At 33.8% G+C, this 144,179-nt stretch overlaps 2 protein-coding genes across 2 annotated transcripts in view; both read left to right on the forward strand.

Annotated features, from left to right (window-relative positions):
• The first annotated feature begins 23,657 nt into the window (after nucleotides 1-23,657).
• On the forward strand, nucleotides 23,658-112,040 carry LOC129223762 (fatty acid synthase-like). Its single transcript, XM_054858121.1, has 28 exons — nucleotides 23,658-23,832; nucleotides 34,651-34,806; nucleotides 40,012-40,191; nucleotides 45,381-45,581; nucleotides 46,650-46,772; nucleotides 48,626-48,856; nucleotides 50,468-50,913; nucleotides 51,721-51,957; nucleotides 52,495-52,684; nucleotides 53,302-53,531; nucleotides 54,925-55,229; nucleotides 55,983-56,338; nucleotides 57,758-58,006; nucleotides 58,675-58,857; nucleotides 60,791-61,958; nucleotides 69,055-69,209; nucleotides 70,283-70,480; nucleotides 72,127-72,456; nucleotides 75,267-75,386; nucleotides 77,963-78,085; nucleotides 83,314-83,546; nucleotides 88,036-88,386; nucleotides 90,119-90,362; nucleotides 92,376-92,606; nucleotides 96,909-97,357; nucleotides 100,326-100,559; nucleotides 104,640-104,894; nucleotides 111,862-112,040. Exons 1-28 carry the CDS (start codon nucleotides 23,658-23,660, stop codon nucleotides 111,958-111,960), a joined length of 7,452 nt encoding a protein of 2,483 aa, XP_054714096.1. The 3' UTR covers nucleotides 111,961-112,040.
• Nucleotides 112,041-134,095: 22,055 nt separating this feature from the next.
• The window catches only part of LOC129224965 (beta-1,4-N-acetylgalactosaminyltransferase bre-4-like), a 17,053-nt gene continuing 6,969 nt past the window's right edge, over nucleotides 134,096-144,179 (forward strand). Inside the window, exons 1-3 of the mRNA XM_054859512.1 lie at nucleotides 134,096-134,219; nucleotides 136,375-136,607; nucleotides 142,717-142,904. Of these exons, the coding sequence (XP_054715487.1) occupies nucleotides 134,096-134,219; nucleotides 136,375-136,607; nucleotides 142,717-142,904 (545 nt within the window). The remainder of the gene's footprint in view (nucleotides 134,220-136,374; nucleotides 136,608-142,716; nucleotides 142,905-144,179) is intronic.

Consider the following 144,179-nt stretch of genomic DNA (forward strand, 5'->3'; position numbering starts at 1 on the left):
AAGTTTTACTACTTTTTTCGGAAACATATCGGATGAAAATGTTTAGCATCATTTTATGGTCAGCAAAAATATCTCAGTATTTGACGACAATATCTCATTGATGAAAATTAGTAACAGACAGTTTTACAAAGTAGGGAGGGGGAGAATTATCCAAGGTATCCTACGATTACGACAAATTTGGTAGCATTTTAAGTTGCACCAAGAACCCACAATAATTGAAATTTCTGAAAATAACTAAGGCAAGTATAGTGGGATTACGGGAGGCTACATTTTTTAAAACCGTTTGTGCATTTCAATAGCCATATAGAAAAAGTTTTAGACTATGTTCAAAAAAATTGAATATTAACTGATACTTCTAACTAAACAAGTGAAATTTCATATTTTGGAAATTCTTCAAACTTTTATGTGCTTAAATATCGTGCTTTCGTTTCTAACTGAATACTATTTCGTTCTTTATACTTATTGCTATTTTACTTTTATGGGTAAGGAAGAAGCTCGATTTTGAATCACATCAAAGCGGGGTGTTTTAAGTTCTTTCAGCTAAAACAGAAAACGAATGAAAGTAGCGATTGTTTCTCACAATTATTGCTAACCCAGGCAACGCCGGGTATTTTTGCTAGTATTATATACATAGCTGAAAAGGGTGGATTTTTCCGCGTTTTACGCGATTTGTTTCAATGCTCTAACTTAAATACGGCGGGAGTTATTTGCGTTTTTAGCTCGATTTTTTTTATGCTTAGCTGAAATTTAGGCACTACTTTGTTCATTAAATTTATCAGTAAAAAGTGAAGGAATTTTCCCACAATTTTCTTTTTGACACCACTGGAAAGAGCGGCTTTTTTTACTTCAAATCTAACTCGACCATGGTTAAAAAACTGAGCTTCTATCGCCAAAGGAAGAAAGTTACAAGCCGTTTTAATCAAGTTCGAAAAATCTCATCTCCATTCAAATTATTTATGTTTTATTTGGCGTTGCTATAGTTATGTCTTATTTAAAAAATTTAAGGGCTTCTATTTTAGACCCAAGTCAATTCAAGCCCCAAGCTAAAGAGCAAAATGTATTGCTAGAAACCACGAATATGAAAGCGACTTTTCAAACGTACAAAACTGCAGTTTTTAAATGATCAGGAGACCCTTAGCCCTTACGGCTCTTCAAGTTGGTACAAGTTATTTTGAAACCTGTGGTGCTTTTCGTTCCGAAGGTTCGAAACTCGTCCATTTCTAATTGACGATTTTAATCTTATCGAATCAAATAAGATTGCTTCGGGGGTTGGTGAGCGTCAGACAGCAGGGGGCACAGCCCCCTAGTTTCGATAAAAAGTCCTCTTTTGAGTCAAATTTTTGGTAAAAGAAACAAGTCAGAATGGGACGATATGAGGCCAGCAATGAATGTCATGTTGAGGTTGTTTGGATTACTGAAAGCTTAAACTTGGGAGCTGCGAATTAATAATTTCATTCTGAAAATTTATCAGCAGGGCCTAAATACGTACATCAGCTCACATAATCATTGGTGTAAAAATATTTGGCAACGATTGAGAAAAAAATAACCTCGAATCTTAGTTACTGAAATTTTCTCGGCTTGTATAAAGGAAGGGTATTTTCGTACTACTTTTTAAACTTTTAATTATTTTTTATTTTCTTTCATTTATTTGTTTTTTGATAAAATTACTGGAAACAGGAAAGAACGAAATATGATATCGTATCTTACAATGTCTATTGATACGATATTGGATCTAAAAAGTGCTTGAAAAGCTTGAAACAAAACTGACGTTTCATAATGTTTATTTCCGCAGACATTCAAACGGAGTTTCTTTTGAATTTGAGCACAGTTTCAGTTTTTCAAACATTGACATAGCTTCAGAGCATTCATCACCACATGACATACCTTGCACAAATTTCCGCCTGGGAACATACCCAGCGTAGCCAGGTAACATATTACGACGATATCGGTTGTTTTGGGCATTTTTTTCGAATTGCCAGGCTAAGGATTCCACTTCTAATTGCCTCTTCACTTCACCACTAAAATCTTTCAAATTGCCCAGGCGGAGTCCAGCTACAGGGTGTTTTGTCGTAAGTTCATGTGTCGTCTTCCCAAACGTTTGACCGAATTGGAATAACCGTAATGGACCGTATCCAGGTAGATATCCTGTATATCCTGGTGTGCAAGTGGGTTCGGGAGCTTGAAACCAATGTTGAGGCTCGTAATTTTCTTTTGCAGGCATTCTGGTCTTTTTGTAAGAATTTTAAGATTTTGGAGAAATGAGTGAAATGTGGAAACCTGGGACGACGAATGCAAATTAAAGATTCATGAAATTGTTAGATTTCGAGGGATAAATTTATCTTCATCTTGTTGCCATTAGGAATAATGGTATAGCTTCAGAAATATATTTATTGTTCTCAAACCGACACATGTGAATCGTAGACAAATAACATGTCACGTGTTGAAGTGATAAACATTTCTCCGCGTTTCTAAATATGCTAAGAAAATGTAAGTATGTGCGATCATTAAACTTTGACCACCGTAAGCAGTAAGCACCGTGAGCAGGTGTTCTGCGCGAGTTTGGCTAGTTTGAAGCGAATAAGCAATGGAAAGGAAAAACACCCAAAACAATGGAAAGGGAAGGATCCTGAAGTGAAAGAGGTTCATTGAAAGTCAAAGAGTATCTGAGAAATCAATTATGCTGATAAATTTCTCAGTAAAGAAAAGTCCCCAAAGTAATCCTTACTTTTCTAAATCAGAGTCATATTGTCAGCACTGCAAAAAAAAAATTAATTTGAATTCTGAAATTTTGAATTTAAATTATGTTTTCCGCAATCACGAACTTCGACAGGACCCTACTGATTGGAGTTATTGTTTCTAGAAACGACTCCTGTCCGTTATTGTTTCTAGAAGCGGCTCCTGTCCCCCCAAGCCTGCCCCTCCTCCTGGGCGGTTACGTGTGCATAGTTGTGTGTGTGTATGTGTGTGCAGGCTTGTGTGTGTGCGTAGACCTGTGTGTATGCACGTAGGCGTGTGTGAGTGCATGTGTGGAAGTCGTGAGTGTGTGAGCGTGCGTGTTTGTAGGACATGGACGCCCCCAGCCAGGAGAAGCGGATAGCTCAGGACCGGAGCAGCCGCGGCTGCGAAGGCCGGTGGGCGGTGGTGCTGCAGAGGCCCCTGGTTCAAGCTGAAAAAGGAACTGGACATCAAAGACGGTCAAATGAGGACAATAAGCAATCGTGATTGCTCAAAAAAAAAAAAAAAAAAGTGAAACCTTACTCTATAAAATCGGTAGCAGCATATCTGCCTTCACTGCTCTGGAGTAACTTAACTGATATAACTGGTGTAAAGTTACACATTGCTCGTGGATGGGGTTACACCATGGTAATGTAACTCTAGCGTAACGTCTCACTCATTTCTGCGTAAGGTTAATCCAAAGTTTTCCATGTGCTTACAGAGAAATTGCTTGAAAGGTTACACGTTACACATTAGCAAAAATTGAGCTTTCATCTGACTGGTGTTCATTTTTAATTGCAAGCAGACTTATGCTTCAAGTTAACTATATGATGGTTTAAATTGTCCAGATGTATTAAATGATCAAGTAATAATTTCTTTCAATACGTTTTTAATTGGAAGTTTAATCTGTTATAACAGTATTTTAAAAAAATCGTACTAGAAGCCACCCCCCCCCCTTTTTTTTTTTTTGTCTTCTTTACAGCTTTTGCTCTCACTCATTCGTTCATTTAATATTTATCAATTTCATGCTTTTTCACAATCAATATACAACAATTTTTTTTTTTTTTTTTTTTTTTATATATATATATAAACCGAACAAGACATTTTTATGGCACTAAGAGAAGAAATAATCTTAGTGGCGTCCACGAGTCTCGCAACACGAATCTCACAGACAGAGGTCGCAAAGCAAGAGTTTTTACCGCTCTGCCACAAAGACCGGTTTTCGTTTGGCTAATAAGCGTTTAAAAGCTTGATTTTAAGGCACGTGCTTTACTAACCATAGTCTAAGGTTCCTCCAACAGTTTGAGTTTTTAAAACAATGATATTATACCCTCCAGAATTCGTGTAACGTTACAGCCATTAATACTGGTGTGGTAACCCTACCCATTTTTTTTTTTTTTTTTTTTTTAAACAGTGGAGGAAGAAACAAAGCATAAATAATATTATCAGCGTTATAAAACAAGATCTGAACTTTCGCCGTTCAAAAGTAATTTTCTACGCGCTCAAAATCATGAAAACGAATTAAAAATATCAAACATGCCTCACAGATACGTTTTCCGAAAATGGTCAAACTACATTTAAAACACCTCAGAACGTGTAAACCCGTTAAAATTCAAAACTCGAAAGGTTTCGCGCTTCTAATACTTATCTTCCAAAAAATGACACATATGAAAGTAACAAGTAAATAAAATTAAAAACTGGTTCAAGTTTCCGGTGCGTTTTCAACTTTCTTGAAATGAAGACACAGTTCTTGAGAACACACAGGAGATTTATTTACACTATGTACAGGAAAGATCGTTAACAACTGCTAAATTAATCATCAGTAATTAAGCAATCAACACCGTAAACTCAACGGTTACACACGTATTTACATTCAAATACGCAAAAATACAGCTCAAAAGGCTTCACAAAACAGAGCAATAAATGCTCTCCAGCGTACCGCTGCAACGATTCACAAGCGAAAACTAACTCGAGACTGACTTTTTATCATGCGGCGGCTATTTATAAACATCGAAAAGTTTCCACAATATTCCAAATGCTTCTCGAAAATCGTAGACCGTTATCTTATTTCTTTCCATTCACAAATTTTGTCATTCAAAAATGAGGGCCGTATACTTCAGCCGAATGTACGGGGGCTGTATCTTCATTACAAGAAACTATTTACAGGTTACGTTGCTACAATAATTTTAGATGAAAGATAATTTAATAAACGCCAAATTTAGCTAGATTACGACAAGTTAATCATAAAAACAATTACGATTTACAGAATTTGTAACAATATGAAAGTAACAAGAAACTAAAATTAAAAACTTAGGTTGTAGACTGAGTCGCAAATGTAGAATCGAGAGGGAATATTGAAAACTCCTTTAAAAGCTACTATCAAAAATCAATATTTTTATTTGTTGACAAATAGAAACTGGCAAGAGATAAAAAATTTAAATCATCTCTTATATAATTAAAAACTGAGCGTATCTATGTATGTCCAAGCTTCTTCTCCCGAACGACAGTAAACTAACCATCGAACCAGGTATCGATGGATTCGTAATCTTCGTGTACTCCCCCCCCCCCCGAATACTGCATATAATGTTATCTAATTGATATAGTTGTATCAATTAGACCGTTGATTAAATTATTAATTACAACGTTAAACCTTTAGGCACATGAATTTTCACATTTTTTCTTAACTTTCAATAATTTAAATCGGCTGTTCTGTCCCTTTAATAACATCTTTTTTTTTTTTCGGGATTATCCGCAATTAAATTAAGAAAAAAAAATTTTAAACTTACATTTGCAGCATTTTCATCAGTGATTTCTTTTACTCTGTAAGTTAAATTTTCGTTTTGATCGTTAGTAATATTAATATTTGAATAAGTAAAGCCGGATGGTAAGCTATCCATGGTTAAAACTTCAAAAGACAAAAGACATTTTTAAAAAGAAAGCAAAAAAAATCATGAAAAAGTAGTGGCGCCATCTATCGAGCATGGAAGAAACCAAGCCATAGCGTGGATTACAGAATTAACGCTTGGGATCGGTCGATATGCGTTGCAGCGTGAAGAAAATCGTTAAAAGAAAGATCTGTTGCCATTTTTTTCACTAATATAAACAAATAAAATTTTAGTTTTTGTTTTGAGGCTTTTCCTGTAATCAGGGGATTTAAAATGTTTACTTTTTGGTTATTTTCCCGCAATCTGCCGCAAAATTTTACTGATTTTTTTTTTTTTTTTTGTTTAAGCATGATTGTTGAACACGCGTCACTAGACATATAACTTTTATTTTCGTGGTGGACCGTGCAAAGCCGGGCGACGTACCTAGTTGAGATTAACTTCCGTGTCGGTCAACAATGAATTCGGTTACCAATAGCGTGAACAAAGGCTTGGCCGTATTTAGAATCTGCTTCTAAACGAGCTGATGTGTGCATCACATGACTTCCTTTTATTCCAATTTAATGTCATTTTCTCATTATTCGCAGTTTTAATGTGATTCAATAGTTTACTTCCTAAATATCACCAACAGTGGTCAAATTGAAACCAGATTAAAATAAAAAAAAATAAAAAAATTGCCAAATTTGTGGCCAAGTTGGCGACAAAATTTGGCGACCAAAAGATGGGCAATATATCGCCTAGGGTATGCCAAATTATAACACCACTTGAGTTTACATCAAAATTAACAATGATTTCCCCCCAAAAAAAGGCAAAAGACCCCCTTTTGGAGCATCCGAATGCAACCAAAAAAGGAGGTGCACAACTAGAACCCACTAGGAGTCTAAGTACCAAATTTCAACTTTCTGGGACATTCCGTTCTTGAGTTATGCGACATACATACACACATACACACATACGCACATACATACGTACATACAGACGTCACGAGAAAACTCGTTGTAATTAACTCTGGGATCGTCACAATGGATATTTCGGGTGTTTGTACTTTCCTAGGCATATATCCACGTGTGGTCGGGTTGAAAAATAAATTCAACATTCATTCGGGGGTGAGCAAAATGGAAATTAAGGCCGATTTTTGAGTGAAATTTTTTTTGCGAATACAATACTTCCTTTTTTGTAAAAGGAAGTAAAAACGATATAATTCGACTTCTATATAACATGGAAGTTCCAAACGCATTCTATCAGACTCAGAAAAAAATACGCTTTATTTTGGTACTAAATTTTTAAATATGTTTTCAATGCAAGAACCACGAAAAACCTTTTAGAGATTTTTAATTAATATCTTCGTTAATTAATGTCATCCGAAGGCGCAACATAGCTAAAAACACTCTCGATCAACTCTCCTTTCGAACAAAAAAAATTTTTTTTTTCAAAATCAGTCCATCCATTTAGACGCTAGTGTCACAGACAGATACACAGACACGTCAAACTTATAACCCTCTTCCTTTGTGTGTCGGTTGTTAAAAAGAGAAAAATTACAAATCAAAATTGCCTAAGAAGACCCAAGAAGGTGTTTTTTTTCCCCCACTTCAGAAAGTATTTTGGAGAGGACGGTGGATACATTTTGCGGTGTTATTTCCTCGGCTGTTTTTACTTCCTTTTACAAAAAAGAAAGTATTGTATTCGCGAAAAAAGTTTCACCCCAAAATCGGCCTTAACTTCCATTTTGCTCACCCTCAGATCATGGGCGCCCATATGCAAAATTGTAAGGGGAGGCTCAGATATTTTAACCATGCTTTAGCAGGATATTTTCGCCATGAAAACCGATTTCTGGTCAGACTAGAGTCATTAAAATTTGACATTTATAAATAACTTATTCATTAATGGCTGCAAAAGAAATGTTTTTACATTTTTTCAAAAAAAAAAAAAAAAAAATACTAAAAACAAGGAAGTTCTAATTTTAAGGGGGGGGGCTCAAGCCCTCCCCCCCCCTGCCCTCCTATATAGGCGCCTTTGCCCCAGATGAATGTTGAGTTATTTTTTTTTCAACCCGACTTCAAATTTGGATATGTGCCTAGGAACGTACAGACACCCGAAATATCCATTTTTACGATCCCCGAGTTAATTACAGCGAGTTTTCTCGTGACGTCTGTTTGTTCGTATGTATGTGCGTTTGTGTGTATGTATGTCGCATAACTCAAGAACGGACTGACCTAGAAAGTTGAAATTTGGTACGTAGATTCCTAGTGGGGTCTAGTTGTGCACCTTTCTTTTTGGTTGCATTCGTATGCTCCAAAGAGGGTCTTTTGCCTCTTTTTGGGGGGAAGTCATTGTTAATTTCGATGTAAACTCACGTGGTGTTATAATTTGGCGGACACTTGGCGATATATCGCCAGTCTTTTGGTCGCCAAGTTTTGTCGCCAAGTTGGCGACAAATTCGGCGATTTTTTTAATTTAAAAAAAAAAAATTTTTTAATCTGGTTTTAATTTGGTCACTGTTGGTGATATTTAGAGAGTAAACTATTGAATCACATTAAAACTGCCAAAATGAGAAAATGACATTAAATTGGAGTAAAAGGAAGTCATATGATGCACACAACAGCTCGTTTCGTCACCTAATAATGAACGACATCAACACAAACTATGTTGTTCTTATTGCTTCAGTTTTGAGTGATGTTAAAAAATATAAAACGTACACTTTCCCTTCTTCATAAGCAAATCTATTATTAGTATCCATTGATGCGTCCAATTTATTGCTCCGTGATACAGTTCAGAATGCGATATGCTCATGGCTGTCAATTAGAAAACAGATTATTTACTTTCTTCCTTGTTTGTTGTGATGAGAGCTCGGAAGTTCACAGGCGGAACACACTTTTTTTCCTTTTATTTTTCTGTAATAAAATTTCTTATTTGGTCTATTTCTTCCTTCAAGGTCTTGTTCGGCATCGTTTTTATATACTTACCAGCGGTACTCGCACGGCTTTGTCTATAGTAGAAAATTAAAAGAGCATTTGATTCGTCTGTATATTTACCAATAATGGATGATGAATTTCTCGCTAATGTGCTGTGTTAATTAGCTCGGAAAAATGTTTTTAAAATTGGAACAGAAAAAGAACAAAATCGAATTTTCGAAAAATTGCTTCGAGGTGCTTGCCCCTATGCTACGAACTAATTTCGTGCTAAATTTCATGAAAATCGGCCCAACAGTCTAGGCGGTATGCGCATAACCGACAGAGATCCAGCCATGCAGACTTTCAGCTTTATTACTAGTAAAGAAAAGATATGGTTTTCTAACAAGCTTTACGTACTTTTTTATGTTTTTATTTATTTATTTATTTATTATTTTATTTATTTATTTATTTATTTATTTTGCATAAAATCAAACATCAAAAAACACTTTTTTTTTTTCACTTTCTTATGCATTTAAAAGAAAGTGTAATGGATTCATGAAAATTTTACATTCTCGGATTTTGAGCGATTTACATGCTTTAAGGGGCTTGAAATCATTTTGACCACTCCCCCAGTGGTTCATGGCTGATCAATTTCGACCATTTTGGAACAACGTCTGCTGGCTGGTGTGTCTCCGACAAAAGCGTTTTGTTGGATTTTTTTTTCATCCTTAAGTTCACTTCCTTCGGATTGAAAAAGGGGTCGCTTGTAACCCTGAAACGTGTGTATACATCAGTTTTTCAGCAAATTTGTGCCTGTTTACGTTGTTTTATATTCTTTTATCTTTCAGGCACAGAGATATTTGTTCAATTTTCAGGTGTGAAAGTTTTTAAAACTAGAAAATCGCCCGGTAAGATGTGACGGGTGAAAACTGCTTCTACATTTGAACGAAACAATTGCTTGCTTGGTTGAAATTTTAACCTTAACTCCAGTGTATTAATTCAAGTAGATAACGTTCATTGTTGACCGCTTTTTCGTTTCTTCACTCTCCTAAAATTAGTCTTGCCAGTAAAACAGTTTAAGTTCTCGGATCCAGTTCAGCCTTGTCAAAATAAATTCCCAAGAATATTATCAAATGAAAAAAAAAAAAAACTTACTGAATTTTTGGTGCTTCACAATGAAATAATGCCTTTGCGCGTGCTATGGCGCAAGTTTAATTGTTGGTGGTGACATCAGAGCGTTACTCGATTAGTGAATTGATGGTTATTTTACTTTTTGTTGTTGCAATTTCAGATCTCAGACGGCAAAAAAGACTCACGTTTCCTTGCATTTGAAAGTGGCATTCTCTACGTTTATCATACTGTAACGGATTCGGTGCGACTTCCACTTTCTTGAAATGAAGACACAGTTCTTGATAAAAACACAGGAAATTTATTTACACTATGTACAGGAAAGATCTTCAACAACTGCTAAATTATTCATCAGCAATTAAGCAATTATCACACAACACCGTAAACTCAACGTTTACACACGTATTTACTTCCAAATACGAAAACAACACAGCGAAATGCCTCGCTATAAACAGAGCAAAAATCTTCTCAGTTCGAAATATCAATCGAAACTAACTGTTTATCCATCGCTAACGGCTTAAATACACCGAAAAGAAATTTCTCAAATATTCCACACGCTTCTGTAAAGTAGTAGACCGTTATCAATGAAAAGAAAGAAAATAGGGGTCGTATACTTTAGCCATATGAAAAAGGGGTTGTATATTCATTACGGGAAACTATTTACAGGTTACGTTCCTACAATAATTACTATTTACAGAATTTGTAACATTGCCCCCTTCCTAAGGACTGCACGTCCCGGGCAGTACAATCCCCAGAAAGGGTGTCGAACTTCTATCAAAAGTTTACAAATATTCACATTAATTAATAACTAACAGATACATAGGAAACACAATAATAACAAGAAATATTACTAAACATTAAAAGCAAAAAAATTATCTACAACTTTTATGTTATCAACCATGGTTGTTTACATAATACTCATGAACTATGGCCATAGTATGGGGCTAACCGATCATAATGTACAACCCTAGGTTTTGCATTAGGTGATTTTTGGATCCTCACTACGACGTCATTCAGTCGGTTAAGGACTTTGTAGGGTCCATCCCAATGCGACTGCAATTTGGGTGACAGACCTTTCCGTCGGATGGGATTCCATAACCAAACCTTGTCGCCTTCGTTGAATTCATGTCCAGTAGACCTTGTGTCGTATCTGGTCTTCATCTTCTCCGCCGCGATGTTGATTCGCTCTCGTGCGAAGTTATGAACGTCTTCCAACCGGACCTGGAGATCCTGGATGTACTCCTCAGGCGATGAAGGCGCATCCGGAGGACGACCGAAGACGAGATCACAAGGTAGCCGAAGCTCTCGTCCGAAGAGCATCTGAGATGGGGCATATCCGGTAGTCTCGTGGACAGCACTGCGGTAGGCCAGCAGGAACAAAGGTAGCTTCTTGTCCCAATCCTGTTGATTTCTGGATACCATAAGTGAGAGATTGTTCAGGATTGTGCGGTTAAATCTCTCCACCATGCCGTCCGATTGTGGGTGTAGTGGTGTTGTCCTAGTTTTCTCAATTCCGAGAATTTGACATAGGCCCTTAAACACAGCAGAGATGAAATTCCTCCCTTGATCGGAATGAATCTGCAAAGGTGTTCCATATCTCGAGATCCAGTGTTGGACTAGAGTCTCTGCTACGGTGGTAGCCTCTTGATCTGGAATGGGATATGCTTCCGGCCATTTGGTGAAGTAGTCGATGGAAACAAGAATTTATTTGTTCCCATCAGCAGTTCTTGGTAGAGGACCCAGGATGTCAATCCCAATTCGTTCGAAGGAGCTCCAACGTTGTACAGATGTAGCTTCCCTCTGCTTCTCTTCTTCGGTCCTTTACGAGCAGCACAGGCGTCACAAGAATGGCACCACTTCTCCACGTCATCCTTCGCCTTGCTCCAGAAGAAGCGCTCCCGAACTTTATTGAGGGTTTTCAAGACACCAAAATGTCCTCCAGTCGCACTACTATGTATTTCTTTCAGAACATCTGAAATCCTTGATCGGGGAAGTAGTAACTGCCACCTAGATGTTTTGCCGTCGTCAGATTCCCATTTCCGGTGTAGCACGCCGTTCCGTAAATGGAGTGAGTTCCATAAAGCCCAGTATCTTTTTGTTGCAGGACTGAAGATGGAAACGTCCTGCCAGCTAGGGCGTCGACTGTCACTTTCCATGAACTCCAAAATTGGTTTTATGTCGGGGTCTTCAAGTTGATCTTTTCGAACTTGGTCGTCACTCCAGGGATCAGGTTCTGATGATATTGGAGTCACTGTCACCTGATAGGCGGTAGGGCTAGTCGTTCCATACTGTTTTTCGATTCGGGAACAATAGTGGCAGTTCTCAGGACAGGGTCTTCTTGATAAAGCGTCAGCATTACCGTGAGATAACCCTTTTCGATGCTTGATCTCCATGTCATATTCCTGGAGCCGCTGTATCCATCTGGCTATCTGGCCTTCCGGATTTTTGAAGTTCAAAAGCCAAGTTAATGAGGCATGATCTGTCCGAAGCAGAAATTTTCGGCCATAGAGGTAATGATGGAAGTGTTCTACAGCTTTCACTATGGCCAGTAACTCCTTTCTGGTGACGCAGTAATTTCACTCCGACTTAGATAAGCATTTGCTCCAGTAAGCGATGACATGTTCATTTCCGTCAATTTCTTGGGATAAAACAGCTCCGATGCCCTCGTTGCTCGCATCAGTGTCCAGGATAAAGGATTTTTCAGGCTGAGGATAGGCGAGGATAGGCGTTGATGTTAAAGCCTCCTTCAGTCGTAGAAATGCATCTTCGCATTCTTTGGACCATTCGAACTTTTGCTTGCTCTCCGTCAGCTTATGCAAAGGTCGTGCAATGTTGGAAAAACCCTTTACAAACTTCCTGTAGTAGGTGCAGAGCCCCAGGAAACTTCGCAGCTGATGGATGTTTTCGGGACGACTCCAACTCTTGACAGCAGATACCTTCTCTGGATCGGTTTGTACACCCTCAGAAGAGATGATGTGACCAAGGTAGTTCACTTCCCGGCGGAACAAATTATATTTGGACGGGCTTAACTTCAGATTGGCTTCCTTAAGCTTTTGCAGCACTTTCCTAAGATTTGCCAGATGTTCTTCGAAACTGCGTCCCACGATGATGATATCGTCTAAGTAGACCAGACAGGATTCGTAGGAAAGTCCTCTTAACACTGTCTCCATAAGACGCTCGAACGTAGCTGGTGCATTGTAGAAGCCGAAGGGCATCACTTTAAACTGCCATAAGCCTTGTCCAGTTGTAAATGCTGTCTTCTCTCGGTCATCAGGGTGTATCTCAACCTGCCAGTAGCCGCTCTTCAAGTCCAGGGTCGAAAACCACTTGTGTCCGGAAAGAGTGTCCAAGGTGTCGTCTATCCGTGGAAGAGGGTAACTGTCTTTCTTGGTGATTTCATTCAGCCGTCGGTAATCGACACAAAATCTGGTTGAGCCATCTTTCTTTCGGACTAAGACGATGGGAGAAGCCCAGGGACTGGATGACGGTTCGATTACATCATTCTCCTTCATCTCTTTCAGGAGGGTCTCAACCTCTTCCTTCTTGGTGAACGGTAGTCGTCTTGGATGCTGTTTAATAGGGAGGTGTTCTCCAGGGTAAATCCTATGCTGCGTTAAATTCGTACGGCCAACATCCTCCGATGTAGATGAAAACAGATGCTTGAAGTCGTCCACCAATTGTTCCGCAGCAGTTCTTTGATCTTTCGATAATGGCGCACTCCCAATTAACTTCGACGTCAAGGACTCAGAAGACACAGTCTCAGGGGAATTGATTCTTCTAATGATGCAGTTTACTGGAGTACAAGTTGCCAACACTTCACCTTTTCGGATATTCCTTGGCCTTTCACTCACGTTGGCGACTCTCACAGGAATTACATCCTTAGAAAGGTCCACAAGCGTAGATGCTACCAGTACTCCTTTTAGGCTATTGCTTAGGTTAGGGTATTCAATGAGTCCAAATCGAAAACTATTGCTTTCTTCAAGGGAGCCAGGTATTAATGATTCTGAATTTGAGGGAATCGATAAATCTGTTTGAGCTATTATTTGATGAGCGGATTTTACATCACTCTCTGCAGGGAAAACGGCTATGTCTTCTCTCATCGAGTGCAGCTCATTAGTCTTGAAGTCGAGAGTGAAGTCATATTTCTTCAAAAAGTCCAATCCGAGAATGAAGGGGTCCGTGATATTAGCGACGAATGCCGTATGATGGTAGGTGGCATTCCCAAACACTATTTCCAAGTTCACTTTACCGTCAATCTCAATTTTGTCACCTGTCACAGTCTGGAGACTTACGCGTGGCGATGTCCACAGCAGTTTCAATCCAAATTCACGAGCCACATCTGTCCTAATGATTGTCACATTGGCTCCAGTGTCAACAATCAGTCTGCAGGGGTTCCCATTTACATGTGCGTAAATGAAAAGTCCATCACTGCCACTACTAGAAGAGGAAATCTGCAGAGCTTTAGTGGTGGTGATTTCCTTCCCTCGCGTAGCTTGGCGAGCCGGACAACTCCTTCGCAGGTGTCCTTCACTACCGCATTTCCAGCACTTCTGCTCTTGTTTCTTTTGGGCTGTTATGCTGCTCAGATGTCTTGTCAAGTCACCGAGTTGTCTCTCAAGTTCAGCGAGGTGGGACGACCTGGAATCAGACTCATCAGCTTCCTGAGTCCGGATTAGATGGCGATCCACACGGGTTGCTTCTTGGGCGGCCTCGTATCTCATCGCATACACAACGGCAGAATTCAGGTCTTTGACATCCGCCATCCGTAGAGCTTTCTGGATTTCCGGATCTCGAACCCCGTCGATGTAGTAGTTGAGTGCCAGGTTGTCTCGAACATCCGCAGGGCAGTCGTAAAAAGCAAGATGAGACAGTCTCTCGATGTCCGCCGCAAGCTCTTGCAGGGTTTCCCCAGTTTTCTGGAAACGGAACTTCAACTGGAGTCGGCTGAAATCTTTCTGGCACTTCTCAACGAAGCGAAGCTCCAACGCAGCTGTGAGGGCGGCGAAATCCAGGCGCTGGCTGTCCGGAAGGGTCTGGAGAATGTCCGCTGCGTCACCTCTCAGGGATGCTGCAAGATGGCAGGCCTTGGTAGCAGAGTCCCATCCGTTCGCTTCCGCCACTATCATGAATTGGGTCTTGTACACCTGCCACGAACTTTTCCCATCAAATGTGGCCAGTTTAATGGACGGTCGAGCAACAGATGTGGGAGCGCAAAATTGTACAGAGCTGTTTTTCGCGGTCACCAATCTCCTTTCCAGGTCTTTAAAGATGTCTTCTTTAAGTTGATGAAATTTCTTCTTCTTCCAGTTTATTTTCTACAGCATTGCACCGGCCTTCAACGGAACTTAATTTTTCTTCAAATTTCTCTTCGATTTTATTTTCCACTGCGATGAATCGGCCTTCAACTGCCTCAAACTTTCCTTCAATAGCATCAACTCGATGCTCTATCTCATTAAATTTATTTTCCATCACGGTCTTTACCGAAGTAAGATCGTTTTTAATTTCCTCTTGGTTAGAAACTAGGTCATTTTTCAGCACCGTTAAATCACTTTTCAATTGGTTTTGATTAGCCGCCATATAATTTTTTAATTGCTCTTGATTAGCTGTAAAACTTGCAGTCAAGTCACTTTTTAATTGTTCTTGATTAGCCGCCATATCACTATTCACAGAGTTGATTGCATCAAGCAGTTGTTTTAATTTTTCATCCATTGCGCGAGTAATCACCATAAAAATAAAGTCCAAATTTAAAAAGTCTTTATGAAAAAATGTCCAAAGTCACACTTACTGCAAGAAAGTCCTGAAGTAGCCCCACGTTGGGTGCCAAATTGTAACGGATTCGGTGCGACTTCCACTTTCTTGAAATGAAGACACAGTTCTTGATTAAAACACAGGAAATTTATTTACACTATGTACAGGAAAGATCTTCAACAACTGCTAAATTATTCATCAGCAATTAAGCAATTATCACACAACACCGTAAACTCAACGTTTACACACGTATTTACTTCCAAATACGAAAACAACACAGCGAAATGCCTCGCTATAAACAGAGCAAAAATCTTCTCAGTTCGAAATATCAATCGAAACTAACTGTTTATCCATCGCTAACGGCTTAAATACACCGAAAAGAAATTTCTCAAATATTCCACACGCTTCTGTAAAGTAGTAGACCGTTATCAATGAAAAGAAAGAAAATAGGGGTCGTATACTTTAGCCATATGAAAAAGGGGTTGTATATTCATTACGGGAAACTATTTACAGGTTACGTTCCTACAATAATTACTATTTACAGAATTTGTAACAATACTTTATAGGTATAAGAAAAGTCTAAGAATTCACTTTAAAAATAGTTAAGATTCAATAAAATAACATGTATTTGAAAAAAAAAAAATTCTTAAAAATGAAATCTTGAGAATTTTATTGGATATATCAGGGGTTCCCAAAGTGGGGGTCAGGGCAGAGAAGACATAGGATTTTTATCACGAGCAGCTTATATTGCAGTGAAACATAAATTAGTGTATAATTCATTGTAATTAGTATAAATATTTCAATGGTTCTAACTAATTTAGTTCGCAAATGATGCTCAGAGAGAAACAAGAATTAGTTTCTAGTGACAATCGCTTAAACTTTTAGACGCGTTAATATCTATAAACATGGGTACAGTGAGACAGGGAGAGCGGTGAGACAACCGCAATTTATTTTTGTTTAGATATTTCCTATTTCCAGTTCAGTAAACTTTTTGAAAAGTCAGGTCGACATACTGCGAAAGTTTTTTTTAGAAAAAAGTTTGCTTTCAAGTATCATGTAAGAAAGATAATTATGTCATAGTAGTTTAAACCCATCGAAGTAAAATACCTCCATTGTTTGTTGCACTGTTTCTAAACTGTTAGATAAACTTTACAAACTGGTGTATTAATCGTACGCTAGCTTATTAACAAAATTCATTTTACAGTAGCATAATCTTGTTGTTGTTTGCTTATTTATTATTGTTTTTTTTTTTTTTTTTTTTTTTTTTTTTTTTTTTTTTTTTTTTTTTTGTCTGAGAATGGCAGCCATTAAATTTATATTTTGCAATGAAGGAACAGTGAGATAGGAAAAGTGAGACACCAGTCACACACGAAAGTAGCATTGATCACTGCTTCCATGGAACTTTTATAGTAAAAGTGGAGAAATTATACATTAAACTAAATTTAGTTACTTTATCCTGTTAATACAAATAATAAAAAAATAAGTTTGAAACCCAAGCATCAACATAAACACATCATTGCAGTCAGGGCCCGATTAAGATGTCGAGGGGCCCTAGGCCAAACCCTTTTTCAGGGCCCAGTGATCAAACATTACTGTTCTTTTCGTTAGGTAAAGCAATTTAAGCCATTAGCAAAAGCAATTTTAGCCATTTGGGGGCCCCTAAAGAGCAGGGGGCCTTAGGCCAAGGCCCAGTTGGCCTATTCAGTAATCAGGCCCTGATTGCAGTAAACAAAGTAGAATTTTTTTTTTTTTAATAATGATTTTCTCCATGGTCTATAATTTTTGGGGACCTATTGAGGTTCCCAAGTAGCACTCACGGTGGGGAAACGGTTTGCCAGCTGTAGCTAACGGTATACAAACTGGCGAAGAATGTTGGGTTGACAACGAACGATGAGCCAACGATGACCCTACAGTTTCAGGGTATCGTTAGGACGTTGGGCCAACTGTGAATATTTTCGATGGGTCATCGTTGGGAAATTGTTACGTATTGTAGCAAATCGTTGGCCCTTCGTTGGCAAATGGTTGGTTGAGTAACGGTTGCCAAAGCGGACATTGCCAATCGTTGACCAACCATAAGCTCCACCGTTGACCAACCGATTGTGCTACTAGGGTTGAGAGCATCTAGATCGGTCCGCATGAACCTATTGGTAAATCGGGCCCTGTATCTTTACACAAAGCAAATACATTTTACATTTTAGAATTACTCCCTCATCCAATATTTTTTCCCCTATTTTTTCATCGTATGATCCGTATTTCCTGAAACAATGCATCACGTTTGTCACGTCATATTACGTAGGCTAGCACTGTTTTCTTCTGGAAGCCAGCAACGCCTGTTGAAAAAGCATTAAGTACTCATTACGTAAAATTTTGAGGACGCGTAGATTATCTTTGTACAGATATATATAATCACTTTCCTTAAAACCGTCGACTCTGCTGGCTGAGGACTTTGGCTTCGTTGGATCTAATCACAGTAAGTGTTTTTAAGAGTTCTTAAATTAATTCTATATTGCAATTTTAACAAAAAAAAATGGATTTTGTTTCTGACAAATTAAAATTTTCTCAATTTTGAAAAAAAAATTATTTTTTTCTCTCTTTAATATTCTATACTTTTTAGTTGATTGCTTCGGGTTTCTAAAAGTTTTTTTTCCCTTCTCTTTTTCAAACTCCTTATTAGCAGTGTATCATTCCCATCATCTTTTTTTATTTGCTTAAAATTGCAACAAAAATCAATAGAATATTCAATAAAATCAAATTTAATTGATTATACATATTTTACGAAAAATATATTTTTAAAAAACCCTCCCCGAAACAAAAGTCTGGTTACGGCCCTGATGGGGGGATTATGTGCAGCTACATTTTTTTTAAACATTTGTACTTCAATAGCCATAATAGAGATGGTTTGAGACTCTATGTTAAAAAATAAATAAATAAATAAAATAATATTTTTTTTTAAACAAGCGAAGTTTAATTTCATATTTTGGAAGTTCTTCAAATTTGTAAGCCCTTCATGTCGTGATTTCGTTTCTAAATGAATACGATTTTGTTCTTTTACTATTTTATTTATACTTATTGCTGTTTTATTTTTATGGGTAATGAAGAAGCTCGGTTTTTAATCACTTCAAAGCGGTGTGCTTTGACTTCTTTCGGTTAAAACAGATAATGAATGAAAGTAGCGATTGTTTCTCACAATTATTACTGATCCAGACAACGCCGGGTATTTTTGCTAGTAAGATATATTAATGCTATGTTATAAAATCACTTAATTTTATTTTCATTTTCAATTACTTTCGGGAAAGTAATTTGAATAATTAATACGGGAAAATTCTTTACTGAAGATGTGCGATGCGACTCGTATGTAACATGCGACGCTTCCAAGATGTTTTTGTTTTTAATTTTTTTACGACATGAACATATTTTTGGGTATGGGGCTTATAAGAGTAAAATTGATACTCTGGTTTTACACCGAAACATAAGTGAAAAATCTGTAATAAACAAAACCAGAGATCGTTTTTGATCATTTTTAAAAATATTTTAGGAAGGATTATCCCCTAATTTTTCCGTTGCTACAAATGCTGATGTTTTTGAACGTTTCGTCCCCTTAGCCCTTACAAAAAATTTTAACGCTTAAGATAATGCTCCCATCTCCCACAAATCAAAATAATATCTCTGAAATCATCGAAAAGTGAAAACAAAATGGGGAGGGGAAGGGGAGCTATTTCTATAAAGTGGTGGGTGTTGGTCAAAAATAGTAGTCATATTTGGCTTCAGCAGATCATTTTACTTAAGAAATAGCATCAAAAGCATTTTTCATGCCCCACGGTGTAATTAATTTGTTCCAAGTAAAATATTTTATCATTAACATTTTAAAAAAAAATGTGTCGTAAAGACACACGATAGAAATTAAACTTTTCTTTTTACACTCTGAACTGTCACTCCACCCGCACGTTTTCTCTCACGCCACGCTCTTGTTCTTTCTGCACCTAACTTAGGCACATCCACAAAAAAAAAAAAAGTATTGTGTATTTTAATGAATAAGATGGATTAGATGGATTATAAACAACAAAAAGCTGCTCGAACTCTGCTCTTTAATTGCTGTCAAAAACAATGAGAAATAATAGTAATTATAAAGTTTTTTTTTAATTAAATAATAACAAACTAATTTCCAGGCTTAATTTAAACTATGCCAATTTCGCTTTTAAATGATGACTTGACTTGTATCAAGGAAATCTTCGAAAACCTGCATTATTTGAAAAGTTTGAAGTGTTCCAAATCCTCAATTATATGCTTGCTTAAGTTCAGACTCGAAATTAATTTGTTAAATTTATTAACAAAACTAACTTTATAATTAACATTATTTTTCATTGTTTTTAGCAACAAATGAAAAACAACTATGTCACTTCCGTTACACAAAAAGATTGCGGGAATTTCAAAGCCCTCACATAAAAAGTTTCACATCGAAGATCTTTATTTTTAAGCACAATACGAGAGACTTAAATCTTCTTTACTAATAATAAAGTTGAAAGTCTGGATCCCCGTCCGGATATCCGCCAAGATGTCTGTGACGCGCATAGCGCCTAGACCGTTCGGCCGATTTTCATGAAATTTGGCACAAAGTTAGTTTGTATCATAGAGGTGTGAACCTCGAAGCGATTTTTCGAAAATTCGATTTTGTTCTTTTTCTAATTCAATTTTAGGAACATTTTACCGAGCAAATTATCATAACATGGACGAGTAAATTATCATAACATGGAGGAGCAAATTATCATAACATGGACGAGTAAATTATCATAAAATGGAAGAGCAAATTACCATAACGTAGACGAGCAAATTACCACAACATAGGCAAGCAAAAAACATAGCATATTGGCGAGAAATTCATCATCCATTGTTTCATAAGTATACAGGCGAACCAAATGACCTTTTAATTTTCTACTACGGGCAAAGCCGTGCAGGTACTGCTAGTATTGCATATGTAAGAGCAAATATTTTTTAACAATGATATTCAGTTTCATTGTTTTGGTCAGTCAGCTTGAAAATTTTTGAAAAAAAATCCTTAACTTAAAACATATATATAGACGGATAAGAGAAAGTATTTTTTGTAGAAAATTATTAACTTTAGGCCTCATGCGCTCGACCTAATTAGGTTTTGAATTGAATAAGATTCTTTGTAGTACATGCAGGGCAACTTTATATCAACTTAAATTTTAAATTTCCAAAAAAAAAGGGTTTTTTCGATACACCCGAAATGTTTACGTGGTGGTTCGGTTCAGGTGACGCCCAAAATAGATTTACGAGTTTATAAAATATATAAATACTTCAATTCTAGAAAATTTCTTCAACATAAATAAAACGATATGTTATCTATCAAACGTTATGAATTTTATTTTTACTAGTAAACGCAGCACATTTACCTCCCGTTTCCCCGACACTAAGATTTCCTTCCCTCTTTCACAGGGAAATTCCCCAAAGTAGGGAAAACTAATGGACTCTGGTTCGCAGACAGTATTTTTCCGAAAATGAAAAATGAAGTGAATAATCAAATATATTTACCATAGAAAGATCTTTATATACATACTAGCTGCGTTGCCCGGCTTTGTCCGGTCTACCTTGAAAATAAAAATTGTGTCAAGTGACATATATTCAACAATCAGGCTTAAATAAATAATTAAAAAAAAAAAAAACATCATGCAAAATTTCCCTCCCAAACAATGACGACAGATATTAAAATACTTTTAAGAAATTAAATCGAGGAAGATGGATTTTAAAAGGGTAACCATGGAAAAACAAAATAAAATAAGTTTAAGGAATTAAAATGCGAAAGAAAATGGTTTACAATGGGGTCGTTTCCAAAATTTCAAAAGTATTTTTTTTTCCTGAAAGATCATGCTTAAAAACATAGGATCTGACCATTTTTTAAATAATTTGTTTAAGTTTAACATTTTTAAAAAATTCGGTGAGCTTTCATTGTTTACATTTCTTTGCAATGACATCACAAATGATGAAATGCCATTCTGTGTTGCCACTCGCAGAGCTAAATATTTAATTCGCATCTTTACTCACATGTATTGGCAACGATATGGTTGATGGCAAGCGTAAAGCGCAATTTTAATTCGGTGCTTGATTATCATAACGTGGAAACGTAGTAGAAAGATGCGCCAAAAAGCATCATTTGTGACGTCATAAAGACATCGCCTTGTTTGAAAAATCGGACATTTTAAAAAATTAATTTAAAAAAAAGAAAGAAAATTAATTTGAATTCTGAAATTTTGAATTCAAATTATGTTTTTTGCAATCACGAACTGAGACAGGACCCTACTCATTGGAGTTATTGTTTCTAGAAACGGCTTCTGTCCCCCCCAAGTCCGCCTCTCCTCCTGGGCGGTTACTTGTGCATAGTTATGTGTGTGCGTAGACCTGTGTGTATGCACGTAGGTGTGTGTGAGTGTATGTGTGTGAAGTCGTGTGTGTGTATGTGTGTGTGTGTGAACGTGCGTGTGTATAGGACATGGACGCCTCCGACCAGGAGAAGCGAATAGCTCAAAACCGGAGCAGCCGCGCCGCCAGCAGAGGACGGTGGGCGGTGGTGCTGCAAAGGCTTCTGGTCCAAGTTGAAAAAGGCACGGACACCAAAAACGGTCAAATGAGAACAATAAGCAATCGTAATTGCTCAAAAAAAAAAAACTGCTGGGAAAATGAAAGTATTTTCTGGGCCCATGTTATTATTTTTTTTGCTCATTCTATCCATTTCAATGACTAAAAGTAGTACTTTTGACTGAAGGAAACCATCCCATTTGAATGGAAATGAGATTTTTTGAACTTGATTTTAAAAGGCTTGTAACTTCTTTTCCTTTCGATATAGAAGCTTATTTTTTCGACCATTGGTCGAGATGAATCTGGAGTAAAAAATGTCGCTTTTTCTAATGGGTTCAAAAAGAAAACTGTGGCACAATTCCTTCATTTTTTTTTTATTGATAGATTTAATGAAGAAAGTAGTGCCTACATTTCAGCTAAGCCTAAAAAACAATTCGAGCTAAAAACGTAAATAACTTCCGCCGTAATTAAGTAAGAACATTAAAACAATTGCGTAGGACGCGGAAAATTCTACCCTTTTCAACGATATGTAATATTAATATGTGCAAGTAATTTTTCACCCCCATATTTAGGAATTAATGTGAAAATTGAGCCTAAATTGGAATAAAAAAATAACTTCTCATCGATTTTTTTTTTCGAACCGGTCTGCAAACCTTTCCGGTGCTAAAAGAAAGATACTGTGAAAATTTCAGCGAAATCGGCCGGGTAGTTCTCGAATTTTGCTCGTTTAAACGAACAGTCGTTTTTTTAGACTTCATTTTATACTATGTAGAGATTTGATGATTTTACAGTCGTATGCAATGTTAATATGAAAACAAATCACTGCTAACTTGCCAGAGTACTAAAATCTTGAATATTATTTTTGGTTTCAATAGACGGGGCAGTGTTTTGTAAATGTAGTATTTTGTAGCATTTTTCTCAGAGGCAGTTTAATATTTTCCTGTTTCAAAATCTCACAACTCTGCCCCCGATTTCTTATCAACTCCCTGTAATTTTAAAAAAGTCAATTAAAGATGCATATAGTTAAATTTTACTTGTCTGCCTGAAAATATGATATTTTTGCCGTCAAAAGAAAAAAAAAGTGAAAGACTCACATGACTTAAAATAAAAGAAAATAATTTTGGCCGCTTTTGCCGACGCCAAATTGCTTTTCTTCATTTTTCCCCAGTTCCCGTCACTTCGCTGACATGAAATATTTCAAAAGGTACGTATAGTCCTCATACATATAATAGCGAATGATCGAGTAACGCTCCTGGCGCAATTAACAATGAAACTCGCTCCACGGTATGATAATTTGATGATATTTTGGGTAATGTTTGACATGCAGGGAAATGCTTTTTTTTCCACAAGGCTGAACTGCATCCGGTAACTTACTGGTAAGACTGTCATTTTTGGAGAATGAAGAAACAAAAAAGTAGTCAACAATGAACGCCATCTACTAGAGTGTAGGGTTAAAATTTAAACTATCAAAATATCACCAAACAGGCAATTGCTTCGTAAAATGATGAAGCAATTTTCACCCGTCATACCTTGATGGGCGATTTTCTAGTTGAAAGTTAAAAAGGAAATTTCGTATCTGCGAAAAGTAAGGCACACCGCTATATCTTTAAATTTATATGAAGATTTTGCTTCTCAGCGACGTTTTTTATGATTTAACAATTGATTAATCGATGATTGTTTTCTTTCTTTCATTAGCATCGAGATGAATCCCGAAGCTGACCATCATGAATATTGTTCTGGGGGTTTCTCCCCAGACGATATTGTCATCAGCGGAGTTGCTGGTCGATTTCCAACTGTCGACAACGTTGGACAGCTAAAAGAAGCATTGTTTGAGAAAAAGAACCTCGTCATACCAACTGATGAACGTTTCGAGAAAGGTGAATACTGGTTTGTAACTATTCGTTGAACATGCATCACTGTGGCTAGTTTGTAGAATATGTTTTTTTGTGATCTATTGAACTTACCGCCACTAGAAACTGAAGATTTCCTATATCTACGAGTAACTCCCATAGCTGGAGTTAAGGCAGAATTGCAAGCGAATACCGAGAGGTTGTAACATCCAGAGACTGCAGTTTTGCCCTTACTTTTGGGCACAACAGTTTCGGATAGCCATAAAAACTGAAGGTAAAAGACATTATAGAAACATGAGACCAAAATAAAAGCGAAACTGCGGTGTTACTGAAATATAAACAATATTTTTGGGGTTTCGCCAAGGTAGAAAACCAACAAGTCTTCAAGCACTGTACCGTGTACCTATTCTACTCTTGCTTTAGAATTCTGAGTATAGTTCGTGTAAAAGTTGAAGACAAATTTTCTTACAAAATACTAGTTTCCTTGAATTGTTCAAACAGATTTCTAAAACCATACACGATCGTTAAAACATCCTAATTTACATATTCCTTTTGTTTGGCCATGGCCACATTAGCGTCATATAGTGGGATCATGCATAGACTGATTACTAAATGGGCAAAGTAGGCAGCTGCTTAGGGGTCCTGAAGTTCTGAGGGGCTCCAGAGAAATCTTAAAGTTGAAAATACGTTTAAAAAAATAATAAAATAAATAAATAAATAAAGTTATCTTTTCCAACAAAAAAGGGGGAGGGGGCTTTCCCAAGAATAAAAGAGAAGCCTTCAATGGGAGGCTCTTTAAACCTTTAATCCGGTTCTGGAGTCATGGTTTGGCGAACACTTCCGCATATATCCTGCAGGGGCACCCTTTCTCTTAGCACCTTCAAAAAAGAGAAAAATACTCCTTAAAACATTCCCCCTAAAAATTTCAATAATGCAGTCTGCGACATGAGCCCCTCCCCCCCCCTTGTGGCACCCCTATAATACTGTACCAGTTCAAGTGTTCTTTTCTTTAAAAATCCCCGACGCAGTAAAGAATGGGGCTGTCTGTTGCACCATACACGGAACCGATTTTGATAGTTCTTTTGTGTTCGAAAGGAGACTTGATCGAGGATGTTCTTAGCTATGTCTCATCTTTGCAGGAATTTAACTGTTGGAGACATCTATATATATATAAAAATGAATGTTTGTTTGTATGTCATCCATGAACTCAAAAACTACCCGGCAGATTTGGCTGAAACTTTCACCGTTTGTTATTTTTGGTACTGGGAATGTTTATAGACCAGATCGAAAAAAATCCGACCGATAGTTCCTTTTTTATTCCAATTTAAGTCACAATCCATTGGATAAATACGAATGAAATTATTGGCTGCAGAAATTAATTCGCGTGAAAGATCTCATTGATAAGAAGTTAGCTGTTGCCATTTTTCTTGAGTTTGAACAAATAAATTCTTTCTTTATTGTTTTTTGGCTTTTCATGCAACGGGGGGATTTAAAACTTTTTCTATTTGATATTTTTAGCGATTGATTGATCTTGCAAACTGCGTGAGTACAAAATTTGAGTGTAGTCACGGCTTCACTTGATACCTGGACCGATTATTATGAAAATTGCTATATATATATGTATTTTTCCACGAAGAAGGTGCATAATATGCTCATTGAAGCCACTCGCCACCAGGTGGCACTGCAGAGTAGCAACTTCTGCCCCGTTCAACCGATTGTCATGAAAATCAGTATAATGATGTATTTTTTTTTTTTTTTTTTTTTTTTTTGTTGGCGTAGCAACGCGCGTCGGGTACAGCTAGTTAATTTATTTAAAAAAAAAAAAGTTAATTTGAATTTTGACATCTTGAATTCAAATTATGTTCTTCGCAATCACGTGTTTTTTTGCGTGTGTACAGGCATGTGTGTGTGGGAGGGGGTATGTGTATGAGTGTGTGTGTAGGTGTGTGTTTGTGTCTGTGTGCAGGCGTGTGTGTGGGTATGTGTGTGAGTGTGGGCGTGTGCTTGTGACTGTGTGCAGGCATGAGTGTGTGGGTATGTGTGTTTGTGTGTATGTGTGTGTGTGGGTATGTGTGCGTATGTGTGTGTGTGTAGGCATGCATGTGTGTATGTATACGTGTAGGATATGGACGCAACCTGGAGACGGTTTTCGCTAGAGGAGCAGCTTCGTGAGGCCGGCCGATGGGTGGTGCTGGCAGAGGGTGGCGCCGGTGAGAAATAAAATGATAGCACGCCAAAAACAGTCAAATGAGAACAATAAGCAATCGTGATTGCTAATAAATAAATAAATAAATAAATAAAAAGCTTTTTTTTTCACAATGGTGGTAGTGAAAAGTTATTCGCAAATTTAAAATATTGACACCAAAAGAAAGAGTAAATCTACATCTGATAGAGTATATTTGGAACTTCTATGTTACATAAGACTAGAAATATATAACATTTTTTCACTGAATTGTTAATATAATTCTAAGCCTTTATTTACGCGATAGGTAACGATTTCATTGTTAAAGAAGAGAAATCTTAGGGGCTTAAAAGGTTTATCTGTGGCCCTTTTGTGTTTGTTAACAAATAAAATACTCTTGATTGGTTTTAATATATAAAATTAAGGCTTTTAAATGGATTTTTAATTTTCTCCCTCAATTCTGCTTTAGTGACCTAGCAAAAACTTAGTAGCTGTGATTGTGTTATTTCTACCCAGGTTTTCCATGTCTTCTAGAAAAAATAAAAATATATTTAAATTCATATCTTCTGCTGTGGGAAGCTTATTTTAATACGAGGTGAGGCAGTTGAAGTCGAACGGGGGGAAGGGGCGGGATAAAATTTTAAAGTTCTTGTTTCACTGTTCAAGAGCTTAAAATTTCGCTCTGGAGAAATATTATACGTTGCGTTTGGAATTCGCTGCATTCTGTAATACTTTTATTCGAAGCGATGACGATATTCTTGTAAATGTTTCTGGCCCAAAATATACAGGGTGAGTTCGATCGAATCTGCCATACGAAAGGGGGTGATAGATGAGCCCAAGTGGAGCATAGAACCACCCATTATCGTGTCCAATCCTTAACCGTAACCGAGTTTTGGTAAATTTAAGGAAAATGAGTAAAAAACAAAATTCTGAGAAAACGGCCGATTTCTGAAATTCTTGTAGGACATACAAGAAAAATAAGTACATATTTGGAAAGAGCAGACTAAATCCTACAAAATGATACCTTTCGCATTAAGATAGTCGCATTTTACCGAGAGCTACAAGCTTAGAAATATTGGACACACTCAGAATTAAAATGGTGCCAACATTTTTAATCGACATTTTCAAAAACAACCGTAAGAGCTACAATCGGGCAAATCTACCAAAAACTGGCCCATTCCATTAGCTTTCAGATGATACAACAACAAATCATATTGGGTTTCATGTTCAGCTGAAATTCAGGCTTTTGTTTGAAACAGTGTAAAAATCTGCATTCGTTAAAAAAACGAAAACCAGCGAAGAGTCGCACTTTTCTGTTTTTAATTTTCTGTTTCACGATAGCATGTTGCTTTCTTTGTTTAAGAAAATGATATTTTTATATAAAAATAATGGTTTTAACAGTTTAATAAAAAGAAAAAACACACGAGATAACGATTCGTAGAAATAAAAGCAGCATTACTTTCCCGCGCTTTTCACAAAGGGAAAATCAAGAACAAAAAATGTTACACCAACTTCAATTAGTACATTTAATAAACCTTCAAAATTTGCAATAGCTGCTGAAATTGGTCACCGCCACACCTGATTCACGCTCTTGCCCTTTTGCGAAAGGAAACAACCGTTGCTCTTAAAGAAATTTCATTCCTTAGTTTCCCTACTGCTTCAGCAAGCCGGTCGCTCAATCCTTGCAAACTTGCGACTTCTGTTTTGTAAACTTCTTGTTTTAAGAATCCCCAAACAAAGAAGTCCACTGGCGTCAGGTCTGGGGATCTAGGGGGGCAAGGGATGGGGCCCATACAACCAATCCATTGGGGATACTGTTCAGTTAAAAATTCCCGAACGGCATTTGAAGAATGTGCAATGACTCCATCCTGTTGGAAAATGATTTCCGCTCTCTCCTGAACAGGAATAGTATCAAGAAGGTCAGGCAAATGATGTTCAATGAACTCTAAATATGAGCTTCTTGCATTATAAGACCTTAAAACGTATACAGACCCATCAAAAGACTTCCGATTACGATTTATGATTGTGAAAAATATCGTCTGAAAATAAAAAGCATTTGTTTAACAAAACAATTAATGATAAAAACTAAACAGAATTATTCATTTGTCATAATATTTTATGTATCGTTTACTTCTTTCTGATATTTTGTAAATGTGTTTTCGCAACTCCAACGAACTATAGGGGGCACTGCAGTCACTATCTAATGGCGGAATTAAAAACTAAAACAAACGCATGTGGTAACGAAGAAAATGCTAAAAGTGTTGTGATTTTTGTTGTTATGTATGATTTTTTCGCTTTATTCATTTGAAAAGATTTTTCAAAGTCTTTTGGTTATTCTGACCCATATAGAAAGAGATTAGAAACCAAAAAGTATTACGAAAGTAAACAATTAATGCAGAACACACAGTAAGTTGTTCTGAAGCAGCCATTTTCACGATGTTGAATTCGGAATTCATAAATTTTTGGTTTGCTTCGAACGGCATTTTCATTTTGTACCGTTTTTTCTATACATTAGTACATATTAAGTTCAGTTTCGTGACATTTCCAGCATTTGTTGACATTTTTGTCACATAGTGCACATACGTGGCAGACTGTCAAGAGTAACGTTTAACACTAGATAATTTATTTCTATGACTATATGATTGGATATCCAAAGAAATCATGCATTTAATTCATTCGTCATGGAAATGATTTACCTGATATGCGAAATCTTGTCAAGATACATTATTCTTTCACATAATTTTAAAACCATAAGCCTATAAACAGATTTTTGGCGAACTTTTATTTTTTATTGTTCAAATTTTTAACGTTCTTTCTGGATTTTTCAATCTGTTCTGCGATAAATATTTTCAAGAAAATTTATTTGCATACTGTCTATTTCAGTAGGATACTGTAGTAACAAAGGTTATTTAAATCATTTATGTGGAATTAGGTTAAGGAAAAGTGTCCAGTCAATGTTGTTAAGTTCGTTTTTTTTTTTTTTTCATCGAATTGAAAAACTGATTCAAATTCACTCAGAACAAAATAAATAAAATGTGTACTCACAGTTTATATATGGTGGTAGTTTTCTTTTCAGTTGATTGACAATTATTTCTTTTTACTTATCGAATTAGGTAATCTTACTACCATTTTATTCCACTCATGATAAAAATTAAAAATGGTTTAACTAAAAACGCGAAATCTCGCCAAGGCTACTTTGCTCGCACAATTCCAAAACTATAACCCTAAACAAATTTGGCGAAACCTTTCAGCTGAGAATAAAAGGAATAAAGTAAATTCTCGGTTAAACATTTTTCATTTTGTTCTACGATAATAAATTCAAGAAAATATTTTGCATACTGTCCATTCCAAATAAATGCTGCTGTAAAATATGATTAGTTAAATTAATTTAAGATTAAAAAAAACTCATAATCTTACAAATTCATACAAAACAATAAAAAATTTTACCTGGTATAACGTTATCTAATTTTGTTAATCCAGAGTTTTCTTGTTTACGCTTCCACCATTTAATACTTTTTTGAAAGAAATAATGAAAACTAATATTATTTTGAGAAGCTCGAGAATACTACTAAGGGACGAATTAATTTCTGTTGTTGAAGGCGTTCTTAGACATGTTGAATGCGTTACTCAGAACAAACTGACCGCGTTTACGTCAACAGATACACGTGGAGCGCAACGTGGCAATGTTTTAGTTGCATTCGCAGTTTTATAAATCACCGCAAGGTAGCGTATTCGAGCGCTGGAGTTCCGATTTGAAAATTGCTAGAATTATGATTCTTTTTACAGTAAGTCAGTAGAGAGTGTGTTTTTAGTTTTTGAAAGTTTTCGTTAAAGTTTCTAAAGATAAGTTGCTATATTCTTTTCTCGATTTTTGGGTATGTCTCGATTTTTTAACGAAGTGTATGCTGACATGCATTTCGTGTACGGATTTTGTGATGGTAATGCTCGCAGAGCCGAGAAAGAATACCGGCTCCGTTACCCAAATCGTTCTGCATCTAATAGATGTGTTTGCCTCTATACATCGAAAGCTCAGAGAGACAGGTTCATTTGGTATGTTGTTCGAGAGGGGCCAGGATCACCGTTCTGCCAATGTTGAGGAGTATGTACTGGACCGAGTAGTGAAAAACCAAAGTGTGAGTTCACGATCGATTGCTATAGAAGGTGGACTATCACAACGTAAAGTGATGAAAACATTGCACCAAAACAAGTATCACCCGTATCATTTTACTCTAGTACAAGAACTGCGCAATTCAGATTTAGAAAAGCGGGTAACATTTTGCAGATGGCTACTAGCCCGAGACACTGAAGATCACCATTTTCTAAGAAAGATATTGTGGACAGATGAGTCGTTGTTCACTAGAGGGGGCATCATATATTTGCATAACTGGCATCATTATACTGAACATAATCCTTTCTTAACCCAAAACTCATCATTCCAAACTCGATTCAGCATAAATGTTTGGATTGGTGTAATAGGAGATCATTTAATTGGTCCGTATGTGTTTTGAGGTAACCTAAAAGGAAACACATATTTAGAGTTCATTGAACATCATTTGCCTGACCTTCTTGATGCTATTCCTGTTCAGGAGAGGGCAGAAATCATTTTCCAACACGATGGAGCACCTGCACATTCTTCAAATGCCGTTCGGGAATTTCTAACTGAACAGTATCCCCAATGGATTGGTCGTATGGGCCCCCTCCCTTGGCCCCCTAGATCCCCAGACCTGACGCCAGTGGACTTCTTTGTTTAGGGATTCTTAAAACAAGAAGTTTACAAAACAGAAGTAGCAAGTTTGAAAGGATTGAGCGATCGGCTTGTTGAAGCAGTAGGCAAATTAAGGAATGAAATTTCTCTAAGAACAACGGTTGTTTCCGTTCGCAAAAGGGCAAGAGCGTGTATCAGATGTGGCGGCGACCAATTTCAGCAGCTATTGTAAATTTTGCAGGTTTATTAAATGTACTAATCAATGTTGGTGTAACATTTTTTTGTTATTGATTTTCCCTTTGTGAAAAGCACGGGAAAGTAATGTTTCTTTTATTTCTACGAATCGTTATCTCATGTGTTTTTTCTCTAAAATAAATGTTAAAACTATTATTTTTATATAAAAATATCATTTTCTTAAACAAAGAAAGCAACATGCTATCGTGAAACAGAAAATTCAAAACAGAAAAGTGCGACTCTTTGCTGGTTTTCCTTTTTTAACGAATGCAGATTTTTACACTGTTTCAAACAAAAACCTGACTTTCAGCTGAACTTGAAGCCCAATATGATTTGTTGTTGTATCATCTGAAAGCCAATAAAATGGGCCTGTTTTTGGTAGATTTGCCCGATTGTAGCTCTTACGGTTGTTTTTGAAAATGTCGATTAAAAACGTTGGCACCATTTTAATTCTGAGTGTGTCCAATGTTTCAAAGCTTGTAGCTCTCAGTAAAATGCGACTATCTTAATGCGAAAGGTATCATTTTGTAGGATTTAGTCTGCTCTTTTCAAATATGTACTTATTTTCTTTGTAGGTCCTACAGGAATTTTAGAAATCAGTCGTTTTCTCAGAATTTTGTTTTTTTACTCATTTTCCTTAAATTTACCAAAACTCGGTTACGGTTAAGGATTGGACACGATAATGGGTGGTTCTATGCTCCGCTTGGGCTCTTCTATCACCCCCTTTCGTATGGCAGATTCGATCGAACTCACCCTGTATACTTTTTAGCGTAATTTCCCAGTAAAAGTCAGAGAAAGAAGAAAAAACCATAAAGCAAAGAAGGCTTCATGCATCTTAAAAATATTCCGAAAAACAAAAAATAAATAAAATAGTTAGATAAATATTGAAAAATTAAAAATTGGAAAGTAGGGTATTGAGATGGAGAAAAATGTCTGTCGGTCTGTCTGTCTGTCCCCCCCCCCCCCCCATAATAACTTTTGAATGAATAGTCCGATTCGAACTTTTTTTTTTTTTTAGTGTCTCGGCGAGGACATCTCATTCCCATAATTCATTTTTTGATTTGAACAATTTTTCGTTCAATTTTAAACAGTTCAAAAAAACTTAACATTAGCGCCTACGGGGAAATTCAAGGCAAAAATAAATCTTGAACTTAGAGGCGAAGTGGCTCCAAACAAACTTTGTTGGGAAAAGCTTTTGATGAAAAACGTGTATAAAAAATTTCTTTTTGATTTGAACAAGTTTTCGTTCAATTTTGAACAGTTCAAATCTCTTAACATTAGCACCTACGGGGAAACTGAAAGTCAATATAGATTTCGAACTTAAAGGCGGATTTACTTCAAACAAACTTATTTGGAAATAGCTCTTGACGACCGACTCCCGACTCCGACTCCGATAGTTTTGTTGCTCCTGACTCCGACTCCGACTCCTGTGCCCGAAAATTACTCGGACTCTGACTTCCCGACTTGGAATCTGACTTCGTAGCTTTGGCAAAAATTTATGCACGGAGGAAAAATGGCTGACTCCGACTCTTGGAAATTCGACTCTGACTCCAACTCATGTATCAAATAATAAGTCCTACTCCGTCTCTGCAAATATTGGCAGACTTGCGGACCTTTTGGGGAAATGACCGATTCCAACTCCGATTCTTTATATTTAAAACTTTCGGCTCTCGAATCTAACTCGTTTGTCTCAAAATCAGATGGACTCCAACTCTGACTCCACAACCATGGTTTTTACTGTGAAATAATTGTTTTAAATATGTTTTGATCTTAGTTTCAAGCTAAAGTTTTAATTTATGTATTCAGTTTTTGGCGAAGAAATTCGGAGTCCTTTATGTTTCTACATGAAGATATGCGCAGACGTTTTTTTACTTTCTTCTATATCTAATATATAGAAGAAAGTATTGGATTCGTGCAAATTTTCGAATTTCGAATTTTGACGGATTCGAACGTTTTGAGGTGTGCTGAGTCCATTTCGACCATTTTTGGAAAATGTCTGTCTGTCTGTGTGTATGTGTGTGTGTATGTATGTATGTGTGTGTGTATGTATGTGTGTCACGTCTGTGTGTGACCAGTTTTTTGTGGCCGCTCTACAACAAAAACTACCGCATGAAATCGAACGAAATTTAGTACACATATGTGCCCCTATGTGAACTTGTGCCCATTAGTTTTTGGCGCGAATTCCTCCAAGGGGGGTGGAGCAATGGGACGTTTTTCGAGTTACGCGTGCTTGCTATTCCTCAGGAAGTTACTGGCGGAATCAAACAAAATTTGGTCCATATGTTGGTATTAACAGGAACAGGTGCTGATTCAATTTTGGTGTCAATAACTCAAACGGGGGTTGAGCTGTAGAACATTTTTTGTCGTCAATTGTGACTGCTGTATCTCAAGAAATAATGAACGGAATGAAAGAAAAATTTATCGGCAAGTAGCCCTTAGTGGGTATAAGAACTGATTTTAGTTTTGTGTCAACAGCTAAAAGGGGGGTAGCGCAATCACCCGTTCTTTTTTTCCATTTTGAGTGCCCTATCTCAAGAAGTAATGCTACGTTCTGGTTGAAATTTGGAATATATGTGAATCCATATGTAAACAGGCTTTGGTTCTATTTTAACGCCGATCGCTCCAAGAGGTGTTGATTTTTTTTTTTTTTTTTTTTTTTTTTTTTTGCGAATAAAAATATTTTTATTAATGCAACAATAAGAAAGATAAATCGTAATAAATTGTCGTCTGCGTATTTCTCGTGATTTTAATTGTATGGAAATGATAGGAAATATTATCTCAATGATTTAAAATTTTTAACTGTTGCCATCTTATGTTTGTTAACAAATAAAATATTTGTAATTAATTCAAGCAAGGCTTTTAAAATAACTTTCAATTTTCGCTCTTTGCTTTGCTTTTGCAATAATTCAGACATTGGGATAGTCGTCAAGTTTTTGCATGTGTAATTTTGTTTTTGTTGGGAATATTGCTTCCTCGTCAAGCATGGGGAGGGATCAGAAAAAAAAAAGAAAAATATAGAAGAAAGTTTCGTGATGGCCACAACATACTAGTTTTTTTTTCGACAATGAAAATTATTTCTTTAAGCTGACATTTTATTGTTTTTATTTATTTTTGAAAATACATTAATTCATTCTTTTTTTTTTTTTTTTTGCCAACAGGCGAAAAACAAACGATTTTTTTTCTTTTTTTTGATATGATTATTTTAATGAGCTTTTAATTTGAGTTCTTTTTCTTTCCTTTTTGAGAGCGGTTGAAGATAGTTTTTTTGATGGAAAAAATGTATTTAGCTGCTTTGTTTAAAAGGTGCTGCTATTTTATTTGTTCTTTTATTTAATTTTTTCGCATCTAATTCTTTAGATGAGCGAGACATTCTTTATTTCTCGAAATCAGCTTAAAATATTTAAAAAATATGTTTGAAATAATTTACGACTTTAGCTAATTTTGAGAATACTGATCAGATACTAGAAAGTCGATATTGGTATACGGGAAAGTAGGCTCGTTTAGTTCTTGACAGAACTTCTTGTTGAGTGCTTGAAAACTTGAAAAGCTAAAAAGAGAGAGGGAGAAAAACAATGACACGGCTACAAACAACTACGAGGCTAAACAAAAAATACTGACAACAAAGGTTGACTAATGTGAAAACATTTTTTAGACGCAAAAACGAAAATAAAAAGTGAAACATTAAGAAAAGGTTTCTCACTTCAATGCTTCATCTATTTTTCAGGTGCTCACGACGTTCCTTTCAGTTCCTCTGGTATCATAAACGACATAGATAGATTCGACAATGAGTTCTTCGGCATTCCTTCAGCATGTTCACATCTCATGGATCCATCCCAAAGGAAAACGCTAGAAGTATGCTACGAAGCCATTCTAGATTCAGGTAACATTGATTTTCAGTAAGTTACCGCCCTATAGCCAGGGCTAAGGCGGAAATACATGAAATACACCGCCAGCTCAGTCATTCCAGTCGAGGATTGCAGTTTCGTGCTTATTAGCACTTATCAACCTGACATAGGAAGTGACTGGGCTGGAGGTGGAATGCCACTTAGCCAAGAGTGCCAAACAAACTGGTTGCTAATATAGAATTAGTACTGACCAGACGAGTGACCGAAGCAATGGTTCGATTCAACTAGAAGATTGAAGGCAAGGCATGGTGTTTTTAGCCAGTTACCGCCCTATAGCCAGGGCTAAGGCAGAAATACATGAAGTACACCGCCAACTCAGTCATTCCAGCCGAGGACTGCAGTTTCGTGCTGATTAGCACTCACTTCCAGCTCAGTCACTTCCTGTGCCGGGCTGATGAGTGCTAATAAGCACGAAACTGCAGTCCTCGGCTGGAATGACTGAGCTGGCGGTGTATTTCATGTATTTAGTTTTCAGTTATTCGTCAGATAGACCGCGGGTTGCATATGGCCTCTATAAGGGTGTAACAATGTAGCACCAGCGGTATCCCTTTAAGGGTGCTAGTTTGGCACTCTATGGCACTATTAGAGGTGCCACGTGGTGCCATTCGGAACCAATTAGCACCTTTATGGGTCACTTAGGGGTGTCAAAAGGGGTTAAAATGGCACTCCTACGGGGGGTATTGTGCATCCACGACAAGTTGGTACTTCGCTCCACCTTCACGAACGCAGAGCTCAATTTAGCGCTGGAGGTGATCGGTAAACACATCCCTGCGCTTGTAAATGATGCAACCGTACAACCGTAAATTTGACGCGCATTTAAATGTGCGAAAAATTATTAGTTTCCTTTACGTCACTTGCTTTTCTAGTTTGCTGTTACTTTCGTTATTCTTATTTAAAAGACTTCTGCATTTGCGGCAAAATGCTATGATCCGAATATGCTTTCTGCCGAAAAATGTGGAATAGAATCATCGGATACCACGTGACGAAGGGGCGAAGGCGGAGACAAGTGCCTTCTCGTGGGAAATGGACAATACCGCTGGTGCTACAACATTTCCCCCTAAAACGTGCTATAGGCAACCCGCTGTTTCAAAAGTGTAAGGTAGGTGCGGGTAGTAAGGCCTACTTAAGGGAGATTTGAAATAAAATAAAAACTATGCATCCGAATCAACAAATTGTAATATTAATTAAACACAGAGATCAATTACCACAAGAAACTAACAAAAAATTACCAGTTTTGCAGAAAACAAGCATGAAATAAAACATTTTTTTTTAAACCTTGTCATTAGGCCTTATTATACTATGGTAGGATAATAAGGCCTAAGAACTTTAACTATCTTCAATAATCAAAATAAGCTTCTTACATTAATAATTGAGATCAACTGTAAAGTATATATATTGATCATGCTTAAAGTCTTCAAAATGACAAAAAAAAATTCCTTGATTAACAACCGTCAGGGCACTCAAAATTATCTTTGTCATAGACTGTCACACTAACACATTCTTTACGATACTACTTGCCGCATTTTAGATATAGTCTCATGTCATTCATCTTATCCTCTCACAAGTATGTGACAGTACCAAATATCATTGTTTTCTTTAGTATTATTTCCTTCATTGAGGCTTTACGTCTTTTTTATTTTGTTCTCTTTCTTGTTTCTGTCAAACTAGTCTTCGATGACTGAGGTTCTCTGATAGTTAATGGCTTTTCTTCTAACAATCGGTGTTTCTTTTTTTTTTTCTTTTTTTCATAATTTTCTCTGGTGCAGGCAAATGCATCTTAAAAATGCTGTACTTTTTAAGGGAGTGAGCCGCACATTGTCTTTTTCATCGTCTGAACTAGAAACATAAACCATGTGGTAAAACTTTTCAGAAAGTCTGCTTGAGGTACATATATAACACTGAACCAATTAGTAAATAGTCGTAACTACTTATAAACATCCATATGATATTCAGAAAGGTTTAAAATAAGATGTAAAACTGACAAATATTATAACTGGAGCACAAAACTATATCTCTATAAGTGTAATATTACAAAAATTATTAAACATTCAGTCGGACGATTTTTTATTATTTGTGTCGACGAATCGCGTCGCACTGGTCGCAACTAGTGAGCAATATGTCGCGATAAGTATGAAGTGCCATCTATGAGTGTTAGCTACCTACGTGTGCGTCCTTGAGTGGATACGAACATTTTAAATTGCATTTTTGTTTTTTTAGGCTTTATTAGCCGACAGGCCTTAATGCCTGCACCTATCTTACATGCATGCACACAGCATTTCGTTTCGAACATGCACGTTTAACTTGAATAAAATAAGTATTTAGTTTCTTAGGACTTAGCGTGGATTCAGAGGTCATAGGGACTATGACATCCCATGACCAGACTTTTACCAATCAAACTGCAAAGGCAGTTTATATATGTACTGTGGAACCTGCTAAAGGGACCACCTTGGTAAAGTGTCCACCTTATAAAAGTGACCATCTTCAGACATTTCGTTTTTCTGCTATGACAAAGTACAAGGAACTTATTTTCCTATAGTGACCATCTGCACAATGTGCAAAGTGACCAATTTGTTCTAAATTGTAATGATGTTTACATCAGTTCGAGGTGACCTTTCTTCTCATTTTCTCCCTTGACCTTACTCTTCATTTATTGTTCTGTTTTTGAAGAAACCTATACTGGACTGCAAGCTTATTTCGCAATCTGAAGACCAAGTTGATTTTTCGTCTGCAAATGAGAAAAATAGCTTAGTAAACATCCAAAATTTCATAAGTTAATTGCCATTAGATGATAAACAAGTGAACTCTGAATTATTCGTTGATTTTGACTGTGAGGACGTAATTTGAAATACTTTTGTGTACCAAAAATGTTTAAAGAAGGAAATTTACAACATGATAAAAAATAAGGAAAAAATAAAAAAAAAGAAAAGGAATGTGATCCGTGTGAAAACGAAAGTGAAGTCGAAGAAATTGATGACATTTCCGAAATTTTGTAGATGTACAACAAAATAAAAACATATGCCCTAAGAAAAATCACCTAGCTGGAACTATTGAGGAAAATCACATGACACCTATGACAGAAAAAACAATTGTTGAAAAGAAGTCCTTTAAGCTACTAAAAAATTATGATTTTTTTGACTGTAGAAAATGAAGGTTTATAAATGTTTGAGCTATTTTTTAACCATTAAATTATGCCAGGAATAAATGAGTTGGATTTTGCAGTAGAATGATACAGCAGAAACATAAATGTATTATGATTACTTTAAACCTTGTTATATATTATTTAAATTACTATGGAAGTTCATTTGCTGAATTTAAAAGGAATAAGGTAAGTTTAAAGTTATTTTTCTTCTCTGTTATGTCTTAAAATATTATCATGATTATTTTAGCTAATCAATTCACTAATTAATTTAGTATATTTTTTAATTTAGTATTTTACTGATGACATAAATAAGCATTTTTAAAGAAACTTCATATAGTGACAACCTCTATAATAGTGACTGTTTTAGCTGGTCTCAGGGGTGGTCACTTTAGGCAAGTTCCATTGCAGCTGAAAACTACCAAACTTCAATCTGAAAATTTCGATTATTCTGAAAATACGTTAATCTTCAGCAGAAAATATAGAAGAACAATTTGGATCTGCCTGGCATGAGAACTGAATTTAAACAGCTCATAGTGCGACAAAGCTTGTCTACGGAGAGATGGCAGACCATCTGGAAGCGGAGACATTATTTTCTATAGGTGGTTTGTTATCATTTTGTAATAGATAGAATGAGCAAGAACACGCCGAGCGGTAAGAGGAGCGTTCTCGCTGATTCTTCCTTTTACAAAATAAGATGTTCTGTTTCCGCTTTCAGTTCTTTCGCCATCTCTCCGTGGTCAAGTTACTGCTGCATCCATGATAGCTAGACATAAAAAAAAGATTGTCTACGATTTTGCATGCTTTAAATCTGATTTCCATCGAAAGAACTAACGATTAGCTTGATTAAATCACTAATAAAACGAATTCTTTTTCTTGCTGATGAAAATGTCAGTGCAGGTGCAGTGCAAGTGATGTCAATGATAAAGACGATCATTCAAAAAACATGCGGCTACAAAACCCAAAATATTTGTTTTTATTAAAATAAAAAAGTCCTACAATGTTTAATTTTGTGTAATATTTCTCTGATTTTCTCGATTTTTTTATTGAGCAATCCAGATATTAGTTATTGCTTCCTCTATACCGTGACTGACGTTCCTTTTAACGTGGTGCTTCTTTTATTCGTTTTTTATTTATAGAAGGCAAACGGTAGGTGGCGAATGGCGTTCAGGAAAGTTAAGTTATTGAGGGGGGGGGGATTAGCGCTTCTGTCTGGGATAATATGCAAGATGATCGGAAAAGGTTTGGCCAAATTTTGATGAGAGTTTAAGGTAACGACAACTAGCTAGAAGCGTATAAAAACATAAAGCCGCAAATCCACTAACTCCATGCGCACAAAGCCAAAAAGTTAACGCATATGTAAAACAATTCACAAAATTAACCCTATTTCTCCTGAAATTAATTCATGTACTGTCCATCTATCACGAGAAAAGCCACCGCCGAAATGTCTGCGCCTGTCTACTGCTATAGCAACGTCTCATTTTTCCAAGGGAAGCTTAATGTTGGAAAAACCTGTATGACTGCACAAAGGCAAGAAGACGAGTAGCGAAATGGCACCAAAAAGGCTTCCTTCTAACCCTTGCAGAAAATGAACGAAGTCCGTTTCTATGGTAGTAGACGAACCCAAACTTGACGGCGCGGCGGGAGCTTTTATCGTGAAGGACAGACACTATACGCTCCTGTCGCACGTAAAAATAAAATGACAAATTTTCTTACTTTATTTCTTTTTACGGCAATTCATTTTCTAACTGAATTTTCTTTGTGTTTTTTATCATTTCTGTATCTTTTTAGAATATTATTTAAATTTTAAGGCTTAAATGCAGTAATTATAAATGATCAATTAAAGCATAATGTAGATTTTAAGAATTTCTTACATCAATGGTACTTAAATGAATTCGATTAGAATACAATTTTCAATTTCATTTTGTCTGCTTTAAAATAAATATTTTTCATTGTTTTTAATCATCATTATTAAATTATTGAATACCTTTAAATCGAAAAAGTTTGAAGAATAATTTTGTCTAATTTTTGTATATCTTTATAGGATACGATCCTCATGACCTGAAAGGCTCGAATATAGGTGTTTATCACGCACTTGCTAATCAAGATGGAAGAGATATGTTAATATATCAAGGATGTGGTGATCTCGAACTGAAAAATTTTGCTGTAGGTTGTTTACGCACAATGAATGCGAATCGATTCTCTTTCATCGGGGATTTTCACGGTAAGTCATTATTATCCCCCCCCCTTTCAAACCGCGTGTGGTGGGAGATGTGTTATTTAAATCAGTCTTTCCTTCTCTCATGCTTCATCGTTTTTCATGGAATGCGAATGGAGATGCAAAAAGCAGGGGAACCCATCCCCGTAAGAGCAATGGCGCCCCCCTACCCCCCAACGCCAAAACCCCCTCCAAGCAAAGACGGATCCAGAACTTTTCCAAGGGAGGGGCGATTGATTTTTATTACTTACCTTTTACTACGTATACTGATTTTAAATCATTTATCACAATGGTTTTGGACTTCAATTTCGGAAGAGTTCCGAGAGATAGAGTCCCAAACCCAAACCTCCCTTACCACAACATCAATGAAACTCATCAAAATTTTCTTTTTTTTTTTTTTTTTTTTTTTGAACTTCATTTTCGAAAAATTACCGGTGGAGAGTCTCTAAAGGGAGGGGGCGATCGCCCCCATCGACCCTCCCTCCTATCCGTGCCTCCAAGAGTAAGAGCTCCCCCCCCCCAAAAAAAGAAACAATACCTCTAAAACTCCCCTAAACAATTCATTGGTGCAGTCGGTGCCATGACCCCTCCCCCCAATTGGCACCCCTGTAAAAAGCAAAGTAATTTTGAAGGCGTAGAAAATATCCCGGGTATACACAAAAATGAACAGGAAGCTTGCGTGGGGTCGTGGTAGCCTGATCGGTAAGGCCTTGGACTCGGGACCGGAGGGTCTCGGGTTCGATCCTCACTGGTCGAAGACCCACCGTCGTCATTAATGGCGTCTGGGCGACGTTAAATATGCTCGTGGTCACAATGTCCTCCAAGTGAAACGATACCTCTGGGGGTGCCGGACTAGGAAGTTATACGGCTCCTGGCCTGGTTCTAAATTGTCTCTCGAACTGTCCATAGATGGCACCACCATCTATTGTGTTGTCTTTGTGCTGTCCTGGGAAAACAAAAATCCTAGAAACATTGTGGATTAATATAGAGGTATAAGATTCCCCAGTGGAATAGCAGAAACCTCAATCTGTGTGTGTGAAAGAAAGAAAGCTTGCGTGGCATATTGGGAACGTTGACGGAAGAAACCGTTTCAACAATGTTTTAATTTACTGTTTTGTAATTTATATAATAGCTTCGCAACAGTTCCTACCTGCTGCCCAAAAAATGCTTTTTAACTGATTTCCAACCGGTATCAAATTTTAAAAACAAGACAATATCTTCATGTAGAAGAGTGATTTCACTCAAAAATGAACTCAAAACTGCGTTTTTAACTAATTTCTACACGTGAATCAACGTCTTACGAAGATGAGATCATATCCATGATTCTCGTGAAATGTCATGGATACCCAAAGAAACCATCTGTCGTTCTTGAGGATTTCAAGTGAGTCACTTCAGTGCCGGATCTTTGAGTTATCTTATCAGGTTCAGCTCCATTTTCCTTCAAGTCGCAATACCAAATTTATGATCAGATTTTGACATTTTGAGTTTCCATTAAAGTTTGTTAAGTACGAATAACTTCTAGACGAGAGTAATTCGTACAAAGAGTAGAATTAAATTAGTTCAAAGGATAGACACTCCTTGTCAAGTTGAGTCTTTTATGGAGAGGAGGTCTACATCAATGTTAGCCTGCTAGTCGTTAGTAGAGTCCCTAGGGACTCTAGTCGTTAGCAAAGCAGCGTAGCAGGTTGCAATGAGTTCATAAAAATATTTTTGTTTCTTAGGTATTATTAGTGTTAAGGGCAAAGTTTTTTTTTTTTTTTCAGATAAATATTGTTTTATGATGAGGTTGCAGGAAAATCTATTCTTATGGTTTACTCTCAAAGACAAAGGTTGCGTTCGATGAGCACGACCGAGAGCGACCGGTTAGTTAATCACGTGACAACTAATGATCACGTGCTCCAATCAACCAATCAACTGCTTAGAATGGTAACCAGTGAGGTAACCGGTTGATCATAGAACGCTGTGGTAAGTAACTGGTTGCTTACCGGTTAACCGGTGAGGTTCGTCGAACGCACCCAGTGTTCTTCACTCCAGGTTGCTTTATTTCCTTGTTCTCGTAACAACTTCAACTACTACCACAAAACATCGCTCTCCTTTTGAAACTAACAAGTGCCCAATCGATAATTCTCATGTTTGAACAGTGTTTCACTTCTTCAAATGTATTTTAAATCATTAGTTATTAGAATATAAGGGTTCTTAAATTTCTATAACAGTGTTAATCTGAAGAAAAATGTTTTAACCATTTTAAAACTGCGCTCCTATGTTGACTTGAAGAAACGATCACCCTTTACGTTCATAACATTAGTCGAATTCACAGTTATACGAACGATAGAATAAATAAGTTTTTCTCCGAATGTTTCTTTATGATTTAGATTGTAATTAACGTGATATTTATCCCCTTCATTTAGATGAAAAAGTTCTGACTATAGTTTTATAGTTGTCGAAAATATGATTTGCATAAAAATTAATACGCCATCAATGCTGTTGAATAAGCTGATGTGGAAAAAAACATTTGTCATCGAATATGAAAATGGGTGATTACCCCACCCTGAAACTCTTGATTCAAAATCGTTTTGTCGTTCCCAATTGTCAGAACTTTCTTAGTGTACCCCCACTGCCCAGAGAAAATTCTATCTGCAATTGTCTGACTGATTATAAACAAAATTATGAAACCAAAGTTGCGGTAAGTACCACAGTTGTTCGTTTTCTACAATTAAAATATTTTAAAGATTTCATTTTGATTACTATTAAAAATTCAAAATAAAATAAAATAAATAATAAAAAATGTGTTCATCAAACAATGTTCCAGACGTCTTTTAGAGTTTAAGACCAAAGCCACATGGGCAAAATTGTGAGGGGGGGGGGATTCAGATATTTTACCCATGGAAACTGATTTCAGTACAGATTAGAGTTATTAAAATTTGACATTTTTAATGAAGTATTCATTAATGGCTGGAGCAGAAATGTTTTTACATTTTTGCAAAGCAAAAAGTATACAAAAGTTCTAACTTCTGGGCGGGGGGGGGGGCTTATACGGATGGGCACGGCACCCATGCAAAGCTCAAAGGACTGACGGAAAGCTATATCAAAGGGTTCAGAAATCTTATTGCGGGGACCTTTCTAAATTCAAAATTTAACATAAAAGCATTGAATTTTGCATATGTTCTTTAGAAATACTTTGTGTAATCTGTGTGTGATTGTTTATAATTAAACCATTCTGAGTGCTATCACAGCATCTAATTTAGATATTTCTAAGAAAGATTTTCTACCCTTATGCAGAAGTTTTGTATGACCAACTTCATTTAAAGCTTGCTGTTCACCATTGTTCTCCCTTTCTTGAAAATGATTATTTAAAAGTGTTCATTGGAGGGTTACAAAGTTAGTTAGTGGTCATACAGGTTTAGATTATTTCAAGCTTTAAAATTTTAGTATGTTTAGTTTTGAGTAGTGGAGGATCAGAGAAAACTTGATCCAGTGTAGAAAAACAACAAACCATCTTTATCGATAGCTTTTTGAAAATCGATGTAAATAAAATCCCAACATCTACACTTTCTTATCAAAAGGAATGGCAGCCTCGTCATAGAAATACTTTACACTAATTGCACATGAGGTACCCTTCCTAAAATTTGCAAAACCTGACTACAGACTTATTCTCCAAAATAATTATTAATTATTCAAAAATGCTCAAAAGGCAAGGGCAGATCCAACTACAGATTTTCGAGGGTTACATTTTCAGAAAGGGCGGTCAAAGTACAGTTTTTTAGTCCAAATGTGAGACTTAAGGCAATTGTTTTCCGAAATTAGTCCCAAAAATGCGGTTTTAGGCTATATTTTGTTGCTTAAGGCTCATGACCCATGATCCCTCCTCTGGATCCGCACTTGTTATGATGGGACTGCTTGTAATTAAGTATGCTAGAACTGAAATTTCAGGAGAGGCGCTACGAGGGGGGACCCAAAAGTAACCGAATTTTTGTTCAAAAATATTTATATATTAGTAGTTTATTCACAAAATTTGTTTGCTTTTTTCTTTTAAAGTGTTCACCCTTGGATGAAATACACATGTTATTTTTTTTTTCCACTATTAGAAGTTCCCCTGGAACTCTTTAACTTTGACCATGTTCAGTGCCCATTGCAAAGCAGTTTTTACAGCCTCTACATCATCAAAATGCTTCGATTTCAGAATTTTTTTCATCCTCGGGAACAGAAAAAAATCACAGGGTGCTAGGTCTGGCCAATACGGGGATTGAGGATCGACTGGCCATCTCCGAGAGGCCATGTAGCGGTTAATAGTGAAGGCTAAGTGTACGGGAGCATTATCATGGAGAAGGAACCATTCTTCTGATCGCCCGCACAAGCACCAACTCACTCTTGTTTCTTCTAAAATTTCGTCAATCGTAAAACGACGACTTTCGCTGATTTTTGACAGATTTTTTCAATGTTTTCATCATTTGGAGACGTTGAAGGGCGCTCAGAACGAGCATGATCTTCAACACTCATGCTACCATGTTTATAACGCCCAACCCATTTAAAAACTTGTGTATGGCTCATAGCATTGTCCTTGAAAGCTTGTTGAAGCATTTGGTAAGCTATTCCATTGCCGACTTTTCAAGCAGGAAGCAAAATTTCAAGCTTACAGTTTGTTCTTTCAAATTTGTCATAATAAACTCGCAGGCAGACAGCAACAGCACCTGAGAAAACCAACACTACAATCAGACGTTTTCAACTACACTGACGCCACTTGCATAGCTGGTTTGTGAAGATCTCTACTTGAGCCATCTAGCTGGAGAACACTCTACTACATCTAGGATTGGCATCACACCATTAGGCCGGTTTCTTTTGGGTCCCCCCTCGTATGTCTGAGAAAAAAATTAAGATTTAGTTTTGTAACACTAATTTGTCATGATTCAGTTGAGATACTCACTGTTGCTAAGATAGTTCTTTTTGTGCGTTTGTGCCTCTAATTTTAGTTTCGAAGATTCTAAATTATCGCTGACGATTGTATTCCGTGGTCATTCAGAGTAATTGAGATGATCTAGCTGTTTCATTAATAATGACTTTTTCTAACATTGAATATTTCAAATTAATCTTATTTTAGTTTTTCTCATAGGTTTAAGAATTAAAAATTTTATGAATTGTCTTGATGAATCAGAGTGTATACTTATAAAAAAATAATTTTCCTCTTCATTGTATTTTAGGGCCAAGTTTTACCTTGGATACAGCTTGTTCATCATCTGCTGTTGCTTTGTGGTCTGCATTTCATGACATTAAAAATGGAATAGTAGATGCAGCTGTAGTTAGTGGAGTTCAGCTATGCTTATCACCTGCTTTTACCTATTTCTACATAAAAAGTGGCATAGTGTCAACTACTGGAAACAGTGCTCCATTTGATGCTGACAGTAAATATTTTGTTATCAGTTTTCAACTTTAATCTTCAACCAAATGGCACAAACTTGAGGGTCACAGATCTCGATGAAATTCTGGATTTAGGTCAGTTTGCACTGGATATGAACCCAGGTAAAGCGGTTTGAATGCATAGGCCCTAGTTCAGCTGTAATGGGGGTCCAAAGTTGCTAAATGAGTCCAGAAACGCAATGGTATTTCATTTGAAATTAAATTTTGCTGTACCTTTTTCTTGCAATAGTATTGCAGTAAAAGCCTACTGAATGCATTGACAACACAGAATAAATCTCCCCCTCCCCCGCTGCACTGTATTGATAAGAGACGCGGAATGTATACAGAGGGAAAATACTATGTTAAAGTTTCAAATCCCAATGAAATCGCCATTGCAATTCTGGAGTCTTGGAACTCAGCCTGGTTCAGACGACAAAAACTTGAAGGTCATGAATCTGGATAAACTTCTGGATTTAGGTCAGTTCGTACTAGATATGAGCCCATGTAAAATAATTTTAGTATATCGGCTCTAGTTCGGTTGCAAGGAGGGGCTAAAGTTGCTTGTTTGACTCCAGAACTGCAATTGTGTTTTCCTTGGAATTTGAAGCTTTGGCACAATGTTTGCTCTCTTAACATCTTTCGCGTCTCTTGTTAGTACAATGTAGAGGCGGGGGAATTAATTCTAGATTGTGAATGTTTTCAGTTGGATGATACTGCAATCCAATAGCAAGAAAAGCTTAAAGTTTAATTTCAAAGGAAAAACCTTTTTCTTTTCATAGAGCTAAAATAACAACTTTGGACCACCATTGCGGTCAAACTAGGCCTATGCAGTCAAACCGCTTGACCTGGGTTCACATCTAACTCAAATTGACCTAAACTCAGAATTTCGTCCAGATCCATGACCTTCAAGGTTGTGCCGTTTGGTAGTTAGCATTTATCTAGTTTTGTAGTTGTGAATGTCTAATAAGCAATCAAGATATTTATGATTTTAGTATTTTTGCAAAGATTATTTTTGAATAAGCTAGTTAATTAGCCATGTTTCTTCTTCTCATCTTCACTTGTTGATTTCGCAGCTGATGGAATGACTAGGACTGAAGCAGTCAATGCAGTATTTATCCAGAAAGCTTCTACTGCTCGGAGAGCATATGCAACTATTGCTCATGTGAAACATACTGCGGCTGGATATGTTCCAGAAGGTACTATTATTTTTAAGTGCAAAGAAAAATAATTTTACGCCCCCTTCAAAAAAAAAAAAAAAAAAAAAAAAACCTTGAAGCCATTTTCCGGAACTAGTTTGTAAAATTATTCTAAAATATTTTATGAATTTAACATATTTTCCAAGGTTAGTCTTCACTTGATTTAGATGATTTCATTCTACATATGAGCAGATTTCTGTAGATTTATCAGTTTATGTTTTTAAAATATTTTTATTATTTTTTTTTACTAATTCATACATTTGTAATGTTAATTCTATTGCAAGTAACAGTGTTTCACTTTAGTTTAAGGTTTGAGTTATTTTCTTGCATTCCCTTTTATTAATTTTGAATTTAATGTAGATAACCTTATGGCAGATCAAAAATGGTATAAGATCCTGAAAAATATTCTGTACATATTAGTTCCTCTAGTCTGATTTGGTCTAATCTCAAAATCAACAGTCGCTCTGCAAAGTACCCTTTGCTAATTAAATATTGTACTTGGTGGAAAGACAGATCTATTTTTGGGGCAAACCTAACCTGGAAGCATTGTGAAGGCTACACCAATCCTAATCACAGTATTACAGCATTGCCAGGTTAGGTTTGAACCAACTATAGTCTGCTTTATAACCTCGTTTAAGCATGAATAGAAGCTTGTGTGAAAAGTAGCTAAAGTGAATTTAGAGAGTCTGTAGCAATGAGGCCACTCAGCTTGTCAATTGAAGGCAAAGCTTGGGTATTAAACAGTAAGTTACCTCCCTTAAGCCAAGTTAAGACAGAAGTACATGCAATATACAGACTTTGTGGTTATGCCATACAGAGACTGCAGTTTTGACCTTGAAAAGACTCATCAGTCTGGAATCTTTACTAATAATAAAGCGGAAAATCTCTCTGTCTGGATGGCTGTAGGATGTCTATGACACGCATAGTGCCTAGACAGTTCGACCGATTTTCATGAAATTTGGCGCAAAGTTAGTTTGTAGCATGGGGGTGTGCGCCTCGAAGCGATTTTTCAAAAATTCGATTTTATTCTTTTTCTATTTCCATTTTAAGAACATTTTCTGGAGCAAAATTATCATAAGATAGACGAGTAAATTACGAAATTATCATGACCTGGAATGGAGAGTGAATGAACATAGCCAATTGGCGAGAAATTCGTCATCCATTATTTGTCCTTACACAGGCGAATGGAATGACCTTTTAATTTTCAACTACGGACAAAGCCATGCGGGAACCACTAGTGGATAATAACTGAGCTCGATGCAAATATCATCTCATTGAAAATCTAATCTCATTTTCAATAATTTGGTATAAAAGCATTTTTATGACCTTCTACTAGTAAATTTATGTTGGTACCAATGTGTGTACAGTTGATTTCAGCATTTAAGAACCAAGTACCTTTATATATTGAAATAAAGAACTAAATAAAACTTTAAGTAAATTTTTACACCTTAATATAGTTATTAAATGTAATTTAGTACAAGGTTTAACACTAAGAACAAAGATAATTTCGAAAACACGATGAACTTTTTCAATTTAAGAGATAGCTCATTAAATTATTTTTTGGAATTGGGACATATTTCTGTCTATAAAGGAACAAATTGCATGGATTTGTGAATTCAGTTTGTTTTTCATAAACTTTTCTTGTTGATTATGAGAATTTTTATGAAATTCTTCAACTGCTTTTATTTCTCTTTAAAATTTTTATGATTTTTCAAATTTCCACCTGTCTAGACCGAATATTCGGGATGTAAATTGAGTGATAATAACTAAAATTTTCAATCTTTGAAAATGTTCAATTTAAATCAAATCAATTGCTTGTGGAAGTTGTAACAATATTCTTTGTCTCATTTTAGGTGTATATGTTCCATCTTTTAAAGAAGAAGTAAAACTTTTTCAGGCAACCTTGAATGAAATTGGTCTGAATCCCGCTGATGTCTCTTATGTTGAAGCTCATGGTACTGGTACTGCTGTTGGTGATCCAATCGAACTTAATGCAGTGGCTGAAGTATTTTGTAAAGATAAAGACAAACCTTTATATGTTGGCACCATCAAAAGCAACATTGGACATACAGAAGCTGCTTCAGGTACTTTAGATTTGTTTGAAAATTTAATTTGTTGAAAATGAAAATAAAATTTAAAGAACCCAAGACCTGGTTGGCAGACCACCTTTGTGAAATGTTCTTCTACCTAGAAATATCCACTTTTTACTTGAATTGAGTTTTTTATTTACTTGGGAAGAACTGGTTAAAATTATTGATTGTTGGTTTAAAAAAGAAAAAAAAAAGTGTACCATAAATGTTTGATTAGCTGAACATTAAATCTTTCGTAGGTTTTATTAATTTTCTTTTTGCCATCTTTTTTATGGTAGAGCAATTGCAAGTGAGTAAATAAATAAATGAAATAATGTTTTTTAAAAAGTAAGTAAAATAAATATTAGTTAACATAAATAAATAATTCAAATAAAGAATAAATAAGCAAAATAAAATAAAAATAAATAAATAAAAAAGCGATTTAAAAAAAAAATTCTTTTGCTCAGAAATCTGATTTGAAAAATTATCACTTATAAAAAATAAAAAAAAGAAAAAGACAGGAAAAAAAAAAACACTGGGGTCTCTACTGTAAAATGTACTGAGATTTTAATTTGGTCTGTAAGTCCCTCAGAGATCTCAGATCCTCAGATGATCCTTGAAAGTTCTTGACATTTCAAAACTAAAAGTCGAGATGAAAAAGTATGTTTAATCCATTTTCACTTATCCATTCTAGGTGACAGTCCCAATTAACTCAATGGAACTCATTGTTATTCATTTTATGTTGAGCACTTTGTATATAACTTTTAGTACAAACCCTTTTTGACTATTTTTCATACTAATTAAGGAACTTATGATTAGGATGATTGTTAATATCACATTTGTCCCTAATATTTTATTTGTTAATTTAAGAATTTCAAATTATTTTAAGAAACAATGTGAATGATCTCAATTCTAAGGCTACTGAATTTTAAAAATCAGCAATCCCAATTATGAACTGTTTTTTCTTCCAACGGAGTTACATATGGCGCCTTGCCTTTTGATGACCTAGTGCAATCCCCCGATATGGCATCAAGTTTTCATGTTCCATCCATTAAGGTACAGATGCCAATGCCACAGAGAATTTTGACACCCAGTTTCCCACCAGATATAGAAACCTGAGCTCTCACTATGAAATTACACTATGAGTTCAATTTAGTCCATAGTACCAGTGCCAAATAGGCAGTCAAGGGATAATCTGATACCAATAAAAGTTGTAAAGTCTTTGGTGGCAGGAAAAGTTCTTTAGGTGCTAGACAAATCATTTCTCGATGTTTGTATGAAAATCAACTGTAACTTGACTTCTGAAAGATTCTTGTCATGAAAGAACTAGCCGCTAGGAAAGTTTTTTACGTGACCTGGCACCTGGGGTTTGTCAAGCCCTGGTCAAAAGCATGCAACATGGGTGTTGGCAGTTTTCTGCTTCTAGAAAATCCACCAATTGAACAATATATTAACATGAAAATATTAAAAGGGAAACATTAAATACTCAAAGGGTTTTTTTTTTTTTTTTGGAATACTTGTTATTTTATTTCTTCATTATAATTTTTATGTTCTTTTTTTTATTGTAATGAATGATCAGTGATATAAGTATTTTTTTGTGATCAGTTATTCATTTGTCTTTTATAGGTTTGTGTGGAGTTATAAAATCTGTCATAGCCTTTGAAAGTGGAAAAGTTCCGCCGAACATCAAATACAGAACTCCAAATCCTGCTTGTGAAAGTCTATTAAATGGACAGTTGCAAGTTGTAACAGATCCAATATTGTTACCCTCTCCTTACATAATTGTGAATTCATTTGGCTTTGGTGGATCTCTTGTAAATATCATCCTTAAGCAAAACCCCATTGTGGATGTAAACAAATGTCAACCTTCCGTTCTACCAAAATTGGCATTGTATTCAGCAACTACGGAGGCAGCAGTTTTGTTTTTGTTTCAGTTCTTGAAAGATAATCCTGAGTTGCCTGCTGAATTTTTTGCCTTGCTGCACAAAATAGCATATACACCAACTCTACTGAAGCCATTTAGAGGCTATGCACTACTTGATCACTCAGCAGAGCCTGTCATTGAAGCAAAAGTAAGTGTTATGAGATAATAAGTTGTTTAAAGTGTTGTATCACACACTAGCACTGCTAGAATTTACTTTCGATGAGGGTTGCTCATGATAGCAGGCCCGTCATTTTTGTGAACAGTGGGGATCAATTTGAATCCCTTGAATTTTAGAAACATAATGTCATAAGGCATTTTTTTATGCGTATTGTTGTTTTTTCCTATAAAATGTATTGAACACAAACCCTTTCCCCTTGCTGAAAAGTTTTGAAATGACGTGCTTGCATGACAGTGCCTATAGGTATACTATACAGCACTGTTATTGGGGAGAATGCAGGGGGAGGACCTGCCTGCGTTCAACCCACCTTTTTTTTGTCAAAACTTATGGAAATTTAATATAAAATGGTTTCAAACCATCTTTTTCTCTGTGAGTCCCTCTAAACCCCAAGATGAGTCCCCCAAATTTTGTTCCAACTACGGCACTGTTTGTATATGAACAACCAAATTAGGATTGGAAATACGTGTTAAAACTAAGGGCTGTGGGGAGGGAGCTTTGACACCCCTACTGTGCCAGTTGGGATCCCATACTAGAATATGAATATATACCACTAGAAAATATACCTGATGATAATATTTGCTTCTTCATCCATAATTACTGAGGAGGAAGGCAAAAGGGCCTTGAAACTTTACTTCATTAAAGCATGTGCATGAAAAACGTGTGATATTCAATCTAGGACTTCATTGTTGAAATTGACTTTTGTCTTCACAGCTGATAGTTAAATTACTTATTAAATTAATTATACTTTTTAATTAATTTATTTCTATCCTTTTTTAGCACTCTTTGAGTGACAAACGTGAAATTTGGTTTGTGATGACTGGAATGGGGTGCCAGTGGTCAGGAATGGGATTGGAGCTCATGAAAATTGATGTCTTCGCTCAATCAATGATGAGGTCTGCTGAAGTGCTCAAGCCATATGGAATTGACCTGTTGACTATCTTGAGGAAGGATAAAAATTATTTAGAAGTTGATAGAAAAATCACACCAGCATTTGTTTCAATCACTGCCATTCAGGTAAGTTAAAAGAACTAATTTACATTTCTTTTTTTTTTAAATTTTATTATTGCTATCTATGGGCCAAATGAAATGTTCATAGTCCAGAAACATTTATTTTCAGAGCCTGACTAAGGGAAGAATACAAGGGAAGGGTGATGGGGGTGATTGCTATATTTTAGTTGTATGGGGAGGGGGGGCTATATTTTAGTTGTTTTTGATGAAAATGCTGTTGGAAATGAATTGTTTACAAATACAATTTGTCCTTTGCTGGTTAAGAACTTTGACATTGGTATGAATGCATTTTATTTTTTCTAAGCCTATCTGTGTCATTTCTATCTGATATCCTTTGAAAATTTTCATCCTTTGTTTCATTTGCATGTCATACTCACCCCCTTGCGTCACAGCATAAATACTTCTTTTCTTTTTTCCAGAAAGATTTGTTTGAACAAAAGTAAAAGTATGAAAGTAATATTTAGAAGGAAAAAAAATGCCAAGAAATTTCTTATTTAACAACATCGTATTTTTTTTTCATTGTTAAACATTTTTCTGTTGCAGATTGCTTTGATTGATCTCCTCAAGTATATTGAAATAAATCCCGATGGCATAGTTGGCCATAGTACAGGGGAACTTGTGTGTGCTTATGCAGATGGATGCTGTACAGCAGAGCAGACTATACTCTCTGCATATTGGAGAGGTAAAGCTGTAGAAAGTTCAAAACTTGCATCTGGTGCAATGGCAGCTGTAGGTATGTTAAAAAAAAATAATGTTTTATTGTTTTTATTATCAACACGAAACAGCAGACACAATAAACCACAGTTTTGTGTTCATCAATAACTTCTGCTTTGTTCTGGATGTTCATAACTTTCACATTGAAAGATGAATCCCTTGTTTCAATTGTTTTTATGCAAAAATGAATTACTATTTCTCAACATCTAATTTGATACACACAGTAAAAGCACTTATTTTTGCTAGGCTTTAATTTTCATGATTTTTGCAAGTCGGTCATAATCATAAAAATATAAGCCTCGCAAAATCCTTTCTCTTGGCATATTCTTCAACTTTTAGTTCTGTTCCAATAAAATACATAAAATTTTCAGCTCGCAGAATCAGCAATATCTTCATCATGAAAATTTTGGCTCGCAAAAACAAGTGCTTTTACAGTACTAGAAATAGTATAACATTTTTCTCCAAGAGGATGGTCAGGGAGTCCACCTGCATGGAATGACTTCGAAAACGTGTTACTTTTTATTGAAGTTATCCTTTTTAATTATGAACTTTTAAATATTTTAAGAGATATTCAGGCTTTCATTCTCCTGTCTTAAAAATCAAGTTTCTGAACAAAAAATATTTAAATTTATATAGGCCTGACTTGGGAAGACGCAAAGAGGAGGTGTCCAGAGAATGTTTATCCTGCTTGCCATAATGCTGATGATTCAGTAACAATTAGTGGACTTAAGAATAATGTGGAGAGCTTTGTTAATAAGTTGAAAGAAGAGAATGTGTTTGCAAAAGTTGTAAATGCTTATGGATATGCTTTTCACTGTCAACTTGTTTGGCCAGCTGCAGCAATGCTCAAGTCTGCTCTCAGTGAAGTATGCATTTATTCTCTTATAAATTTTCTGTTCTCTTTAATTATAATAACCTTTTTCATTGTATATACTGAACTTTAGTTTGTTTACACCTGATGAAAATAATTACTATTAATAACAAGTAAGAATTATCAGAAATTCATGTATGAAATTTTAATATTGCCAATATCATTATGCCTTTACGTAGAAGTTTAGTAAGACCTCATATGAAGTATGCTGTTCAGTTTGGGTCTCCTTATATGAAGAAAGATATTTCTAATTTGGAAAGGATTCAAAGAAGGGCTAGTAAGAGAACTTTCAGATTTAGATTATGATGCCAGACTTAAAAGTCTTAGCCTGTAGCAAAGGGGAGTGAGAAGGGGACATGGTTCAGTTTTTAAAATTTATCATTATGAAAGATGTTAATGGGTTAAATTTTTGCACAGAAAGCAGGACAAGGAGTCATTGTTTCAAGCTATTCAAATCTCAGGCCAATCTGGAAATTAAGAAAAATTATGACTTTAGTAAGGTTGAGGGCACTTGGAAGAGCTTTCTGGAATGGGCTGTAATGAATAAGGGGGTAGGCAGCTTTAAGAAGGCCAATGATCTTTATTGATGACTAATAAACAAACTAGGATCAGCCTAGCTGGCCCCAAAACATGTTGCTGGTTGTCACATTTGTATTTACATTGCATTGTATTGACATTCAGTTTCATCCCTTCAAAAGATTTGTTAGAAATATATCTTCACATGAAATGTCTAGATGCAGTTTTAAATAGTTGGTAAACATTTAAAATTACTCCTTCCAACTCTAAAGCAATATTTAATCAAAAGTGAGATTTTAGAGTAAGTAATGAATGGGTTGAGCAAATACTGGGTGAGAACAAACTTGTAGAGCCTGGTGTCTGAAAGATGAGAATAGCAGTGTTGTTGGATATCATTGTTTGGCACTCACCCATTGAAATCTTGATATTTTGAAATCTTATTGAAACCTCCTATTAATCTGGATAAATTTGAACAAGTTCAGTCGAGTGCTGCTCAAATTATCACTGGTATGAGACATAACTGTCCCACGTAGCTAGTTTTATTCGAAAGCGATTTTCAGCCTCTAAGACTGAGAAGAAGCATGATACTTGCAAAATACTTTCACAAGCTTTACTGTTATGGCAATTCAAAATGCACTTGATTTATCAATTAGTCATTCAATAAATCGATTTTCCTATTAATCATTCTCCAAATTTCTTGTTTATTCATTCCCTCATGTAAATATCATTTAAGGAGGTAGTTTTTTTTTTGGTTTGAAAAAGTATTACTATTTAATCTAAACATTAATAAAGAATCCTTTACCTGGTCTGGTTTTGCTTTCAATATTATTTGAAAGAGTCATTAATTATTAAATGTAATGAATTTATTACAGCTCATTCCCAATCCTAAATCAAGAACTGAACATTGGGTAAGTTCTAGTTATCCTGAAGAAGAAATGGAAAAAGAGGCCTGCCAAATAGCTGGAGCTGAATATTTTGTTCATAATTTGATGTCTCCTGTTCTTTTCAATGAAGCTGTTAAAAAAATTCCATCAAATGCAATTACAATAGAAATTGGGCCTCATTTCCTGCTGCAATCTATACTTAAGAGAGTCATTGGTGCAGATGCTTCATACATAGGCCTTATGAAACGGAATGATGATAACAATATAAAGTTTTTAATGCAGTCACTCGGAAAGTAAGTACACTTAAATTCAATATTCCCTGCCTAGAAAAATAATGATAAACTGCATCGTCCATTGTTTTATGAAATGTGTATTTAAATTACCATTGGGTTACGATTTTGATGAAGAGATCATTATACTGCCATACTGCAGGGGTTCTCAACCTGAGTGGTGAGCCTCCTAGGGATTCGTAGAAGAATTTCAAGAGGACGTGAATGTATTCTGAAATTATGGTAAAAAAGTAAAACTAACGACAAATGACTCAATTTTGAGGTCACATGTATGTATTTTTGGCAATATCACCTTTTTTGAAGTTTTCATCCATATATCAATGGGTATCTGTTTTTGAAGAATTAGCAGGCATAAAGTCAAAATATCGAGCAAGGATGGACCTTAAAATTGACTGGCGGTACCCTCTATCACAATTGACTACCTAATGTTTAAAAACTTGTCAAGAGCAAATGATGGCAGTCTTTTGATTGATGTTGTGAAAATGACTGGTATAACATGCCAACCTCACCTAGGTCCTAAATTGTTAGAAATTTATCTGCCTTTAGTTCTTTGATTTCATAGGATCTAATATGAACATGTTCAAAATAACATTATGTTTAATAATATCAAATTTTGTTTACATTTTCCCACCTATTTTGTTTTTTCACGTCACATTAAATCAGGACTCTAATGTATTTTTATATGTGTGTGTTCTGTCAAATTTTTCTTACCATACAATTACTGTTAACTGTTCGTTAAATATAATTCTGTTTTAGGCTATATGTTGAAGGATTGGATCCTAAAATTGAGAAACTATACCCTGCAGTAAAATTCCCTGTTCCTAGGAACATACCGATGATTTCTGATTTGATAAAATGGAATTACTCTCAGAAATGGTACATACCTAAGTGGACTGCAAAAACAAGTGAATATTCACAAAGTTTTGACCTTGAAGGAGCAGATAATTACTTGATAGATCATTGCATAAATGGAAAATCTCTATTTCCGGCCACAGGGTATGTGGTTCTTGCATGGCAAGCATTGGCTAGCAAGCTGAATCGGCCATTTGCCGAAGTTCCTTTTGTCATTGAGAACTTTAAAATACACAGAGCTACTATATTGAACCAATCAAGTAAGTTTTTAAAATTACATCAAAATGTATGCATGTGTTTAAAGTCGATTGCTTTTCTACCATTTAAGAATGCCGTTTGGGAGCTTTGAATAGTCATTGGGTGCTTAAGAAAAGCAAAAACCTGCATTGAAAAATAAAAAAAAATCCTTGTAGTTCTAATTTTCTCCTTGTGTTTGTTGCTCTCTCAGGTTAATATTTTATTATTATTATTATTCAAATAAAAATAGTCCGTATTTTTTTCTCTTAGAATTAAATTTTCTTGTGAGTACTGATAGTAATTTTTGTAATACATTTTGAAGGAATAAAAGATTTTTCCACCCTTGGGGGAAGGGGCCACCACCCTCAGAGCCATTGGTTTCCTCATCCGTTTTTAATTCTAATGGCCGATTTGCTTAATTTTGTACTTTTAGTCCAATAGATATTCGCAACTCTTGGCATTCCCAAGCTGGCACTTTAAACTATTTTTTAAGTAATTTTTAAAAAGAAATAACTTTTTATGTATTTACTCATAAAGTGTTTCTCTGGTGCTAAAGTTCTGAAAAGAATTCTGCTTTTTTGCCTTAGTGGTTTAAAGGGCAGTCTGATTGGATACTCATCTTGACATTTCCTTAAGCTATTACAATGGACTCGCTCTATTCTGAACACCCATGGGACCAAACAAAAGTGTTCAGATTATAGGGATGTTCATCATAGAGGGGGATTGGATAATGCATGCATATGTATTCTATTGCATAAATGTACTATGTTCAGTACTTTGTCTAGTGAGCTATACCAGTACTGAGATAGAGATGCTGAATTTAGGACCTAAACTCTTGCATTTCTTTTTTTTAATTTAAAAAGTTTTACTTGAAATTCAGCAATAAAATATTACACTACAGCTGTCGGTACAGTAATTGAAAAAAAAGAGTAACTTTTAATCTGCTAGAATAATTATTTACAAAAAAACAGCTGAGGAAATTAAATGTAAGTCTAAAAATAATAGGGAGTGTCTTGGACTCTAGCTGAAAAAAAGTTTTTTTGAACAACTCTAGTGTTCATATTATAGGGTGTTCAGGTGTTTTGCCGGGACCATCAAAATGTATTCAGAATATCAGAGTGTTCACGTTAGGGGGGGGGAGGGTTCAGATAGAGAGAGTCCACTGCATTGTGGAGAAGCATTCGTCTGAAAATTAGTAACAGTGGCAGAATTAAAACTGAAAGACTTTAAGCACATTAAATGAATTTGTCTTACTGTAGACATTACTTGGGAAATTTGACAAAGCTTAATAGTTTTTGTTGTGTATATAAATTAATCTGTTTGTGTTGCTTAGAAGTGATATTTCTCATCATTTTCTAACATCTTGTATTTTGAAACTCCTCGATTTTTTCAAAAAAATGCTACCTTTCATGGAATCTAACTGATATTTTCTGTCATTCTAGAAAAAGTAACATTTCGTGTAACGATATTGGAAGCGTCTGGAGACTTTGAAATAATTGAAGGGAATTCCATCGTTTCAAGTGGTAAAATTTACCAGCCAAAAAGTATTTCCTTCGACGATCCGGAACCTCTTTTTAAGTGCAGAGATTTTGCTTCCTTGATATCTGGAGAAGATGTATATAATGAACTAAAAATATATGGATATCAGTATGGACCTTGTTTCAGAGAGCTTGTGGAAATGAATATTGATGGTAAATACTTAACTCTTTTGTGTTCAAATGCCCTCCTTATTCAATGTTTGAATTGCAATTTTTCTAATGAGATAAAGTTTTAAAATCTATACTTTGTTGCATATAAATTTTCAGCTATAATCAAAAGTTATGAAACTCATGAAATCCAAAAACATTTATAAATTGTTATTGACTCCCGCCCCCCAAAAAAATGTTTGTACTATTTTTCCAAACTAATAATTCGCTTTGCTGTAATAAGGATGTTTCTATCCCTTATTCAGATATATCCAGACTGAGTGTTAGAATTTTTACACAGCGGAAACACACCAGTAAAAATTCTTGAAATTTTATTGACATTTTCCAAACTAATAATTATTCATTTTGCTATAACGAGGATGTTTTTATCCCTCATTCAGATATAACCAGAATGAGTGGTAGAGTTTTTACATTATGGAAACACTCCAGTAAAAATTCTCAAGTTTAGTGGGCGTACAAAGGTAAAGGGTTGATTACATCTAAGTTTGTACTAACAATGTATTTTCTTTTTGGTATATTAATTTTCATTAATTTATTTCTAAAACTTTTTTAAAAGTAAGATTTAGAACTTATTTCAAAAATATAACTTAATGATATTGTATGAATTTTTAAATGCTTAGTTTTGAATAATATTTTTTTTTCTCTCTATTTAGCAACTGAAGGTCTTGTATCTTGGAATGAACGATGGATTCCTTTTCTTGATGCACTTCTTTTATTTTTTGGGCTTGTCAACGAAAGCAGATTCTTTCCATTGCCAACCGGAGCTTTATCTTTCAAAATTGATCCAAAAGTTTTGAGGGAACATTTAACAAATCCTAAAGACTCAGATGTCAGAGGTAAATTTTTGCTGTACATTTGGTAGAAAATATGCTAGATGCCTTTCTTGAATGACTGTAAAAAGAAAAATTTATGGTGAGAAGTAAAGCTGATTGAAAATTGAAGCTTATGCTTTCTTCAGCTGTTTTTTCGTATTGGCTGGTCCAACACATATTTTTATTTTACTTTCAACTCTTAATAAGGATTACTCTTAGTTGAACTTAGTTTTTAGTGTTAATTAGTATTAACTCTTATTTGTTTGCAAACAAGCTTTCAGGAAATTCATTTGGAATGAAAAACCAAGGAAATTTTTTTTCCAGAAAAATAAATATGGAAATACTTTTGTACAATACTGTTATGGGTAACTGCAAATTTTTCATTTTTTTTTTTTCATTTTTGCCATCTATTGTACCAACTTTTGTTGTACAAGTTTGCTTGTTTGTTTCTGCTGAAAATAAAACACAAAAAAAAAAAAATCAAATTTCAATACTTTCTTGTTGTTATATGGTATCCAAAACGCATTTCTTTTCAAATATCTCAAAAATTCATTTGTGCAGATGCTGCCCTTACCTTCCCATGGCAGAATAATACAATGCAAAGACAAATTCTGCCGTGGGTCATATCTTTAATCCTGTCATTAAAAAAAATTCTTGTGCTGGCTTAGGTGAAGATTATAATACTTAATACACATTATTTAAAAAAAATTATAAAATGCTTACACAAGTATAATAAAATTATGGCAAACCAGAGGGCCATTGTCTTTTGCTCCCTCTTTGCAAATGACAGGGTAATAAAAGTTAATGTGTGGCGTTGTTTAGGAATAACACTAGGCTATATCCCGGCGGAAGCCGGCCGCCCGGCTTTGCATGGTCTGCCTCGAAAATAAAAATTATGTCAAGCAACGCATGTTCAACACTCACTCTTGAACAAAAGAAATATTAGTAAAATTTTGCGACAGATTACGGAAAAATAACCAAAAAGTAAACATTTTAAATCCCTCGATTACAGGAAAAGCCTTTGAAACAAAACCCAGAATTTTATTTGTTAATATTCAAGAAAAAAAAAAGATAACAGATCTTTTGTCTCAATGATTTTCTTTACGCTACAAATTTTAATAAAAGCATTGTTGCAGAAAGTTGAGACGAAGCACATAATTATAGTTTGAATGGAAGAAAGCCTTCCAAAAATAGAGATTTTATGTCTAAATCTAAGTATTATAACTAATAGTTTTTAATTGCTATCTCTGCTAATTATTATCAGAAGATTATGTTAAATAGCCGAACGTAAAGAAGGGAAAATTACGAACCTATAGATACCTGGTTTGATGGTCAGTTCACTGGCATTCAGGAGAAGTAACTGGGACATAGACACATAGATAGGTACATACGTAGCTACGCTCAGCTTTTAATAATATAAGATAGAGTGTTATTTTAATATAATTTTGATATCAAAGGAGAATGCTCATGTAGCTTTCTGACTTTTTGAGTCTGGTGAAGAAGAAACTGAAGATCCTCTGAAACAATTATTTGCTTTCTTGCAAAAAATGTAATTATACATTACCCACATTGGTTTGCTTTGTTTATTTATTTACTTTCAAATTTTTATTTGAGCATATTTAATATCAGGATCATATCACTCAGCAGAAAAATAGTATGCTTTCAAAATACTCAATTTTTTTTTATTACTTTGAGAACATATAATTTCTGTTTTTTAAACAATTCCTTTTGACTTTTTGTGTTTCGCTTTTTGTTTGAAATTAGTTTCAGTCTATACTTATTATTTTAATGTGAAGAAAAATATTGATTGCTGTCCTTTCTATGTAGAAAATTTTAAGACTTGGGGTTATGATGTCTTTATTCTAAATGGGTTTGGTTTGTCACCTAATCTTGAAATGATACTGTTATGATTATGGAGCACTAAATACTACATTTTTCTTTCTGTTTCTCTTTATAGGATTTCCAGTCAATTTCAATCAATTCAGTAAAAGATGCCGCTCTTCAGGCATTGAAATTACAGAGTTGAATGTAGATCCTGCTCCTCAACATTCATCTTCTGAAAATTTACCAACTTTTGAAAAATATACATTTATTCCATACATAAATCCCCCCACATTTTACTGTTTACAGGATAAACAGTTACAATACATGAATATCTGCAACTCTATTATGAAAAAAATAGCAAACATAACAGGCAAAAAGGTGCAATTGCCTCAAACTTTTTTCGATAAAGAAAGTGATGTTGATGAGAATGAGCTAGCAACAGAACAAAGTTTGTTACATACTCTTCGCCAAGTTTCAAAGTTAAATTTTCAAAATAGTCCAATGAAGAATTTGAAAGAACTATTCTATCGATACGTGAAAAATCTTGGATGTGATCCGTTGAATTATGTTTTATTAAATGATGAGTGTCTCAGAGTTATTTTTGATATAATTTCAGAAAATAGCATAAAAAAGCTCAATATTTTAGAAATACATGAAGGCTTTTCACCAGTTTTGCCTCATCTTTCTGAATCAGTTCAGAAGTATTTAGATTTAAAATTTAAAAATAAAACATTAGTGTCTTCTGATGAAAGTATAGGAGAAAAACTTGAACCTTATGACATAAAAGTGAAGCCATTTTCAGACCTCATTTCTATTGCTGAAGATAAAAACCAAAATATTGTGATTAGCTCATTCTTTTGTGGTTCTGTAACCGATCTGCGGAATCAGCTGAAATTGTTGGTTTCTTTAATTGATGAAGATGGATTTATTATAATGTTCGTCAAGAACCAACTATTAGCTGCTGAGTCTTTCTTGTGTTCACTTTGCAATGAAGACATTCCAGTTCAACCAGCATCAACGGTTGAAAATATTTTTACGCTGGAAGATTTAGTTGTTATCAGTAAAATTGCAGATACTCTTGGCTGTTCTTTATATTTGTTACGTCCATCAGTTTCACCAAAGTCGAGTAAAGTAATCCATGTTTTAGAAGATAATAAAAATCAATGGCTTAGTGAGTTACAGTCTGCTCTGCAGGATAAAACATATGACAGGGTATGGCTGGTCTCTGAAGATTTTCCAGATAATGGAATCATTGGAATGGCTAAGTGTTTAAGGCAAGAACCAAATGGTGACAAAATTAGGTAACTTATGGCATTTATTTTTTGTTTTTGTATATTTTCATGAGAAAATATGTTTAGATATTGTTGAACTTAAATATTTTTTTTTTTTTTTTTTGCAATTTACTGAACAAACAAAAATTTCCCACAAATGTAGATAAATCTTCTTTCAATACATATAGCATTTCCCCCTATTTTTTCTCTCTGAGGATTTTCAAAAATAACCAAGAAAATATGGTTTATGAAAATAGTGTGTCATTTAATCAAAGTGATTATACAATGTATGCACAAGTGATAATAACATATGATGCAATGCAGTACAAGTGCTACTTAATGTATTTACATTTTTAAACAAAAATTAACTCTCATTGTTTACTGAACATGAAAGAAAAACAAAAAATGTTTAGAAAACTGGATATAATGTGTGAGGAACAGCAATTTAACGAAGAAAAAGAATGAACTTCTGAAGAATACACCTGTCACACAAAGAAAGCTGAATTAATTTCTGTAAGGAAAAACTAACTCATTTTTAAAAACAAAAATCTCCCCCCCCCCCAAAAAAAAAAAAAAAAAAAAAAAACTCCACTGATTTTTGGCTAAGTGGGCTTGAAAATTCTTTTTCTACCTACCAAGTTCTTCATTTATTTCAGTATTAAAAGTTGAGCTTGATTACTTTCTGGCTGTGTTTCAAACCATCCAATTTTTTGCCTATTCCGACTTCCCATGTGGTGAAATCCGTACCATTTTGGATAGTAAATATAATATTCCACCTCTACTACATATGTACACACTTTCTTTTCTTTAATCATTGTATGTAATTATTTATCTCACAAAATGTATCTGTTCCTAAGCAGTTTATTAAAACGTCATGCGTTCAAATTTTCGACGTTCTACTGTACTTGGATGTGACATAACTACAAAACAATAAGAGATAAAAAGGTGAAACAAGTAGTATGTTAGGTAGACAAGTCTGGAATATTTATGCATTGGTTTTTAAAATAATTCAAATACTTCTTGAATGTCTTTTAAACAGTGTATGGAAGTGTGCTTTTTAAACAGAGGTCGAGTTATGCTACAAGAAGCAAAGGGATGTGGATGTTTTAAATTAAAGTCTTAAGTGAAATGTGTTTAACATTCAGATCCCAAGTAGATTTCCATTGAAAATATTTTTAATATCCTGCTGTATAGCAGTGACTATCAGGGCTACTACTACTATATCTTGCCCCATAGCAGAGAAGATGTTCTTTTGCCATTTGTACTGGTTATCTCCAAATTTTAATTTTTGGCACTTACATTCCTTTTCTTCTCACTGCCTCAAATCTCAGTGCACTGGGTTTAATATGCGCCCCTTTCACAGCAGTAGCATGATGCAATTGGAGGATCAAGTTTGCAGTCATTCCCAGCCATGAGCTGTTTCAGTAGGGACGAATGACCTCAAAATTTTACTATGGTTGCCACGCACCTGGAAGACATGGAAAACCTGGAATTGTCAGGGAAAATGAAAATCATCTAAAATGGTCAGAGAAATGTCAGGGAAAATCACAACTTATTGAATTTCTTGAAAATGTAAGGGAATCCCTTCCCAATTTTTTGATCTGATAGGTGAAACTGCTGCGCCATTTGGGCAAAAAAGCTGAAGTACTGTAAATGTTGCATTCCAGATATAACAAATTTACCTAATAGGCGAGAGAAAGAAAATTCAAGCTCATTTTTGAAGACTGAATGTAATAAGGTTACAATAAAAAAAAGTAAAGAAATATCCATACGCAGACCCCGAAGAGTTCTATTTTTCATACTTTTTCCTACATTTTAGAGCTCTCTCCTTATTTTCCTACTTTTTCCTTTTTTTCCCTACTTTTTCTTTCTTTAGTATAGCACTTCTAATTGTGCATTTTTTCTTATTTTTACAATGCCCCACCGATAATTTTCTGCATGTTTCAATTTTAAAAAGCAAAAGAAACAAGCAAATCCTAAGTTCACTAACTACAGTAATTTCTGAAAGGAACACCGCGGCGTCTGCGTGTTTAAAAGTTAAATATTCGTAAGTGACTTTTTTGCCGTTGCGGCGTTTATTATCGAATTTTCTTTTTATCGCCCCGACTTCAGTCCTACTGTTTTAACGAAACAATAAAGAAATAGATACTGGCATATTCTGATGCATTTATATATTATTTACCCGTCAATTAGAAACTTTAATTAAAAGTAAACGGCAGACTGTTCAAAAAGTGAGAGAAAAGCCGAATTTCCTATTCGCCAATTTTTCGTACATATCATTACAAGTGAAATGGAGCTCTATTTAAACAGAAATGCAATGTAAAACAGTAAAGGGAACGTAAGGAAGCAAAAAAATGAAAAACCTGTACACTGTACATATTTTATTGATGTTATTACAAAATAAAAGCCACAGATAACAGAAGTTCGCAAAAATGGACCACTTCAAAAATAATCGCGGAAACTAACTTTTTTAATACGTAAATATGATTATTGTTCATTCTAAATCGGAAAAATGATTATAAATTTATAAAATTTAATTTGTTTCCTTGCAAAGAGTGTATTTGCAAAAAAAAAACAGCAAAACCTGTATGGTCAAAACGTTCCCGATTTTTGGAGAAAAATCGGAAATCTAAGTGCAAGATTCCGTTTTTATTTCTTCACATTTTTAAAAATTGGGGGATGGAGCCACAAGCAAATATGTACTGTTTTTTTTTAATGGGTATTTTCTACTCTGATATATCATCAATATCGAGGAGTTGCTCATCATTTTTATGTGCTGCGTTTATGGTAATGCGGCACTTCTGAACATTTAAAATTTTTTTGACAGACTCTTACTCTTTTAGGGGTGCGGCCATTATACCAATGCGATGTATCTACTGTAAGTTATTGTATTCAGGGCGCATGATCAAAGAGAGGGGGGGGGGGGGAAGAGATATATACAGGCATTTGTTGCCAGGTTCTCCCCCTCATTCTCAATTTTGTGAACAATTTCCGAATGAATATTTTTGTTGTATGGTGAAGAATGAGAGAAACTTCATGCCTTCCTTTTCACATGCACGGACAAACATTAGTAACCGATCTTTGCTTTTGATAAAAATCTTATGTTTACCATGCACGGATTTTTCCTTTTTTTCCGTGACAAAAATTTTGGAACAAGGAGATAAAAATTCATCAAACTAATAAAACAACATTCGTTTTTATTGCTTGATTAAAATTAAAACTGGCACGTCATTTTAATTTTCCCCCGGGGGTGACTAAGAAAGGATGTATACTGAATGCAAATTTTATCTGAAAACAACAAAAACCGCATAAACTTGTATAGTTAAGCATTAATTTTCCAAAGCCAGGGAGGGGAGAAATTGACCCCATTAACTCCCTTAAATGATGTCCCTGAAACAAAAATTTATGTTGAATGATAAAAATACATAACATAATACAAACTCTTTAGTTTACTTATTTCTTTATTTATTTAGTTTAATTATTTTACTATAAATTAGTGGTACCCGCACGGCTTTGCCCGCAGTAGAAAATTAAAAGGTCTTTTGGTTCGCCTGTATATTTACAAATAATGTATGATGAATTTCTCACCAATTGGCTTGTCCATATTACGGTTCCACGTTATGATAACTTGATAACTTACTCGTCCATATTATGATAAATTTGCTCGGGAAAATGTTCTTAAAATTGGAATAGAAGAACAAAATCAAATTTTCGAAAAACCGCTTCGAGGTGCATACCCCCATGCTACAAACTAATTTTGTGCCAAATTTCATAAAAATTGGCTGAACGGTCTAGGCGCTATGTGCGTCACAGAGATCCAGATATGCAGACAGAGATCCAAATATCCAGGACAGAGATCCAGACAGAGACTTTCAGCTTTATTATTAGTAAAGATTTTTATGTCCCATATTTAAGAACAAATTTATTTTAGTTCTGCATTTTCAGTGTTTTTCCTTTTTTTTTTTTCAAATTCAAACATCTGCCCCTGTTTACGCAAGAGCGCATGTCAGCTGCTGATTATTTTTAACTAAAACTAATTTAAAATTTGCTTTGCTTTTTTTATCATAAGTTTATGACAACAGAAGCTGAAAGTGTAAGTATTTTCAAATGATAAATGATGCTCTCGAAGGAATGTTTTCGTTTTTGACAAAACAAATCTTTCACAAAAATCGTTTTATTGCACCAAAATATGAAATTTATTATTATTATTATTATTTTGCAATCGCTATATTGTATTTTATTCTCTCACACTTCAAATATTTATTACTGTGTTGTTGAAAAGTGTTTCTTTGTTTGGATTTTATTTTCATGTTTTTGTAATTAATATTGTTAAGAGTTCAGCCACTTCAAGAAATTCTTTAATGACAACACAATTTTTGAAAAAACACAGGAAATTTATTTACAACTATGTGCAAGAAATATCCTTAGCAACCATAACATTAATCATAGTAATTAGGCAAATATCAATTAACACTGTAAACTCAAAGATCCCACACGTATTCACATTAAAATACGCAAAAGCACAGCGCAAATGTTAATACACACTTCCATCCGACCTGAAAACGAGACTCCGCAGTTAGAAAACAAACAGACTCCCTCATTCACAAGACGCCCAGCGTTTTATATCGAGCGAAACAATTCTAGAAAATCCTACAAAGTTCTACAAATTTCTCATATTTTCTTCTTATTCCATTCACAAATCTTATCGTTCAGAAATGGGGGACCGTATACTTCATACGAATATAAGGGGGTTGTATATTCATTGCAAGAAACTATTTACAGCTTAAGTTACTACAATAATTTTAGATGAAGAATAATGGAATAAACGCCAAATTTAGCCAGATTACAGCAAATTAATCATAAAAATAATTTACAGATACTAAAGAATAACTATTTACAGATTTTGTAACAATATGTTTGTTTCCAGCAGTTCATACTGATGATTGTCAGCTTGTTTCTTTCGTTTTGTTTTTGCGACTCGGTCTTTCATTAAATCCGCTTAATACTTCAAAAGTACAGTTAGTTTATTTTTGGGACAGTTTTAAATCAGAAATACTGTTAGTTTATTTTACATTAGAAATAAAATTAAGCTAAATTTGTTTCCTCTTGACGTGTGTGTAGTCCTATCTCTTCCTATTTTTTCCTACTTTTTTAAGTGATTTTTTCCCTACTTTTCCTACTTTTTTAATTTTTGATTCCTTATTTCCTACTTTTTTCCACCAAAAAACCACTTTGGGGTCTGCATATGAAAATAATTACGTTCTCATTTGTATCATTACATTTTATTTTGCTTCTTTTGAAGGAAAAAAAATCCAAACCATGCTCAGCTAGAAATTAGTAGTATTTTCCGCAATGCATCAGTGGCCTTATTAGTATTTTAAGGACCATTCTGCATCCTTTTTTTTTTCATAAAGTGAATGATGTTCATAAAAATTTAAAGCCTCAAAATTTTTTCTTTTATAGGTTAAAACATTTTTGAAAACATGCCAACATTGAAACTGTTTCATTGCCCAAAATTACTTAGTGTGTTTGAGATTTTAGTCTTTTTGTAATCAATGTAATTAAATTTTTAGTTTGTCTTAACTTAACCCAACTATAGATTACAATTATTGATAATTTTTTAAGCATTATTTGGTTCATAAAGTAGATTTACTTACTTTAAAGTGATTTAAAGTTGCAGTGATTTTTAACAACTCAAGTGGGCATTCATTAACCTGGAATTTTTCTAAAAGCGACTGGAGAACTTGGAAATGTCAGGGAATTTCATTCTTGAACTTTTGTGGCAACCCTGTTTACCTTTCAATGGCATCATGTAACTGCTGTAAATGGAGGTCATAAGAAACTCATTGCAATGAGATTTGACCTCTGTTCAATAAGCACTTATTGAACACTTATTGAAATACACTGTTGACTAAAAAATATTACAACATCAGAACAATTTCAAGCTCAAAAGGTTAAAGTTACTGGAATTTTCATTCTGCAGTTCTCAAATTTTTGTTTCAAAAGTTTATGAAATATTATGGGCTGCCACCATGTATTTTCCACAACACAGTTGTTTACTTTCAACTCTCATACTATACAAGATGAGGAAATTTGTTTTTGTTTTAGTTGTTTCTTTGCAGCATTTTATATTTTCCTTTATTAAAGAGGATTTTATGTAGTTTATCGAAGATGTTTGTAAGTAAAAAAATATAAAATGTTTACTAGAAAGTAGAATGTGTGACATTAAAAAAAAAAAAAAAAAAATCCACCCTTTTAGAGTTCTGTAGAACATTGGTTTGGATTATTTGTAATTCATGAAGTTTTAACTTGTTTGAGTTTCAACATGCAAATATAGTTGGGGACAAACCAAACCGGGCAGCATTGTGAAAGCTCCACTGATCCTAATCACAGCATTATAACGCTGCCTTGTAAGGTTTGTCCTAACTATAGTTAGATTAATTCAACAGATTTATTATGATAAGGCATAAGTGCTGTCTGACCACCATGGCCATGAAATTGACAAGCAACCAGTTAATATTATCCTGTCTGAATGAGTAGGAAAAGTTTTGATACATGTGTTTTGCTCATTTCAGAGTGAATGCTTAATTTAGAGACAAACATGCATCTATAACGGCAAACTGGCATCACTAAACAACTAATGAATGTGACTGATTCGACCTATAAACTGGATGTTTGCCCTTCCATCTCATCTGTGGTGAAACAGTAACCAGCTTATATCATTTTACCAATTGTTTCAATTGTGCTGGCAGGTGCAGAAGTATGAAGTGAATAGTGAAAAGGGGGGCACTTAAAACGAGCGCAAGCACTGAGACCTCTGGTCTATTGTACTACAAAGTGTGTAAATTGTACAGGTGCAGAAGTAACCCTTAAAAGTTTGAATAAATAGACTCATTAAAATTATGTTGTTCTAAATTTTCACGCGTCAGTGTGTTTTCTTTCATTAGATGGTTAAGTTTTGTGAAGTCAAAGTATTACACTTAAAAGAACCTCTCTCCTCCCCCCCCCCTATATTTTTGATGGTTTTTGAAGCTAGTGTGGTAATCTTTAGATTTGTACTTGAACATTAAATTTTGCTTTATATTTCTTTTATTAATCTCTGTTTTCTCCCCAATATCAAATTCAGGTGTCTCTTCAGAACTGATCCAATTTCTAAAACAAAATTACCTGCATTTAGCTTAGAAGAACCATTCTACAATGAAATTTTAAAGAAAAATTTGTTGATGAATGTTTGGAAAGACAATTGCTGGGGTTCTTTCAGGCATATCAAAATAAATAAAGGTAAAGACTTTATACCACCTACATATATAGTCAATTCTTGATAATTCAAATATTACTATAGCTCAAATTTTTTATCCGATCCCAATCCCTTTGTCTTCAATTTCATATTCATTATCCTCCATATCATAAAATTTACTTTTCTTATCAGTTTTTTTTCCTTAAAACATTACTTAATATTTGATAGTTAAACTTTCAAGTAAAAATCTGAAAATTATTTATACTTCTCTACTACTTCATGCACAAAAAATCTGAAATTTAAACATCTGTTGAAGCAGTGTGCAGTAAAAGGGTATCACCTATGGTTTCTCTTGCTGTATTGTTTGCACTTTTTTGCATGTGTAAAGAGTCAGTAAGGAGTTGTATCTGAAAGTTTGGCTTCTTCAATGAGACACGACAGTAAGACTGATTATTAAATTTGAAGAAGGAAATTTTAAAGATGTTGTAAAAGAGGATTGTTATTTATCTGACTTAATAAAATTTTATTCAAACATCGAGGCTTACCAGGTAGAGTTTATGTAAACCATGGAAGAAAATGAATGTGTTGCTGAAGAAAAACTAGGTATTTAAAAAATCTTCAATATTTACTGTTTCACGAATCACAAAACTGTTTGCTGCAACTTAAAATGACAGATTCATCAATACAAGAATGAAACATAAATAAAAGGAGAGATTTATTTTGAATTTTGATTTTTGTTCTGAATGTTTTAATTTAAACAGAGTATATTTTCATTTATTAACATAATTTATACATTCTGTAATTTTAATAGTTACATCAATATTAATTAAAATTTTCTTGATTTTCATTTATAAAATGTTGTTGGAAGTCGAAATTAGTAATAAGTCGAAGTTTATTTGGTCCTGCCACATTCGAGTTATCAAGAATTGATTGAATATCTATAAATATATGAAAACATTTTAAGTTTACATTTTCTCTGTTTGAGATATGGAGAAGCACATATGTGACTTATATAACTTACTTAGTTCTTATTAGAGATCACAATTTTTATCCTTTGAATTATTTATGACTTTTTCAATCAAAGGTTTGTTCAAACATTTTTTCTTCATTTTTGCAGACAAACACATGCGAAAAGTTGACCACAGTTTTATTAACTGTACCAAATATGGAGACTTGTCTTCCTTCCAATGGATAGAATCTGCTGTGAAATATATCTCACCTCCTGAGTCTTCTTTGGTACACATATACTATTCTGCTATCAATTTTAAGGATGTTATGTTAGCCACTGGAAAACTATCAATTGGAACTTCTAAAGGTATTTCGTTGAATTTTTTCAAATCAATATTTACTCCCTACAGAATGAATGCTATCAAAATGATCCAAAAGTACTTCATATTTTCAATAGATATTAATAGTTCATTCTGAAAAAAAATATTTTTGCTTCTAAAATGTAACTAAAATATTACAGCCAGAAATCTTGTATTGGAATTGTCAGAATTTTGACAAGTCAAGGTTATCAGCCCTCGATGAAAACAACGATCAAACAAGTCTTAGGCACTAAAAAAAAAAAAAACAATAATTAACATCATGTTTCTTTCAATAACATTTTATTATTGTTTGAATGATATTTGCCGGCCAAAAAATATTTTCAAAGAAAAAACTTACTACACAAACATAACTATAAACAAAAAACTTAACGGACACTTGATAAAACACACTTTCTTCTTATTATTTTTTTAAATTGGCAAAATAATATTTGTTTTCATGGTAAATTGCAACTATTCATTTTTTAAAAGCATTGAAATGTTTGCAAAATAAACCAAAAAAAAAAAAAAATAACTATGACTATATTCTATTTAGAGGAAGAACAATCATGTGTCTATCCATCTAGGGGGGGGGGATCAAAACCATCTAATAAACCAAAATAAAAATTTACAACAAGGAAAAAAGTCTTGTTGTTCAAGAGTGATGCTGTGAAGATAAACATTTTTTCAAGCTGGTAATATGAGGAAAATATATTCCATTACATTTGCTGCAGAGTAAAATGTCAAATGCAAACAATGATAATTTAAAATTGATAACTTAATCTAAAACAAGCATTTTTTTTCCTATTATATTCTGATCTGTTGTGTAATATTTTTCGTTTACTATGAGCTGGGAATAACTCATGCAGAAAATTTCAAACTGTAGCTGATCACACTTTAAGGGACAGCAAAAACATGGCTGCTTGCTATTTTCTTCTGCAAGTTTAGGACTATCTTGCAAAATCTCTCCCCTCCCCCCAATTTATGAGTTCCCATAGATATTTAAATGCAGAGAGATACAGGAAAATTTATAAATCTCATTAAGAGTTTATGGCAAATGGCACTTAACTTTCAAAACCACAAGTGTGATTTTTTTTTTTTACAAAAATTTTTGAAAAAGGAAAAGCTGTTTATCTTGATTGTTAAAAAAGTGGTCTGCAAATGAATCCTTCCTGGAGCAAATTTCCGGATCTGGGACTGTATTTATATACTCAAAATGTATCTATTCATAACACCATTCAGTAACTTATTATGAATATATTGTATAAAATTATGGACAGCTGACGACTCTTAAATGCTAGTCTTAAATTATTATTCCCACCTTCCATTTATTACTGAAAATAAAAGCACTGCTTTGCTTGCCGATTTATTATGTTTTTTAAAAGAATTATGTATCATGTGCACATTTCTTTTAAAAAATTAGTAGTGAAAAATATTTGACAGATTAATATATTATCCTTCAATACAGAAGCAAATGTATAGGTTTAACTATTTAAACTTATTTTACTATATTTTTTATTACAAAACTGCATTTTTGATTGTGTTTTGCATTTTTCACAGAGACATTGGTTTTCAGTGTCTACAGAAATGTGGTATTTCTTGGTGCTTATGCTCAAAAATTACATTTTAATTGATTTTGCGTTTAACTTTTGCTTAGATGTTTTGGAAGATGATGAATGTGTTTTGGGTTTTGAACTGTCTGGGCGAAACTCTTCTGGCAAAAGAGTTGCTGGAATTTGTGGCTCCAGAGGCATGGCTACAGCAACTACTCTTCATCCTTTGCTAACTTTTGAAATTCCTGATCAGTGGACATTGGAGGAAGCAGCAACTGTACCAGTTGTTTATGCTACTTGCTTTTATGCCTTGTTTATCCGGGCCAAACTTCAACCCAGAGAAAGTATCTTAATCCACTCAGGAACTGGTGGTATTGGCTTAGCTGCTATCAACATTGCATTAAGTTTGAATTGTGAAATTTTTGTTACTGTGGGTAGGTATTTTTTCTTGAATTATGTAATAAACTGTTGCAAAATAATTGCATTTAAACTTTGAAAAATATGGAGTATTTTATAGAGCCGAAAGAGTTTTTCAAGTCCAGTCCATGTTATACTTAAAGTCACAAGGCTCTCCTTATAAATGTGAAAAATTTTCTTTGTCCAGCGCTCTAGACCCAAAATTTTCTTTTTTGCAACAATGTTAGTTTTTACACTGACCTCTTTTTCTTACTCCAACAAAACTACTTCGCATCCGGTATACCTTAAGCTGCTGACTCCCGAAGTAGTGAACAAAATCCCTTCAAAGACACTGAAAATTGATGCAGATGGTAGCAAAGGCAAAAAGAACATTCTCGTATCAGAGTTTTATCAAGTTCGATAATAAATCAGTACAAATCAGCAAAAGAAACCCTCACTACTGTGCTGTCATCCATTCTGAAATGAACGCTACTGAAGAGGCTCTCAAATTCTGCAAATCTTCTAAACTAAATACTGATGTATGGATTAGGAGCAACAGCAAAAAGCTCCATTCAACATCTTGCTAACTGGTGGAAATATGGTGACTATACAACAGACAAATGGTCAAAAAGTTAAGTATTGTATGCTTATTAAAATAAAGGTTTCTTCTAATGGAAGAGTAACAAAATTGCAGACCAGCTGGCAAAAAAAAGACAGTTTAGAATCAAAACAGGCTTTAGATCCTTTTGATGCTCGTGAACTTACTGAGGATGCAGATGGATGCAGATGACTTTAATAAAGACATCTGCATCCTCTGACTGGGGAGCCGCTTCTCCCCTTAGCGAGTATGAATGCAAGAACTCAGGTACCATTTTAGTCAAACTCGGTTGCAGAAAAATATGCACTGCACTTTCCAGGTTAAGAAGTAGCCACCTACTTTAGGGGAAATTTGAAACAGGACATAGGATCTTACCTCCCTGCCCTAAATGCAGCTTGTCCCTTCATGTATTTTAGATTGCCTAGGAATCTGTAAAGATTACCTGTTTTAATGACCAAATTTACATCTTTTTTCTCTTTTTAATAATGGTTTCATGGACTTGATGTGATGATACTGCCTAACAAGTGACCCAAGCAATATGTTTGTCGAAATCTATTCGCTTTGTGATTGGTAGATAACGAGCCATGTGATCCTTTGCTGCTTGGCCAATGAAATTCATTTGCTCTTATTAGATATTATCGCCTGCTCTTTTTTTTACATGTATAAAAATAATGGAGGTTTTTTTGTTATTAATATTTTTAAATGATAAATCTTTACTGATTGATATTTTTTATTCTTTTTTTTTTCCGGTAATGTTTTCTGAATTAGATATTGCAAGTTAATATTTTATTCTTTAACTTCGAAATCAAAGCTAGTGTCGTTTTGATTCGTTAAGCATTTTTAAATTAGATGCATTTTTCTTTGAAAAAGGGAGTTTTGACAGACAGTTGTTATCAGGATTTTTTTCTTACTTCATGAAATATGCTTGAAGCTTAGGTAAAATTGAGCATTAATTAACATTTTATTTGAAGAAAGAGAATACAGTCGGACCCCGATTTAACGAACCTTTATTTAACAAATTTTGCGATTTAGTGAATTTTTCTTTTTCCCCAAGTAAAATGAAGGCAAAAACCTCTATTTAACAAATAATAAAACCCGAATTAAGAAATTATTTTAATAGCCAAAAAAAAAATAGTTTTTTATTAATTTGAGTTTGGAAATACTGGATTGTTTTCCAAATGATATATCCATCTTGTCCGAAGCAGGGAAAGACTTTTTTTTCTGGAATCAGCAATTTTTGACAGAAGGACAAGGGGGGGGGGGCTACAAATAAATAGCGATTATGATGCAGAAAGCGAAGATGAAACTCCCATTAAAACTTACTTTTTCTAATACTTTACATGTCCTGGAAACTAAAATCTTATCTCATGCAGCAGGCTGTATATGACACAGTCTTTTTTTTCTCTCCATAGAGTTGAAAGAGAACTATTTCAAGGTTAATTATCAAGCTAATTGTCAAACACCTATTACTCAGTACTTTAAAATTTCAAATTAACTAGTGTGTAATAAATCACGGAATGCTGAATAAAAAGTGTACACTTTCTAATTTTGGCTATTTTTATGCAATTGCTTATCAGATAAGAAAAGTGATTTTTTTTTTTTTTTTTTTTTTTGCATCCCAATATTAAGAATAACCCCGATTTAATGTATAAAAGTTTCAGTCCCTATAATTTCGTTAAATCGAGGTCAGACTGTATTTCTTTTTATTTTCGAGTGAAAAAAAATTCACATTTGCTCAAAGAGCTCCCCCCCCCCCCATTTTATAGTACAAGCACAATGGGCAGGCACAGCTATTTTTTTTTAATAAGAATATGTTTATACAATATAGCATGATGAGGGAGGAAGTAAAGTAGTGACACTTTGTAACCTAGAGGGGAAGAGAGTCAAATATGGTGAATAAAAAGTACATATTTTAACTTGTAATAAATACGGCAATGAAAGCGTGGTAAATGATGATGGCATTCAAATTGGACCTTGTGTGCAATTCCAGTTACAACTTCTGTTCAGTAAAGCAATCTCCTACGCAACTAATCATTGCTTCCTCCCATTCAAACAATTGCATGGTTTTATCTCTTATCTGAATGCAAATCTTTTATATGACTTTAAATGCACCAACACAGTATACTTGATTGAATTCTTTCAGTATTCAATGTAAACCTTTTTTTTTTCCTGGAGCTGTGGCAATATTCTGTTGTTACTTATTGCTGTTATGTGCATTTCATACCTAATTGCAATCTTTTCTTCAAACAGGTAATGAACAAAAGAAAAATTATCTCCAACAAATGTTTCCTCAAATAAAGTCGCAAAACATTGGCTGCTCTAGGAATACATCATTTAAGGATTTGATCATGCAAAATACCAAAGGAAAAGGTTGTTATCTAGTTTTTTGTTGAAAGAAGTATTATGTTAATTTATGAAAAGCAATTCTTTTTAATAAAATAATTATATTCCTGCTTTCTGAACAATTATTATACCTCTCAGTAATTCTAGCTCTATTAAAATTGAAGCACCTAGAAGCAAAGAGGCATAAGTAAAATTAAAAATTTAGAGGTAACGAGTATATCAATGGTAAAAGAAAATTTCATCTATCTCGAGGCAAGAGATGGTACTAGTAGCTCTGGTGTAGATATTGCTTTACTGCATTATTTAAAAAAACTTTTGAATTGCTGCCTACTTTATGTTTTCACATGTTTTTCTCAAAACTTTAAAATGTTCACTTACACCTCTTTGCTTCTTACTGCACTGTTTTGTGTTTTGAAAATAGAGAGGTGGATTTAGAAACATGGTCTAGATTGGTAGTCTTGAGAGATAGAGTATTGATTAAGTATTTCTTAAAATGCTTACAATTTTTAAAGCTTTCTATTTACACTAAATTTTTCTTCAGAATTTTCTTTGTTGGATACGAAATTAAAATTTCTTACAAATGCAAAAAAAAAAAAGCATTAATCACAACTATTTGCAGTTGCTCACTACCTTGCTAAAACTTGGCTGCAGGTACACCTTAGATGTTTATTTTCATGCAGCAATGCATGATATTAAGCTGCATATGGTCTGAAGGTTTAGATCAAAAACAGGCTGTCCCTGAAAAGTTGCATTGAAATGAGAACAATCGTGCTCAGAACTCTACATTAGAAAAAGAAAAACATTCTTAAACCTCACATTAAAACAAGAATATCAGTCTCTGAAATCCATAACAGTAATTAGGTAACAGTTTTCAAGTAAAGTCAATTGTCCTTTTAAAAAATTGTCTTCTGGAATAGGAAATAGTCCCCACCCCCCCAAAAAAACCCTTTCAAAATAACATCAAAAGTCTGTAAAAATCCCATCAAAATTGGAATAACTGACCTACAATGTACCCCTTTGAATAAGGACAATATTCCCAAAATGGTTCCATTGAATAAAGAGATCAGCCTCTCAAAATCCACATTGCATCTACAATTCTTAAATAATGTGAACAGTAAATCTAAAAGTTCTGATTAGTTAAGTTGAGGTTTAAATAAAATTTCATCAATCATTTGTGCTGCTCCAAATAATAAGTATTGCGTCTCGACAAAAAGAATGAAAAGGAGAAATTTTTAAATCAACACCCCCCCCCCCTGCCCCGTTTACGCCCAAGCAAAAATCATAACAGATAATTTTATTTGCATATTTCTTTATGTTAATTATCTAGCGAATAATGTAAGTATGATTTAAAAATCAGATATCAACTAAATGTTTCCCCAACATTGAACAAAAATAGAGCACTTCTATAACGTGATCAGTAAGTACAAATATGAACTTCAAATTTAACAGCACATATTACTGTATGTTACATGTTCATTGATAACCAAACTCTTTCTGACTGATATTCATTATCTTATTTTCATTTTTAAAACACATTCAATGTTTTACTAATTTCACATCTGAGGCAGTGAGAAGCAAAGAAATGTAAGTGCCGAAATTTGGAGATAACCAGTCAGAATTCGCTGATATATATCATGATATATATCACGATATATATCCGATATTTATTTTGAAAATATTATGATATTTTGATATTTTCGATATTTATTTTTTCAACTACGGTATTTTCAATATAAAAATTATTTCAATCATATTAATATTGTTCATTTACAATTCAAAATAACCAAAAAGTTATGTACTATATTTTTATGATGCATTAATCCATCATTAATGTAACAAAATAATATAATATTCCTTTTTTTTAATTCATTTTCATAAAAGTATTAGTAATGTAACAATTTTAATTCATATTACAAGCGCCTAATTAACTATTGAACTTTAGTCGGAAAAAAAGAAAGTGTCTTATGACTGTGCACTGACTAATACATATTTTTTATGTCTGAATCATGTAACTGTAAAAGTAGCTAACAGAAGAAAATTGAGTCAAACAGCTAATGCTAAATTAACTCGATTAAAATCAATAGAAATGTTAAATGAAATATTAGATATAAATGATGAATGAAACTGTAATTTTAAGTCTACATATTGTAAAAACAATATAAGAAAAAAAAAATAGTGATTTGAGGATGCATTTACTATTTTGAAGACTTTAGTTTGTACTGATTGAAAATATCGGATATATATAAAAATATCTGACATATATCAAAATATTGGATATTTTCGAAAATATGATATTTTTGAACCCTGTAAACCAGTACAATTGGTAGGTAAACCTCTCCTCTGTCTTGGGGCAAGAGATAGTACTAGTAGTCCTGGTAGGTGCTGCCATACAGCATGATTTAGAAAAACTTCATTAAAAGCCTACCTAGTACCGCATCTTTAAACGTGTTTAACTCAAAACTTTAAAATGTCCACTTACATCCCTTTGCGTCTCATTGTCTCGATTATCATTTTCAGTTTTCTAATTCTTTATGTATGTTGAGCAATCCTTTATGCCTGTTTTGCTTAAATTGAGATTTAAAAATATGTGATGTTTTCTAAAGGTGTGAATGTTGTTTTGAATTCTCTTGCTGATGAAAAATTCCAAGCAAGTATCCAGTGTGTTGCTAAGCATGGCAGATTTATTGAGATTGGGAAATATGACTTGGCATTGGATCATTCTCTTGGTAAGACATTTTTCTTTGCAATATATGATATAAAGGTCTTTATATTGTATACGTTAAGCATTTAAAGTGATAATGAAGTCTTTTAAGTGTTCTAGTAATTTAACTCTAAAAATTTTAATTTCTTTAAGGTGTGCGCAGTAAAGACTTTTATTATAATCATTCTATCTAGAACTTCTAATTTTTATGAAATCAATAAATACTGTCATGCATTGTGTGCTGCTGAATTTCAAATTGATAGTAGTCTTATATAGTTTGAATATGAGCTTGTTATGTAGGCTTGCCAGACGGGACTGTCCCGGTTTTCAAACAAAATCAAGGTGTCCCGGCCGGTTTACTTCACGTCCCGGAAAAAGATAAATTTGATTACAAATGAACAAAAAGGTCTAAAATTAATTAACTGTGAAGGATTATTTAGGATAATTACTTTAGTATTTATAACATTGACTTGTAAAATCAATACTGGATTAGCTAGTGAGGTTTTGTACAACTAGATTTAAAACAAAAAAGACTTTCTAAAAAAAGTCCTATAAAATGAAACGTATCTCTAAATACTGGTTAATTTTGTATTCCTCAGTGAAAGTGTTTTTTCTGTCTAAAATAAATTTTAAATATTTACATCTTGGAAGTGAAATGTTCAAATTTTATCTGCTTGTATTTTTTTGTTATCCTTGTTTTAGGTTCATAATTAGTAACCATTTATTCATAGCATTGAAAATAAACTGCCATCCTATAAAACCCCCAAAAATCAGCCAGGGGTGTGTACCCCTTTGAATACTAGAGATGTTGGGGGGGGGGGGAGGTTGCATTCTGGTGTCCCAGTTGAACATTTCAGAAATCAGGCAAGCCTATTATTATGTACAGTGGCGCACACAAAAGGGATGTTCAGAGGGTCCCCCCCCCCCCTCCTGATCACCCTCATGTTTTTTATTTTGCGATTGATTATAATCTTATTTATGTACTAGTCAACTCACCACGTGCACTGGTAGGCCATAAGCCCATGTGACAACAAAGACAAAAATTTTTATATTACTCATAATACACAATAATACATGAGTAAGTAGAGCACATATTCTATCGATATAGAAAGAATCCAAATTGATTTTCATTGTAAAATTATGATTTTTGAATTATGTATTGTAAAAATTAATGATCAATATTGTGAAAGAAAACAAGTCACAGCATTGTCTTTTGGGCAAAATGTACATGAAAATTTCCACAAACAAAATGTTCTGGAAGTGAAAGAAGATTCTTGGTCTGTAGCAAATGCTCTGTCATTTTTTTAATTTTTTAATTATGGAAAAGTAAATACATAAACTCTCATGCCTTCTCGTAATTTAGTTAAGTATTTTCTAATAATACTTTATTTTATTAATAAATTCTAATTTATTTGTTTAATAATTTGTTTACTAATGTTTGGTTGTGTATACTGGTATGATACAAGAATGGTCGACTTTTAACGCCTGACCCCATTCTAACTCTGATCATGTATAATTAATGTTTATAAATCTAAATATTAGGGCTGGACCGATGGCATTTTTTGGCCGATGGGCCGATGCCGATTGTTGGCCGATTGCTTTTCTCCAAATGGCCGATGGCAAAAAAAAAAAATCTAACGGAAATAAATTGATAAGATTGTCAGGGACTTAAAGGATCATTTATTCATTTCACTTTACTTCCTTTCTACGAATAAGAAATTGAAATCACAAATAATAATAACAATAATAAGATTTAGACCTAAATTTCTATTTTACGATCACCCAATTTAAACTTCACAAGTTTTTTCGGCACATCTGTACATGCATATGTACCTAAGAACATATCGATGACCGAAATATCCATTTTGAAAACCTCCTCAGTTAATTATCGCAAGTTCTCTTGTGATGTCTTCATGCGCGTAAACTTGCGTCACTCAAAAACGTTATGAAATAGTAAGTTGAAAATTCATACATACGTAGTATGATCTAAAAGTTTGAGGACAAGTTGTATAAAACCTTACCCTGAATAGTTCACATTACCGAAGAACATCTATCTACAAAATAGTTACTACCTTAAACGACTATGCACTTACTTCTGCCAACGTTCGTATAGTTTTTGAAACACTCTTGGCAGCCATTTTTCGCAACCTCCTGAAGGGTCTCTTACGCTGCTGCTTTAACTTAATCATGGGGAAGAAGGTGACTTTCATATTGAGGATGCACGGTTCGATTGGTAAATACTCTGATATGACAAACAAATAACATAACGTTTCGTCAGACTTAGCTTCGTGGGACTTTTACCTGTTCCCAGCAAAAAAAAAAAACATTTGCATGGACGTCGCTTTCTTCCGTCAGGAGAAGATAAAGCTGCATCATAGAAGGTTGCGAAAAATGGCTTCCAGGAGTGTTTCCAAAAGTTATATAAACACTGGCAGAAGTACATAGTCCTTCAAGGTGACCCTTTGAAGGTGGATGTGCTCTGTAATGTAAACTATTCTGGGTAAGGTCTTATTGAGCTTGTCCCCGATCCTTTGGATCATACTACGTACAATCTGTATAGGGTGTAAATATGCTTCTCTTTTTTTGACTGTTGTATGATGATAGAGAAAGAACAACAGCCAAAAAAAAAAAAGAAAGAAAGAAAAAAGGAAGAAAAACAAAAACATTGTTTAATAACCAATTGATTTTTTTTTTTTACTTGAACATATAACTAAGATTTCATTGTATATTTATCTAACAAAATGACACAAAAACCAGTTTTTTTGAACCGGTCTGCAAACCTTTTCAGGATTTAAAGGAACAAACTGAAAATTTCAGCGAAATTGGCCGTGTAGTTCTTGAGCTTTGCAAGTTTAAACACACAGACGGTTTTTAGAGACTTCATTTTATACTATGTAGAGATGTCTGGGGTTTGATTTATCTCTATCGAGTATAGATTGCAGAATGGTTTTTATATGAAAACTAACTACAGACAGGGTTAGAAATAAGAATTTAAATCTAGGTGTCATAATGGCACCTATCATAAGTTTCTAGGCATTAAAACAAACAACATAAATGTCGTTTTCAAGGAATTACACACACACATACATATCCAGAAAAAAAAAAACTCAATAGAAATATACCGTTGATAGCATACTTAAAAGGATCTGCGAAGTGCGAAAAAGATTTCTTGAAGTTTAAAAGAAATGATTGCATTTTAAAATTACTTCTACAAATTTGTCCTTAGGATCCATTATAGGTCTTAAGCGCTTGAGTCGGGGAAGAAGTGTATCAATTTGAAATGACATTTTAGGCTAAAATTTGGCCCCTAGGGGTGGAAATCTAGGCGTTAAATCAAACTGTTTACTTGCAAAAAAGCTACCCTTTCGTAACAGTGACTACAAAAACACGTAACGTAAAAAATTGCGACTGAGTAAGATTCAAACTGACTGTAAACATGAGCATTGATAAATTTTACTAGGCTCATCGACGTTTCTTTCAAGTTTGAAGCAACTGCAATGAGTTTCGGCTGTAATAATAACAAATTATCCTAATTATACCTGCCTCTTGCAGAATACTATCTCTCGTTCTTTAGTTTGAACTCCAGTTAAACTAGTGAATAAGATGAGTACAATTTCCGCTTCCATTCTCAGTTCGACATTTTCTCCGAATGATCAATCTATTAGCAAACTCCAATCAATTGTGTTTGAATTTAAAGGTCACTAGCTGCGCCATCGTTTGATTTTAACATCCTTTGTGAGGAGGGGCAAGACCCGACTAACTGAAATCGAGGCCCTAGGCCTTCTGAAGATCTATAGCGGAATGCAGTGTTGATTTACAGATTTGGGGTCCATTTCATTGCCTTTTTGGGGGCTTTTTAGAGAAAACCCGATCAAAAACAAAAAGGGAAGTGCACAACTGGAACATACGCACACCCCAAATGGAAAAATTTAACCTTCTACATCTTACCATTTTTGAGTTATGACTTATGAGAGATACATATGTACGTCCAGCTGCAAGAAACAAGGCAATAATTAACTTGTTTGGTACCTGAATGCAGTATTAAAATCTCTTTCAGGGGTGACTAAAATAGAAATTCATAGTGAGAAATTTAAGTAAATAATTTTATATGAAAACAATAACTCCCTTTACTTCGTATTAAAAAGTAAAGCAGCAAAGGTCTTTTTTTTTTCGAAAACATCGGCCAATTCCATCGGCTTTTCGACGTTTTTTAAGGCCGATGGGCCGATGTTTCCTTCAAATTAGCATTGGCCGCCGATGCCGATGGCTAAATTGTTGAACAATCGGCCCCGATGCATCGGTCAAGTCCTACTAAATATGTGCTCCAAGTTTTCTTTAAAAATACATTTACTCGATCATACAAAATTATAACTCATATGGGAAATATTTTAAATGAGTTTTTTCCATTTCAATGTTTTTCTTCAGTTCTTCCCGCTTTGGAAGAAACATGACAACTCTAATTTTTGTCATCAAAAAATTTTAGTTAGTGCTCATTTCGACTCCCATGGCGATTGAGATTGATGATTTGATGAAGATTTCACAAAGTCTTTTATCTTTTTCTAATAGTGATTACAGAAAATACTTAAATAAAACATTTTGGTTTTATATTTTGAAATTCTTGGAAAGTCATTTGGCAGAGTCATAACGCTCCTTAAAATCTGGATCATATGTTATTTAGCTGTTTAGTTTCTAGCACATTTCCCAATAGAAGTCACTTATATGCTTTGTGATTGCAATATGTTCATTGTGAAAAAAACAGTTACTATTTGTTTTTGAAGTCAATAAATAAATATATAAAGAAATAAAATTGAGGAATTAAATGTAATCTTACAAAATTTCTGAATATTTATCAAATTCTTTTATTGGATTCCCATTCATTTTATCGTTCATAATTTAAGCCATCGCGAACATACATAAATATTTATTACCTTTTTGTGTAGCTTCAATACCCACTATCAGTTATGTAACTTCAAACTAATTGCCTTGACATATTTGTACCATTCTGTTTACTGAGATCTCGTCAATTGCTTAATAAAGTATAGGACTTGAAATTTGGCATTCCAAAATTCAGCTAAACCTGAAATTAGGCATTTTTTATGAACCCCCTCGTATTTTTTTTTTTTAATTGAAAAAAGTGTGACATTTCTTTCGATTTAAAAAATATTTTACGAAAGACATAACTTTGTTTTCTGATGTAATAAACCACATTCCTTTGTTTACTGTTCACTCTACATGATAATTCTGTCTTTTCAGGTCTTAAACGCTTTTTAAAAAATATTTCATTTCATGGAGTCTTTTTGGATCAGTTGTTGGACAATGAAGAGTCCTCACAAAATATATTGCGTCAAATTTCACAATTAATCAAAGAAGGAATAAGAAATGGTGTGGTAAAGCCTTTAAAAAGAACTGTTTTTGAGAAGGATGAAGTTGAAGCTGCATTCAGATACATGGCTAGTGGAACACATATTGGTAAAGTTCTTTTGAAGGTAAATTACTTTTCATTATTTCAAGAAATAGTTAAAAGGCATGCTGAACCTTTACTTTGATTTTAATTATTTAATTCAGTTAGTTTTTCTTACATATGAAAATCATCAATGTCTGTTTGCTTTGTACAGAAAAATCTATCACAGATTAATTTACTTGTACCACCCAAAACTCATTAATTTGCTTGGATGTTTGGTAAAGCAAATTTTCTTGATTTAAAACATTTGCCAGTCACAATACATATAAATTAAGTGAAAATATTATGATAAAAAGCTTTTCTAATTCATTAGCATATTTTTTTAATTAAAAACATATGGTTTACTTCTTGATTTGATTTTTCAAGAATGCAATTCGCCTTCTATTAGATAGTGCAGTTTTTCAAGATTTGTAAATGTTTTAAATTTTATGTTGATTTTCTTACAAAAGACAACATTTAAAAAGTGATAATCAATTTGATACAGATGCAGGGCTGCCACTGACAACTAAAAAAGCGACTATTGCTACTGTTTTGAAGAGTTGCAGATTATGACGACTATTTTCGCATAAATTGGGACAGAAACAACTATTTTGTAAAAAAAAAAAAAACTGCTACTATTTGAGCCTAAAAGCGACTAAAATGTAAAAAATACAACGAATATAAAAAACTGGAAATGTGGAAAAAAAAAAGAGATTCAGCTTCAAGTTTTATTGGCCGAAATTTTCTAATTTCAAACTCACTTAGGTCTGCCAAATTACACAAAAAGTCGCCAAATGGGTTAGCAATGCCTTATTTATCGCCAAGAATAAGTAAAACAGTCCTTTTTTAATTTTTTTCTCCTGCCGCCATCAGGCACTTGATACATATTTCTTGCCAACAAGAAAAACAATTAACATTTATAACCTTATGAAGGAGAATATTAGTTTTGATTTTTGTAATTAGCAATTACAACCTCATACCTTGTACTTCCTGGTACAATAGGAAGTAGTTTTGATTTCACAAACAAATACACTTCATTTTCTTTTCAGAAAATTCTGATTCAACAGCAAAGCAAAGTTTAAAGGGGGAAAAAGCGACTTTATTAGATATTTTTAGTTTCTGTGGATCAGCGTTCCTTAAATTTTGTTCCGCAGACTCCAGGAGTTCCATAGAGATCAATAAAGGGTTCCACAAAACTCTCATTCTTAATTTCCTTTTCTTTTTAGAAAACTTAAAAAAGCTATCAATGAAGAGAACTTTCAGAACCTAAACTTTTTAAACTTTAAAATTTTGTTTTCAAAGTTGTTTTCAAATTTTATTTTTTGTTAATTTTTAAAATTACGTTTTGACAATAATTTTTTTTTTTTTTTTTTTTTGAAATAATTTTCACTTTGACTGTAAATTCCATTTCAAGAATGTTGCTTCAAACTATGCTACTTACAACAAAAACTGGAGTTTCAAGAAAAACTTGTTATTTAAAAGGTTCCACTCATTAAAAAAATTAAAAAATGTTGCTCTGGATCATAATATTCGGGCAAGCCTGCCATTTTTTCTCTGCTTAATGAACTCTGCAGCTGCAATATTCCAACGATGTCATTTAATGAACATTGAGCATTCAGCCTTTTTATCATTATGATTTTCATTATTCTGTAAATGTAAATAAAAATTGAGTATGTAAATGTAAAAAAAACTAACGATTGTTTTATCTGCAAAATGATGGTGAATTTAAAAACAGTTTCAAGCATCTTTCTTTTGTAATTTAAAAGTCTGATGCTCCATATAAAATACTACACTGTGTTTTCAAGGCTTACTTCCTTATGTAGTTCTTAACTTGTTTCACATTTGTAAGTACATTTAAACTCTATTAATAGTGAAAAGGTTTGGGGGATGACTTAATTTTTTTCAATCACACTCGTACTAATTACCATTGCAATTATATGGGTGTGAATATTAGCTTTATGTTACTTATTGAACATACATCATTCAGTCTTTTTTTCTTTTATTATTTTCATTTTACTATAAAAGTAAATAAAACTTAAATGTGTCAGTGTAAATAAAAGCTTTTGATTTCTTTATAGTTATAAGTGATTGTGAATTTGACAACAGCGTTTAGGGATTTTTTTTTAATTTTTTTTATTTAAAAGTGAAAACTAATGTGTGTTAGCAATGTTTTGAAACAGAAAAGTCTTTACCTGCAGGTAGATATATGGTAGAATTTGCTTTGTTTAATGGGTATACAGAATTGTAGGGATGATAAGTTACTTCATTAAGACAGAAGTGGCTGATTAGTACTTGAAAGAGTTTTTTTTTAACTTATGTTTTGAGACATTTCAAAAAATTAAATGCCGGCTGTAATGTTTTCATTGCCTTATAGTTACTTCTAATATATGCACAACTTTGACAACCTTATACAGGGGGGATTGTGTTCCGGTATTTTACCGGATTTCCGGTATTTACATCTTGATTTCCGGTATCTTCATCTTCGAAAATACCGGAACCGTCCTATATTTTCAGAAAAACCCACTTTTGTAAAATTTAGGTCGATGTTTAATAAAACGCCGAAAGTCCAAATGGAAGAAGTTTCGTTTGATATAAAGCGTAAGCTACCATCATGTTTTGCAATCTCTATGGTAATTGTTGAAGAACAGCTGGGGTGAGAGATGGAATAAAGGCTAGATAAGAAGAGAAAGGAGCGTTACTTGATATTTTTCCCCTTAATATTTTCTTTTCAAGATGTCTAATATCGTTTCTCTGTTGCATATCTTAATATGCAGATGATGTAACTAAGGTTGCCCATTCCCCCCGACTGCGATGGCAACCCTCAATTTTACTAAGTCCCCTTTTCCCTCAAGAATTGCCACCCACTAATAAAAAGACTTAAATTCTTCTAAATTAATTTCTCCAAAAGTTTCTGTGGTATAATCTGCTTCATGACCCCCCCCCCCCCTCCCCTCCCGACACAAACACATGAAAATCCTTGCTATAACTATATTATTAGATTAAATTGCTAAAATATTTATTCACCAAGATGGCCTATGGCTTTTCTCTGTTGTAGATGCTTATGTAATAGGCTTTACAGTCCCCCCCCCCATTAAATGTTGAATTTGACGACTTATATGTATCAAAACTATCTATTTGGAGAGCGATATATTGTGGCATTAAAATTCGGATATCGCCTACCCTATTGCGCAGTGATCATAATACATTCTGCCCCTTTTGCCCCAAACTTATTTAATTCTGAAATATTTATGCACTTTTAGAAAATGAATGTAATAAATGGTTAAGGATTCAGATACAATGGAGGAAAATAAAACATTCTTTGAAAAATTTTTAGAAATGAGAAAAATTAAAAGAATTTAATTCTCTCCATGCACATGGACATATTAAGTCCAATGAAAACTTCGAGTTTTAGCCCCAACAAATAATTATGTATATAAATAATGTGTACATACACGTAATGTGTATATGTATGACCATCAAAACACTTTTTCTTCTTGGGAAAAAAGTTCAGGTATTTTTTCATGGAGTCACAATCACCCCTGCTTATAATTGAAATAAGATTGATATGAAACCATGTCAGGAACACCATTTGTGTGTAATTGGAGAGAGCATTACTTGTCCCAGGTGAGCCCGCTTAGATATCAAACAGTTGAGATATGACTATTCATCAAAGAAAATATAGTATGATTTATATTAATGCTATTAAAAAAAAATGGGAGACTATTTAAGGTACTATTTTCCATGTTCAACGACTATTTTGCAGACTTTTTTCATTTAAGAGATTACTAAAACAACTATTTTTTGGGCCATAACTCAGTGGCTGCCCTGCAAATGCAAGAGCACCGCAAAGCTACTTTTTTTTGGCTGAATGGAACTCCAAATTTTGCCGAATGATGATAATTTTACAGACAAAATTTGCTGAATTACCATAATCCAAATTTTGCTGAATCCTCATTCACATTTTGCCATATGATAATACAGTAGAGTCTCGAAAATTCGTTTAGGGTTAATTAAAACATAAATTTATGTTGATGTTTGAGTGATAAATTTTTCAAAGAGACAATATTTCCTTTTCAGAGCGTAAGAAAGTAAACTGCGTATGTTCTTATGTAGTCTAAAGAATCTTTCGGATAATCTGAGTTTCCTGTAATCCGAGGTGGCGCAAGCCCCAATTAACTCGTATTTTGGAGACTTTACTGTAATTTTGCCAAATCCTCCAACAAAATTTGGTAAATAAGGAAATTTTTGGAAAGTCATGCTGAACTCCCGTGACCTCCTTTCAGGGCACTCCTAATTAGATTCCTTACATTGCTTATGACAAAATACAAAATCACAATTGCTTTTGTCTATTCCTAATGGATTCCCTGCATAAGAAAGTACAGTTTGATTTATTATTCTTTAACGCACAATAAACTTTTTTCAATGTTTTCCTTTTTAAGCTTCATACTAGATTTAGTTTAAAAGAAATTTGATATGTTGGCACTTTTGTTGTTTTATTTTAATCATTTATTACTTAAACCAATTTGAATTTTCAGATTCGTAATGAAGAACCAGAAAAAAATTCTGTACCCCAGATCTTGAAACTACCAGCCATCCCAATGACATACTTTTACTCTCATAAAGTTTACATTATAATTGGTGGCCTTGGCGGATTTGGTGTAGAGCTAACTAAGTGGCTTACAAGGAGAGGAGCAAGAAATATCGTACTAACATCAAGGTACGGAGCAAGAACACCTTATCATAACTTGTGCCTCAAACGATGGAAGAGTGAAGGCTTCAATGTATCTGTCTTTACTTTGAATGCATCTATAAAAGATGAAGCTAAAATGTTGCTGCAAGAAGCTTCAAAAATAGGGCCAGTTGGTGGAATTTTTAATTCGGCTGTGGTAAGTTGGCAAAGGTAGTGAATGTTCTATGTGTAGTGCTTAGTTGATTTTACTAAAAACTGTAAGTTGCAAATGCTATTTTTTAAAAATCTAACTTTTTTTGTGCTTTCATTTTAAATATCCATTGTTTTATTTTCCCATATTGTATTATTAATATCTGTCCATGACCATGACATTTTATTGTTCTTATTTCTTTTTTTCGTGTTAAATATTTGATACATGACAGTAAACTAAACCACTGTAATGACATGGCACTAAATGAAGTTTCACATGAGAGTAAGATCCTGATTTAACACATTATTGAGTTTAAAGTGTTATAGTTAACTTATTTACTAAATTAATTGTACACAAAATCAATTATAGTGTTGCATATATAACTAGTTATATCGACATGCTTGAAAATTGCCGTAGTCTCTTATTGCACTTCACATCAAATGGTGCGAACCAAAAATATAGTGTCATGTTGCTAATTTAATAATCTTCATAATAAGCGTTAAAGTAACTTGAAAAAATAAGCATATTTTTGAACTAATTGTGATTATAAACTTAATTTTCATTGATAATGGAAGCCGAAGAACATTAACCAACGTCACAACGTAACTATTTACATATTTGTGAATGCCGCTATGGGAGAAAGTAGCGGGACATCTAGGGAGGCCATTGGAGTATCCAAAGCAAACTATGGGTGGATGCTCACAATTGCAGGAGAGATCAGGGGCTCTTACAAAGAGTGCTGTCCAACTGACCGTCTTTTTTGACGTATGAATTCCGCTACTTGATGAATTCCATGAGCACAGGGGAATAATTAACTCTGATGTGTAATATGAGACACTGCAAAGCCTATGCAGGCTTTTCAAGAACAAAAGACCAGCATTACTCACAAAGAGTGGTTCTGCTCCATGGTGACACGTGTCCACAAGTCTCCAGGGTCACCCAGATGGCACTAGCCAAGTTCATGTGGGAGCAGCTTGACCATCCCCCCCTATGCCCCAGACATGTCCCACTGCAATTTCCATGTGTTTGATCTTTTGAAACAGCATTTGAAAGGAAATGCTTCAACTCGGACTTTAAATTCAAGGAAACTGATGGATTGGGTCTTGTCATAGCCACAGAAATTTCTAGAACAAGGAATCCTTTTGTTTGTGAATCAGTGGGATCGTGGTGCTCAGGCCAATGGTGCATACTTTAAATAGTCTTCATTTAGACCCACAGTATTGTTTGGTACCTTTTCATTTGAACACCCCTTATATTAATAGCTTACTGTTTAAAAATTCTGCTCATTTATTCTTATAAAATACTTTCTTAAACTAGTGTTTCATGTTTCGCAGCTGATTAGCTGTTTTGGTTCCTAGTTTACTTTTATAAACAACATGTTGAGGACATTTGCAAAAATATTTGAATAAATCTACAAACTATTGCACAATAAAACACAACTTAATCAGGACATCGGGAAAACTTTTTAGAGGTTTTCCTTATTATTTTTAAATTTGGGATTTTAAAATGAACGAAACTGGTTTGCCTTTTAAGAGGAAAAATGATACATATTTTTGGTTTAGAGAATATTCATTTGTAAAAAGTTAGTTTGGTGATTTCCTGTTACTCGGGCAGCATAATGATTCTGTTTTCAAACATGCAATGTCACTGCAAATAATTTCTGTAGAAAAAAATGAACTTATTTGTCCCTTTTTATGTGCTATATAATTCATTGCATGTTTTTAAAATTTTTCGTTAGGTCTTGAAAGATGCTTTCCTAGAGAATCAGACAGCAGACAACTTTAAAGAAGTATGTTTACCAAAGGCAGTGGCAACCCGAAATTTAGATGAGTTGTCCCGGCATATGTGTCCTTCTCTTGACTATTTTATTTGTTTTTCATCAATAAGCTGTGGGAAAGGTAATGCTGGTCAAACAAACTATGGTTATGCAAATTCAGTTATGGAAAGAGTTTGCGAACAGAGGAGAGCCGCAGGATTACACGGTAATGCTTCTAATTTTAGTTTAACTTAACATTTTCATGAAAATATCTTTCATATATGCAATACACCAACAGCCCAGTTATCCCATTCAGAGAATAGAATAACCAGGTTGTTGGTAAATTGCATACTAGTTCTACCTTAGCCCTGGCTTAGGAGCGGTAACTTACTGCTTAATACCCAAACTTGCTTCGCCTTCAATTTATAAGTTGAACCGCACCATGTCTGTGGATTCTCGCTGATGAGATAAATTCACTTTATCTACCAGTGTGTTGCCACTCTCAGCTTCAATGAGATGACATCTGCCTCCAGTTTGGTTATTCTCTATTCCAGACTGATGATTTCAAACAAGGACAAAGCTGCAGTTTCTGCATGGGAGACCAGGCTATCAGTATGTTCAGGGCCAGATTTAGGGGAGGGCAGGCGGGGCTACCACCCGGGGGCCTCCACAACAAAGGGGTCCCCCACAATAAAATTTTTACAAAATATCCTAACTTTCATGGGACAGCAAATTTTACGTTTTTTCTCCCAGACATTTTTTTTTTTTTTTTGTATTTCTACAAAGAATGCTTGCACAAAAATAATAATATTATCGATATATCAGAAAGCCCTGATTGCAAGTATCCATTTACTATCAATTTTTTATTTGATCGAGCATTTTACTGGCTATATATAGATATATATATATAATTCATTTAATTTGTAATTTGTACCTATGAGTTAAAGAAAATCAAGTAAGTAAAAAAAAATCCAAAAAATGGTTAACTTTGCAGGTCATCCTTACAACTTCTCGCTTCTTGAGCTCAAAAATTTCAAAATTATTTGACACAATGACTTGAATTGAAATTTTTTAACAAAAATATCTATTGAACATGTCGATTTTCTCCCGTTACCCCCCTTTTTTTTTGACATTTTTTAATAATAACAAAGAATTCTGAATTAATCATTAAAAATCTGTTATAATTTTCTATTAGCAATAGATTGCATGAGGGCACTCTTTTTTTTTTCTTTTACCAAAGAAAGGATTTAGCCCTTTAAGTTGGTGAAACGCCTATAATATATCGCTTGAAATTTATTATATACTGAATGTATTAAGGTTACAAGAAATGAAAAGCAAAATGTTAGTGTTCTTACTGTTACAAAAATCAATTTCGAAAATGCCGTTTACAAAACTCGCAATCATAAAAATAGTCAAATGTCACACATGATTTAGTAAATAATACATCTGTGATCCTTAAATTAATTCATTAGTTTTTTTCTCATGGTTATTTATTAACTTTTAAAATGAAATGTATGTTTATATATAAATAAGAAGCAGTAATTTTAAGTCTATAAATTATAATAATAATATAAAAAAAGAAATAGCAGTAACTTCAGGATATATTTACTATTAAAGTGCTGATTGAAAATATCGGATATATACATATGTATCAAAATATTCGGATATATATTAAAGTATCTGATATTTTCGGAAACATGATCTTCTTGAACCCTGATTAGAGGCTTCCATTGCTTCATTGCCCCGAAGCCTCCACACTTCCAAATCCGGCCCTGAGTATGTTGCATACATTTTTGCCTTAGCCCTGGTTAGAGGTGGTTAATTACTGCTTAATATCTTTCATAGTGAAATTTTCCTTTAAACTTCATAAGTTTTTAGATTACAAAATATGAATTGGATCTTTTTCTAGAATTGATTTTTAAAAATGGCTTGGTAAAATTCAGATGATCTCCTCTTACCTCTTTTTATTAAATAATATATTTCTCATTTAAATATTATTTACTAAAATTACAATATAATTATAAATATATTTAATGAAGACGAATGGAAATATCAATTATTAGGATCAAGTGGGTATAATTAAAAAGAGTATGAAAAAGAGACGTGTAGAAAGATGCTGTTCCAATGGTTTCAAAGTTTGGCTAATCGTTAAAATTTATTCTTAAATTTAGTATTTTTTCTTCTGTTTAATGAATTTAATGTTACTTCTGGTGACTTATTTCCATGTTTCCATTTTTAGGGTTAGCGGTTCAATGGGGCATTATTGGAGATGTAGGTGTTGTGCATAGGCATATGGGAGAAGATGCCAGGATTGCAGGTGTATGTGCTCAAAGTGTGAAGTCTTGTTTAAATACACTGGACACCTTTTGCCAACTGGAAAACCCTGTATTGAGTAGCTATGTTATAGCTGATTCGTCGAAAAAAAAGGATGGTCAAGTAGATACCTTGCATCAGTTAGCTAAAATATTTGGTAAGTACTCTTACAAGGAGAGGTTACGGTCTCGGAAATTCAGATCGGGATGAGATTTGGCATATTAGTAGTATCCCTTAAGGGTACTCTCAGGGTAAAGTAATAAAGCGCACTAGCCATAAAATTCCGAGAAAACAGCCTTTAAAGATTTACGCGCAACTTATTAACTAGTAGAGATTGTTCGTAAACAAGCGCCCGGTGGTCATGTGGGCAGCGCGCTGGGGTTCCATGCGGTCAATCCGGGTTCAAATCCACTGCGAGTTTTTTCATTTTTGTTCATTTATAAAGTGACTATTACCGCTTTTTGCAGTTTGCAAAACTCTATTTACTATTCTCACAAACAAGTGATTACACATTTTTAGATATTATAAACTTTGACGAAGTAAATGATTTTTGCAATAAAAACATAATCAGTTTCTTTGTGGATGAGTAAGAATGTTGTTTTATTGCATATAAGCAGGTAGTCAAATTTTAAAAAAACCTAACCGTACTTATCGAGCAATGGTTTTGCTCCTTGATTCTGTTATTTGTAAATTTATCGTCTGCTGTATTTTTCATTGAATATTCAACTCTTTATTTTCCATCTATTATTGTTTGCAATGTTCATATTTGTTTTCATCATTAAATTTATTTATCGTCTGTACTGTATATTAGACTGGAACATTCTATACCGTGAAAAAGGATTTCAGTCTTTAAAATATTGTGAATCGAAATGGTCGGTTATTGAAGTAATCCTGAAACAAATAAAATCTGTTGGCAAAATGGATCAAAATTCATTGCACAAGGAATTGTTGAAGCAGAGATTAAAAGATGCGATCGTTTATTACGAGAGCTTGCTTACTGAAAACCATTTGATTGCAGCAGAATCATCAAGTTCAATTTCTCATGAAGCAGTGTTAATGGGCGAAGAAATTTATGAACGTACTATGGATATGCTGGTTAAAAAAATATTTGTAACTGATGACGAACTTGCTCATGAAAATGAAAACTGTGAGGAGGAACCTTTTGAGCAAGTCGAAATTCAAAGCTCATCAGCTGAATACGAACCAAAAGAGAAAAAAAGAAGAGAGGTAGAGCATCTTCCTTTGGATTACAAAATTAAAGTTGTGAACATAGCAACGGCTCACCCCTCATGGAATCTACAAACCTTACAAAAAAAAGGTTAAAAAAAATGAATATTTATCGCAATGGGAGAAAGAAATAAAAAATGGAGGAAATCTATTAGATCAATACGATGTAATCAATTCTTGGACATATGATCGTTTTCTAGAAGCTCGAGAGAATTATCAACAAGTTACTACTCGGAACTTGCAACAGTGGGCTTTAGCAGCAGCACGACAGTTTACAGATTTTGAATTTAAAACATCTGACAGTTGGGTAAAAAAATTTCAAAAGGAAGCATGCCATTCGTCAGCGAAAAGTCACAAAATTTGTTTCAAAAAGAGAAACTGCGACGATCGAAGAAACTTTGGCTTCTGCAGACACTTTTGTAATCCAGACGTTAAAGTTGATACCGAATTTCAAAAACGATTATGTTATCAATGCTGACCAAACTGGTAAGTAATTAAAAACTTATTTTACAATCTTCAGACCAAGGGCGGATCCAGCTTCTGGTTTAGGAGGAGGTCATTTTCGGAAAGGGAGGGGTAAAAGGGTAATTTTTGTGCGAAATGGGAAATTTTTTTTCAAAATATGTCCCAAAAATGCAATTTTATTCTATATTTGGTCATTTAAAAGATGGGTCATGACCCCCCCCCCCCCCCCTACAACCCTCTCTCTGGATCCGCGCCTGATTTTGACAAAATATTTTAATTCCCATTTCCTTTTTCCAGGATGTCAGTATCAGTCGGCGTACAACAGGACTTTGGCTCGAAAGGGAAGTAAAACTATTTTCGTCAAAAGGCACGACATGAATAGAGTAATGCATTCATATACAGCTCAATATTCTTTTACCCTGTCTGGAAAAGTTCTGCCCTTTGTATTTGTTTTTTTACAAAAAGCAACTGGTATTTTTGGCCCCCGAATTCAAAAAACAATTGATAAATACTAACAAAAATATAAAAATGTCATAATAACATCTTCGAAATCAGGAAAGGTAACGACAAGACTATACATCGAATTTTTAAACCGTTTGCTTGAAGTTTTATGTGGGAAAGGAAGAATTTCTATTGATTATCGACTCTTCGGGAGGACAAACAAAACCTGAACTATACGACCAAATTTTCCAGGATGATGAAAAATCTCCAACTTTTCAGTTAAAGGGATTCCACCAAAATGTACTCCACTTTTTCAACCTTGCGACGTCTATTTTTATAGACAGGTAAAGAATTTAGTAAAAAATATACATAATTGCGCGTTTCTCGTTGAAAATAATAGAGAAATAAATGCCCGTGAAGACTGCATAAAAATACAATCAATTGTCCATCAACTGTCATCGCCAATTTTTGATAAAATGATTCGATATACCTGGTATACTTCTAAACATTCTGACAAAAGAGAAATTTTCCTGAATGTAAATGAAGTATGTTTTCCAACGACTCTTTCACAAAAAAGTTGATCCTGTAAGCAATCTTCCTTTATAAATTGTGCGAGATATCAAAACAGTTTTTGTTTTCCATGTTTTTATGATAAATATCATTCTGGTGTATGTATATAAATAACAACTATATTGTTAAAAATCATCTATAAATTAAGCTCCACAGTAATTTTGTAGCCGTTGTAATTCAAATTTTAACTTGTATCAATTTAATTTATCTCCATTTTCTCTATTCAAGTGCTTTACGTGTTTAAAAATTTCGCATTATCTTCAATTCAAATTGTACAAAGCTGTAACAGTTACTTTATAAATGAACAAAAAAAAAAAAAAAAAAAACACTCGCAGTGGATTTGAACCCGGATCGACAGCATGGAAGCCCAGCGCGCTGCCCACATGACCGCCGGGCGCTTGGTTACGGACAATCTCTACTAGTTAATAAGTTGCGCGTAAATCTTTAAAGGCTGTTTTCTCGGAATTTTATGGCTAGTGCGCTTTATTACTTTACCCTGAGAGTACCCTTAAGGGATACTACTAATCTGCCAAATCTCATCCCGATCTGAATTTCCGAGACCGTAACCTCTCCTTGTTAGTGTAATCATCCACCACTTATGTCATTAAAAAAATAGATTTTTTGATTATATTAATTTTATTATTTAAAATAGAAGATTGTTTTTGGTCTGGTCTGATCCTTTTTCACAGAAAAAAAAATGTTTTCAAAAAAAGAAAACACTTATTTTGAAAAAAGCGTTTTTACTAAAGTTAAATGCACATAAAGCCACATTGGTTGAAAAATGAAGGGAACTGGTTCGTATTTAATTGGAAAATCACTTTACTGATCCAGCAATGGTGGATCGATCAGTGTGTGTCAATTCCCCTTAAAAAGAACATTTGCACTACAGAAACTTGAAATATGCCAATTTGTCTGGAATATTGTCTACAATTTTCACCCTTTGATGAAGTCATATGTGTGCAAAACCTGCAGTGTCCCCCCCCCCTTTTTTTGTCATGACTACAACTTTATATATTATACAACTTTATACATACAGCATTTTTATACAAACCTGAGAAAAAAAAACCTGCTTTGTTTTTATCACCAGAAATGGTATTGTCACACATACATCATGTTAGAATATGCAAATTCTTGATTTTAGTACATATACTGAGGGGGGTTTTTTTGGGGGGGGGTAGCCATTTATGTATGCATTATGTATGTGACAGTATATTTTCATTATTTTAATTTTAAACCTATGGGTCTGTGAGTAGCATTATACTATTCCTTAAAGTATGAATCTTATTTACGTGCGACCTGATTTCAATTTATTCGTGATGCATTTATTTCCAATGTATAATATCTGAATTAATAGTTCATTTGATTTTTTAAAATTATTTTGAATGTTATGGAGTTGAAAATTTATTTTTAATAATGTTCAAATGTATATTTCTGTAACCTTTTTTTTGTCCTATAAAACATCTTTATTCCTCTGTCTTATTTTTATTCTCCTTGACTAAAAACTGCCTTCCATTTCAATTTTCATTCAATGATTGAAATGAGCGCATTGACCAGTCAAAACTACACACTTTGCCAGTTTTATATCTCAATATGGACAGATGCAGAGAACCAACATTTTCAGAACATTGTTGTTAATTTGTTCCTAATCCCACTTGTCTAAAAGAAAACCGGAGTAATAAATACTCAGAGAATAAGTGTGAAAATATTTTTAATTACACCTATAAAAATTTATTTTTAAATTTGTTTTTCATTTTAGGCTTGAGTGATCCTTCTGAATTTAACCCTTATCGCAGTTTTGGAGAAATGGGACTTGATTCTATGATCGGAATTGAAGTGAAACACCTGCTGGAAACCACATATGATATTTCTCTGACAATGCAAGAAATTCAAGACCTCAAAATTAATGATGTGAAAGTGATCATTGAAAAAGCCGAAAGCGAGAGTGCTAACAAAAATGAAAGAGCATCGGCTTTACTAACAACTTCGACCATCAAGTTGCCTGAATTTATTTGTTGCGATCACCCAGTTGTCCCTCTTAATACGTCCTCTAATGGAACTCCAGTATTTATTGTCAATATTGATGATGCACCTATTTCAAATTTGTCTCAATTGGGAAAAGTTCTCACAATACCAGCTTTTGCATTAGTTTGGTGTAAAGACAGTCCAACCAACAACTTGGAAACTTTAGCTGCATGGTATTTAAAAGTGAGTGGAACTTTTTTTTTTGTATGTTTAATATTAAAATTAAATGCACAAAGGTTTTTATGAAATTTACGAAACTGTTTTGTGCTAAGTACACTGCTCCAAACAATTAAAGGATATTGAGTTTTTGGGTTGATCTTGAATCTGGAAATCTTTTTGGATTATTGATACATTATCGACAGATGTAGTAAACTATGTGGGACAAAAATTTTAGAAAAAACTACTTTTTTTAAAACTTTTGGGTACGAAAGGCAAAAAACGCACTTTGTTCAAATGAGAAAAGCGAATAAAAATTTGAGTTTCCTTAAAAGAAAATCGCTTCTAGTAGGGGGTATTGTAACTCTGAATGGCCAGCAATGTAAAACATCTCTGAGGCATGTAATCAATGAGGCTGTTAATTAGGGGCTAGGGTAATCTGTTCCAGTCCTCCTGAAGAGCTCTTTCCAGTTCTTGGAGAGTTTGTGGAGGTAGTAGGCGTCCAGAAACTCATTGCCTAGAATGTCCCAAACATGTTCTATTGGGTTCATATCTGGAGAACATGTTGGCCATTCCATTCATATGATTTCCTCCTCTAAAAGAAAATCACTCATCAAGTTAGAATGATGTGGTCTGCAATCGCCGTCCATTAACATGAAGTTACCTCCAATCGCTGCAGATTAAGAGAGTATAATAGGTCTGAGGATCTCATCTCTACTTTGACGACCAGGTAGAGTTAAATTCGGAATGACATGCAGATTGGTGCGCCCTTCAATGGCCATGCCAGTCTCACCACCACCACCACCAAATCTGACACTTTCTGGCACAAGCGCTGGACTGTTTCTAGTGCCACGCTCCCTCCAGATGGAAATACGCCATTATTCAGGATAAGGACAAGAACAGAACTCGTCAGAGAAAAAAACATTGCTCCATTCATTTCTTCCCCAATTCACATGTTCTGTTACTCACTCCCTGTAGCGCGACGATGCGTCGCAGCTAATGTGACACTTACCATTGGTCGACGAGCGTACAGACTTACAGCGTGAAGGCGTTTTCGTAGAGTTTGGGTCAAAATTGTGGTGCCAGTACATGAGCAAAGGTGTCCTTGTAGTGGAGTGGCATTCATACTTCGGTGCCTCCGAGCAGTTAAAGCTAAGAAACGGTCTTCATTGAGCATTGTTGACCATCTACAACCTTGCCCTGATGTTCGGCCAGCATTTCCAGTCTCTAAAAAACATTTCCATATCCTAGAAATCACACTTTGCAAAACTCCAATAGGTTTTGCTGCCTTGGCTTGTGTTTGGCTCCCCTATAGCCTGCCAACCACTTTAGAAGCTTCTGATTCCATTAAATGAGTTTGTTGAGGCATCGCACTTATCGAAACAACGGGCTTACTGAACATCAATCATTCTTTTCTGCTTTGTCTTACAATAAGTTAAGAGCGAAATCTCATTCGCCGCCAACAAAACCTTGTCTTTGATGTCAAACTCAAAATTTGCAAACTGCGATGTTTGAAATTGAGAAAAACTTGCATTTGTAACCCCCTTCCTCGATTCTAGGCCAAAAAATATTTGCTAATACCTTTTTTTGTACAAAGACTTACAATATCCTTTAATTGTTTTGAGCAGTGTATTAGCTTCTTAAAACCCAAAGTGTGTATTAAATTAATATTCTTTATTATAAAGAAAAATATTTCTTGATCAATTCAGAAGTTTTATGTTTCTTAAAAAGATTGTTTTTATAAATGTGTTTTGAAAATATTTCTGAATATATCATTAAAATTGTACAATAATCTTTTATTCTTTATTTTAAAGTCTAATAGACTATTTAAATTATTATATTTATTTAATAGTCTTTTATTTTAAATTTTATGCTAATAATCAAACATTTTACCACTTTAATGCTCAATAATTAAGATTTGTTGCTCAAACATTAATAAATTTCTAATGACAACTTGTGATAGAAGAATTGTAAAGTTTTGTTTTATAGGACTAATTTTTTTCCAATGAACTGAAAAAAAAAACTGTAATAAACTGGAATAATGCATAATGCAATACTGTACAAGTTAATTACATGAACTACATAACATGTACTATGATGGCTTTTACTATGTACATTAAAATTTACACTACATACAAAAAACAGGATTAGAATCTTACAAAACTGCTCACATCAACTTTTTGACTGCTTTATATATTAGTGTCATTGCCAAAGTGATATCTTGGAAAATAAACAACTTTCCCAGTTACTGTTAATTTACACTGATGTATTACAAAACCATCTTTTTAAAAATATTTGAAAATCATGCAAAAGAAAAACAGCAATGTAAAAAAAAAAACGAATCCAGTCTTTTGGGCTTCTTTCTGACTTGAGGTGGATTAAGATGGACTATTTTGGGACTTAAGAAGGAAGGTGTTTGATTAGATGCCTCTGTTTATAATACTTGGTTTTTCTGAGACGACTTGAGATTCCACTTCTACTGAGGTGGAAACAACTACCACATCAACATTTGAAGATGATTTTGTTGGCACATCAGACAAAATAAGATCTTTTTCAATATCTAATGTATGATAATACTTGAAGCTGTTGTGGAGAACATTTGTATGACTTCTACCCACTTTGAAAACTATCCACAATATATTCACTTCCAGATTTGATTGCATTGAATATCTATGCTCCTCAATTAAACGATATTCTAGATTTAACAATAACTTTTTCCAGTCCCTTTTCATTCGTTAAATCGGGGTTACACTGCATTTTAATGAGTTAAGTATTATTAAAAATATGAATGAACAGGCATACTTATTGTAGTATCGTATATTTTATAATCAAATTATACTCCATAATGTGTAACAGTTTCTGCTTTTGAAATTGGTTTAACCAAACAAACTATTATTTTAGGAAATAGAATTATATTGATTGTAAATATTTAGCTAAAAATTAGTTTATTCATTAATTTTTTCATACTAATCTTTATTTGTTGTCTCATTGCTAGGAAATTAGAAAGGTGACTGATCAACCAATTCATCTTATTGGATACTTAAATTTAAGTGGATGTCTTGCATTTGAAATGTTTCTTCAAGATGAGAAAAACATTGATAGCTTGACTCTTCTCACCGGGTCAACGCACATCATAAGTATCATAAATAAAGACTTTGATCTCAGTGCAACAGAAAGTGATATTCTTCTTGATTATGTTCAATCACTTATACCAGGACAGGCAACAAAGGTATTGTACATAATGATTATTTTAAAAAACATTTTGTCAGTACCATCCTAGCAAGCATATCCTTTGAAGTTATGCTAAAATGCTTTGAAAGCATATTACAATAATTTTAGGTCACAGCTGGCTCAGGGGGAGACCATTTCAAAGGAATACTCCTGTGCAGGGAAGATTCTGGGGGGGGGGGGGGGCATTATAGCAAATAACAAAGTTTATGCTTGATATGTACAAAAGTGATAATGATTTAGTCAATACAATCAAACCTCCCTTAACAGACACTCCCCATTAGAGGACAGTTTCTGAATCCCCAGACCCTCGAGATAGGCGTATAATGTATTTCACTGCTCGTTAGCGGACACTCCTGTTAGCGGACAGTAAATCAGCCGAGGTTCGTTTTATTTTTCTGTGTCTGGTAAAATTTTGCTCAGCACTGCTTTCGCAGCAAGCATTTTTTCTACTCCTTTAGGATGTTCTGGGGCTAACCAGTACCAATGAGAGAATTAACACCCCTTTTGCTCCGAAAACAAGAGCCATTCAAGTCGAACAAACTTTTAAGTCGGAGCTTATGAAAGTTTTGTTTTCATTTCATGCACAATATTCCAGCAAAAAACAGAAGAAAAAAAATCTTTCTCATTTTACACAGTACTTTGCTTTATCAGTTTGCATGGGAGAGGAATTCATTAAAAAAAAAAAAAAACTTTCGTACTACTTTAGGGTTTCTTCTCTCCCCCCCCCCCCCCCCACACACACACTAGATTTTGGGAGACAAACATCGGTGCCATGTCCTTTTCCAACTAGACGCTGATGAGGAATCGGCACAGTATTACCAGATTAAGTGAAAAGTAGTGGATTGGGCTACATTTTGCTACAATCTAAAACTTTATTGAGAAAAAATCTAAATTTACGAAATTATCCAATCGCATTTTGGATAAATGATGTAACACATAAAAAATGCCTTCCTATTTTATTTTCCCGAAAAATTCAGCGGATTATTATTTACTTATTGGGTAAGTACACTTATATAAGCGCTACTTATTAATTCAATTTAGAATTATATACTGTATGTGTAGACTTAGAACACAAAATTAAAATGTCATTGTAAATTCAAACTCCCCAATAGCGGACACTCCCCGTTAACGGACATAAACTTTGGTCCAAACGGTGTCCGCTATTATTGGGAGGTTTGACTGTATTTGATTATAAACTGAGTCTATAAAGAACCCCTGGCCTAGACCAGCAAAACCTTCCCTCACTCTCTTCGAGATGACAAAAACACTTTCTTGATTTTCCAGTTGCAAGAGACATACACCCTCTCTCGCACACTTCCAAGGGTCAACTGCCCCATCCTTGGTGCAATGCCTTTTTCTCCTCTTCTTCACCCCCTCCCACTTTTGGAGAGGCACACTGCCGATTGTGAAGTGACACTATGCCGTTTCATAAAAACAGCATGTATATTTGCAGTGATATTAGCATTTTAAAAAATCCCCCCCCCCTTTTTTGGATTTTTTTTCTCTCACAATGCACAAAGTTTTCCATCAAATTTCATGAAATGTATAGAAACTTGACACTATACTTTAAAAATATTTCATTGATATTTTAAATAATAATACCAATTACAGTCAACTCTTGATAACTCAAAGCCTTATAACTTGAATATTCCTTTACCACAAAGTTTTTATTGATTCTTAAACTCTTTAGAAGGTTTTGGGAACTTTTCTGGTCTTGGACTTCAAGTTATCAAGATTTGACTGTTTTTCATAAAATGTGAGCATTTAAGGGTATTACCATTTTACTGTAATTCAGCATTTAAAATCAAAGTTTTGAATGAGGAATCATTCCTGTTCAAATTTCTAATTTCAACTGATTTGCATAAGCACTATGAGCACTGCATGCAGGGGAGTGTTATCTAAAAAAAATCTAAATTGGGCAAAGACTACCCTTTTAGATAATAAATGCTTCTGAAATCAAAGATAATCTAAACTTACTTTTTTGGTCTAACAAAAATCTGCCAGCCATGACATCTACCCTGAAAAGCTGCTTTCTACTGATTTCTTTTCACCAACTACATATTGACATACTAAGTAATTATATTAACATACAGTTAAATTAAAATTAAAAGTTATTGAGTTCAAAGTTTGTATTGTAATATACATTTTAATTAATGTAAAAGTATTTCTACAAATTTTAAAAGCTGTTTTTGTTCACTTATTATTATAGTTGCTTATTATTATAATTGCATTCTTGAATGAAAAAATATTGAAACAAATTTTAAAAGTTCTCTATGATCATGAGAAACCTATGAAAATATAGTTCAAATTAATTACTTGTAATTTTAATAAATGCCAATTTTATGAAATTTTAATATTTTTTTCAAGCTAGCATTAAATTTTTTTAAATTTTCAACATATGAGGTAGTGAGAAGCAAAGGGATGCAAGTGGCAAAATTAAAAATTTGGACACAACCAGTACAAATGGTAGGTGAACCTCTCCTCTGTCTTGAGGCAAGAAATTGTACTAGTAGCCCTGGTAGGTGCTGCTGTGTAGCTTGATTTAGAAAAAAATTTCAATGAAAGCCTACCTAGGATCTGATCTTTAAACATGTTTTACTCGAAACTTAAAGTAGACTACTTGCATCCCTTTACTTCTCACTGCCTCATATGTTCCCTGTTTTCTTTATTTAACCAGTAATTCTGTTTTCCTGAGTTGTCAAAAGTCTGTTATTCGCTCAAAAATAACCAAAAAATAGTAGAAAAACTCTCAAATCGGTTTACAGAAAGAATAATAAATGTCTGAGCTCTTCCTCAGCCCTGAGAAATCTTTTGGTTGAGCAACTGAGGAAAAAGACTCATATCATAAGCTCTGACTCAAGTCCCGCAAGCACCTTTCGAGCTTTACTATCAATCAAAATGTTTAAGTTGAAAAATGTAGGATAAAACTTAGTTGGACATAAAAGCAGTAATTTTCATGAACAAGAGAGACAATTTAAAATTTTCTGTGAAACATGAATGCAAAGCTTGTTTCACCTGTTTTTAACTGCCAAAAATCCTTCATTACTTAAAACATAATCTGAAAAAACATTGATGTTCTCAGAAAACCTCTTATTAACACCATTAATAAAAATATTGAACAATATTAACTCTAAAATGCTTAAGCCATCAATAAATTGAGAATGATTACCTCAATAACAACTGTGGTTACTCCCAGTCAGAATATCTATCTAGCCCAAATTAAACCGTTCCCTCTTATGCAATGCTAGCCATTTGCTAGTATTGAGCAAATACTAGCTAGCAAGCACTTGAGCTTGAAGAGCAACATGTGCTAAGTTATTGAAAATAATTTAAAAGTCAATGTAAACAACATCCACAAAAGAAAGAAAGAAACACCTTTGTTTTGAAGGCTAAAAAAAAAAATGGAACAGAAAGTTAGCCCAAAAAATTTCATACACATTTGGAAATTACAAGGCACCTTTTTTTCAACTTAAAAAGCATGTGAACTTATAGTTCTAATAACACCCGACGAAAGCGTTTACCGTTACACTATAAGCTCACATCTTTAGGCATTAAAATTAGTGTTCTGTATAACCCCAAAACAATTGTGTGAGATTTCAGGTAGGTTTTGTGCTTTTTAAATGTACAATTTTGTTTTCTAAAGCCTTGATAACTTTGTCATTGAAATAAAGTAAATTTGTTCAGTTGCCAGATTTACCTCTCCTAAAACCAAACCACACCCTTCAACAGGCATTATTCACTTGGAAATTTATCACCTATAGTTTGGTCAAAATTGTAGGCATTTTACGAACCGACGAAGAACAACTCACAGACCTACGCATACTTGCTTTAATTTTAGACCCTTTCTTGAAGAAGACCATTTTGTTAATCAACTTCCAGTCTCCAACTATTAAAGAACATGAAAAGTTTTAAGATAGCATCCATTGATCTTCTGGGCACTCTTCTGAAATTTTTGGATAAATATTATATTGTTTCTGAAGCCATACTTATTATTTACTTTGTGTATTTTATGTTATATATGAATGTCGTCTATGAATTATTTGTGAACTAATGAAAAATTTTTTATTCCATTTTACAGCTCCAAAATGATCTTACAAAGGCAGCAAATTTTGATCAAAAAGTTAGAGTTATCATGAATGCATTAGCAATGTCTTGCCCTCAAACCGTAAACAAAGCCCAGCTAAATGATGCTATTCGGTCTTATGTGAAGAAAATTAGTTTGATTAGAAAATATTATCCAAAAACCAAACTTCATAAAAATATATCTTTAATTGAAGATTCATCACTAATTCTTGCAAATGATGTTACTGAAGTAAAAAGGATATTATCAAAAGTAAGTAATTTTACAGTTTTTTAGTAATCGATTTTTTGTTTTCAGCTTTCCTATGAAAACATTTTTGTGTCCTCATGTAAATGCTTCTACAAACATATATTCATAGGTAATCATAAGTAGCTCATTACTGTCCCCAGGGCCTAATTACTCAAAAGGGGAGGAATTCAGAGGAGAAACTTGAATTTCCCCTCAGAATTTTTCAGAGACCCAAATATGACTGTAAAACTGCTTTACATATTTTTTAATTGTGTTAACATGTGTTTTTTTAAAGAAATTGCAAACATTTGAACTAGCTAAGCAAAAATTTTTGAAAGAATTAAATTATTGAAAGGACATATTTGTTAAAATGTAGCTACCAGCTAGGTTTTCAAATATGAGATTTTATTCAACTTTGTACAATGCACTTTTACAACATTTAATTTCCCTTGTGAAGTGTCAAATCTCATTCAAAATGTTACTACCCAAATTTGCTGAGAATTCATATGTAATAAACAAAATTTCTGTCAGTCGGTAAGGTGGAATAAACTTGACTCTGAATTCTGTTGGACATGGGCGCCCATATGCAAAGTTGCAAGGGGGGGCTGAAATATTTCCCCCTTTGTTTAGCTGGATATTTTTCCCATGAAAACTGATTTCAGGACAGATTAGAGTCATTAAATAACTTACTCATTAATTGCTTGAGAAGAAATAAGATATGAAAATCATAATATTAAACTTGATGATTGAATCATAGAGGATGTTTTAGAATTCATTTTGTAGTTTTTTAATATGAAAGAAAACTGAGCTGAAAAAAAGAGGAAATCTTTTTCTAAGTGGATTATTTCCTAGGAATTGCAATTACAAAACTGTAGGATGACCAATATTACAACAAATTATTTGGAAATAATTGATGATCAGCATGGCTAAACATAAAGATTATTTAACCTGTGATTGAAAAAGAAATGTTTCATTCAGACTATCTTAAATTACTATCTTTTTCCCTCTTCTTTAACATTTATTCTTGTGTTATCTATCAAGAACTAAAAACAAAAAATGTTTTGGAAATAAAACCTCATACAATAATAAAGTGTTACTAAATATAATTTTTCCAAATTTTTTAAATGACCAAAAAGGGAAATATTGATAGATATTTTCATTAAATGGAGCTAGAAAAAAATTGGAGTCTGGTTTTTTATTATGCACCTTATATTTGAAGATTGAAGTCTAATTAATTCTTGGGTATATATATATATATATATATATATATATATATATATATATATATATATATATATATATATATATATATATATATATATATATATATATATTAGGGTGGTCCTTATTTATACAGGAAAATTTTTTTCGGAATTCAACAAGTGACACCCCCTAGTTTTGTGACACTCTAATAAAAAGTAACATGTGCAAAATTTGAACTTGATCAAACAGTAATAACACGTACCCCTAGGGCGTTGAACTTTAACACTTTTGATAATTCTCCCACAAATCTTCGAGTTTTTACTTCAGACCCAGTACATTGTTTCTCCTAGGTTTGCAAAATATTTTTACAGTGAGGTAGCACTAAAATTCATCTTTTTAATTACTTTATATCATCTAAAGATTTTACGTTGAATAAGAATGAACAGAGAAGCTTTAGAAACTTTCCTTAATCGTACGCTTTTCACAATGTATCTCAATAGTCTGTATTTTTTTCCGATAGTCTTGGACGGTCTGTAAAATAAATTGCTTTGATACTCATATGTGGTAAATTTGTTGTGAAATTCTTTGATTAATTGTGGTCCTCTTTCAGTAGTATCATTCACAATTTTTAGCATTTTAATGATCTCTCTTCCCTTTAAGTAGCTTCCTTCATTTTGCCGTGAATCAGGATCAAATTGGGAAAAATCTTTTAGTATTTGTAACTTATCAAACAGTTTTATTGACTCATAATTGATTCTATAAAGAGGAAGATCTTTACTAAGAAAGTATTCCAAATCATCTACGGTTATCGGAAATTTGTAAAACAGTCATCAGACACGTCTTCCATATCACAAGCATTTTTTGGACTAGTCTTTTCCTATCTTCAAAGTTAATTCCTTTATCCAATACGGACAAAGCTACTAGTTTATCCCCCAAGTACCATAAGTGATTTATGAATTTTCCAATCACTCCTTCTGCTGCATGTTTGTCGTCATTTTGTACGCTGCTAGTTTTTCAGACGCATTATATTATTCAAAGGAGCCTCGACTGGGTTGCTGCGTAAAACCATATCTTCATACAGCATTTAATTGTGAAACAGCTTTGTAAAACAGCATTGAAAGTATTTCTTTTCATGTAAGGTCAATTTAAATTGTTTCCTAAATACAAAAATTTTCAAACAAAAATACTTTTGCCACCCACGTGGCTCATGGAAAAGCTCCAGGTTGCCGAAAACGTATCCCTGTGGGAGGAAATCTACCAGGAAATATTATTACAAGTTATGAGAATTCTCTGTAATCTTTCTCAATCACGCTTTTTACGAACAATAATATGTCATCAACTTCGTCTTTTAGAATTTAAATAGTATGTGTACTTGATTGAAATGTTATAAGTTCTGAATGATGGCGATCTTTCCACAAAATTTTGAAGTGCTTAAATAATTGAATATCTGATCTAGAACTAAGAAAGGCAAAAACTTCTTTAAGGACACACTCTGCAGTACGATTTCAAGGGTGGCAATCCAAATGTAATATATCACCGTTCAGTTTTTGCTCTAAAAAATTGCATGCACAATTTATACGGTTGGTATTGCAAGTCGTTGTATCAAACACTACAGATAGAACAGTTAGCAATAAAGAGCTATCATCTACAATATCATATACAACTGAAGAAATATCCAAGGAATTCCGAGTAGCTGTTCAATATTAGGACCTGAAGCTATCATGGTAATCCTGTCGACGTTCTTTTTCCAGTTACATCTGGATGTAGTTTTGTATTCCAGTAAATAACTACAAAATCTAAATTTAAATTCATGAAATTTAATTTTACCTCTCGAAGATTTTCTTTTGCTCTCTTAAGGAATGTACAATTGATCACTAGGTCATTTGGATTTAAATTTACTGCATCTACATAGGCTGTAAATAAGTGAACCCCCCATCTTTATCCCTAATATGACATTTGTCTGACAGTGATGAAAGGCGAGCAGATATCAATAGTTGCCAAGCTTTTTTGCATTGTGGTAGACCAGCTGTAGAAAACAAAAGTTCAACAGGTTAGGATAGATACCCATTTCGGTTTCTAAATCTTGTGAATCGCAAGAATTTGATGATAATAAAAAACTATGTACTGAAATAGAAGAAAATAAATTTAAAGTATAGATTTCTGCATGAGTTCCAATCTGGATATTTTTTTTTTAATTTATATTTTAACTATGGAAAATACAGTATATTTTTATGTTAGGAGTAATCGAGGATTTTTCGAAATTTATATTTAAAAAATTAAAAATTGCATGAGCATTTAGGTATGTTTATTACTAAAGAACAGCGAATTAAAATATAATTGCAATTACTTATATTTATAGAACTGAACCCTTGCGACGCTATTTGCCACACCTATTGCATACACAGGGAGTTTTGTTAATCAACACCCCCAAAGCCTAGTGGAGGTAATTTGTTGTTGTCAAAGATCGTTCATTAATGGCCTATAGAACCCCTTGTGCCCATCTTGATGGGAAGAAACGTTCCTCTGCCGCTTGGTTGGGAAAAGCGCAGAAGAGCGGTACGCTTGACCCAAGGCCATTGGTGTACATTTTATTCTCTGTAACATGTTAAATTTTACAGAATGAAAGTGAGAGAATGGTCGGTCTGGAAGTAGCAGCACCTATTGAGGTTCAAAATTACTTTAAATAAAAAACGTCAGAATATTTTTACATAAAAATGAGAAAATCCGCAATTTTTTCTTCTAAACTCAAAGAAGTGGGTCCTAGGGGCACATGTTAATATTCATGGATTGACTTTAAATTTTGCAAGGATCATTTATTTGTACAATGGAACATATTGAGGGGGCGTCGCATAAAATATCTGCAACTTCAAGTATAAGGACCACACTAATATATATACACACACATATATATACTAGCTGCGTTGCCCGGCTTTGCCCGGTCTATTTTGAAAACAAAAATTGTGTCAAGTGACGTATATTCAACAATCAGGCATAAATAAAAGAAAAAAAAATCATCATGCAAAATTTCAACTCCAAACAATGACGACTGATATTAAAATACTTTTAAGAAATTAAAATAAAATGAGAAAGATGGATTTAAAAAGCGTAACTATGGAAACACAAAATAAAATAAGTTTCAGAGTTGAAAATGAGAAAGATAGAAACAATGGATTCAAAAAGAGTTACCGTGGAAACGCAAAATAAAATGGTTAAAAACTTGAATAGAGAACAGATTTTTGAACTTCATTTAATTCGCTTGTAACTTTTTTTCTAATGGAGCTAGAGAATTAAACTTCCCACCATAGGTCGAGTTAGATCTGAAGTAAAAAAGGTAGCTCTTTTCAATGGTGTCAAAACGAAAACTGTAGGACAATTCCTTCACTTTTTATTGATGGATTTAATGAAGAAAGTATTGCCTAAATTTCAGCTAAGCCTAAACAAATTCGAGCTCAAAACGTAAATAACTCCCGCCGCAATTAAGTTAGAGCGTTGGAACAAATTGCATAGAACGCGGAAAATTCTACCCTTTCCAACGATATGTAATATTACTAATTGCGAGTAATTTTTTACCCCCATATTCGGGAATTTATATGAAAATTGGGCCTAAATTGGAATAAAAAAAGAACTATTCATCGAATTTTTTTCGAACTGGTCTGCAAACCTTCTCGGAAAGAGGAACAAATTGTGAAAATTTCAGCGAAATCGGCCGGGTAGTTCTTGAGTTTTGCGAGTTCAAACAAACAGACGCTTTTTGGACACTTCATTTTATACTATGTAGAGATGAATCAAAAATATTCAATGAGAGGAGAGGACATTTAAAAAGAGCTTAATTACAAAAAGTGAAGAAATGAGGGTTTTTATGGATTATTCTTAAGCTAATTGAAAACCCCTTAAGTATAAAGAATTTTGTAAAAAACTAAATTATTATTGTTATTTTAGCAGAAATTTTGGAAATAAGGGGAGGTAGGGCACGTTGGTCCGCTTTTTAACTTATCATTATTAATTTTTTATCTCTCAAAAAAATTTAATGAGCTGTTCGATTTTCTACAATAAGTTTCACTAAACACTTCTCAATACCACAGATTTTTTTGGAAGCATTGAATTGATAAACTTTTTTTATATTAATTTTTTAACGGAACCTCGTAAAGTGGACCGACGTGCCCTACGGGTGGGGGTACTTTGGTCTGCCAGGTGGGGCACATTGGACCGCATAACCCAAACAACATTTGTTATAATTTTAGTGATAAATATTATCAAATGTTTTTCCTACCTTATTATCTTTTGTGTGTAAAGTGCAAACTATAAAGTTTAAAGATCAATATAATACATTAAATTGATTTTAATTCATAAATCATCTTTTATTTAAAATTGCATTAAGCATTCAGCATTAATACACAATTATTTTTTAAAAATCAAAAGAAAAATCAATTATTGAATATTCATGAGACAATTAATGCAGACTAAAGTTAACTAAAGATGTGTTTAATGATGTTTGGGAAACATAAAGGTGCTTCTTCCAGAGCTTTGGAAGTATAGCCCTTTTATTAGGCTGAGTTTTGGAAGGATAAGTCATATGTTACTTTTATGCAAAGTTACATTAATATTTGCTAGAGGGAAAAAGCTGTTTTTCTTCATTGCATTGCATGAAACAACTCCAAAAAGAAAAGAATCCTGTTATACTAATACCATATATTTCAAAGAAAAAGTACAATAAAATTGACAGCTTTGAGTTGGCATATTTTTGTTCTAAAATCAAAATTAGATAATCTTAAGTAAAAGTGTATTTTTATGTCACTTTAATCAATTATTTGTTTTATTTTGTTTCTATGTAGAATGCTTGTCTAGCAAAAATATTTTATTTAATACAGGAACTTTATTATAGCCTGTATTACATATTTTACTCTTAGAAAACAATTGTCTGCAAAAATTTGGAAGTATATTTCAAAATATAAATAGTAAAAAAGTGCAGGTATGAAATAAATAAAATTTTGGTAAAATTAATTTAGTAAAATTTTCGTTAAATAATTATAAAATATATTTATGCCCTGTTCCCTAAGTTTTTTTATTATTGTTTCAAAACATGTGAAACAGGAAATGAAATGAATGTATAATATACAAACACTTAGGATATTGTTATAATTATTGAGATTTAAGAGAAAACATAAGCTTTTTAAAACTATGTAGGGTAGGTTGGTCTGGTCCAAAGTGCCCCACAAAGAGTGGACCAACCTACCCCACTTTTTTGTTCTGAAGAAGTGATGTCATAATTTTTTTCTTTTTGACAAAAAATGAAAAAATTGCCAATTATTGTGAACCAAAAAAAACTTACTTTTAGAAAGGAGTTCAAATATTTTTCCGGGATCTTGATGAAAACCATTGAAAAAAATAAAGTTACAGTTTTCTGAAAGTTACTCAAGACTACTAAAATAACACTTTCTTGAATAAAATTTGTTCAATGTAACTGTACCATGTGATTTCATCATAGAATTTGTAGGACCATAGTTGCTATTTGTTGGTCATAAAATAAAATAAAAAATATTAATAGTACTAAAATAATTGAGAGAGGTCCAACGTGCCTCACCTCCCCCTATCTTATGACTTGAACTAAAATGAGTTAGAAAAGAAAAAAAATGATTCGATTCTTATTCATATTGCATATTGGAGAAACAGTTTTTTTATGCTGAAAATTGCCAGGCTTGCGATTACTTTTTAATTGCCACCTCCTCATAAATGTATGGTTTGGAGAAATTTTTTAAAAGTCTAAAAAATACTTAATTTTCTTTTTTAGGTTTCTGTTGGTGAAGTTGTGATTCATCGAATATCTGACTGCGTTTTATCAGCCAGCAACATTAATAAAATTGCATCTGTTTTGAATAAAAGTTTTTAATTTAGTATTTCAAAGAACGTAATCTCTTAAAGAAGTATTCATGCATCTCTTATTTTAATAAATATATTTTTTCATTCTTATGCATTGTATTTTTTTTTTTTTTTTTTTGATAAATGAAGTCATCACAAATAAAAATAAGTAAGCCCTATTCTCATTTTTTATATTTTCCTCAAACCACAAATATTATCTATTTTATGCAGTGCAGGTTTTCACAATGTCGTTGAATTCATCTGACAGATGGTCATTTCAAGTGCCAAACTAATCAAAATCGTTCCACAAACAGTTTTGAAACTACCATCTCAGGATGTACATGAATAAAAAATAAATTAATTTCACTGCTTGTTAAGTTTTTAAACTGCCTTTATGGCCATGTATCTTACAAAAGCTGAATGGGATCCAGGCTCAGTACGGCTCGTATCAAGAGCTAAGAATAAATAAGTAGAAGAAGCAGTGTTTCTTTCAGACCTCTCTCCGATGAACAACTGCCTAGCCCCTCCATAGAAACTCAACGCTACCCATTGAGAAAAAAGTACATACATAATAAGTACAGAAATAGATAAAAATTTAGAACTTTTTATGTGGAAGAGCAATTTTTCATTGTTTAATTAACTCACTCTCTTAAAACAAGAACCGATAACTTTACCTCTATACCAAAAGAGTATGCTATTTTAGCAGTGTCTTTAATGCCCACCAATCAACAAAAGATATTTCCTCCTCTTTTACGTGTTGCACATTTAGCGTCAATGTTAATGGCCATTGGTTACAGGTTTGAAAATCTGTGGGGTTGCTCAAATGCAGAGTTCAAAAGGGGGTTCGAACATAAGCAAATTTTCAAAATAACTTTCAAGAAAATGTGCTTCAGTTTTTTGAGTGAAATACTTGACGGAAAATATCAACTTTTACCGATATACTCGTGTATAAGTCGAGAAACCTGGTACAAAAAGTGAGGTTGAAAGTTTGAGGGTAGACTTATATGCCAGGGCAGAATTTCTGAAAATTATCCCCAAACAATTCTTGAAAAAATTTACTTGAAAACGTGAAATTTTTTAACTTCCAACCTTTTTAAACAGACGCTAAAGAAGTGAAACCTCACTCATAATTTTACATGATTTGGCTGTGAAATAAAACAAACCATGTAAATTTTCGGGAAATCCATCACATCACACCCGGGGGACCCTCGGGTGTGATGTGATGTGAAATAAAGATTAAATTAGATCGACTGCACGAGAATTGCCGTAGTCGTGAACTTTGCAGATATTTTTTCACTAATTAACACTCATTAAAAAATAATGTGGCTACAGCATCCAATTTTATTGGTCGCAAAATAATAAAAATTTTATTGATTCTAAATAAAAAGTTAAAAAATCGTAACCACGAAATTGAAGCCTTAACAAATATCGCGATCGCAGAAATAAAATCGTGCGATTTTTTTCGTTAAAATGTTCATTTTCCTTCTTTTATAAAAAGTTTATTTTCAAAAATTGCGGCAAAACATTCTCGACGTTTTCAGTCAAAAAATATAACAATTGCTTAGGGTTTTTTTTTTTTAATTAACAGATTCCACCTAAATATGTGGCACATGAAAGTTCATGCCAAAAGAGAATTCTTTGGTGTAAACGAAGATTAACAGTCACTAGTTTCAAACTGAAGCAACCATGCTTTGCAAATCTGCATTTCTAATTTTACAAAACATAACCGTAAGGATGAGATAACATTATCAACGATTTAGGGGGGGGTGAATAATCTTAAAACTAGACCATTGTCAAATTTTATTCGCTTACTTACCGTGAAAAAGTTTTGAAAGCTGATGTATAATAAAAAAAGTCAAAAAAAAAGGCACTTTGCATTTTACAGTATTCTTTTGAAAGAATATTTTTAAAAGAAAAAAATAAGCCAAAAATAAAATTAATAAAATGCGTAAACTCAAAAGAAAAAAAAAAGCTGGTAATGACATATAAAGAAATGAATCTGCCAATTTGTTTGGCCATGAGATAACTCCTCGGATCCTGAAACGCCGTGGAATTAAAAGTTGCTGATCCCCGTTGCTGTGGACGAAAAAACTCAATAAGTACGGGAAACGCAAATGCCGTGGGAAACGGAGTTGCAAGCCTCTTTTGCCGTAGGAAAAAAGAACTCCAGTCCGACTGATTCCTTTCCCGCGTCACGAGTAGTTCTCGGAACGCAGGAAAACGAGATAAAATACTAACTCGATACAATGGTGGTAAGAGTAAATGGGAGGAACCAACTATTTTCTCGGTTGTTCTCGCTTTTCGTGCGAAATGGGAAGATTGGGCGCCGAGCATATTGTGCCCAGTATTCCCGGGGCCTAAAATGCTCGGCGCCCAATGTTTCCGGCGTCCAAAATGCTCGGTCCCCCCATGTTCCCGGCGGCGAATTTTGAAACACTCTCAATGCTTACGTTACGGTAGCTACCGGTTGATCATAGAATGCTGTGGTTAGTAACCGGTCGACCGGTGAGGTTCGTCGAACGAAAGGAATGCTTGCGTTCGCCGAGCTCAACTGGTAGCTACCGGTTAATCGATCACTTGACATCTAATGATCACGCAGCGGTTAGCAACCGGTTACTCAGTGGTCGACCGGTTAGGATTGCCGAACAAAACCAATTACAGTACATTGGCGAAATGAGAAATAAAAACGAGGGCGTTCTATTAAACAGCATGGTAACCTGGATACATTAAAGCAACTCCGAGTAAAAGCAACTCCGAGTTCTGTCTAGAACTAGATGAGCCTACTTTCCCGTATACCCATACTACTTTCTTGTACCTGATCAATATTCTCAAAAATAGCTAAAATCGCAAATTTTTTTCAAACATATTTTTAAAATACTTTAAGCTGATTTCTAGGAATAAAATACTCCCCACTCATCTAAAAAAAATTTTATGCGTAAAAAAAAAAAAAAGCAGCAACTTTTAAACAAAGCAGCTAATACACTTTTTTCCATTAAAAAAATCTTTAACAGCTTTCAAAACGAGAAAATAATAATTAAAATTAATCAGCTCATTAAAATAAATACATCATATCAAAAAAAAATCGTTTCTTTTCCCCTGTTGCCAAAAAACATATTTTTTAAATGAATTAATGCACTTACCAAAACAAACAAAAAAAAAAAACAATAAAATGTCAACTTAAAGAAATTCGCAACTCCAACGAACTATAGGGGGCACTGAAGTCACTGTCTAATGGCGGAATTGAAAACTAAAACAAACGCACATGGTAACGAAGAAAATGCTAAAAGTGTTGTGATTTTTGTTCGTACGTATGATTTTTTCGCTTTATTCTTTTTAAATTCATTTTCAAAGTCTTGTGGATATTCTGGCCCACGTAGAAAGAAATGAGAATTCAAGAAGCATTACTAAACGTCAAACATTAATGCAAAGTACGTAGTTCATAGTTCTAAGCAGCCATTTTCACGATGTTGAATTCGATATTTATCAATTCTTGATAAAACTAAATAATAATTGTGACCTGACAAGAATAACAATTAATGCTAGAAAATTTAATATGACATTACAAATTATTACCAAAAGAAGATGATACTTCTTTGCTTTGCTTTGGCTAGCACTTGTTTTCCATTTGTCGCTGAGTTATTTCTCTTGAATTCCCGAATCGGTTAATTTAAAAATTTTCTGTTTCGATTTTTCTAATTTCTGAGTTACGATTTAATTGTGTCATGTTATGCAAATCATCAACAAAATTCTCACGGATATATGGTGGTAGTTTTCTTTTCAGTTGATTGACCATTATTTCCTTTCACTTATCGAATTCTGTAATCTTACTACCATTTTATTCCACTCATGATAAAAATTAAAAATGGTTTAACTAAAAACGCGAAATCTCGCCAAGGCTACTTTGCTCGCACAATACCAAAACTATATAACCCTAAACAAATTTGGCGATACCTTTCAGCTGAGAATAAAAGGAATAAAGTAAATTCTTTCTCGGTTATTCATTTTGTTCTACGATAATATATTCAAGAAAATATTTTGCATACTGTCCATTCCAACTAAATGCTGCTGTAAAATATGGTAAGTTTAATTAATTTAAGATTTAAAAAAAACCCATATTCTTACGAATTCATACAAAACAATAAAATTTTTTACCTTGTATAACGTTATCCAAGTTTGTTAATCCAGTATTTTCGCTTTTACCAATTATTAAGGAAATAATGAAAACTAACATTATTTTGAGAAGCTCGAGAATACTACTAAGTGACGAATTAATTTCTGTAGCTGAAAGCAAACTAAGACACATCGATTGCGTTAATAAATACTCAGAACAAACTGCCTGTGTTTACGTCAACAGACACACGTGGAACGCTTCATTTGCAGTTTTGTAAATCACCGCAAAAAAAAATCGTCTGCGCATATCTTTATGTAGAAACATAAATGACTTCGAGTTTATTCGCCAAAAACTGAGTACCTAAATTGAAACTTTAGCGTAAAAGTAAAAACAAGTCATATCAACAATAATTATTTCACATTTAAAACCATAGCTGCGGAGTCGGAGTCAATCTCATTTTGAGATAAAGGAGTCGGAGTCCAATATTTAAGAATCGGAGTCAGTCATTTGTCCACCGTGTATAAATTTTTGTCAAAGTCGGGGAGTCGGAGTCCGATTAATTGTCGGGCACAGGAGTCGGAGTCAAGAGCCCCTAATTTCTCGGAGTCGAAGTCTGGAGTTTGGCGTCAAGAGTTATTTCCAACAAAATTTGTTTGAAATAAATCCGCCTTCAAGTACGGAATCTACATTGACTTTCAGTTTCCTCGTAGGCACTATTGTTAAGGGATTTGAACTGTTCAAAATTGAACGGAAAATTGTTCAAATCAAAAAGATAGTTTATACACAAGTTTTTCATCAAAATCTTTTTCCTACAAAGCTTGTTTGAAGCAAATTCGCCTCACAGTTCGGAATTGCCTTGAATTTCCCCGTAGGCGCTAATGTTAAGTTTTTTTGAACTGTTCAAAATTGAACAAAAAATAGTTCAAATCAAAAAGTGAAATATGGGAATGAGGTGTCCTCGCCGAGATCGTTCGAACAAAAAAAAGTTTGTTCGAATCGGACTATTCATTCAAAAGTCCGATTCGAACAAACAAAAAAAAAAGTCTGTCAAAGGGGGGGACAGACAGACAGACAGACCGACAGACAGACAGACCGACAGACATTTTTCCCTATCTCAATACCCTACTTTCCAATTTTTAATTTTTCAATATTTATTTAATTATTTTATTTATTTTTGACTTTTTTTTGTTTTTCACGATATTTTAAAGATGCATTAAGCCTTCTTTCATGCTTTTTTCTTCTTTTTCTGACTTTTACTGGGAAAGTAGGCTAAAAACGAGCGCGTTCTATTAAACAGCATGGTGACATTATTACATTAAAGCATGTAATAATGTATGCATTATTATTGCATATATTAAAGCAACCCCGAGTAAAATGTAAACAGAGCCGCCCCTTTAAATTGAGAGGTAGAAATTACAATGCGAAATATTGCTGTTTAAAGTTTTAGTGCGTTTTAATTTCACGATTTACTGTTTTTTTTGTTGTGAAATATTTCCGTTTTCGTAGGGTTTCTTCTGAATCTTAATTTACGTCTGTATTGTTGTTATGTTTGGAACCCTTTCCCCCAACTACCAATCACTTCTGAAGTGCTCCAAATTCAGAGTTAATTATAATACAATATGAATAGCAACCCCTTCTGCAAGTTTTCCCGATTTTTCGCGTTCATGAATGTAAGGTAAAAAAACGGAAACGAACAAGTTCAAAGGGTGCAAGAATGCACAAGCCAAGGGCAGTCACTTTGGCTCCCCTCCCCCCTCTAACTTAACTATCACAGGTGCTATGAATTCAAAGTCAATTATACAATATTTGCTGTAAACTCCTTTGATAGGGAACATTTTAATATAATTAAGATTTTGGTGCAATCTGCAAATTGTTATCAATTATCAGTTCATTCAGGCAAAATTAACAAGGCCAAAAAAAAAAAAAAAAAAAAAAAAAAAAAAAAAAAAAAAAAATTTAGAGCTCTGAATATATTATTATCATTAGCATACAAAATGAACTCACACCTATTAGACTACAATGATTTAGTACAGTAAAGGAGTGACACAAGCTCAGAGCATAAAACAATCGAAATAGAAAAGCTTACAGGGGCCGTGGTAGCCTGATCGGTAAGGCATTGGACTCGGGGCCGGAGGGTCTCGGGTTCGATCCTCGCTGGTCGAAGACCCACCGTCGTCATTAAAGGGGACTGGGCGACGTTAAATATGCTCGTGGTCTCAATGTCCTCCAAGTGAAACGATACCTCTGGGGGTGCTAGCACCAGGTAGCTATTAGCTCCTGGACTAGTTCTAAATTCTCAATAACTGTTCGATCCGGTGATGGTGCTGCCATCTATCGGTATATAAAATAATGGAGGCAAGGCACTTAGTATGCAGTCCTCGACATAAATACAGTTGTAGTCAGTTGTGACTCTGAATAGGAATAGGAATAGAAAAGCTTACAGTTCCTGGGGCCAATGACTACTGATTGCGAGTAGTTGGTGGTAGCCAAACGTGTCATTTTAATTTTTTCTAGGAAATGGGGGGGGGGGGGGGAGTGTGCAAAGGCTGACACTGGTCGCTCAAATTCTCACGAGCCCCACAGAGCATAGGAAGAGTGACTCAACATCTTCCCAGCCATCCTTTCCCCTTTTTATTTTTTTTTATAAAAATAAAAACTGAGACAGATGAAGGTGAAATTAAATTAAATGAAAAGGATTATATTCTTTCCTGAGATAAAATGTATTTCTTAGATCATTAAATGGTAGTATTTTTTACAGATTTTCTCACGACATTTTTATTGTTAAAAAACTTTATGTAATAACCAAAATCTTCAACATATTGTTCAGAGAAAACCAATTCGCAACTCCAACGAACTATCATTGGCACTGCAGTCACTGTTTAATGGCCGACTTAAAAACTAAAACAAATGCATGTGGTAACGAAGAAAATGCTAAAAGTGTTGTGATTTTTGTTCGTATGTATGATATTTTTCGCTTTATTCTTTTTAAATTAATTTTCAAAGTCTTGTGGATATTCTGGCCCACGTAGAAAGAAATGAGAATTCAAGAAGCATTACTATAAACGTCAAAGATTAATGCAAACTACGTAGTTCGTAGTTCTAAGCAGCTATTTCCACGATGTTGAATTCGATATTTATCAATTCTTGATAAAACTAAATAATAATTGTGGCCTGACAAGAACAACAATTAATGCTAGAAAATTCAATATGACATTACAAATTATTATCGAAAGAAGATGATACTTCTTTGCCTTGCTTGGCTAGAGCTTATTGTTTTGCATTTGTTACGATTTAATTATGTCAAGTTATGCAAATCATCTGCAGAATTCTTACGGATATATGGTGGTAGTTTTCTTTTTACCATTATTTCTTTTTACTTATCGAATTCTGTAAGCTTACTACCATTTTATTCCACTCATGATAAAAATTAAAAATGGTTTAACTAAAAACGCGAAATCTTGCCAAGGCTACTTTGATCGCACAGTACTAAAACTATAACCCTAAACAAATTTGACGAAACCTTTCAGCTGAGAATAAAAGGAATAAAGTAAATTCTTTCTCGGTGAAACATTTTTCATTTTGTTCTACGATAATATATTCAAGAAAATATTTTGAATACCGTCCATTCCAACTAAATGCTGCTGTAAAATGCCGCTGCGTTCTATCATCAACCGGTTACCGTATTAATATGAAGCACGTGATCATTAGATGTCACGTGATCGATTAACCGGTAGCTACCAGTTGAGCTTGGCGAACGCAAGCATTCCTTGCGTTCGACGAACCTCCCGGTCGACCGGTTACTACTAACCCCAGCGTTCTATGATCAACCGGTTACCATTCTAAGCAGTTGATTGGAGCACGTGATCATTAGCTGTCACGTGGTGAACTAACCGGTAGCTACCGTAACGTATGCATTGAGAGTGTTTCAAAATTCGCCGCCGGGAACATTGGGCGCCGAGCCTTTTGGACGCCGGAAACATTGGGCGCCGAGCATTTTAGGCCCCGGGAATACTGGGCACAATATGCTCGGCGCCCAAAGTTCCCGGCGCCCAATAGTCGGCGCCCAATCTTCCTAGACCGGAATTTACATCAATTAGAGTTCTATTAATAGTCAAAATTAACGATATTACTACAAATTAAATAAAAACTTTTTTCATAAATAAATCCTTGAAAAAATAATTATTATTATTACTAAAGAACTCCAGAAATATTTTTCGAAAGGCATGAAAGTTTTGAAAAAATCCTCTTACATCAGTTCTTTAACTAAAATTTGAAGTATTATTACTAAAGATAATTTCAGTTACATGACAAAATTTTTTTCAAAAAATTGCTACAATTATTTCGTCAAAATCATTCTGCAAAAAGCCGATTAAATGAGTAAAAAATGGTATCATTTATCGCTTTTATAGCTTATTAATGCAACATATCCCCAAGATTCAGCATCTTTTTAAGAAATCAATGAATAAATACTCAAATAAAAACATCTAACATCATTCTTTCAAACAATATTATAAATAAAAGTACGGTGGGAAAAATACTCGAACTCCGACCAACGGCAGTTCTTTTTTTTAATTAAATAAGTATATCAACAATAGTACAGTAACAATAATACAAAGTACTTACCGCTAAAAGTGATGAGAGATCGCGATTGCGAAGCTGCAAACAATGGCGGCATAGCAAGCCAGAAGTTGTTTACTTAAAATGGCCACTAGGATTCGGAAGGTTTCCGAAGACGAAGTAAGGTGCAACGAAAAGTAACGATAAGTAACGTTTCTTTTGCAACTGTTTGTCAACGTTACAAATTCAAGAAATTTGCAACGTAATGTAACGTTTCAAAATTACGCTTTTTGTAACGAATCGATAAAGCAACGTGATATCACGTTGTGTGGGAAAAGGTAACGATGTTTCAACTAATTGCAACGTGATGTAACGATGACGTAACGTTTCAGTGTTACTTGGGAATACCAACATTCGCATGCCAAAAATCGGTGAATGACCGAGTATTTCCGGAAATCTTGACATTTTGTATTTTTTTTTCTTCCCTGTTCAAAGTAATAATTTGAATTCAAGACGTCAAAATTCAAATTAATGCCAGGGACTGGATATGCTATTTTCGTCTTAAGAAGACGGTGTAACGTCAAGAGGGTTGGATATAAATAAACTCAATTCCGGGGTACATTGACACCAATGCACGGGATGTGAAGGGACATGGGGCCCTACAACGTAAGTAACGTTCCATTCTGGTGACGACGTTTTCTCCCTCACGAAAAGCGGTCTAGGAAGATTGGGCGCCGCAGATTGGGCGCCGTAAATTGAGCGCCGCATATTGGGGGCCGGGAACTTTTGGCGCCGAGCATTTTGGGCGCCGAGTATTTTGGGCGCCGGGAACTTTGGGCGCCGAGCATTTTGGGCGCCGAGCACTTTGGGCGCCGGGAACTTTGGGCGCCGAGCGTTTTGGGCACCGAGAACTTTGGACGCTGAGCACTTTGGGAACCGAGAACTTTGGGCGCCGAGCACTTTGGGCGCCGGGAAGCGGATTTTGAAACCCTCAGTTACAGTGCATTGGCGAAATTCGAAAGCTACCAAAAATGGTTGGCGAGAATTTCGCAGTGCTGCTCTTTGCGGAGCGAAAATGCTGCTTATGCTCTGCGCAAGGCCGCTGCTTGCAACCTGTGTTTGCAAACAAAGTTCATTATAATAGTCGCGATTGTCATTATCATAAAGTTCTGTATTTTTTAATCTCTGAACGATATTCTTGATCTTAAACAATTATTTGAACACAAGATGAATCAAATTTTTAAGTGTTGCAAGTCGTGGAATTAGTTAAATTTTGTACTGACGCTTATAAATTTTGTTTACAAATGCTCCGTGTGCAGTCGTGAAAGCTTGGCTTCATCTTCATACGTTATGGCTTTCATATTTTAACTCGTATTATATTTAATATTTTGCACAATTAATTTGTGAAAAATCCTTGAAACTTATGTTTTGTCACATACAATCTTATTTTGTGAAACAACCACGAATTTTGTTAGCCGTACTAAAAAGTTGTTATATTTATTTTAAATACTAATGAAATCTCGGTTGTGTTTCTTTAAAAAAAAAACCTATATTGTCCCCTCAAAGCAACAGTAAGATATCTTAGTGTTATATCTGGGATTTAATATCTTACTGTTGTTCTGAAGCTACGATGTATTTCGGTTTTGCATTAAAAAAAATCCGAATTTAAACCAGAATATCTAGGACAGCATTAAGACAAATAAAAAAATATGTATATATATAAAAAATTCTAAAGATGCAGAGTGGCAGATCTACCATGTTTCAAAATTGTAAGGGGCTCCCCTAAAATTGCAGCCTTTTTTTTAATTTTATTTTTTAGCTTAGTTCTATGATAGACAAAGACTTAATAAACTTTTTAGAGATATCAATATTTTGAAATTTACCAAACTAAACAATGAGATGGGCTGGTCATCTCTTGAGAATGGAAAATGATAGAGCTTCGTTGACGGTCTTCAATGCAGTCCCTTTTGGACAGCGACCAAGGGGTAGACCAAAAACAAGATGGGTCAACTGTGTGGATACTGATTTTGAGTTCATTAAAATCAAAAACTGGAGGTCAACGACAAAGAGGAGAGCTTCCTGGCGGGATCTCTTGAAAAATAAAGTGGTTAAAGTGTCCAAATTTTCATTTTAAAAGACTAGTGAAGCAAAATAAGGATCCTAAGATGATTTGATTTTTGCCATACTTTTTAATTAGTTTTTGAAAAGTTTTTAATGTATAGATGTATTCAAAAAGTACTTTATTTCAGTGACTTTAATTACAGCACAACTTTTAAAGACAATTACATTGTTGTAGAAAAACATGTATGGAACAATCATATTCAGCAGTAAGTTATCCAAGACCAATGCAGACATGCAATATACCGACAGCCTGGTTATGACATCCAGAGACTGCAGATTCGTCTTTGTTATGGACTCATCAGTCTGGAACAGTCAATAACTAAGCTGGAGGCAGATATCCTCTCGTTGATTTTTAGAGTGCCAACAGACTGGTAGCTAAATTAAATTTAACACACCAGCGAGAGTCCCCAGCAATGGCGCAGTTTTCAACTCGTCAATTGAAAGCAGAGCATGGGTATAAAGCAGTTTACCACCTTTTAGCCAGGGCTAAGGTAGAACCACAGGCAACATACGGAAATCATCTCATTGAAGCTGAATGCGTCTCGTATCTGCCTCGAGCCCGGTTCTCGAGCCCGGTTCTTGACTATTTCAGACTGATGAACCCATAACAAGGATGAAATAGCAGTCTCTGGATATCATGACTGGAATGTCAGTATATTGCATGTAGTTCTGCCCTAGCCCAGTCTTAAGGGCGATAACTTTCTGCTTTATACCCATGCATTGCCTTCGATTGTTTAGTTGAAGCACATCACTGCTGTGAACCCTTGTGATGTGCTCAATTAAATTTAGTTACGGGTTTGTTGGCACTCTTAGCTTCAATGACATGACGTCTGCCTTCAGCTTGGTGATTGACCATTCCAGACTGATGAGTTCATAACAAGGATGAAATTGCAGTCTATGGATGTCATATAGTGCATAATTGGCAAATGTGTAAAAAAATGTTTTTCTTCCAATCTTGATCATAACCATCATTAACTTTTAAATTGGAAGCAGAAATCAAACAAAATGTTAAGTTCCTGTCTTGAATCTTGAAAAGTATGCGTGCCAGTCTTGTAGTTTTCTCAATTTTTCTTGATGCCATATCACTTTGATCTGTTTGATTCTCATTTCACTGTTAATTAGCAATTGCAAAAAGTTTTTATTTCGAAGCAACTATCATTAAATGAAATACACTTACAAGCAGCAAGATTACCAATAAGACAGATAATTTAATTGATTTAACCTGCCATTACTAATAAGCCAGCTAGTGTCGAGAAAGCAGGTGGTAACCAGGGCTGAGGAGTTGGAGGGAAAATGACTCCGACTCTTTGACTTTCAAAAGAATAAGGTTTTGACAAAATGTCTTCTGTTTGAAAGATTCTTCATTCATAAGGGCGTAAGGATTGGTAGGCGCACCATGGGCTCCCACAACCCTTTGCTCTGAATCTTATTCAGCTCCCTATTCTGAACAAATTATGAAACTGAGAAGACGATTGAATGTTATGGAGAAGCGTGCCATATCTTGCTCTCACTTAGGCTTCAGATCTGGCCCTTCCGCCAATTTTCCTTCCACTTCCACAGTGCCATGAATTCAAAATTAATTATATTGCAAGAATAATTAACTGCAAGCTCCTTCTGCAAACTTATATGGATTGCTTTGAACCTAAAAAAGGAAACATGGGTGGCTCACAAGTTGTAGGGTGCTTACTTTGGCTCAAGAGCCTCCCCCCCTTTCCCCCCAAGTACCAATCACTTCTGAAGTGCTCCAAATTCAGAGTTGATTACAATACAATATGAATAGCAGCCCCTTCTTCCCCCTCCTTCCCCGATTGCTTCCCACGCCATGAATGTAAGGGAAAAAAACGGAAGCGGACAAGTTCAAAGAGTGCAAGAATGACTAGCCGAGGGCACTCACTTTGGCTCCCCTCCCTCCTCTAACTTAACTATCACAGGTGTTATGAATTCAAAGTCAATTATACAATATTTGCTGTAAACTCCTTTGAGTAGGGCTGCACTTTGAACGTATAATTTTTTTAAAATCAAGGTGCACAGGCCCATGGACCAATAGGTACATTAGCCCCTAGTAGGGAACATTTTAATATAATTAAGATTTTGGCGCAATCTGCAAATTGTTATCAATCATCAGTTCATTCAGGCAAGATTAACAAGGCCAAAAAACTTTTTTTAGAGCTTTGAATATATTATTATCATTAGCATACAAATGAACTCACACCTATTAGACTATAATGATTTAGTACAGTTAAGGAGCGACACAAGCTCGGAGCATGAAACAATCGAAATGGAACATCTTTCCGGCATGCCGGATAATTCGAAGTTTATTTTGCAACAAAACGAAAGTAAATTTCCCCATTCAATTCCAACATTTTACTCGGAGTTGCTTTAGTGTATCCAGGTTACCATGCTGTTTAATAGAACGCCCTCGTTTTTATTTCTCGTTTCGCCAATGTACTGTAATTGGTTTTGTTCGACGATCTTAACCGGTCTACCACTGAGTAACCGATAGTTAACCGCTGCGTTCTAGAGTCCCTGTAGGGACTCTACTGCGTTCTATCATCAACCGGTTACCGTATTAATCTGTTGATTAGTTGATTGAAGCACGTGATCATTAGATGTCACGTTATCGGTTAATCGGTAGCTACCGGTTGAGCTCGCAGAACGCAAGCATTGAGAGCGTTTCAAAATTCGCCGCCGGGAACATTGGGCGCCGAGCATTTTGGGCCCCGGGAATATTTGGCACAATATGCTCGGCTCCCAAAGTTCCCGGCGCCCAAAACGCTCGGTGCCCAAAGTGCTCGGCGCCCAAAGTTCCCGGCGCCCAAAACGCTCGGCGCCCAAAGTGCTCGGCGCCCAATGTTCCGGGCGCCCAATCTTCCCATTTCGTTCGACGAACCTCACCGATCTACCGGTGAGTAATCATAGCGTTCTTGAGAGCTACCGGTTAACCTGTTGCTTCCGATGTCGTTTTATGAACCTCACCGGTTGATCTACCGGTCGACCGCAACTCTAGCTGGTTGATTGGTTGATGGAACCATGTGACATTTTTGACCAATTATATATATTTTTCGCCTTTCGATTCCGAGTCACAACTGACTACAACTGTATTTATGTCGAGGACTGCATATTAAGTGCCTTGCCTCCGTTATTTTTTTATACTGATAGATGGCAGCACCATCATCAGATCGAACAGTTAATGAGAATTTAGAATTAGACCAGGAGCTAATAGCTACCTGGTGCTAGCACCCTCAGAGGTATCGTTTCACTTGGAGGACATTGAGACCACGAGCATATTCAACGTCGCCCATTCCACTTTAATGACGGCGGTGGGTCTTAGACCATCGAGGTTCGAACTCAGGACCCTCCGGCCCCGAATCCGACACTCTACCGATCGGGCTACCACGGCCTATTTTTCACTTGCGTGTTTATTCGTCTGCGTCGTTTCTGCGCAAGTAATCGGTGATCAACCGAAAGCGTTCGATGAAGCATTGATTCGTAAACAACTGGTTAGTAACCAGTGACGTCATTGCAGTCACGTGATTAACTAACTGGTCGCTACCGGTCATGCTCGTCGAACGTAAACAAGTTACTGCTGACAGTACTCCAGTTAGCAATTTCTCTTTGCTCGAAAATGACTTTTTTCCGTCGTTTGGCATCAGGTGTTTTGTGTCACGTGATATTTCGTCAACTCTTGTTTAGAATTCGAAATTCAAAATTGACGTTCGGTTAAAGACCGAAAGATTCTGAGAGCGTCAGGGTGAAATAGTGCAATATCATCGCTTTTCTGTATGATTTTCTTATCGTTTATGCTGCCATCTAGTGGATAAATGTACGAGTATCGATAAAAAAATATTATAAAAATAAGGTTGCAAAGCCCTATTAATGGAGGTTCTCCTTCTTTCTTTTTTTTTAGTATTCATTTGTTCTTTATAATTAGCAAAAATATAAATATTCGAAAAATTAAAATGGCTAATAATTTTGTTTATGGAGGAAAAAAAATTAAAAAATACTTTTTCATTTACGTGCATGATTATTTAAATTAGATAGTGCAATCTTATAAAGGAAAGAGAAGAAGAATGCATTATTTTTGGTTACTCTTGGTATAAATGGGTGAATAAATAAATTTTCAAATTCAGTAATATTTTAACATGATAAAATTCAAATTGCCTGCAATTGTTAGTTATAGTAAAAATATTCAAATAGACAAGAATAAGGTAGCATTATTAAAGGTTTTTTTTTCATTTGTGTTATTCTGAATAAGTACATTGCGCATTCACATGAAATAGACTTAATATATTTAACAGCTACGATTCATGAAAACAGTAATTTAAAGTTGGACGAAAAAATTACAAACATTGAACGTTCTTGGGAATTATGGTATTTGTTACATTTGGAGGATGTAAAATTAATCTGAACAAAAAAGTTCATGTAACCTCAACTGATGAAAGCATTCAGTCAACTTCGCAAAAAAGAATTTTAGAAATGGAAAAAAAAAAGCATTAAAATAGAATTATTTTCTTTCCATTCATTTACTTTTTACAATTAGCATTCATATGAATTAATACCAGGTGGAAAATAACTATTTACAATAGAATAAAAGTTATTAAACTAGTTTGTTGATAATCATATTTTTAAAAAATAAAAATGGTGCTGAAAAATGTCTGTTAATTAAAAGTGAACAACGAAAATTTTTGAATGAACAAAATAAATAAATAAAAATAAAATTAATTTGAATTTTGACCTCTTGAATTCAAATTATGTTTTTCGCAATCACGAGTGTGTGTGTGTGTGTGTATGTAGGCGTGTGTGTTTATGTGTATGTGTGTGTAAGCATGTGTGTATGTGTAGGTATCTGTAATGTATGTGTACGTGTCTGTATATATATGCGTGTGTGTATGTGTGTGTAGGTGTATGTATGCGTATGTTGTGTGTATATGTTTGTGTGTGTGTACGTGCGTGTATGCATGCGTGTAAGTGTAGGATACTGACGCAACCTGGAGACGGTTTTCGCTAGAGGAGCAGCATCGTGAGGCGACCGCCGGTCGACGGTGGTGCTGCAGAGGGGAACGCCATAAATCATAGGAACGCCAATAAAATCTTAGGAACGCCAAGAAAACAGTTAAATAAAAGCAATAAGCAGTCGTGATTGCTCAAAAAAAAAAGAATTCAAATTCGTTTACAACAAATTTAATGATGATCATATCAGTTAAAAATATGAGTTTCAGTTTTACATCAACTACAGACAAAAACCCTCAAATATTTTACCCCGCAAGACTTTAGTCTTGAAACATTTGTCGATATCAATTATCATTATTGATCTTTCAGTGCAAGTTCAGAGGCATAGTTCATAGCAAACTTTTATCATATTATACATAATTGTGCATAGCCATCTAGAACTTTTCCCCCAGTCCCTTCTCTCCCTTTTTTCACGCAGTTTTCAAACAGAATTTTCTCTTTTTATTAAAAGAAAACTGTCACACATGATTTTCATACATATGATAGAAGTTTTACAATTGACAATTAGAAATCCTTGCGTACAAATTTCGTCACCACTAGGTTTCAACTCTAGCTGGTCCCCCCCCCCCTTTTCCCCAGCTACTACCACCAATCATTCAACTATACTTCTAGGAAACATTGGTACTACTATATTGCCTAGAATTATAACTTTTATACTTTATAAATTCTTAAAATTTGACAATTTTCTATGTTTATCAGTTCAGAGTCGACTAAAGTTCTGAAATAAAATCAATTGGGGGTGCATAAAGGCAATTGTTAATTAATTAATAAATTAATACTTAAAATGATTGAATAAGTAAGCGAATTGAACTATGTCACTTTGTCCAGCATGCACTTGACTAATTTAAGAAAACGTTTAAAAAAAAAATCTTGACTGACAACAAAATATTAAAATATGAGCAGCAATTTTTTTAATCCTAATTGTTATCATTTTTTAATACTCAATGTGTTCACAATTTGGAACCGTACACGCTTTCAATTTTGTTAATACTTATTGTTAACTGCTTGACAATCTTACTTAATGTTAAGCAGTGTTCGTTGATTTAAATCAGCTTGATTTAAGTTATGATTAAAATCCTGATTTAAATTAAGTAATTTAGAAAAAAAAAACCGTTGATTTGAATCAAGAAATTTTTTTTAACAAAATCATTGATTAAAATCAGTTGATTTTATTTTTATAAATTAAATTAGAATTTTTAGAATGTATTGCTCTCAATGTAACTGCACTACATTATACAATATTAACTTCAACTTGCTAAACTACATCTCTTGCAATATTGCTTTTATTCCAAAATTACACTTCGGAAAAAAGTGTATATAAAAAATTGCATTTTTTCTTATAACACCATGGCTTTGAGTAAAGTAATTAAGTAAACTTATTAAGTAAAGCAATTGTTTAACACATTATTTTACACTAAAAATGTACAAAATGATGGAAATCTTATCATTTAGCCATCGGTGCCCACCAAGGGAGGGGAAGGGACCATGCCGCAGACTGATCCATTGAAATTTTTAGGGGGGTTGTTTTTAGGAGTATTTTTCTCAATTTTGGGGAGCTCTTGATCGGGGGAGGGACTTCGTGACATTTAGGGGGGAGGTGTGCTCTTTCCTTTTAGGATGAGGGGCACCCCTTATTAAGCAAAGCGTAAAACAAAATCGCATCTTGTCTAAACGTTATAACGTTTTTATGAATCTTCAGAATTTATTGAATATTTAGAGAACTAATGCTAATTTTAAGAGTATGCTGAAAGGTTCATCAGTTCAGACTGCTTTATAATCAAGTTTTAACAATAACCTTATTCACCCCAATTAAGTCTATTTCAGAACTTTTGTCGACTCTAAGCTGATAAACATAGAAAACTGCCAAATTTTAAGATTTTTTTCTTCCAAAAGGTATGAAATATATAATAATAGGAAATAGTGGTACCACTGCTTCCTAGAAGTATAGTTGTAGGATTGGTGGTAGTAGCTGGGGGAAGGGGGGGGGAAGAGCAGCTAGAGTTGAAACTTAGTGGTTGATAATCAAAATTTGTTCTAAAGGATTTCTAATTGTCATTGTAAAACTTCTATCATCATGTGTGACAGTTTTCAGTTTAAAAAAAAGAGAAAATTTTTCTTGAAAACTGCTTGAAAAAAGGGGAGAAGAGACTGGGGGGAAAATTGTAGATTACTATGCACAATGTACATGTACAGACATTTTATGATAAAAATTTATTGTGGACTATTCCTCTGGACTTGCACCAAAAGATCAAAATTAAAATTCTATGAACCTTTTTTTTAAATTTTAAACGCTAAATTTATTTTGCATCATACATTGTTTGTGTTAAAACTAGTCTACTTAGCCTATTATTCAAACATAGCTACTGCCATGAAATGAAAATAGCTAAAAAGTTTCTGTTTCACTTATGCCTATTATTCAAACATCGCATCTTGTCACCTTGCTGTTTCACCTATTGTGTGGGAAATATATTATGTTTTTAAATGTAAAGTATGGTCGGTTGGGGTAAGTGGGATCCCTTTTGAGAATAGTTCGTTTTTGAAACCTTATGCATAAAGTTTTGAAGCAAAAAATTTTAAACTTATTGTCTTATTTTATCGTACATATTATTAATAAACAAAAATTCTTCATTATTTTCTAAAATAATGCTTTAAATAGTCTTAACGATTATATTTTTTAAAATATCGGATGGGGCTCCCACTTACCCCATAGTAAGGGCAGGGCCGGCTCTAGTAGTTCTGCAGCCCTAGGAGATATTGACTAGTGCCGCACCCCAATCACCCCCATTGAATAATAATAATCATAATATAAAATAATAACATGGGTTTTGCATATCCAAGCTGTGGTACACACTTTAAGTTGTCTTTAATAAAGTAGTGCATCTTATATCACGGAAACGGATGTTAATATTTTCAAAAGACTTTTAAACCACGCAATTTGTCGCCCCTAAAACTAAATTTAATTTTTAGTTATATTCCGAACTATGCTTTGCATGTCCAAGCACTGATACACGCTCTAAATTATTTGTACTTTTAGCTTTGAAGCAGTGAATCTTATCGCGCTGAAACAGATTTTCATATTTCGAAATTAGCCGCCCCTAAAATCTGCCACCTTGGCGGTCGCCTACCCCCGGAGCCGGGCGTGAGTAAGGGGTAAGTGGGTCACCCCCTTTAATTTAAATTTAAATAAAGCATATCTAAAAATGCGGTAATGCGGTCTTACATGATAAAGTATGTACATTTTTAGTGTGAATCTTTTTTTTTTTTTAATGCATCCATTTATATAAGATATTTACTGTCTTTTAAATCTGTATCACGGAAAATTTTAAAACGAAAAACAAAGCAATTTCATTTGTGAATTCTATTGAAAGTCTATAGGGACATACATTTTACTTTTACAAATAAAGGCGTGTTTATGAACGGAATACAGTTGATTAAGATCAATTTGTGTAAATTTCCAAAACTATAAGTTTAAAAAAAAAAAAAATGGAAACACTAAGTGACTGCGTCTTTGTAAAGTTGGCTAAGGAAAAAAAGAACCATCATCGTTTCATCCTCAGTAATTATCCCAACATCATCTGCACAATGCCAATAAAAAGTGTCACTATTTCTATTCGTTCTTGAAAATTCAACACTTTTTTTAAATTTGTATCATCAACTTCCAACATTAGACCTACTTAAATCGAAATGATTTTCTGTCATGTTCGTTTCACAAATACATAATCACCTTCTTTAGCAGTTTTTAGCTCAACTATCAATTCCTATATTAACTCGTCATAGTTATCTTGTATTTCGCCAATACAAATACTTAATCAGAGTTGCCCTTTAATTAGTAGATGGGTATAATACCCACTTACCACGTATAGCAAAAATGTACGGGGTAAGTGGGACCCCTCCTCTTAAACACTTATTAATGATATTTTATTCAAAAATTCTTGTTGCTGTATGAACTTTAAGTTATACTATAGGTGAAAAATTAATTATCATAAAAAATAATAAAAACTAACCAGGAAACACTTTTTTGAAAAATGTTGCTTGAACTCGCAAAAAAAAAAAAAAAAAAAAAAAAAAAAAAAAAAAAAAAAAAAAAAAAAAAAAAATTCAGAATTTTTTTTGACTAAGTGCTATGACTTATAGAAAAATTTCACGAATCCCAAATATGTGTTAAACCAATTAGTATGATGAAATTTAACATGATCTGTGCGAAAGAGTTTGAAAGAGTTGAAGAGAGTTTGAAGAGTTGTTTATCCCTATTTCAGTTTTAGAGGGGTGACCCACTTACCGTAGTGACCCACTACCCCCAACCAACCCTAATATACGAATGTTTCAAGGCTTAAAAAAATCTGAATGAAAAAATCCGAGTTTTTTGATTCAAAAAGAAAATTAAAAAATGTTAAATGATGTCACGTAGTCATTTCTAATAAACTTTAGCATTATTACAATAAAACTATTTTCATATAGAATTTTAACGTTTAAAATGTGTTTCACATATGAGCGTCTTGCAGACTAAAATGTTTGATTGCTTTTTTTTTGTATTTGATGTAAAACTAAAACTCATATTTTTAACTGATATGTTATTCATCATATGAAATTTGTTGTAATCGACTTTGATTTTTTTTTCCAATTAAAAATTTTCGTTGCTCACTTTTAATTAACTGACATGTTTTCAGCACCTTTTTCACTTTTTAAAGATATGATTATCAACAAACTAGTTTAATAACTTTTATTCCTAGTTATTTTTCACCTGGCATTAATTAATAATGAATACTAATTGTAAAAAGTAAATGAAAAGGTAGAAAATAATTCCATCAAAACTTTTTTTTATTCATTTCTAAAATATTTTTTACCGAAGTTTATTGAGTACTTTCATCAGTTGAGGTTACATTATTTTTTTTGTTCAGAGGATTAATTTTACATCCTCCAAATGCAACAAATGCCAATTCCCAAGAACGTCCAATGTTTATCGTCCAATTTTAAATTACTCTTTTTATGAATCGCAGCTCTTACACATCCTACGTCTATTTCATGCAAATGCGCAATGTATTTATTCAGAATAACCCAAATGAAAAAACGTGTAATAATGCAACTTTATTCCTGTCTCTTTGAATAATTTTATTACTACTAACAATTATAGGCAATTTGAATTTTATCATGTTTATATATTACTAAATTTGAAAATTTATTTATTCACGAATTTACACCAAGTGTAACCAAAAATAATACATTCTTCTTCTCTTTTCTTTATAAGATTTCACTAAAGTAAATAATTATGTATGTAAATGAAAAAGTCTTTTTTTCATTTTTTTTTCCACCATAAACGGTAAATGTAACCTTTTTAATTCTTCAAATATTTATATTTTGGCTAATTATAAAGAATAAATGAATACGGAAAAAAAAAGAAAAAGACAACCTTCATTAAGAGGGCTTTGCAACCTTATTTTATAATTAATATTGATTAATAGTCATACATCTGTTCGCTAGATGGCAGCATAAACGATAAGAAAATGAAGCAGAAAAGCGAAGATATTGCACTATTTCACCCTGACGCTTTCAGAATCTTTCGGTCCCTAACCGAACGTCAAAATTGTATCATAAAATTGTATATCATCAAAAAGAATATTCTAATTCCCAGAAAAATATCCATGTTATGCTCTTAGACTTATCTTTTCACAAAAAAAGCGATTCTCAACAATACTGTCATATTACGTCATTCGTTAGTTGACATTAGTTCCTTGTTGCTTACGAATAGTAACTTATGTCACATTGATAGAAGTTTTGAATCTCGTAGCAAATGTCACAGATTATGAGTTTAATGTGTTTTCTTAAAAGGTTCTTTTATTCTGAATTCCAGATTATGAATAATTTTTTCCCAGTGACTATTGTTGCTTTTAAGGTGTTACTTTTATTTGATGAGATAACGTCCCATTGACAAGAGACTAATTTTATGAATTATGGATTTTAGGCTAAGTATTATGAACTTAAAAATAAATGCAGAATTTTAAAATTTCTCAATCTCGCTCCGTTCAAACTGTTTAGGAAGTGAAGCCAAATATTACTCTTTATGAAAGCTACTGACCAAATGATGATGGAAAAAGCTGGACCAGTATACCGTTTTTGTTGCTTTATCTATTTCTGCCATTCTCGTGTGTTCAAAGCTGTAGTTCTACTATTGATTTTATTCGTCATAATCATACAGTATACTTTTGATGTTGATATGCACAAGCCACATATTAATAAAATCATTTCTCCTGGACTGAATTGGATCTCTCGTTCTCTGATGAATGAAAAATGTGGTGTAAAAGGCGGCATGGAGTTTAGAAAACATATTCCTTTATTAATAAATAGAAATAGCACATTTTCAAGCCGCACTATGAGTACAAAAAATGGAACAGCTGTTCTATTGAATAAGACTGAAAGTGCTATAAAACAAACAAACTTTAGGACTTGGGGCAAAAATATTAGAAAACAGTGCCCAATAATTCCTCCCAATCTAGGTAAAGTTTTTTCCTTATAATTTTGTTTTTGAATAATGCCTGTCATTTTGAACTATTTCATAGGGGTCTAAATTCAATATAAATCATGTTGAAAAGCAAAACTTACATCCACTTTTAATTAAATACATGAATTATTCAAAGCTGAGGGGGGGGGGGGGGGAGGGGTGACTCGATCCTGGTTGAAACAAACAAAGTCCTGAAATGTTCTTCTTTTCTAATTTCCCACCTTTCTTTAAGTTTATTTTGTTGAAAAAGTATAAAAAAAACACCTTGCTTATATTTAGGTATGTAGAGACGGGGATTGGTTAAATAAAGCTCGTAAAATACAAAACTGCTAAAGGGAAAAGCAAGAACCCTTTTAGATGTTCAAAGAAAAATTATACTTTTTTAAACTATTTTATTTTTTTAAAGAATGCACATAGCTTGGACATGCAGAGATGGGGAGTGAACTGAAAGTCGAAACATACCTTTCCATTTTGTTATAGGTAGAACTGGCAAGGGTGTGTGAGCAGTAAAGTTGCGCAGCAGTGATCTGTTTCTGCTTCATATTTATTCGCTATCTTTTTGTAGTCAAGCTCAGGAGGATGCACAGAGCTTCAGTAATGGGAGTACCACTATACCAGGGAACCTGGGGGTTTAGATAACCAATATAGACAGAGGATTTCACTTCTGGTTTAAAATGGAGTCAGGGAGTCAAAACTAGATCTGAGTATTAGAAATATGAACCTAATCGTAAGCATAATTTTCATTCGGAAATGGGGGATCAGGGAATTTCATTCCAGCAGATTTTTCGAAATTGTAGTCTTAAAAATGTATTCTAGACTATCTTTGGTAATGCTAGGTGTAAAGCTACTACAACTGCATTTTTGGAACTGCAATTTCGAAAATTACGAGAGAAAAAAATTGCCTGGGGTGGGAAGCCGAACCTCTCCTTCCCTAAGACCTAACATTATCAAAAATCGTCTGAAACTGCACTTTTACAACTACAATTTTGAGACTTTTATAGGGGAGAAATTCCCAGATTCTCCTCCTTCTGCGTACAACTAGTATGTACGCATTTTACATACAACTAGTATGAATTTCTATGAAATGGTCGGGGGGGGGGGGGTAGCCTTAACGTTCACCAGAGAAGCTAAACCCCATAGGTACGCAATTGAGCACCATACATTTCTACACGAGCTTCTTTATTTTTCTTGCATAAAAGCATGATATTTCTTGATATTTTTACTAAGTGTTAAAATGTTATGAAGTTCATTCCTGTGAAAGGGTGGAAAAAATTCATTTGAAGAAGGGCAAAGAACTCCCCTTTTTTTTTTCAAATTTAGAACCTGATTTGACTTTGCGAAACATCAGTTCTTCCTCTCTACAACACCATTTCATGAAAACATTTAAAAAAAAAAAAAAACTATAACATAATTGAAATGTGTATACACGAAGAAATGATGAAAGCTGGGTGTGTGATGTAAAAGCTGGTTGAGAGAAGCTTTCTTGCCAGTCAGCAACGGCCACCTAAGTAGCATTTCAGCCTCTTGCACATTACAGCAAAACATTATGATGATCTGGACTTTTTATTCTCGTTGTTTTTTTTTTTTTTTGAGCTAATGGGGGTATCGTGGTAACCCTGGTGACCCCATGCACACGCCCCTGGCTATATATAGGTACCTGCCAATATTTACGATTAGGCGTAAAATGTACATATACGCAATTTGGCTGTCCTTACGGGTTTAGTAGTAGTTGCATTTTTACTTTTCTGGGTTTTTTTTCTCCATCTTCTAGTTAGATTCACAAAGTCGAAGCAATAAAAATCAGTAAAACCAATCAGCCAACCATTTGATATCAATTAGGAAGTTATGCTACAATAGACCAGTCATATTAAACACATGATTTAGTTTTTAGCTTTTTACAAGTTACATTTCAACAAGATAGGTCATCGGGATTTTATCAAGCAGATTTTACATTTCTTTCAGGCACGTTCTGGGGTTTCCACTTTTAAAATTTTTTATTAAGAATGCTATGATTGGCAGTCTGCAATTATCAGGGGAGATAATCATCTTCTGGGCAACCGTGTTTTTTTCTGTTCAATACTTATTTGAAATTTTCAAATGAATTTGAAATAATTTTTTAATGATTAACTTTTCATTCATTTCTATTTTAGTAGGAAGATTTAAGATATGTACTAATGCTCCATCGTTTGAAGAACTTGGAAAAATGTTTTTCAATTTAAATCCAGGAGGACGATATAAACCACCTGCGTGCACATCTAGAAGTAAAGTTGCTTTAATTATTCCTTACAGAAACAGAGAAGAACATCTGAGAATCTTTCTCCATAATTTGCATCCTTTCCTTCAAAAGCAAATGTTAGATTATGGAATCTATGTTATTGAAGAGGTATATTTTAAATTTTCTTGATTTAAATATGTAATTGCATATTAAAGTAGCAAAATTAAAACATGCATGCACTATTATTTTTTTTCTGTGTAGTTATTATGCTATAAATGTCTATTTTATCCATATCAAGGATGGTCAACCTGCAGCATGTGTGGCACATTGTTTTATTAAGAACGGCACACAAAGACCTATTGAAAAATTTAAAAAAGAATGAATATTGTTTTGGCGCAGATTCTGAGCCATATAGTTGACAAATATCTAACTAGTGATGCAATGGATAGTGATTTGATCGAATACCAAATATTTACCCGGAATAGAGGCCATATATTTCGCTATTCGGTCACAATCAATGCTATTCAGCCACCAAATAGTTAACTCATTTTGTCTAAGAGCAAAGCACAGGCTGTATTTGAATCATGATTTTGAATGATTCATAGGTTAATTTCAATATACATTATTAAAGATTTTAAAAGGCACAAATATTTTTAAAAACTATAGCATTAGTTTAAATATTCAGCTGAAAAATTACCAAAAAGAAGAACATATTTCCGTCGCAACAAATTTTTAAAGGTCAGTTTTATATTTAAGCTTTAAAAAAAATAATGTTTTTTTTTTCTATTAGAGCCATTATTTTATAAAGCTTCTCAAATAAGGAAGAAAAAAACTCTGAAATGATTCAGCCTAGAATTGTATCATAGTACAGCTTCATTTTAAAAGAGAAACAAGATAACAAAATAATTTAACATTTTTTTTGCTACTTTCTTTTTCTTTTTAAAAATTTTATGATGCAATTGTAGAAGCTTTCTGCTTTTTTTATTTTTTCAAAAAAAAAAAAATATTTTTTTAATGGTCTGCTATTTGTTTTCGATTTTCATCTCTTCTTTGATCCTATATCAACAAATATAATTCTTTTCAAAGGTAATATTTTGCATTTAGAAACATAAAATGTTTAAATATTAGTTTTTGAGCAGTTATACCTGAGGATAATACAAAAATTAAAACTTAGTTTTGGACGTTATATTGGAATGAATAGTTCAGTTCGGACGCTCTAATGGACTGTAAAATAACATTGCATCTATACGTAGGAAATGGAACTTCATGCATCGGTTGATATAATGGAAGGGTCACTGGAATAGGAAGTCGTTTTATAGAAGGTTGACTGTAACACTAAATTTCTGTATTAAAAAATTTAATTTCTGAAGTTATTCCAATAGAAAAAATATAATTATATTTAGATAAAACTAGACTTTAATGGTGTAGGTACCATGAAAGGCAGTCTTGAACAAAATTTGGAAAAGCAATTTTCATGAATTCAAGACATTGAACACCCAATCATTCTGATTTTATCTGTTACAGTTTTCCTTATTTATTGAAAAAAAAATCATGCAGTTATTTTCAGAGTTCGCCCATATATATCAGTTGATATATATCATGATATATATCACAATATATATCCGATATTTATTATGAAAATATCATGATATTTTGATATTTTAGATATTTATTTTCTATGATAATAATTTCGATATTTATCTTCTAAACTATGATATTTTCAATTTAAAAGTTATATTAGTGGTAGCAATTTTTTAAATTTATTATTAAAAATAACCAATAAGTTATGTACTAGATATTTCTGATGTATTAATACATCATTAATATAAAAAAAGTTATATAATATTCCTTTTTTGTTTTATATTCATAAAATTATTAGTAATTTCACAATTTTAATACAGTTTACAAGTGCTTAGTTAAATATTAAATATTGTTCAGTAAAAAAAGAAAATGTGTTATGACTGCACCAACTGCTAATGCATATTTTTTATTTTGAAATAGATAACTAGGGATAAAGAAAAATGAATAAAACAGCTCATACTAAATTAACTCCATTAAAATAAAAAAAATAAAATATTAGATATAAATAATGAAAGAAACATTATAATTTTAAGCTTATATATTTTAATAATAATATAAGCAAATAAAGAGTGATTGAAGATGCTGCATTTACTATTTTGTAGACTTTATTTTTGTGCTAATAGAAAATATCATAATATTTTAAAACCCTGATTATTTCTAGTTCATAGTCTTTTCCTGGAATATGGTATATATTCCAGGTATGGTATATATTTTCTGCTCCTCAAAATTAGTAATATCTGTGATTAGCTTCACTTAAATCCCCCGTGCTCATTTCTCCAATCTGGTTAACAGCAAACCATGAGAATTCAATAAGCCTTAATCCAATCAGAAACGGCATTGAAGGTTTATTACCATGACAATCCACGTCACACTAGCTTCTATCCAGTGAGAGGTTACTGGCAAAGAAACGCATTTTACAGTGCCAATCCAGGTAGGCTTGGTTTGTTTGGATGGATTGCAGGTCACTGCCTTAAACATAATTGTTTTTATTTTTCTATATTATAATTTTTATAATTTCAAATTCAAATACAAATACAAAAGTGACGACCAGCAACAGGCTCTGGGCCCAGATAGACTGGTCCTAGTCAATTTACAATCCCCAGTGAAGATCAATGGCCCTCTTAAAACTGTCTACTCCTTTGCTCATTACCACCTCTTCCGGTAAGCTGTTCCAAGGTTCCACTACCCTGCTAACATAATAATTTTTCCTAATATCCATGTTAGCCTGAGATTTAAATAGCTTAAAACAATGACCCCTTGTCCTGTTTTCAGTGCTAAACTTTAGCCCCGTAACATCTTCCGTTTTAATAAATTTAAACAGCTGAATCATGTCCCCTCGGTCTCTTCTTTGCTCAAGACTGTACATTTTTAGCCTTCTAAGCCTGGAATCATAATCTAAGTAGGAAAGTCCACTTCTTAGCCTTGTAGCCCGCTTTTGAACCCTTTCCAATACATTAATGTCTTTCTTAAGATAAGGAGACCAAAACTGAACAGCATACTCCAAATGGGGTCTTACCAAACTTCTATATAAGGGCAGAAGAACTTCTTTAGATTTATTTGAAATAGATCTATTGATAAACCCAAGCATCTTATTGGCTTTGTTGCTAGCAATGCTGCACTGTTGGCTAAACTTTAAATCCTGACTTATTAGGACCCCCAGATCAGTAACTTTGTCTGCCTGACTAATGACTGAACCTTGCAAATAATAACTTGTACACTTATTTCCATGCCATAAATGTAGCACTTGACATTTCCCAACATTAACAGCCATACCCCATTTATCAGCCCTTGCTTGTTCTTCATTTTCTACAGTCCCCATAACTTTGATATCATCAGCAAAACAATTCATGTTCCCAGAAATATTTTTGTGAATATCGTTCATAAAGACAATGAACAAAACAGGCCCTAACACTGATCCTTGAGGAACCCCGCTTAAGACCTCACTCCAATTAGAATAATTTCCCCTTACAACTACTCTTTGTTTCCTTCTGGTCAGCCAATTTTTTACCCAAATGAAAGTTTTCCCTCCTATTCCTATATCGGCTAAATTGCTAAGTAGAGCAACATGCGGTACCTTATCGAAAGCTTTTTGAAAATCAATGTAAACAACATCTACAGGCTTCTTATTGTCCAAAGCCATGGTAACTTTGTCATAGAAATGTAATAAATTAGTTGCACAAGATTTACCTTTCCTGAAACCGTACTGAAAACTAGTCAATAGATTATTAGTCTCTAGAAAATTTACTATCTTAATTTTCATCAATGTTTCAAAAATTTTGCAAACCACCGAAGTTAGACTCACAGGTCTATAATTTCCCGCACTCCCTTTAGACCCTTTCTTGAAGAGCGGTTCAGCTGTTTCCTGGATTTTGTAATGATGCGTCAGTGTTAAATATTCTATCTTATTTTACAATATTTTTATAAATGTTTACGCAGACAGAAAGAAAAGAAAAATTACAAGAATAATTTAAATGGAACTAACCAAAATATTAAACTACATGATAGGCACACAAAAGTTATTGCTTGCTAATTTGATGACCAGATTTCAAAGTTTGAGATTCAAGATGCTCTTATTTTTTTTTACTAATAAATTATTTTATTATTTGTTATTTTAGTGGATTTTATTTGTAGGCCAATATGTATACCATATAGGATCCTGAATTCAGAACCATGACCTTTACAGATTTTAGAAGTTTCCGGATTTTAGATCCAGACCCCAAAAATATTGAAAACTGATTGTACTGTGTTTTTTTTTCCCCTCTGTGTGTTAAAAACAATTTTGCTGCTGTTCTTGCCAAAATTCTTTTTGTTTTTCTTTTATCAATCTCAACGAAAGCATACTTCGGTGTGCTGAAAAAGTGGAAGATAATTGGCAGCGCTTCTGTAAAAAGTATGCTTCTATTTCTTAATTAGGGCAGTTCTCAAAAGGTGGGAACAAAAAAGTTAACTTTGAGCAATTTCAAAAAATTTCGAATTTGACATCAATTTTGATTTTATTCTATAGTATACATACCTAGAACACAATATATGAACATGAAAAGACAGCAGGTATTTGTAAAAATTGTTAATTAGCAAATTAAATCAGCAATCTGTAGGTAACAGATTTTGGACATTGCTTTCCTGTAGGTAACGGATTTTGGACATCATCATAACGTAAGTTTCATCATTTTTGACAATTGTTAATCTGATTTTTAACTTTTCCAATGAAAATTTTATTTATTACTTTTTAAATTTTGCAATTTAATAATAAAGAGGATATTAATGAAATACTTGAATGGCTATACATGCTGCTCCTTACATTTAATAAAGTTTTGGAATGATTTTGAAGAAATTGATGCAAAGTTAAAAAAAAGCTTCAAATTAAAAATAATACAATTGTAAAAAGTGACATCAGTTTTAATAATGAATATTTTTTCTAATGTCATAAGAATTAAAATGATGTCTAAAAAAATTATTGAAGAAAGAAATTCGTATTTCTATTTGGAGATCGTTAAATTATGTTTCGAAAAGAAAGAGAAAAAGAATTCTAAATTAATAAAAGCGGGGGGAAAAAAAATTGCTAGCGCAGGTGATAAAGTCGCCAAAAGTGGTACAGCTGACGATAAACTACATTTGTCAGACTGGAATTCCCCTCTGGTAACCTTTAGCGTATCGTATACTGTGTTGTCACCAATGTCGCTAGCGGAAGTTTGCTTGGCGATGTTAGCGCAAAATGGCTTTCGTTTGATCATAGAAAGCCATGTTACTACTGTAATTTATGCATTGTTCAATGTGTAACGTATTAATTATGCAAAATACCAATGGATTAAAAAAGATAACATTATAATAACCTTTTTTATTGAGGTTAGAAGACTGTGGATCATCAAAAATTATGAATAAACGGACAGAATTATCGGCATCAAGATCGTAACGCCATTTGGACATCTCACATGTATGTTTAAGAAAAATCATTTTTCTTCTAAGATACTGCATAAAAGCTTATGAAAACACTTTTAAACAATTAAAAATTGATTCTGAGGATCGATAAATACCTTTAAAACAAAAACATCATATACTTAGTTCTCAAATAATAGCATTTTAAAGATCGCAACTTTTGGACATACATCAAATTTCAAAGTTACGTTTTTTTAAAATCGTTTACAAAGTAAATAATCTATCTTTATTTTTGTTATCTGTGTAAAATATTAACAAAAAGTTATTCAGTGTAAGATTCATACCTTTAATTTTTTTTTTGAAACGTATGGAAATAATTAAAAAAAAATTTTTTTTAATGGTACATTTGCTCAGTTAACGTTTTGGTATGTCCAAAATTGTGCCTTTTAGCAAAGAAAATATTTTTTTAAGGGCATTTGAAGAGCATTTTTTCCATAATTTATGTCAATTCTTGTCTCTATACAGTATTATAGTTTAACTCAAAAATTTTTGAGTTAATTAAAATGAAAGTTATTTGGTGTTGAAGCTTCAAAGTTGAGGTCTGTGTTTGTTCCCACCTTTTGAGAACTGCCCATTAGTGCAATGGTGCAGCTAAAATTTCTGTTGCTAATCTACCTCATTTTTGCACATTTCAATTATCTTTAGTCAATTTCGATGCTGGTCACTGAACATAATTACTTAAATTGTGTAAAGAAAGACTTTTGGTTTATTTGTATTTGGTGACATTGTATGTCATATGTTATATATATGTATATATTTATAGTCTGGTGATTCTAAATTCAACAGAGCAATGCTGATGAATATAGGATACGTTGAGGCTTTGAAACAATATGATTATGACTGTTTTATTTTCCATGATGTTGATTTAATACCTGAAGATGATAGAAACTTTTATTCTTGTCCGGAGCAGCCAAGACACATGTCCGTAGCAGTAAACACAATGTACTACAGGTAATGTTACATGCTAACAGGTTTTATAATATATTTATTTATATAGTGAAACCTCTCCGAGCGACCACCTGTCTTAAGTGGCCACCCCTCTTAACGGCCACTTTCTTGCCATATGGATTTTTTAGCATACAGACTTAATGTTAAAAACACCCTAGCAACGGCCACCCAACCCTTCTGAACGGTCGTCAAGTGAATGCATCCATTCCATTTTCCAGGAAAATCGATTCACTTTCTGCTTTTAATCTGCAGCTTTTCAGTTCAAAGAGTAGAATTCTTATTGGCCTTTAACGAATTCCGATAATTTTGGAGTAAAAATGTCACACAATGTTTATTTTATTAGTTGGTCAGTGTGTATGTGTAATCTGGGTTGCAGTAAATACTGTCCCAGATCATTTTATGAACTAAAATTTTGAAAACTAAAGATATCTGCGTTACTCTATGCTCGTATAAAAATATTAATGTCAAACTTTCACCTTTTAAAGAACTTTGTGAATCCTAATGTAATGAAAGAATGATGTATGAATGGTAGAAGAATAAAAAGCATGAATTTTTAGCAGTACAATCTCTTTATTATTGAGATGTGTTAAAAGAAGTTTCATTATTTGGATTTGTATTGTAAAAAATAAGGAATACAATAGGATTAGGAAAAACTTTAGAATTTGTCTTTTTATTTGAGGCTTTTAAATAAAATGATTTTTTAAAAGGAAATTGTGTTTCTAAACGCATTAAACCAGGAACCAAATTATAACATCACTTTAGTTTGCATTAAAATTAACCCTGATTTGCTCCAAAAACATGTAAAAGACTTCTTTTGGAGCATTAAAATGCAGCTAAAAGGGGAGGTTCACAAATGGACCACTCAGAATCTAGATACAAACTTTCAACAGAATACTGTTTTTGAGTTGTGCGACATACATTTGTACATGCACGCATACAGATGTCAAGAGCTCACTGGAAGACCTGATAATTAATTTATCGATCCTCAAAATGATCGTTTCAACTTCCTATGTTCTTAGATTTAGATCGCATACACACGTGGATGCGATGGGCCAAAAAAAGTACTTAACATTCATTCTGGGGAGTAAAATGTAAATTTAGGGAAATTCTTTGCAATTACAATACTTTCTTTAATATGTAAAATGAAGTAAAAAAGATAAATTGTAGCTTTTATTTGTATGCTTTGTTATTATTTTTTTGCACTTTGTTTTAATTTTATCTAGATATTTACATGCATGATTTACTAATGTGGGTGTAATTTATGTCAAAACTATTTAT

This window comes from Uloborus diversus, chromosome 6, assembly GCF_026930045.1.
Source record: "Uloborus diversus isolate 005 chromosome 6, Udiv.v.3.1, whole genome shotgun sequence".
Classification (NCBI taxonomy): Eukaryota; Metazoa; Arthropoda; class Arachnida; order Araneae; family Uloboridae; genus Uloborus; species Uloborus diversus.

Bases quoted from the DNA above. Each gene is read 5' to 3' on its own strand.
- LOC129223762 (XM_054858121.1), top strand. From the start codon at position 23,658: ATGAATCCCGAAGCTGACCATCATGAATATTGTTCTGGGGGTTTCTCC. The intron at 61,959-69,054 runs GTAACTTATGGC...TATCAAATTCAG, and splicing joins CCAAATGGTGACAAAATTAG to GTGTCTCTTCAGAACTGATC. The intron at 104,895-111,861 runs GTAAGTAATTTT...TTTCTTTTTTAG, and splicing joins TAAAAAGGATATTATCAAAA to GTTTCTGTTGGTGAAGTTGT.